This window comes from Anolis carolinensis, chromosome 1 (genome assembly GCF_035594765.1).
Source record: "Anolis carolinensis isolate JA03-04 chromosome 1, rAnoCar3.1.pri, whole genome shotgun sequence".
Lineage (NCBI taxonomy): Eukaryota > Metazoa > Chordata > Lepidosauria > Squamata > Dactyloidae > Anolis > Anolis carolinensis.
This window is the reverse complement of record NC_085841.1, coordinates 60,176,570-60,320,748: the sequence shown is the minus strand read 5'-3', so window position 1 is coordinate 60,320,748 and position 144,179 is coordinate 60,176,570. Positions and strand designations below refer to the sequence as shown.

The 144,179-nt window shown below is 39.1% G+C and overlaps 3 protein-coding genes and 1 pseudogene across 5 annotated transcripts in view; 1 reads left to right on the top strand and 3 right to left on the bottom strand.

Annotated features, from left to right (window-relative positions):
- nid1 (nidogen 1) overlaps window positions 1–48,428 on the bottom strand; it is a 59,284-nt gene extending 10,856 nt beyond the window's left edge. The window contains exons 1-15 of the mRNA XM_062975298.1: window positions 48,184–48,428; window positions 36,288–36,587; window positions 35,396–35,625; window positions 33,332–33,741; window positions 31,022–31,171; window positions 30,043–30,294; window positions 24,251–24,451; window positions 22,295–22,537; window positions 21,022–21,168; window positions 19,656–19,784; window positions 12,421–12,564; window positions 11,850–11,972; window positions 8,837–9,052; window positions 3,402–3,574; window positions 1,045–1,171 (exon numbers count right to left, since the gene is read on the bottom strand). Of these exons, the coding sequence (XP_062831368.1) occupies window positions 1,045–1,171; window positions 3,402–3,574; window positions 8,837–9,052; window positions 11,850–11,972; window positions 12,421–12,564; window positions 19,656–19,784; window positions 21,022–21,168; window positions 22,295–22,537; window positions 24,251–24,451; window positions 30,043–30,294; window positions 31,022–31,171; window positions 33,332–33,741; window positions 35,396–35,625; window positions 36,288–36,587; window positions 48,184–48,375 (3,037 nt within the window). The 5' untranslated portion in view covers window positions 48,376–48,428. The remainder of the gene's footprint in view (window positions 1–1,044; window positions 1,172–3,401; window positions 3,575–8,836; window positions 9,053–11,849; window positions 11,973–12,420; window positions 12,565–19,655; window positions 19,785–21,021; window positions 21,169–22,294; window positions 22,538–24,250; window positions 24,452–30,042; window positions 30,295–31,021; window positions 31,172–33,331; window positions 33,742–35,395; window positions 35,626–36,287; window positions 36,588–48,183) is intronic.
- A 22,547-nt stretch (window positions 48,429–70,975) lies between these two features.
- Window positions 70,976–101,607, top strand: gpr137b (G protein-coupled receptor 137B). Its single transcript, XM_062975281.1, has 7 exons — window positions 70,976–71,529; window positions 86,695–86,744; window positions 89,799–90,021; window positions 94,643–94,796; window positions 96,737–96,861; window positions 99,702–99,826; window positions 100,684–101,607. Exons 1-7 carry the CDS (start codon window positions 71,014–71,016, stop codon window positions 100,793–100,795), a joined length of 1,305 nt encoding a protein of 434 aa, XP_062831351.1. The 5' UTR covers window positions 70,976–71,013; the 3' UTR covers window positions 100,796–101,607.
- A 3,297-nt stretch (window positions 101,608–104,904) lies between these two features.
- On the bottom strand, window positions 104,905–142,903 carry ero1b (endoplasmic reticulum oxidoreductase 1 beta). Of its 3 annotated transcripts, none has more exons than XM_008124013.3 (16): window positions 142,838–142,903; window positions 135,933–136,052; window positions 128,831–128,914; window positions 127,165–127,206; window positions 122,890–122,972; window positions 117,923–117,996; window positions 116,430–116,550; window positions 116,299–116,345; window positions 115,062–115,073; window positions 114,513–114,539; window positions 110,673–110,765; window positions 110,145–110,391; window positions 109,901–109,970; window positions 108,814–108,900; window positions 107,872–108,005; window positions 104,905–106,231 (listed from the first exon to the last, which is right to left on the bottom strand). In XM_008124013.3, the coding sequence occupies exons 1-16, from the start codon at window positions 142,886–142,888 to the stop codon at window positions 106,171–106,173; spliced, it is 1,353 nt and encodes a 450-aa protein (XP_008122220.1). In that variant the 5' UTR covers window positions 142,889–142,903; the 3' UTR covers window positions 104,905–106,170. The 3 variants fall into 3 exon arrangements, with proteins under 3 accessions (XP_008122220.1, XP_008122208.1, XP_062831338.1); XM_008124001.3 differs by lacking the exon at window positions 142,838–142,903 and adding an exon at window positions 142,446–142,796; XM_062975268.1 differs by lacking the exons at window positions 115,062–115,073; window positions 142,838–142,903 and adding an exon at window positions 142,446–142,796.
- On the bottom strand, window positions 141,241–141,305 carry LOC134295779 (U6 spliceosomal RNA; annotated as a pseudogene).
- Window positions 142,904–144,179: the final 1,276 nt, after the last annotated feature.

Sequence of the window (144,179 nt, the reverse complement as noted above, 5' to 3'; positions counted from 1 at the left end):
TGCTGTAAGCATCTCTAGGGGCCCCTCCACACAGCCATATAACCCAGAATATCAAGGCAGAAATTTCCCACAATATCTGCCTTGAACTGGGTTATCTGAGTCCACACTGCCATATATCCTAGTTCTAAGTAGATAATGTGGGATTTTATTCAGCTGTGTAGAAGGGGCCTAGATAATCTCCAAACCTAATTTTGTGCAATCTGACCACATTATTAGTGCTACTGCAACGCCGTCTGGATGGAGCTGGAGGCTCAGAATCTTACAACAGGAAGGATTATGAAGCTTCATTCAACTAATCCAGTTCAGTAAACTGTAGCAAGGGGGGAACATTTCTCCCTGTGGAGTTGCCTCTGCAGCTGTGAAATTTGGGAAGCTCATAGAAGGAATTTAGGTAGCTCACAAGCAAGGCAGCAGAAGAAGCAGATAATAGCAGGATGGGGCCATATTACAGAACACAAAACAATCCAACTATGTACTGTAACAATACTATCATTACAATTTTTAATTCATGAACACAAATACTTCTGAAGTGTGATATTCAAGTTAGGAACAATATCACCTTAGTAAAGTTGTTTCATCCCTCATTGTACCTAAAATGCACTCTTGATTCCTAAAAGCCATTTTAGATTATGTATTTTTTTATTTAACTTTATAGGTGAGTTTGGAATTATCCATGGCTAAATATATACCTTTGGTCACTCCTCACCCATTCACTGCTCCAATCTTTTTCATTCTGTTCTGCAGGTAGAAGCCATTGCTGGTTGAAAGGCAGACATTTATGAAACACAACCTCCATATTCATGGATCCAGTACCCACAGTTTTATTTATCTTTTTTTTTTTGACAAACTATGTACTCCATAGTCATTTTCTAGGTCCTCCAGTGCAGCTTTGTGGTATTCATGACCCAGAAGTACTTAATTTCAATAGGACTTGCTATTATCCAAGGTTTCATATATCTGTGGGAAGTCCATGAATACATCTTTTGCAGATACAGGGGTTTTACTGAATAGTCCAATGTTGTAAAGAAACATATATGACCTTACCTGTCTTTATGATGGCTACTGGCTCTCCTCCACCCAGGCTGGCTCTACTGATGGATGGGCTGCTGATATCAGTCCAATACACCATTTTCTCTAAGCAGTCATAAGCAACTCCAATAACAACTTTATCCTGCAAGTTAGAAAGACTATTAAAAGTATCAAAACATGTCACACTTCTAATTCAAGAAGAAATGCTTAAAGGTTAAACTGGTTAAAACACTTAGGTAAAATTGTAGAGTGAATATTAAAAGGGGAAAAGTATTCACAATATAAGCTGGTCATAACAAAGAGGAAAAAAATCAGTTCATGACAAAGAGGAAAGGAGCAACTTTTAAAACTGAAGGTCTTAAAACCAACTGAAAATAATCTGAAGTAGTAGCACAAAAGACTGCAAGGCTTTGCAGTCTTGCAAGGTTTCTTTATCCTTCACAGGACAGTATGGTATGTTATACAAGAAACTGAATGACATATTGCTTATGAGCACAACTGCCATAATTGGAAGCTAGATGACTCATGTGGACTTGGTAACTATTTGCAGAATAACACTAGTAATTTTTTCTACCCACTATCAGTTATTTTGATCCAATCTCGATCCAATGTGTACAATATAGAGTTTTTTTGGGAATTCCTGACAGTAAGGGTTGCTAAATGGTGACCTAAGCTGCCTTGGAAGATGGTGGGTTTTCCTACTGGAGGTTTTGAAATATAAGTTGGATAACCTTCTGCAAGAATGCTTTAACATAAGTTTTGTGCATTGGCAGGAGTTGGACTAGATTACTGCTTCTTTGTCTGTGGGTCCTGACCCCTAATGGGTCCCCTTAGCACAATGTTGAGCTTGTAAAGAAATTGGAATAATAAAAGTTTTCTGAATGTCTCCTAGACATTTACACAAATCTGTTAGCAACAACATATTTACTCCACAGAAAATGATTTGTCTGTACTTCATAAAAGGGGAAATCGGCCTGTTTAACAAGCCTTGTAAATGCTGATTTATTATCAGTAAACATTTAATTTTATACCTGTTTTATATACTTGCATATACCTGGGGTTACATAAAAGTGTCTTGGGCACAAAGGGGTCACAAGTTAAAAAGGTTTTAGAGGCCCTCTACTAAACGACTCTTGGGGATCATTTCTAATTCCAGAATTCTACAATTCACTATCAAGCTATGTTTCAGCTATAGAGAGAGCGGTAGCAGGCTGGAATAGATCACATGTGAGCAAAAGGAAGGTATGATTCCACTGGTTGATTGTTCCATATGTTTTATCACCTATGTTACGCCTTTATTTATTTACTTACCATATGTGTAACCCGCCTTTCTCAACCCTGAGGGGGACGCAAGGCAGCCTTGTGTTTACTTGAACTTTTAATTACTTAAAAAAAATGAGTTCCATTATCTAGATGGGAGTCTTCACTCAGCTACACTTGGCACACCTAAACATCTACTCTGGGTTTTTTTTATGCTTCCCAGAATATGTTTTTGGGGAGGCTACATTTTAGCAGGAGTTGTTGTTTTTCCTATTGATTTCTGCTGACAGAATCAGTTTCATCAGCAGTTATCCCTTGCTATATTTGGCCAAATGCATTTAAAAAAATGAAAGCACTTGGGCACCAATAAAGATGTACTAATAAGATCAAAGTGCACAACCAAATGAAAAATACGAGGTGGTCATTACAGAGAAAGAAGAAATGCAAGAAAATGTGAGAGTTGGAAAATGACATACTTACTCATTCAGGCCAGGCATAGAGAAGGGGCTAGAAAAGAAACATACGGAAGAATATAGGAGGTTGAATGGAGTGAAAGAAATTATTAAGAAAGATTTTATTTTATAAAGTAGGAGACAGAATCAAGTAGAGAAAAATGGAGAGCTCCATGGAAGACATTTAAAACCACAGAAAGTTTTAAAGTTTCATTGTTGGTAAGTGTCATTAAAATTCAAGTCTCTAATTTTTTTACAAGCATTGGAATTTTTATGGGTGATTCCGACTTGCTTAGGAAACCAAAATTTGTTTATAACAGCTTTGAGAGTCTTATTCCAGAAGGAAGAAAAGGTGTAAAAAATATTGTGTAACAGGAAGACAATTTTCTTTGTGAATACTCTTCCTTCAAATTGCAAATATGGTTATAGCTCTAATTTCATGATTTCAAGATCCTTGGGTTTTTGTTTTCTAAGTATCTGTAGGCTAAGTCATAAAAAAGTATTTGAAATCATCAAAAGGTATAGGAAATCAAAGTTACACAAAAGCACACAGAGAAGTGTAATTGTTATTGAATTTGAAATTTCCTCAATAACTCTTTAGTTAAAAATCTTCTGTTTTTACTGAAACAAATTGTCATGTCATGTTCAAAGGATACTTACTGGCACATACAGCAAAGCCTTTGCATCTTGTTTCCTCATGTCATTTCCCTCTAAGGGGACATGGTCAATCCTTCCACTCTGAGCAATCAGTAAGTGTGTTCCTGGGGGCAGGTGAATTGTATCTGGTTTTACAGAGGGACCAACTACAACAGGAGGTGCAACTGTGCCAATACCTTATTGACAAACGACAGAAAACATAGACAGTAAATTCTTCAAATACAGAATGCAGAACCTGTAAGATGGCACTAAAATACACAGAACATAGCCCAAATTAAACACATCAAAATACCTGCCTACTCAGGAGACATGGAAGCACGTGGTTTTTACTATAATTCAGTATGAACTTACTTGAGAGAGTAAACCCCACTGACATCCATTGATCAACCTCTGAGTAAAATGCATTTGTTTTATCAAATGATCAATTAAAATGTATGAGAACAAAAGTACACACCTTGACTTGGATCATCCCATTGTATATGACAACAAAGAAATACATTCATAGAGAGTTATTCATTACTTTCTATCTCTCTTTTCGGATGGACAGATCAAGAACAATGCTTCCACATCTATTCTACACACAAGCATTACTAAATACTTCAGCTATTTTTAATACTACAAAATGTCCTGCTTCATTTATTTCCAAAACAGTAAACGCAGGCTTGGTGTCAGCAGCTGGCACAGCAGGGAAAATGCTGGGGCTAGTAGGCTTAGAATCAATTGGACAATATTACAGAAGAGGAATGGTTAAACATTTGGAAACAAAGAATTATGAAAAATATGTTCGTAAGAATTAAAGATAATTGTTATAAAACAATTTGGAGATGGTACATGACTCCAATAATGTTAAGTTATTATAACAGAAACAAACTATAAAATTGTTGGAAATTGGTATTTATATACATTTCGTGGGAATGTGAAAACATTTTAAAAAATCATTTGCTGAAATTAATAACATACTATCGATTAATCAACAAAAAAACAAAATATAGCACTTCTATTAAATTATGCAGATATAAGATTAAAATAGCAAAATAAAGAATCAATAGTAATTTTCATTACTGCTTTAAGACTAGTTATAGCCAAAAAAATGGGGAAAAATTATGAATACAAAATTGATGATTGATACAAAGAGGTGTAAAACATCGAAATAAACGATAAATTGACTTGTGAAATAAAATGTAAAAAGGGATTCACAAAAAGAAATGATTTTGAGGCAATATGACGTGAATACTTAAAATATATATTTGTCAAAGAAAAAGGAATAAAACCAAATCAACATACACGAGCATTTTGAAGAAGAGGTCAATATAAGAATTTTTTTGTGTCAGGAGCAACTTGAGAAACTGCAAGTCGCTTCTGGTGTGAGAGAATTGGCCATCTGCAAGGACATTGCCCAGGGGACACCCGGATGTTTTGATGTTTTTATCATCCTTATGGGAGGCTTCTCTCATGTCCCCGCATGGAGCTGGAGCTGATAGAGGGATCTCATCCGCGCTCTCCCCGGGTGGGATTTTAACCTTGCAGCTTTCACATCAGCAACCCAACCTTCAATTCATAAGGCTTTAATCCACTACGCCACCAGGGGCAATAAGAATTATTAATATTAAGGATGAATACATGTCCCATGGGTGGTGGGTGCATATAGAGATTACTTGTATAAAATATATGGCTAATTGTTTAACTGGTTTATTATATGTTTTATGGTAATGCTAGTTGTGTTTGATTTGTATAATTTATTTATTATGAATAATATATATCTATTTCAATCAATTGGAAACCACTAATGCGTTCATAAAACTGAGACTGTATTTGTTCAGTGTAGTCCGTTCTAATCAACACCTGGCGGCCATATGAAGAATTACTTCAGAGGCAGCCTTGTGGGGGGATTTGAGACTCTGCCCACATCTGGTTAGTATCAAGAGCAAATGAAAGATCTAGGCAAGGCAATAAGTCTTTTGTTGAATACCACCTCAATCACCTCATTGATTATGAAGAGTATCACAATCAGTTCACCAACTTGAGTGACTGAGACAAGTTCAAAACTAGTTCAGACATCCAATTGAAAATATCTAGAAAATAATTCTGTAGTGTATCCAAATAAATGGGTTTATGTCTATGAAAGCTCAGTTAGTTTTAAAAGTGTTTCTATATTCCTTCCACCCTTACCTTTTCTTCCACTTTCTTATCTAAAAGTCCTAACATGGTCATCATTCCACCACTGGAAATACAAAGTGACAGTGGAACAAAACTGTAGATCATAAATATTCTTCTGTCTAATTAATGATGCGGAGCGGGAGGCGGGGGGGGGGGTGGCTATGCTCTCCCGTGAAGGCTTTTCACTTAGGGCAGTTCCTGTTTTGGACATCTTTGGCATTGAAAGTGTTGGTCTGGTGTGGGATTCCCCTGAGAGCATAGCCTTCCTACTGGTGTACCGTGCGCCTAGTGCACCAGCAGACAGCCTATCCCAGCTGCTCGAGACTGTGTCGGAGTGGTCCTTGAGGTTCCCCAGACTTATCGTCCTTGGGGATTTCAATGTCCACGCTGATACAGACTCTTGCTCAGCAGCAGCTACGGACCTAGTGTCTACCATGGAGACACTAGGACTCTCGCTCTGTAGTACTGGGCCCACGCATCACGCAGGACACACGTTAGATTTGATCTTCAGCGCAGGAATTCAAGTGACCCAAGCCTCTATTATAGAGGTTCCATGGTCGGATCACTGTGCCCTGAGGGTCAGGCTGGAGCATGCCTACCCACCTGACAAGGGCACCAAGCCAATTTGGGCTCGCCGAAGAAGACTTATGGAACCTAGTAGGTTCCAGAATGCTCTGAAGGATCTGGAGCCTGTCAGCGACTCGATCGATGTGCAGGTGGACACATGGAACATCAGGCTATCCAATGCACTCGACGAGATCGCCCCTAGACGCCCTCTCCAACCCCGCCGAAATCAGTCTCCTTGGTTCACCGAGGACCTTCGATCGATGAAGCGGGAAAAGAGACGGCTAGAGGGCGTGTGGCGAGAACTTCATGACAGAGCTTCGAGATCAGCTTATAGGGCATTTATGGAGTCCTATGAGCATGCTATCATCGAAGCAAAGCGAGTATATTATGCCTCTTTGATAGCATCCGCCAGCTCACGACCGGCAAAATTGTTCAAAATAATTAGATCTCTAACGACGGTTCCTACTGTCCCAAAAAGTGATGATCAGGCCCCTTCAGCTGAGGCCTTCCAAAGCTATTTTGTTGACAAGATCTCACTACTACGCCGGGACCTCCCTGCCACAATTGATACAAGGAGAGAACTTGAGACTCCATGGACACTTGCTGGGCCTACCCTTGACCGGTTCATCCCACTGGACGCAGAGGCTGTCGATAGGTTCATAGCTGCAGCTAGACCAACCACTTGCTCCCTCGATCCATGTCCCTCCTGGTTGGTAAAATCCTGCATGGAGGGATTACGTGATCCTCTGTTGAAGATAATAAACAGCTCCCTGGAGCAAGGAGTCTTTCCAGAGGGTTTAAAAGAGGCAGTGGTCTCTCCCCTGCTGAAGAAACCAGATTTAGATCATTCGGTTCCCTCCAGCTATCGCCCAGTTTCGAACCTCTCATTCCTGGGCAAAGTGATTGAGAGGGCAGTAACGGAGCAGTTGCAACAGTTCCTAGACAACATAGCCGGATTAGATCCCTTCCAGTCCGGCTTTCGTGCGGGACACGGGACAGAGACTGTGCTGGTCTCCATCACGGATCACCTTCGATGCCAGCTTGATCAGGGCGGGTCGGTGTTGCTCGTGTTATTAGACCTCACTGCAGCATTTGACACAGTCGATCATAATCTTTTGACCCACCGCCTTGCCGTTGTTGGAGTCAGGGGGACAGCTTTAAATTGGCTGGCCTCCTTTCTTCACAACCGTGGACAGCGAGTGGAGAGGGGAGGCCTGGTCTCTGAAAGGTCCCCTCTACTTTGTGGGGTGCCTCAAGGGGCCATTCTCTCGCCTCTGTTGTTTAACATCTATATGCGACCACTTGCTCAGTTGGTCCGAGATTTCGGGCTCGAGTGTTATCAATATGCTGACGACACTCAGCTTGTGTTAAAGATGGAAGGCCGACCGGATTCTGTACCTGACAATTTTCATCAGTGCCTCAAGGCCATTATTGGATGGTTACGTTCCAGTAGGTTAAGGGTGAATCCAGCAAAGACGGAGATCCTATGGCTGGGCCGACCGGGCAGTGGGGATATCCAGTTGCCAATCCTGGATGGTGAAGCGCTACACCCGTCTTCACTAGTAAAGAGTCTGGGAGTCCTCTTGGACCCTTCACTGACGATGGAGGCCCAGGTCTCTGCCGTTAGCAAAACCGCCTTTTTTCATCTTCGGCAGGCTAGACGGCTAGCCCCCTATCTGTCTAGGGACAACCTGGCTACGGTGATCCAGGCTACGGTCATCTCGAGACTGGACTACTGTAATGCCCTTTACATCGGCCTTCCTGTGTCGGTGATCCGGAAGCTCAAATTGGTGCAAAATGCAGCTGCCCGGCTCCTTGCGGGAGTCCCGATGAGATGCCACATAACACCAATCTTACGGCAGCTGCACTGGTTACCAATTGAGCACCGGATCACTTTCAAAGTGATGGTACTTACCTTTAAGGCCTTACATGGTCTAGGGCCGATGTACCAGAGGGACCGCCTCACTCCCTACAAACCCCAGAGATCCCTCCGTTCTGAGGACCAAGACCTGTTGGAAGTCCCCAGTTTTAAGGCCTTGCGTCTAACAGCAACTAGACGCAGAGCCTTTTCAGCAGTGGCACCATCTCTCTGGAACACCTTGCCACCTGAAGTCCGTGCCTTGCAGGACTTGTCGGCTTTCCGCAGGGCATGTAAGACACACCTGTTTCGGCAGGCCTTTGAGTTCTGTTAGATGTTTTAAAAGGTGCTTTTAGGATGTTTTTAAGATATTTTTAAAGATGTTTTAATGATGTTTTAAGATGTTTTTAAATTGTTGATTTTAGCCGGTTCTTGTAAGCCGCCCCGAGCCCTAGGGGAGTGGTGGCATATAAGTTTGAAAAATAAATAAATAAATAAATAAATAATGTCACTGTCTATGGGATGAAACCGCTGCAGTTAGGTCAGGCCTACAAATATTTGCCTGGTTACTTTGTCAGGTAAAAAGGGGGCGAATAAAAAAAAGCTCTGGAAAATCTAGCTTGTCAGTGTCTTTATTTCTTGCCTCACATGACAATCTTACCATAGGCAAGCAGCCTAGTAAGAATTTTTATGGAATGGTAACTCTTCTGGATACTGTGTTTGGTTACGCCAACATTTTCAGCATGGCTTATTAACTTGGATATTATATGTCCCCAATAATTAATGGGAAAGTGCTGTATGACAGGCTTGCAATCCAAATAATCAGAATCTAAATGAACAAACTGTTGTTACTTACATGGAGGTTGGATTCCTGGACCACTCCTGGTTCCATCAATTTCATTACCATCTCTGTCTACACACCAACAATATCCAGAGCTGGAATGGCACTGGGTTGGCAAATAATTCCCATAGACATCACACTGAGGAATAAACTGGCCAACTGGCCTGGGTCCTCTTGGTCCAAAAGCCATAAATTGTTCTTGTTCTCGTTGACATTTTGTTTTTTCTAGTTCTACAAATAAAAGAAATTATAAAAAGCAAAGGAACAATTATTAATGTTTGTTTTCCATTTTATTTTGATGTTATATAATCCCACTGTAAGTAGACTGTAATCAACATGCCATCCAAAGTTCTTCCATATCAGAAATTAGTGATTATATGGGTCAGAAAACTTTTAGCTCATTAAATGATATCAAATGGTTTTTACACCAAAGTTTTGATCAAAATGAGTTTGTAATAGCGCAGAGGAGGGCAAGCACTGGCCTGGCAGGAGAACCTCTTTAAGTTAACCTGTGGGGCTTGAGAACTGCAGACACATCTCAGAGCTGTACTAGGGGTTCCTAAGACATTTATATTGACAATAGCAACTTCTTAGGTTACTGCTGATCTTACAAGTTGAAAACATCCAACCCACTCTCTTGAATATTCAACACCATCAAACCCTGCCAAAAAAGGCAACATGGACACAGGCAATTTTGTCCAAGTTATAATAACTTGTATTGTTATAATTTGCCATGAAGTGGAAATTGTTACACGTAATGGAACTGCCATAGTGTGGTGATGGCAGTTTGAAAAAAAAGTTATGAATGAACAAGGAGTTAAGGGATACATTTTTCCATTTCTGGTGCAACATATTGAATTATGTTTCTTTTACACAGCAGTGCAAACATGATATAGGCTTCTGCCACAATTGGTTTACTGTGGATTACACATATTAACCATTTTGGCAAATGATTTTTAGTGGCCACAGACCCTAGCCAGACCGTCTGGGTTTATTTCTGTTTGGTAAACACAGCCAATAGGACATGAATGGGTGACAAGATTTGGACATCTGTTTCTTTTTGAAATGAAACAATGGAGCGTGAGGGAATAATGAAGTACAGAAATTCTTAATAGCTGCTGGAATGTCACTGCTTAACTCTTTTGTTAACAAGCGGCTATGTGCTGAATATATACTAAAATTCCAGGCAATTTTCACAGCTGTTATAGAAAAAATAATAGCTGTATTCATAAAACTAATCCTCTAGTTCAAAAATTTGAAGTGGTTGAAAGTAGTATTTAGAGCATTTGCATTAATATTCAAAATAAACTGATAACAAAGACATAAAACATAGTCCTAAAGGTCTGCCATAGTTGGAATCAAAACAGTCCCATAACTTAAGAAGAGCTGGCTGTCTCTTTTGCTGGCCAAAGCACCACACTATTTCTTAACTACAAGGAAAAACATGTTGGAACAGACAGAGACATGTTTTAATTTGTTCACCGAGACAGAAAATCTGTTAGGCTGCTGTGCAATAAGGTTTCCCATTTTAACACCATCAAAGCATGGAAAGGAGCTAGCAGCTGTTCTTGCCAGCCAAGCCTAGCATGGAGCTAGTTCTTTGCTAACACAATACTCAAGCTCAGCATGGACAGTGATATGTAACACAGCTTGGTAAGGTTTTGGGGAGGGTTACAGCTCATAGCCAGAATATGCCAAGCTCAGGCATATTAGAAGTTATATAGCACCAGTAAAAGTCAACCTGCGTCTGATATGAGGCACCTGAATAACTGACTACCCACCAATAGGAATGAATATGTATGAATATGTATTTAAAAAGTCAGTGTTATCTGAATACCTTATTCTGAATGAGAGAAGTCTTTTGCTTTTATCTTGCTTATGTGGTGGTAGACCAAGAAACGAATGGGTTTACTGATTATTATGTGGAAGTCTACAAGCCACCATGCACTCAAGTGCTTCAGAAGATTTCCCTGCCATTGCAATCAAGCATTTCACGATTTTCATTGTTCACAAAGGGGTACTAGCTGAGGTTAAATTTCTCCTGCCTTCTCTCTTGTCACATAAACAAGTCATTTTATTTATTTAATTTGATCTGTTTCATATCCCACTTTTCTCCAGAAATGTGACTCACAGCCATGACACAACACATCACAGACACATGCATTCCTTGTATAGAATTAGACAATGCTCCCACCATTACAACTGCCAGACAAAATCCACTGAGCAGCAATTTGAGGAAGGTGACCATACAGTTGTGCTACAGAAGGGTTTGTTAAAAATTTTCCACTGTGGACACCTTGTGGCTTGAGAAATTTTTATGTGACCTCAGGATATATAAAACAGATATAAAACTCAAATATATAGTGACAAGAAAAAGGCATTTGCAAGGCTTGTTCAACAGGCTGAAATTTCTTCTAATGAAGTACAGCTGAAAAGCATCTTCTACAGGGCCCACTGTAAACACTGCACAACAGAGTCATGTAAATGTCCAAAACAGCAACTAGATTATATTCAGAATATTTTTTTCAAGACCCCAACACTGAGCTAAGGGGACCCTATTTGAGGTTGGGACTCTCATTTTAAGAAGAAGTGTGCTAGAGGACCTAGAGACACCTAAAAAGGTGCTCTGTCAGGTAAAAAGACTAGCATTTTTTAATTTGTGGTTTTTCACTTTTGTGGGAGTTGTGTGCCCCTAACCTCAGAAAGTGTGGAGAGTTTGCTGTATATGAAAAACAAGTTTTCTAAAATCCAAATTTATTTATTTATTTATTTGTGTTATTTATATACCACCCTTCTCAACCCCGAAGGGGACTCAGGGCGGTTCACAGTGTTGGCAACAGTTCCCTCCAACCCCACAAATCCCTCCCCAATGATACTCAAAATACTTCTGGTCCTAAGCATTTTAGATAAGGGATATCCAATCAGCATGTACCGATGCAAAAGATAAAAATAAAATCTCTTCCCTCAGTCAAGATTTCTTTCCTTAAGTGTCAGTGGGAGAAATTTATTTGAACCTGTAAAAGTTTACCTCCTCGCACACATTGGAAACCATCCCCACGATAGCCTGCCTTACACTGACAGGTGAAGGATCCTGGTGTGTTATAGCAGAAAGCATCTGGATGACAGCGGCTCTGCTCACATTCATCTATATCTATAAAAAAATCAAAATTATTTATTTATTATAAGATACATCCTTTTTAGAAAAGTGAAAACTATGCCTACAGGCCCAGCCTTTGGTCCTGGACTTGGGTATTTTCTTTATTTATATATAAGTTGCCATGTAATAAGTCATATCCTACAAATAGATAAACTGCCATGAACACAGATATTAATGGTAATTAAAATTTAGTGCATAAATAATTTTAAGGTGTTCACTGACATGCCACTTTAGCAATTGTATGTATTTAAACATGAACAAGTGAGGGTTCACAAAATGGACCCAATGCTTATTAAGGCACAGGAAGACAGACTACCAAAAAGTCAATTTTCCCAGTGAGCATGGTCAATCGCCATGCTGGCTGTGGATTCTGGGAGCTGCAAAAAAAAAAAATCCCCCCAAAAAGAACAAGATTAAAACATCAACAATTAGTATTACTGACCTATGCAAGAATGTCCATCTCCAAGGAATCCTGTCAGACACGCACAAATGTAGGAAGAGCCACCAGAGTATATACAGCGAGCACGTTGAGGGATATCACAATTATGTGTGCCTGTCACACAATGATTGACCACACGCTCAACAGCTACAAACAAGAAATACATACATACATAAAGGAGATCTAAAGCCTTTTCTTTCACATTTTTGAACAGAGGAAATAGTAAGGATACAAAACGAAAGTTAGAAATAATTGATCAGAACCTTTGGTAGGCTTTTTAAGTAACTGCATTCAACATATATATTACATTGTAATGCCTGAACGCATGCCAGAGAAATAAAAATAAAATAACTATAGCCATGTAGAAAAACCGAATGATGTTTGCTTCGTCTATTGAATATTTTTCTTGTTCCCAAAATGTATTGCTGCATCCTTTCTGTCCCTCTTCAGGGCTCACGTTTCATTATCAGAGTCATCTTGCAATCCTAGTTGTCTGCCTGCAGCTTATCCCAGCACCAATAAACACTCCCCTATTTTCTCTCCTCCTGCCCCCAGCATTCCCAGCTTCCATACTAATCTTCTTTAGTGTGTTCTTACTCACAAACCTTAAGACTCTCTACTGTTTCTGAAAGCAGCTGATAGACTTGCAAGACAAAGGGCAGACTCTGTGGCACAAATAGCTCTTGTTGTCCTGATGTTAATCAGTTCAAAATGGGTCCTACTCATTCTCCACCTAAACATACACTGTGTGTGCAGCAGAAACGGTGGACACACATGCAGGCTTTCTGAAGTATGCAAGGTGATTTGCTCATCAGTCTGCCAGCCTGCTTGGTCCAACAGCACTGCTTGAGATATGTAATACAAAGGAATTGATCAAGTAAAAGATACAGCTGGACAAGTAGGACCAGATAAATATTTTTTCCCATCCTTCATCTTCACCATCTCCATTTAGAAAGGCAAATTCTTAGTTGCTGCTATGTGCCTTCAAGTTGTTTCTGCTTATAGAAATCCTATAAGAAGGGCTTCTTCTTTTTTGGTAAGATTTATTCAGAGGGGTTTTTTCATTGCCCTCCACTGAGAAAATAGGCTTTATAATAATAAATAATAAAACTTTATTTATATACCGCCCTATCTCCCAGATGGGACTCAGGGCGGTTTACAAGCAACACAAACATTTACATAACATTTGCCCAAAGTTACCCAGTAGGTTTCCATGGGCCCAGCAGGGATTTAAATCTGATCTCCCAGAATGTTAGTTCAACAATTCCTTTACAATTGCATATCATATTTTACCTATACAGATTAAAAACACTTTGATTGCAATACCTAACTCCTTGATAGGACAAAATCTCCCTTTTCTTCATATGTTGATTGTTTAATACTTTGTCTTTAGTCTTTAGATGCTTGCATGCCGACCCTGTCAGTCAGTTTAATCTAACACTTTCAAAATTCTCTCGCTTCTAAAACTATACCTTCCAAATAAACAGTCTGCATTTTTTCTGTAATTGCTAGCTGGTATTGTTGTTGTTGTTATTTATACCTTGCTTTTTCTCCCCACAAGGAGACTCAAAGCAGCTTACATTTAAAAATGCAGTTTAAAAGCTGCATATATACAAACATTAAAACAGAATTATACATTAAGAGTATTTAAAAAGCATTACACCACCTGACTTTATCTTTAAAACCTTAAAAATCTTCTTTAAAAGCCTGCTTGAAAAAAAAAGGTTTTAGCCTGCCGATAGAAGGACAACAGGGAGAAGTAAATACAGTATCTGCAACTGCAAACAAACCATTTGCACAGAAAATGTAAACACTGAGTGCTCCCAGACACTAGCTGAACATAGGGAATGATTTATGACTTCGCTAAAAACTAAGCCACAAATGACCCAGAATTCTAATTTGGTAATAGCAGTTACATAGCAGTAACCCTGCAAGATCAACATGTTGGCAAATTCATGAGTTTTAAGCAGAGAACAATACCAAACTGATCAGTCATAGTACATTTTGGGAATTGTGGTTAAGAATGACTCCGAAACATGTCTGAGAGGGGGAAAGCCTTGTATTATTCCTAACTCATATTTGTGTAGTAAAAAAGAGAGCACTTGAAGATAGGAGAAGAACTAGACATTGACATAATAGTCAATACAATTCTTGCTTCCAGATATAACTTTTTATAATACATACAATGTAGGGAGGTGCACTCCCTCAATCACTGGCTTACACACACACAAAGGAGAGGGAAGAAGGTGGGATGGGGAAGTGAGAGGAGGGAGGCACAGATTCCCTTACTTACTCACTCACTTGCATGGGAGGGGGAAAGCAGAAGGGAGGGAGGCTCTCTCATTTATTTAGGGAAGGGCATGAGGTGGGGGACGGGGCAAGGAGGGAGGGCACACACGTAACCCCAGCTCACTCACTTACTTGAGTGGGAAAAGTGATGGAATTGGGGTGGAAAAGCATGCATTTTCCCTCACTCACTCACTAGTGCAGGAAGAGGGAAAGGGATGGGCCAAGGAAGCAGGAGAAGAGCAAGGACCATGGCTACAGAAAATATCCCCTTCACTGTCATTGTCCTTCACTACTCCTGAAGAAGGAGGATATCGAAGGAGATTTTCGCAATGGCAGAGTCCATAGAATGTATGTTTGGAGGACTGAGATAATTGCCTCCCCCCCACCTTTTTGGGGATTTTGCACCCCTAAGATCCGAAGAAGTTGTGAGCTTTTTTTCATATCAGGAGCGACTTGAGAAACTGCAAGTTGCTTCTGGTGTGAGAGAATTGGCCATCTGCAAGGACGTTGCTCAGGGGACGCCTGGATGTTTTGATTTTTTACCATCCTTGTGGGAGGCTCCTTTCATGTCTCTACATGGAGCTAGAGCTGATAGAGGGAACTCATCCGCGCTCTCCCCAGGTTGGATTCGAACCGGAAACCTTCAGGTCAGCAACTCAACCTTCAAGTCAGCAGTCCTGCCGGCACAAGGGTTTAATCCACTGCACCACCACAGGCTCCTAGTTGTGAGCTGACTAGTTTTTTCATGTTGCAGTCAGGAAACCGTATCAACTTGCTACTGCCCCAAAGAATTAAGAATTTCAAAAGCCATATAATACATTATAGTTTAGAGAAAGCTTTTTCTTCTCAAGTTTTCTCTGTCAAAATCAATGGCAAACAACTTAGGCCCCTTCCACACAGCTGAATAAAATCCCACATTATCTGCTTTGAACTGGGATATATAGCAGTGTATACTCAGATATTCCAGCTCAAATCAGATATTGTGGGTTATTTGGCCTCCAAGGTCACTGACCCAGCCCCTGCTCTAAAATTTAGATTTAGGTCCCATCTTTACTGCCATGTAAAATCCAGATTATCTACTTTGAACCGAATTACAGTAGAGTCTCGCTTATCCAATGTAAACGGGCCGGCAGAATGTTGGATAATAAGGAGTGATTTAGGAAAAGCCTATTAAACATCAAATTACATTATCATTTTACAAATTAAGCACCAAAACATGTTTTACAACAAATTGATAGAAAAAGCAATTCAGTACACGGTAACGTTATGTAGTAATTACTCTATTTACGAATTTAACACCAAAACATCACAATGTATTGAAAACATTGACTACAAGACATTGTTTTTTTTTAAAGGCAGATTGCGTTGGGTAATACAGAATGCTGGATAAGTGAATGTTGGATAAGCGAGACTCTACTGTACATGGCAGTGCAGACTCATAAAGGTAAAGGTTTTCCCCTTTGGGGGTTGGTGCTCATCTCCATTTCTAAGCTGAAGAGCCGGCATTATCCGTAGACACCTCAAAGGTCATGTGGCCGGTATGACTCCATGTAGCGTTGTTACTTTCCCGCTGGAGTAGTACCTATTGACCTACTCACATTTGCATGTTTTTGAACTGTTAGCTTGGCAGAAGCTGGGGCTAACAGCGGGAGCTCATGCCGCTCCCCAGATTTGAACCACCAACCATTCGGTCAGCAAGTTCAGCAGCTCTGTGGTTTAAACCACTGCGCCACCAGGGGCTCATATAATCCAGTTCAAAGCAGATGTGGATTATCTGCTTTGATAATCTGGATTATATAGCAGTGTAGAAGGGGCCTTAGGATTGCCCTAAGTCTGAAATGATTTGAAGGCACATAACAGCAATCCTGACTGTCTCATCAAGCAAAAGCAGTCTCACTTTTCCTATTGAAACAGTGGTCAGTTTACATTGGTGAAAACTGTTCTTCATTTTAAATATTGTATTTTTTTTTGTCTCTTTGTACTTTAAATAAGATATGCGCAGTGTGCGCAGGAATTGGTTCACATTTTTTCCAACTATAGTCCACCCCCCAAACAGCCTGAGGGATGGTTAAACGTCTCTCTGCTTAAGTTTGAGGACCCCTCCCTAATTATGTTAAACAAATCCCATCATTCCCCTGGCCAATGTGGCTGATGATTATGATGATGTAATTTGTTCTCCAATACATCTGGTGGGCATTAGACTGCATTAGTCTACTAAGTGGTACCATTATCTAAAGAGTGCATTGAACAAGTTAGTCTAAAGAAGAAAAGAGTGGGGGAATCATTCAGGAAATGCCTGGCTATAGTTTTAAGATCAAGTTTCCTCCAAACAGATGTTGAAGCAACCAAAATGCAAGGAAGGAAATGTTTAATACAGCTGTTTTGTAAATCCAACAACGCTACAAACAAAGCTTCCAACACCCGTCACATGTTCCATAACTGAACTATGGTTTAAATTGTTTTCATATATTGCAGAATGTTGTTCTGAGATCAACTACAGTTGCAAGCCTTCCCTTTTTCCTCTGTATGCCTCACTCACTTGAACTGACAGATGGAACAATTTACTGAAACACACAGCATAAATATTGCAGCCTTAAAGCACCAATCCTGCTCCACTCTTCAAGGAATGAAATATAATCTTCTCTGGTTAATAAAAGCAGGAGACCCTTAATAGTTCTACAACTTGGCTCTTTATTTTTTTTAAAAAAATGCCGTAAAGACTGATGTTAGAAATCCATTTCAAATATGGATTATAGTTGAGTTTGACCACAGTGAATGCACTTAAGTAGTTTAAGATGCTGGACTTTAATTAGGTGGAGGCACTACAATTTAGATGGTAAAATTCCTTTCTTAGTTCCTTTAAAATTCAGTCATTAAGTCTGTTGTATTTGAGGGATCTCCTGCTCCTTCTGCCTGCTGGGTCCCTTGAATTTCTGTCTCCAAAATCCTGTCTTGATGCAACACTGATTGAAAGACTTTTACAAATCTATACACAGTAGAGTCTCACTTATCCAACACTCGCTTATCCAACGTTCTGGATTATCCAACACATTTTTGTAGTCAATGTTTTCAATATATCGTGATATTTTGGTGCTAAACTCGTAAATACAGTAATTACTACGTAGCATTACTGCATATTGATCTACTTTTTCTGTCAAATTTGTTGTATAACATGATGTTTTGGTGCTTAATTTGTAAAATCATAACCTAATTTGATGTTTAATAGGCTTTTCCTTAATCCCTCCTTATTATCCAACATATTCGCTTATCCAACATTCTGCCGGCCCATTTATGTTGGATAAGTGAGACTCTACTGTGTATATATGTAATGTGCAGTTTTATTATGGAGTAAACAACAAAACCACTGAACCAAATCACACCAATCTATGTCTTTCAAACAAAAAAAAAAACCCTAGAAAAATAAAGTCCAAATTAGAAGATGTGGAAAAGCCATTTTCTCCCTGGCTGCCGGTCAGAAGGGTAGGCCCTGCCCCCTTTGGGCCCCGCTACCATCATCTCCTAGCAACCCACTCAGCCACAATGCCGGCAGGCAAAGTAAGGCCTCACTTAAACCTCTTCCACACTGCTGATAAAATACAGATTATCTGATTTGAACTGGATGATATGACAGTGTAGACTCAAGGCCCTTCCACTCAGCTGTATAACCCAGAATGCCAAGGCAGATATAATCCACAGTATCTGATTTGAACTGGGTTATCTTGCGTCCACACTGACATATAATCCAGTTCAGTGTGGATTTTATACAACTGTGTAGAAGGGGCCTCATATAATCCAGTTCAAAGCAAATAATATAAGATTATAAATATAATATATACAAATTACTGTGGTATAATAAAACAGAACAATATAATCTCTGTAATCAGAACAGTAAATAAAGAGCAACACTCTGAAAACAGAGGAATTCCAGACAGGAAACAATCAGGGTGAGTAATCAATCTTGGTAGAAGGCAGCCAGGCTCTGAAGCAGCAATACTACTCTGTACTATTGAAACTGACCAACCAAAGATTCCCCTAGGTAGCAAGCAGCCAGGCTTTGAAGCAGCAAGACTATTCATTGCAATTCTAGCAGCCCAGAAAACCATTCCCCTAGAACGCAAGTACCCAGCCTTCCAAGCAGCAAGCCTATTCCATTGTATTCCAGCTCACCAAACAAGGATTCCCATAAGATGAAAACGTCCAGGCTTTTGAGGCTACAAGGCTATTCACTGCTATTCTACTTGGCCAACAAATGATTCCCATAAGCCACAGCAACGCATGGCCAGGCACAGCTAGTATTTTTTAAAAATATTTCAGCAGAAGTTTAATTGACAACAGGGAAGAGTCTATGTACATGTTCCAAATCAGGAGAGAAACCACTCATGTTTTTTTCCTATTGTTCTACTACTGAAAAACATTCATCCAAGCACTGGTGCCTCACCAAACTACAGTTAGCATTATTTCATAGTATTGACCCATAGAAGATAAAGAAGTATCAAACTATAGTGATTCTGCAGTGTAGATGTGCCCTTGGAGCAGGAAAAAAGCAGGCAAAAATTTGGGATCAAGACCCATCTAAGGGGATGGACCAGAAATCTGGCAGGATTTAAGAAAACTCTTGGCTTACATTAGAACAGATGCATATCCTGAATTATGTCCAAACCTCGAAGCATCATGTAACACAGCAAGTCTACAGGATTCACCTAACTAAAACTGTTTACAAAGCTAAAACATTCACATGACAAAATTAAGAAAGAGCAGAATTGACATGTGAGGTAAATAGTGAGCTATTAAACTATTATTTCTGTCTTTAGTTCTCTCTTAACACACTGTGTAATAAGACCATTAAGCAACAAGGGGAAGCAGATGTTCAAAGATTGCACTTTTGTACTTTCTTCTGTGGTTCTCAGGTTCCTAAAAACAACAAACAGAGATTTTGAAAATAAACTCACCAACACATGTTCGTCCATCAGCTGAAAACTGATATCCTTCTAGACACTCACATCGGAAAGTTCCCGGCTGGTTATTACAGTTTGCATTGCTGCCACATACTGTTGGTTGCTCAGAGCATTCATCAATATCTGTATAGACAGGCAATGTTATTACACAGTTGCCACTAATACAGTTCTTGAAACACAGAACCTGGTATATTTGTAGCATAGCTTCAGCTCAATTGAAGATATGCCTGTGCTATCTGAAATCTGTTTCAACAAAGCAACTGCCAAAGAGTACATCAAGGCACAGATGATAAAGAACACAACACATGACACTGCTCTCCTTAAAGATATAGGATTATTTATATCCAGATAGATTCTTGGACACACAAAGCAATATATTTAGCAACATGATGGTACGAAGATCTAAAATATGTGGTGATGCAGTCACAGGTAATACTTCCCCTTACAATTTTTATTTTCAACCCAAAATAGTCTCCATATTTATTTATTTATTGTTTTTCTAGCCCGTTCTATCTCACCACAGAGGGACTCAGAGCAGCTTCCAGTTTTGGTAAATATTCAATGCCACATTGAAACAGAAAAGCATACAATACACAACACATAAACTTTAAAATCAAATAAAACATATACATACAATTAAAACTGTTAAAAAATAGCACTTAATCTTGCTATAAATTCCATGGAGGTATATTGCACTGTGGTTATGCTACAACCTTTTGAGTGCAGAAATAGTAGAAGGAAGGGTTAAGACTATTCTTGCAATATCATCCCCGACATAATTTTTTCTCATTCATAGCAGTTCTCAATAGATAAATGACTACAGAGGAAATATTAAGGAAACAATCTTTACTATAATTCATTAGCATAAATTCACAAAGTGACACTGGGTTAATGTGTGTGTGCATGTGTGATGGATAAAGATATATTTTGTTTGAGAAAAGAACCAAAGTAGATTAACATTAAACATGTGAGTTGTCTTTCACATAATTCTTTGCTCCTGTGTGATCCTGTTCTGGACTGGAGTCTCATGAATACAGAACAAGCAGTAGCTTCTGTAGCCACAAACACAAATACTCTGTCTAGTTTGTCTCAAATTTTGTCTAGAACTCAAGATGGAGGTTACTGCTTTAGAACAATCCCATCATATTGTTATTTCTACACAAACACAGTGCAGTTGCCCTTTTGCATTTGCAATTTTATCTTATAGGCACTGTGACTTTGTAGCCTTGGAAACAATATATTCTAGAGAATTAACAAAAAAAACAATACTAAACAGCAGGACACAGAAGCTAAATGAAAATGCAATTGGATAGAAGGATTTCAGACTGATTCTCTATGGAAGTCAAATACTTGCTCATACCGTAACAGGTACGCCCATCTCCTCGGAATCCCACAGAGCATTCACAGGTGAACTGATTGTTTGCTCCTGGACGACACACTGCATTTGTGTCACAGCCATGGGTGCCTGTGTAGCAAGGATTGTGGCTTCTTCCTTCACCTGATCCATCTGTCAAGAGACCACAGAAAAGAGAAGCAAAACAAAATACCTAATGCTCTAACTTGAACTCTTACTAGTCTAAATGATGTGACTCAATAGGTATGTAGAATGACCCCTGTATATGCAGAGAATACATTCCTGAAATTACAGTGGAAAGAGAAAACCCAAATAGGGCTTATTTCAGTCCCTGTTGAAATAAATTACTTCTGCTGGAAGTTACCATAGAATCGCCTGGAGGATATAGCAAATGCCTGGAGAGGACAGATGTGGGCAGATGAAACGGGATAATGGTTCTGCAGGTACAGGGGTCATACTATATGTAGAGAGTTTACAATAGTCGTCTGCAAACTTTTTTTTCAAAAAAGAGGAAGATTTCAAATACAATACGTACAATTGCAAATCCATTTTTTTAATTTTAAAAGCAGAAAGTGACTGGGCAGTGTGCACCAGCATGCTACTTTTAATGGATAAGCTACAGTTTCTGAAGTTTACTGGCTTATAATAGAATGCAATCACCAGCTTAGATGATTTTTGGAGAGGATTCATGACATACACATAGATATTTCAATAAAAAATCCATGTTCCAAGGTAGTTTTGCCCCACAGTTGTTGGTGAGAAACAGAGGGAACAGACAAACATCTCCAACCTCTGCTAATGGGCTTCCTAAAGGCATCTGGTTAGCTTCCTTTTGGAGAAAGACTAGATATATCTTTAGTCTAACACAACAAAATTCTTAGATATACCTCTTTCATTTGATGGTAGGAGCCTCCGATGGCCTAGGGGATAAAAGCCTCATGACTTGATGGTTGGGTTGCTGATCTGAAAGTTGCCAGGTTCGAATCCCACCCAAGGAAAGTGCGGATGAGCTCCCTCTTTCAGCTCCAGCTCCATGCGGGGACATGAGAGAAGCCTCCCACAAGGATGGTAAAACATCAAAACATCAGGGCGTCCCCTGGGCAACGTCCTTGCAGACGGCCAATTCTCTCACTCCAGAAGCAACTCCAGTTGCTCCTGACACGAAAAAAATTGAGGGTACACACACGCACACACAAAATCAAAATGTAAACAAAAGAGGCTCCTAATGGATTAAGACAGTAAGAAATCAATAAACCAAAGTAATATCCACTGAACATACCAATTGGGCCAATGGAATTGCTCATTGCATATCGCAAAATTTGTTCATCTGTGTTATACAAGACAAAGATGCTATCCACTGACAGTTGCTGGGTGGCTGAAACAGGATGATGGGAGTCATCATAAATGCATTCATCAAATGAAATAGTCTGTCTCCACTGATAGGGAACGGTATAAGTAGGAGATGTTCCACCTCTTTCTGGTTCTGTCACAGTATATTCCCTGGTGGATGATGATGTGATAACTGAAACAAAGAGAGAGAAAATAATTTGAAGTCACATATAAATCAGACTATTATAATATTGCAAACAAAGAACCATTACAATTGCAGTATTGGGTCAGATCTACACTGATCACTCCATGAACAAAAGAGGTCTTTCCAATTACAAGAAAGTACTGAAATTCAACAAAGCGTCACTAATGGAGGAAGTTTTTGACAGTTCCCCTTTCCCACGTACTTCTCATGCTGCTCTGGAGTGTCCTTTAGTTTTCTGGGACAGCCTTCCATGATGTACAGAACAAAGGAATCATGAAGGTTGTCTCATTATTCACTTCCTTCAGCATGAACCAAACCTACTAAACACAGTTCTGGATCTATCCAACTGCTTTACACAAGGCAGAGTTGGCCAAAATGGCTAAGATAATGCAGTATAAAAAATTACATTTGGCTTTGTGAAATCCTGGTGAGGGATCATGTCACAAAAAGTATTGCTTGAATTTGAATCTTCATCTTAGTCTGGAACAGCTTATTTTTAAAAATCACGTTTTCTAATATATGTATTCTAAAAAGTGTAAGGCTTCTTTGGAGCAGGATCAGAGGCCGCAGGGGCTTCAGGAGGACAAAAAAAGGAGAAAGAAACATTTGGTTGTGTGAGCAGAAGTCACTGCATGCAGTGTTGGATTTAACCCACCAAATTGGCTGATGAAAAGTTATAATTCAGTTCGGACACTAAATCAATGCTAAATCAATGCTTTTGAAAATTCTGGTGTTTTGGGGTGTTTCTAGACTGACATTATAATTCAAATTGGAACTGGATTAAACCAAACAAGTTCCACTGTGTGGTGCCAACAGACAGTACAGGAACCGGTTGGAGGATGAGATGGTGACCACAATATCCACTGATTGTAGATTGGAGCTAACCCAGGAATCACAGTATCCAAGGCTAGACAGCCATGAGAAAAGCTGGTTTTTTAAACCAATCTATTTGGGATCAGCCCTGGACCATGGCAGGACACAGGATATGAGAATAAAGTGGGAGTTCCCATAGGAAATATATGGGTTCCTATCCCGGGAGAGTAAGCAGTCACCAATATATCCTTCCCCAAGGATGTTTACCTTCTGGCCAGCAGTGTTTCCATGCTTTTTAATGGGCTACAGTACAAGCAGTGTTCTGACAAGCACTCTGCATTCCCAGTCGCAGTTTCAAAGCATGCATGGGATATGCTATGGTCCGCAACATTACATTATTTTTGTTACTTTGAACTTTCTGATGATTTTTTAAAAATATACTGTTTCTGGCTTGATGTGCAATGCAACATGCATTGGGGGGTGTATGTTGTGTCCACCAGCTTTCGAGATGGATTTAAACTGCATTATATTATCAGTGAAGAAGGGCTCTTGGTCTTCAGCTCCTAGAAGTTCCAGCTGTTTGACCAGTGATCAGAATTTGTGATCACTGGCTGAGGCAGCTGGAACTTTTGGGTGCTGAAGTCCAAATCACCACAATCTCTAGAGTTTGTGAATCAGTGCTCTAAGTAAATCATCACAATGATTCACTTGATATGATAAATGTTTAATCAAAATCAGGCACTTTTCAGATTCTGTACTGAGCCTCCTCCAGGTAAACTGAGACAATACAGATGGCACATTTTACAGTCTAGAAAGCTTGTCGCAAGTTTAGAAAACACATTGAAGTAAGATGGAAGGAGAGATGTTTTTGCAATATTTTTAACTCACCTGAACTAGAAGAGTGATAGAGCTCAGTGTAAGGCTCAATATGTACAGAAGAGCCAAATGGGATCTCTGGCACTTTGCCTTCAAGTTGTGTGTCAATGGTCAGATGTCCATGTTCATCAATTCCACTGAATTTCTGTTTAATTGTCAACTTTTCATTCGTATTGAGAAATGTAACTTCAGCTTGTCTAGTAAATTCACCACCTAGAAGATGAATGAAAACAGTCCTTATATGTTTACAGAAACTTTAGTAGTACCCATTGTTCTCCATACTTTCACTATAGTTTATTCTAAAAGTGCAATCTGCATTTTATGGAGTTTCTGAGGATGAAACTAAATAACTGATAATGAGGGAAAGCATCCTTTTCAATTAAATAATAAATACATAATAAATTTAAATTTGCACTAGTGCTAGTGTGTAAATCATAATTTCGAGGGGAAAAGATGAGAAATTGAACAAAACAGCCTTCCTCCAATATCTTGAAAAATAAAATTGATCATTCACTTATCCATTTTATCTACTTTTGCCTTCAAGAAAGCGATAACACAACAGATCTCACGGGAACCTGTTTCCTTAACAGCAGCTGATAAGAATTCTGTTAAAGGAGAAAACAGCTTTGCCCTCATCTAGAGCAGGAACTATGACAACACTGGAGCTTTTTAAATGGGTGTCCAGTTAATAGAGGCGTAACCAGCACAAACCATCATTATCAGAAGTAGCATATAGTCGACTTAAAATTAGGCAAAGGTTTTGTTCAGTAGTTATCCCTTCTGACTTGCATTTACTCCAGAAAGATTTGGAATAGAGTCAGTACAAAAAAGGTTAGTTTAGTTACAGCTGTTTGTTTTACACAACTCAGAATTAAAAGTCAACATTTTCATAACTTCTTCCCATTATTATTTCGTGTCAAAAGCATTGCATAATAAATAAGTTAAAAGGTGATAAAATAAAGGAATCACAAACAGCTAAATAGTTTTGGACCAAAAGCGGGCAACAGCAATTGCATTGTCCATAGCTTTAAACAACTCCTCCTCCGTGCATGAGGCAGGACATTGTGGGCAAGCATACATATGAGGAGTTGTTTGTTCAGCTCCACAGTCACACAAGGTGGAGGATTCCTCCAGGTAGTGCCATCTTGCCAGGTTGTCTTTTGATCTGCCCACTCCGCTTCGGAGTCTGTTTAGGGACTTCCAAGTTGCCCATTCTTGGTTTGCCCCTGGAGGAAGACCCTCATGGGGGGGCATCCAGTTAGAATTGCCAGGTTTAGCTGCCCAGAGGGACACCCTTGCTGTTGCTGGAGGAACATCAAGAGGAGTGGTGGTTCTCATGAAGCTCCTTCTTGACCTAAGTCTACTGGGAGGAGGCTGATAGTCATGCAGTGGGTGGCTTTCACAATGTTCGACCTTATTTCTCTCATAGTTAGCAGCAACTTCCCGTCGCACGTCAGGAGGGGCAGTGCCAGCTAGCAATAACATCCTGTGGAAACTTACTGGCAGTGCATGGGGTGCAGACCCACAATTAATAAGAACATGGCCTTGTCTTTCTCAACTGCAGAGTATGCCTGTCCTGTTTAGCACAAGTCTGCCCTTGCGAAGCAGGTGGACATAGCACTGAACAAAACATGCAGAATAATCACAGGGTGCCTTAAACCTACACCTGTTGATAAACTCTATAAGCTAACTTCTTCCCATGCAAAGCTGGAGTAACAGTTTTCTTTTTAATAAAAAAGAGGACATTCAGAATTAACATCTCTCTCCAGCCTTAATTCATAGAATCATAGAATCATAGAATAGTAGAGTTGGAAGAGACCGCATGGGCCATCTAGTCCAACCCCCTGCTAAGAAGCAGGAAATCGCATTCAAAGCACCCCCGACAGATGGCCATCCAGCCTCTGCTTAAAAGCCTCCAAGGAAGGAGCCTCCACCACGGCCCCGGGGAGAGAGTTCCACTGTCGAACAGCTCTCACAGTGAGGAAGTTCTTCCTGATGTTTAGGTGGAATCTCCTTTCCTGTAGTTTGAAGCCATTGTTCCGTGTCCTAGTCTGCATGGCAGCAGAAAACAAGCTTGCTCCCTCTTCCCTATGACTTCCCTTCACATATTTGTACATGGCTATCATGTCTCCTCTCAGCCTTCTCTTCTGCAGGCTAAACATGCCCAGCTCTTTAAGCCGCTCCTCATAGGGCTTGTTCTCCAGACCCTTAATCATTTTAGTCGCCCTCCTCTGGACGCTTTCCAGCTTGTCAACATCTCCCTTCAACTGTGGTGCCCAAAATTGGACACAGTATTCCAGGTGTGGTCTGACCAAGGCAGAATAGAGGGGGAGCATAACTTCCCTGGATCTAGACGCTATACCCCTATTGATACAGGCCAGAATCCCATTGGCTTTTTTAGCTGCCGCATCACATTGTTGGCTCATGTTTAACTTGTTGTCCACGAGGACTCCAAGGTCTTTTTCGCACACACTGCTGTCAAGCCAGGCGTCCCCCATTCTGTATCTTTGATTTCCATTTTTTCTGCCGAAGTGAAGTATCTTGCATTTGTCCCTGTTGAACTTCATTTTGTTAGTTTTGGCCCATCTCTCTAGTCTGTCAAGATCGTTTTGAATTCTGCTCCTGTCTTCTGGAGTGTTAGCTATCCCTCCCAGTTTTGTGTCGTCTGCAAACTTGATGATCGTGCCTTCTAACCCTTCGTCTAAGTTGTTAATAAAGATGTTGAACAGAACCGGGCCCAGGACGGAGCCCTGCGGCACTCCACTTGTCACTTCTTTCCATGATGAAGACGACGCATTGGTGAGCACCCTTTGGGTTCGTTCGCTTAGCCAATTACAGATCCACCTAACCGTAGTTTTGTCTAGCCCACATTTTACTAGTTTGTTTGCCAGAAGGTCGTGGGGGACTTTGTCGAAGGCCTTACTGAAATCCAGGTACGCTACATCCACAGCATTCCCTGTATCGACCCAACTCGTAACTCTATCAAAAAAAGAGATCAGATTAGTCTGGCATGACTTGTTTTTGGTAAATCCGTGTTGACTATTAGCAATGACCGCATTTGTTTCTAAGTGTTCGCAGACCACTTCCTTAATGATGTTTTCCAGAATTTTGCCTGGTATTGATGTGAGGCTGACCGGACGGTAATTGTTTGGGTCGTTCTTTTTTCCCTTCTTGAAGATAGGGACCACGTTCGCCCTCCTCCAATCTGCTGGGACTTCTCCTGTTCTCCAAGAACTCTCGAAGATAATTGCCAGTGGTTCTGAAATAACTTCCGCTAGTTCCTTCAGTACTCTTGGGTGTAGCTGATCTGGCCCTGGGGACTTGAATTCGTTTAGAGAGGCCAAGTGTTCCTGGACAACTTGTTTCCCTATTTGGGGTTGGATTTCCCCCAATCCTTCGTCCATTCCATGTTGCTGAGGTTGAAGATGGCTTTCTCCTAATTTTGTTGTTGTTGTTGTGTGCAAAGTTATGCCAATGTATCGGTGAAATACCTCTGAAGTAACACGGGTAGGTAGCAACTGTTAATTTAAAAATGCAAATAATCAAATGCTTTATACATGGCACTTCTTCCAGTCTTGTTTTATTGCCAGAATTCAAAAGATAAAAATGGTTTCCTTCCATTTATTTATTTATTGCATTTTTACCCCACTCTATCTCAACCCCAAAGGAGACTCAGAGCAGCTCCCAAATTGGCAACAATTCACATATCTGTGATAGTACAAGTTGAGAATCCATTATTCAGAAATCCAAAATGCCCCTAACCCAAAAACTGTCCACATGGGTGGCTAGGATAGTGACTCTTTTGCTTTCTGGTGGTTAAGTGCACACAAGCCTTGTTTTGTTCACAAAATTATTAAAATATTGTGTATAAAATTATTTTCAGGCTGTGTGTGTGTGTATGTATGTATGTATGTATGTATGTGTGTGTGTATATATATATATATATATATATATATAGAGAGAGAGAGAGAGAGAGAGAGAGAGAGAGAGAGAGGGAGGGAGAGAGGGAGAAAGAGAGCACCAAACTGCCAAGGAGACAATGTATGGTAGGCTTTCTCAGAGCTGGAGAAAGAAAAAAGGGGAGGGAAAGGGAGGGGGGAAAGGTATGAGGGGAGGAAAGGAAAGCAAGGGGGAAAAAAAGGAATGAAAGAAGGAGCAGCACCCACTCCGACATCTAGACAATACAAATATTCGCAAAAATTGCTGGTCTCAGGTATTTTGGATAAAGGATACTTGTAAAGATGTCATGATCATTGTGTTTTATTCATGATTGCTATGTTTAGGTTGACTGTTTAAGGTTATATATTTCAGATATTCTTATACAGAAGTTGGGAGCCTCTAAGGCATGGCCAGGAAAAGGGGTGTGGCTTCACCTTGCTGGTGGAAGCCTTAGAATTCAAATTTAGCAGTTGGAATTGGGCAGTTGGAGTTTGTCGGTTGACCAGAGCAGTTGGTTCTGTTCAGTGGGAAAGGAGTGAGATCGAGAGAAGAGATTGTGGGAGGAAGTTGAGCAGCTAGAGAGTTTTAGCGGAGAAGGGCTAAAATTAAAGTTGCTGAGCCTTTAGTAGGGATAACTAAAGAGCTGAGGCTACATTCCTAAGTCAAGGAGGACTAGGGTTAACCAGTTAAACTCCCCAGTCCAAATTTGATCGGGTACAGATCAACTAAGCTTAAAGAAGGACAGTATTCCTACCTGAAAGAAACAAGTCATATAAAGCTGATACCATACTAAGCTCAAAGAAACTATTGAGAAATCTTGCAACACTTACTGTACAGAAGTAACATCGTTCACCTCAAGATATAACATTCTTGCGACTATCAAGCTTTGTGCTATAAATAAACAAGTTACTGTTTCCTCAATTGTTGCTTATTATTTGAGCAAAGCATCTTTCAAAGGTGGTGGCAGCGACAACATTGAAAAGTGGGATACATAGAGTTAGAAGTTGAATCCTTCGCAATTTGGTGGCAGCGGTGGGATCCAAAAAGATTCCATCCCTGTCATCATACTTCTTTACAATTTGGTGGCAGCGGTGGGATCCAAAAAGATTCCATCCCTGTCATCATACTTCTTTACAATTTGGTGGCAGCGGTGGGATCCAAAAAGATTCTATCCCTGTCATCATACTTCTTTACAATACTCAACATTCCATGATGATCTAATGGCTGAGATCTAATGATTATGCCCTAAAAATGTTCTATACCACACTTTCCTTACGAAGCATGTCTGGTGACTCTTCATTAACTTGTTCTCTCCTATCTTAGTAAAGCTAAAGGTTTTTCCCTGACATGAAGTCTAGTTGTGTCCGATTCTTGGTGTTGGTGCTCATCTACATTTCTAAGCCGAAGAGCTAGCGTTGTCTCTAGACACCTCCAAGGTCATGTGGCCGGCATGACTGCATAGAGCACCATTATATTCCTGTCCGAGTGGTACCTGCTGAACTGCTCACATTTGCATGTTTTCAAACTGCTAGGTTGGCAGAAGCTGGGGACAACAGCGGGAGCTCACCCCACTCCCCGGATTCGAACCACCAACCTTTCGGTCAGCAAGTTCAGCAGCTCAGCAGTTTAACCCGCTCGCCATCGGGGGCTCCAATCTCCTATCTTAAAAGATATAAATAAATGGATGGCAGCAATATTGCAAAAATAATCCATAATGGAAAGATATCATTAGAGCAGATTTTCTGAAATCTCTCTTCTAGAACAAATATTAGTGTCAAGATTATTTTTCTGAACATTAAATAATTTCACTACATATTAGGTTTAAAGCTACAAAACAACCTTTTAGGATCAAGTGTAAAACTTACCAGTAATACTAAATCCATTTTTATATCCCTGCTGCTCCACAGCAAACATCCATCCAATGACTCCCCCAATAGGGGCAAGAGGAAGCAAAGAGAAACCCAACGTCTCTGGAATGGTGCTAATGGCAGTATAAGCTCGTCCGTGGTTCATCACGACATAGGAGTGGAGGTCAGTGTTCTCAAAAACAATGGGTATTGGATTGTTTCCTACAAAGATTCGTCCTTTGACTTTCCCATTGACTCGCTGAGGAGAACCTTGTACAATAAAATCAAAGACGGCAAGTTATTCCACTGTAATTTCTTTACTATTAGTACAAAATACCACAGAAGCTATTGAGGCAAAAGACTCAAGCATAACCCTTCAAAATAAACATATGTGACTATTTTTCATTGTTTAAATCCTCAATGTTGATTTTTGGAAAACAATACTTTAAATATCATAGGTTAAGGGCAACGTATTCATTTTAATCAACATATTCCAAGCTCTGCAAGCTCTGGTGTGGATTTTACAAACACAAAATTATTATATGTCTCCAATAATGCAAAAAACAAACAAACAAACAAACAACCAAATAGCCAAAAACCCAAGATGGCCAGATTGCAATGTTATGGGAGATATGCTGTTTTTACTCTAATTCCAAAATCCAAGAACCACAACCAAAACAGTGGTGAGGGAAGGAGCCAAGGCCCCATCCATACTGCCATATAATACAGTTTGAAACTACATTATATGGTCAGCGTAGACTCATACAATGCAGTTCGATGCTGTTCAACTGCATTATATGAGTCTACACTGGTCATAACCTAATGAAAACATTCATATCTAGCTTCTAATTTTAAAAGCGTGGCATCTGACAGCATTTGCTTTTAACTGCAATTGAATGTTCAGTGATGCACTAGGATTGTGTTTCTTTAGAGATATTATACTGGACTTGCAGGGTCCCTGATAAATGCGTTGTTTCCCATTTTTTTAATAAAGTACCTTCTGCTACACACTGCCGGCCATTTCCTTTGTAACCAGTAATACAACTGCAACAGAAACCATTTGGATAGTCTTTGCAAACAGCATGAACTGAACACTGATGACGGTTGTTTGCACATGTCTGCTGGACATCCGTACTGTAGCGAAACACTACAAAGGAGAGAGAGAAAAAGCAACATTAATAGCATACTGCATTTTAACAGAAGTTTTGCCTCTGTTATAATAAGAATGTGTGGTAAATGTGTGTACAACAATGAATACTGGTGGACAGGAGACACCATTCTTACTGTAGGGGAAATGTCTCCAAAAACAGTACTGCTATTTTTAGTTCTCCTTGCTAAGGATGAAATACAGCTTGCTATAGTCAGTAGTAAAAAGTGCTTCTATTTTCCACCCATTGATAGAAAATGCTTTCCCCTCTTTGAGTCAAGATTGAATTGCTTTTGTGGTCAAACTACATGAAGACTAGAAAAATAAACAAGCAAGAATTGGGGAAAAAATTGTAGCATAGAACACACAGTGTTTCAGTAAACTATGTTTAATTCCAGTAAACCATTTCTATAACTTACTCCCACATGGATTTTTAGCAGTACATTATTCATGTCGTGTAGTCTTCAGATACATCTACGCTGTTGAAGTAATGAAGTTTGACATCACTTTAGCTGCTATGGCTCAATGCTTTGGAATTATGGGAATTATAGTTTGAAAATGTCTTTTAGGGCCCTTCCAGACAGGCCTAAATTCCAAGAGAAACTGGTATTTCAAAGGCCGGTTCTGCATAGGATTTAGGCCACATAGCTAGCCCAAACCCCAAATCAGCATTGGCATGTGGGGGAGGGTATAGCCACTATCCACTGGCACCCTGCCCACCCTTTCCCCCTTTCCTATTCTTCAACAAGTTAAAAGTAGAGAGTTATCAATTCTGGAGGCTTCAAAGTAATCTGTTGTACCTGGAAATGACACAATGGAGTTTCCGAGTGCGAATCCACCGCCTCTCAAAAGCTTCATTGTGTCATTTCCATGTGCAACGGAGCACTCTGAAGCCTCCAACAATGATAACTCTCTACTTTTAACTTGTTTAAGAATAGAAAAAGGGATGAGGGAGGGGAGGGTGGCAGTACCATCCAGGTTCTTTGGGCTCTGGAATGGTGTGGAAACTGATGATCCCGAGACTCAATTCCCACAGGGTCCACACCTGCAAAGATCCGGATCTAATTGGAAGGTCTGGATCTTTGCATATGTTTTTTTTAAGCCAGAGTAACCTGGAAATCTGAGTTAACCTGGATTAGCCAGTGGCATTGTCTGACACCACAGACTAATCCGAAAGCAATCACAGGCTTAATAATAATAATAATAATAATAATAATAATAATAATAATAATAATAATAAATCTTTTCTCCCAAAATGAGACCCAAAGCAGCTCACAACATTATACAAAAGACAATACAAAACAATATACATATGTAAGACAATAATCAATAAGAAATAATAAACATATTTTAAAAACATTTGTCTAATACAGTTATTGCAGGCAACTCAACAAGACAGATAGTAACATTAGCAGCACTCAGTGAAAGATAGGTTTTAGGCCTGTATAGAAGGCCCGCAAGTCTTCTATGCCAAATAATCTTGGTGCCTCAGTAAATTACAAATCCCAGGATTCCACAGCATTCAGCAATGATGACTAAAGTGGTATCAAACTTCATTAATTCTACACTAAAAATGCATCTTTCACTGGGCTTTTTGGAAGCTGAGCTCTCATAGCATCAGTGCAAGGCAATACAAGTTACACTTTAATCCGCTGCTATCTTACTTCTTATGGTTAATAGTATTTCATGAAGTTATGTAGGAATTTTAAATTATGTGGCAGGAGAATGATGGAATATAAAATAAAATAAAAGTAGCAGATTTTTTAAAAACTGTAATAAAAAAGATGTGGCATTTACACATCACTTTTAAAATTTCAGTGAGCCAGTGAAGACAAGAACTAAAAAGTAAAACATTTAGTAATGTGTTTTTCTTAAAGTAATGAGTCATGTGTGACCTTTATGAATGTAATGTCTACCACCAACCACTTTAAGAATAATAAAACTATGGCTTTGGAGGATGCGTGTCTACTTTCACCTTTATATGACCTGTTAAGATCCGAGAGGAACCAGCTGCTCACAGCGTAATCTTTCTTGGGGGATAAGAATGGCCACATCTGTGTCTTTCAGTATATGTGGCAATACTACTGGATGTTGATGAGATCATGCTGCAACTCATTCAGTGGTTCCTGAAATGACCTTTGCAATCCCAGATGATCTTACCAATTCCAGTTTCATCAACTTCTTCCACATCGATAATCTGACCATGCTGCTGGGGAAACTGCTGGGCCGGAAACTGGAGAGGTGGGTTTTTCCCTGTGGGGAGAGGCGGCTCTGGGGGAGGTTGCTCTGTTGCAGTCTGATACGGAGACTGAAAATCATCTTCTGCTGCTGGCTGAGGTATGCTGTAGCTGGTCTGTATGTTATCTCCCCTGCTGGGAATCTCATAGGATACTTCCGGCTGGCTTATCTCTATGGAGTCCTTATGTGATATGGGGGGTTCTGTAGTGACTTCCTGGAACTGATCATAATCACCATAATCAACACTGACAGGACTCTCGGAGGTTGGCAGGATAATATCTGAGCCACCAATTTCAAATGCCCAGACTCCTTGTTTTCCCAAATTACTGCTCCTAGAAGGCAAGAAAAGCACAGCTATGCAACAAAACTAGCATATCAGTCACTCTACATTGTATTTTAACTTCTTCAACATTAATTATTCAACTTTGTAGAAACACTGGCTCAAAAACTGACATAGGCAAGGTGTTACCTATCCACAGGATACCAGTTTTCAGCAAGTTTCATTCTTCCTGAGTATTGTGAACTGTTAATGTACACAAGATTCTTCTTTTCACATTATCATAAACATTTTACGTAACAGAACTATTCCCTCCCTATCCAGTGCATCCTTTCTTTGTTATTAATGCAGGCTTTCCCATTTTATACCTTAGAATTGAACTCTTACTTTATGTCTGCAAAATACTGTGCATATTGATTGTACTTCACCAGTAACAACAGGTAAAGGAGGAGATAGAAAGTTGCTGAATAATTTCCCATACTTTCCACAATGTATAGGACAGCAATGGGGGCCAATATCCAAAAACATTATTTAGCCTCATGTCAGAACATCACTACTGATTTTGGGGATTTAGGAAACCACTCACAGCTCTGCTTATATATTGGCACAAAACAATCCTGTGGTCCTACTGACTGGCTTCCAGTTACCTTTTGACAGATTCAGAGCTTGTCTAAATTGACTTAATAGTACACGCTCACTGTGTAGTCAGTTGCTCCTATACGTGTGCTCATTGCATTGTAAAATGGGTTAACCAGGTTTGGCCTTGCATTAAGAAATGTCAGGAGATACTTGGGAATTAGGCTGGAAGTTCGGACTAACACTGCAGCTTCACTTAGTGTGGACAGCAGGATTAAGTCCAATGTGAACCAGTTTGCTATCCTCACAGATTGCCATCATAATTCCCTTTTCCTTGCACTCATCTGCAAAGGAAAAAGCGGATGATTGGATCTCTGCTGCTGCAGAGCTGTGTGAGAGCTGCTGGCCATTGCTGTCATCAGCAGAATGCTCATACAACCGGTGGGTGGGAGAATCACCTAGGCTTCTCATTCAATCAAAGGTTTCTTCTTTGTTAGCTCAACTTGTTGCTGTTCAATACTTATGAAATTGTCTTCCTGAACATTCGCAGACTACTTCTTTCCTCGTTTCTGAATTCCAACTGAAAACTTTGTTTCCTAAAATTTTTAGGTTTTTAGTTTGATTTTATTATCTTGTATTTTTTGTCAATATGCATGCGCTCTGACACCACAAGATGCCGAGCCAACCTTAAGGAATGGGGCTACAAAGTGGAGTCCATGACATGGGAGTGTGGAGAAGGGCAAACCACAGACCACTTACTACAATGCAGTCTGAGCCTTGCCACATGCACAATAGAGAACCTTCTTACAGTGACACTAGAAACACTCAAAGTGGCCAGCCTCTGGTCAAAAGAAATTTAGTATAATGCCAAGTTTTTTTACTTTGTTTGTTACATTATAACTGTATTCTCAATTCGCTTCTGATGTGATAAATAAATAAGTGTAATATATCTGGATAGTCTGCTTTATAACTGTATTATATAATTGTACATTACTATCACTTAGTCTTTTCCTGCTATGTACACATGTATTTTAAATTGTACACCTTTGGCAGGGCTGGTTCTCTTTCTTTTTGTCTGTTTTTTTTTTGGTATCTCAAAGAATTACACAAAACATCATTTAAAAAAAACATACCTGTGCAGGTTATTAAGAGTCTCTTCTTCATTAGCAATGGTTTTGTATAATCCAGGTTTTATCCACAAGTAATAATTTGTAGCAGGTTGACTAAAGCCAACAGTAGCTGGAACTAGTTCGTTATCGTTTTTAGAATGTGTACTATAGAATTGCAAGCCATCTTCTGGATAGAGAAAAATTGCATAGGAACTGGAATCGGAAGATGCTAAAACTGCCTGGAATGTGTTTCTCTGCAGGGAAGATTTTAATTAATATATTTGTAGAAGAATATGCACAATTACATATAACCAATAAACTATTCCATCTCATTAAAATCAGTTTATATAACATAATTTGTTATGGAACACAGGATCAGTTATTATTAGAAACATTCTCCTCAATAGCATCTTGCAGAAACAGGCAGCATTTTGAGAACTAAATCCTACAAAATTTCATAAAATAAAAAGCATTTGCGCAACACTGGGCTCCAAAGATTTACTTTAAGTATATACAAGGATGTCTAGGAATACAGAAAAGGAATTTTATAACACACACACGCACACCACTTTGAATAGCCAATATCCAATGCCTAATCATAAACAGCTTTGGAAAAATTATCCTGGTTTCAAAAGCAATGTATTCTGAAGCACGGGGCAGCCTGTAACATATTGTATGGTGTAACTCCTATAATTTTAACACTATCCATGCTGACTGAGGCTTGTGGACCTGGAGCATAAACCACTTGCAGAACATTAATTTGAAAGAGGCTTTAATGAGGAATAAACTGTATAGGCATCAGTGTACTTACTTTGAAATAAACAGGCACTGTTACTTAATCTGCTATAGTTTTGTCATTTAACACAGCAGGCACTACATTTATACTAGCTAATTTGTCTGTTGCTACATTACTTACCTTTGCTTGTAAAGTGGCATCTTCTCCAGGACCAGCATAAGGAGCCACAGAATCCCAGGTAACAATGACAACACTACTTGGTTCAAAGGTAGACTCTGGAAAACACCTTTTAATATAGTTGACAGCAAGCTGAAGGATGTCAGGTGATGAGTCTTCCCTATAATACACCCTCCCTTGTCCACCTGTAGTATCCAAATCAGCATAAAATGGAGCAATGCCTCCAAAATTGAGAGGAAACTGGCCAAGATAATCATCTTCCACTGAAGGTTCACTGACTGCAATGATGCCATTAGTGAGAACCTAGCAAAAAAAAAAAGCAAAGTATTAAAAAGGATCAAATTAGATAGAAACTGTTAACAATTACAAGTACAATATCTTGATCTTCTTCAAATATACTATTTCCAAACCAAGTTTCTCATTTTGTAATTTGTTTGTTTATTGATATCTCTGTGTGTGTTGTACAACATTTATACTGTATTTGTTTTATTTTGTTGGTTTGAAGTCAGTGTTCCAGTCAAACACACAGCCTGTGCTAAGCAATTCTGCTATCTCCAATCCACAGGGTCGAATACTTTCCCAGTATGTACTCATAATGGGAAAATGGACACTACACTTGACATTTGAATGAACTATGCCTAGAAAAATGAAGTGATCAAATATTCTGAGGACATAATTTAATTGTTTTAATTTCCACTAGCATCCAGAAACTGAATTAGAACCACAGTAACAGTCTATTGTGAATTCAATGCCATTTTCTTATTTGTTTTCCTTCCTTCAAAGTTAATCATTTCTGTACGGGAAAATACAGACATCTGTATGACAGTGAATATTTATTTACTATGGAGCAGATAGCAGTTTTGGATGGTGGAGAAATTTAATTTGGAAAATAGCAAGGGTTGAAGATAAGACCAGATATCCACTCATAAGTTTACTTTCTATTTTGTTTGTAGATATTTTAAGTGGTCTGGAAGTATGAAACAAATCTCTTAAAGATGTATACAGGAGAGAAAACACCCTCAGTTACCTCCAGCTCTACTACAGTGGGTCCTTGGTATCCAGTGGGGTTTGATTCTAGGACCTTCTATGAATACCAAAACCCATGGATACTCAAATTCCTTTACATATAATGCCATAATAAAATGGTCTCCCTTATATAAAATTACAAAATCAAGGCTTGCTTTTTGGATTTTGGGGGAAAATATTCTCAGGCGGTGCAGGGTGGAATCTATGGATACGAAAGCCCAATTATATATGCAATGCTCCCTTGACCTTTCCTTAAAAAAGATAAGATTACAACTTCAATCAGTGTGTCAAGCACCAAAGGTTGTCTTAAAAGCCATCTGTGATTATTTGTGACAAATGGGAAGGCACCATGACAGACAGGCTTGCTGATAAGTCTCTATTGTTGTCATATGCCTTCAAGGTTGACAGTGACCCTACCATAGGATTTTCTTAGCAGGATACATTCAAAGGAAGTTTGCCACTTCCTTCTTCTGAATATAGTCTACAACTTGGTATCCGTTCCCAAAAGACCAAAACTTAGGTGTAAAAATATTTGCAAAAACATAGGACATGTTGATATTGATGAATCCAGAAAATTGGCAAGCAATAGAAGCTATTATAGATTCTTAACCAGAGCATGTAAAAACATAGATACTTGTAATAAAAAAAACCTTTTCTGGGCTGCACTCAATAAAGGAAAATAACTGAGACAGGTTTGGAAGAAATAGCAGTGCAGATACAGAGTATAAATTACAACATTACCATACAGGATGGAGATGCAATGCGTAACAAATCATTCTAATAATATTCTTGCTTCATATTGTATTACTGTTTTATCTTTTATATTGTGATTTGTATTATGTTCTTGCTTATTTTGTCCTTATGTTGTTTGGGCCTCTGCCCCATGTAAGCCGCCCTGATTCCCCGTGGGGAAATGGTGGCAGGGTATAAATAAAGTTTTATATTTATCATGTACAGTAGAGTCTCACTTATCCAACATAAACGGGCCGGCAGAACGTTGGATAAGTGAATATGTTGGATAATGAGGAGAGATTAAGGAAAAGCCTATTAAACATCAAAATAGGTTATGATTTTACAAATTAAGCGCCAAAACATCACGTTTTACAACAAATTTGACAGAAAAAGTAGTTCAATACGCAGTAATGTTATGTAGCAATGACTGTATTTACAAATTTAGCACCAAAATATCACGATGTATTGAAAACATTGACTACAAAAAGGCATTGGATAATCCAGAATGTTGGATAAGCGAGTGTTGGATAAGTGAGACTCTACTGTATTATAATCCAGTGTTAGTCTCTTCAGATATTGGCACAAAATTCAATGCCAATTCAGCCTCTTCTGCAGCTTTAGCAGACATGTCACACACTTTAATTTTTTTTGCAATCACAAGAATGAGAAATTTTGAAAACCATTACAAAAAATTGAAGTTATCAGTAAACTAAACAATTTGTCCATTACCACATCCTGCATGCCTAGATAATCGAAGCATATATACAAGCCTATGCTTTTGTAAGAGACATTAAACAACTGTGTTTCCTGGTGGCATTGTAAATCCAATACAAAATTTTTCCATTTAGAGATGTCAGGAGATCATTGAAATGATTATAGGGTCTACAGATGAAAAGATAGTATATGGACGATATGGGAATAAACAACATGAACCTCAACCCTTAACACAGGAAGGCCAATAAGATTTGATGGGTATCACTGAAATCCAACAGAATTAGTTTAATGATTAAAATGTAGTAACATAATAGGATATAATGTTTTCAAAAGAAGCAGACTAGAAAGGAGAAAACAAGAAATAGCATTGTATGTCAAGGAGATGTACAATTATGATGATATCCATGACATAGAGCAGGGTTGAGAGAATTGGTGTAAAAATCAGTAGGAAGAGAAACAAAGTGAACACCAAAATGGGTAATGACTAAGGTCAGACTGAAGATCTGGATGATGCCTTGCTAAAACAATTAACCAAATATTCAAAAGGGAAATGTACAGTAGTAATAGGAGACTTCAATTACCCTGATGTTTGCTGGAAATTAGATTCTGCCAAAAGTGTAAGATGCAACAAATTGCTCACTAAGCTTCAGGATGCAACAAATTGCTCACTAAGCTACAACAGATGGTGTAGGCAATAAGGGAATCAGTTATTCCGCACGTGATCTTAGTCAACAGAGATAAACTGGTCAACAGGGGTGGAAGTAGTGAGATCCTTGGGTGGGCATGACCAAAGTGGTCAGTTGTGTACTCTGGATGTCAAGAAAGCTGATTTCAGTATATATGGGGAAGTGCTGGGTGAAATCCCATGACAAAGAAAAGTAGAAAGTGTATAAAGAAACCAGAGTGAATGTAGAAGAACTTTCAAATTTAAAACAGATGTATAAGAAAACGAAAGAAGAAAACACCAAGGTGGAAAACAAACAAGTATCTAAGTGCACACAATACTAGTGGGGCGGGGTGGGGCAGGGGGTTATATTTTCCATTATAACCAAAAAGCAGGGAAGTAATTTGGGTGTTACCCTCTTTGATAGTGTCACTCGATGTGATCCCACCACTCACCCATCCCAATGATGCCACTGTTTTGGCCTCTTGACATTGGATAGTTCTTGCTTCAGTGGGTTTCTGATTATTGACTTCATCAGACGGGGCTTTTTAAGCATCGTAGGATGATTCACCAGCAGTTTAGCAATTGCTCCTACCATGTCATTGGGCTTCTGGCGGAGATGCCGCCCATAAGTGGAATGGAAGTGTCAAATGACGCTTCCCTCCCAACATGGAAGCCAGCACAGATCCTTGGTGCTTGGGTGACACTCCCCACATGTGATGGGGGAAGCATTGCCCTGAGGGAGCTATGCGGGTGGGGGGGGGTGATAGATTCTCCCCAGTGCCCCTACTATTTTTGGCGAAGCCAGGTGAAGCCTTCGTGATAAGAGTCTTTGAAACACTGAACCATGCTTTGTTGAGCTTCTCAACAGGACAAGAGGTAAGATTTCTTCCCTCTCCTGGAAGTGATGTGCAACCATAATATCAGGAAGCTGATTTTAAAACACTTCACACAAGTTTCCATCTTTGCTGCCACCATACCACTTAGCTGTTTTGCATTATTTTGTTATAATCTGCTATAAGGTGCTTTAGAGACTATATGACAAGGATGAGTATTAATTGAAAAATGAATGAACACATTTTTCATTCTGTTTCAAAAGTTTATTGGCAGGATTAAAACACTTTATCACTGTTCCTTACCCTTTATGGTTTTAGTGTTTACTGAGATTGTTCCTCCGCCCCTATTTTTGATTGCCCTTATACCTCCTAGGAGCCCTATTCAGACTTCTACACAATTTTACCATCTGAATGTTTAGTTATTATTATTGCCCTGGTTTTAATTCTGTTAATGTGTTTTTATTGTTTTATGTAGTTATAATGTTTTTAATTGATTGTTCTGTGTTTTAACTTGTGTTGTTGGGCTTGTCCCCATGTGAGCCACCCCGAGTTCTTTCAGGGAGATGGAAGCAGGATACAAAAATAAAGTTGTTGTTGTTGATGTTTATTATTATTATTATTATTATTATTATTAAAGGAAATAGGCCCATGTACAATCCCTAACTCTTGGGATGATTGGGTCAGGTGGGGTGAGGGACATATGAAATACATACATAAATTCAAAATATTCTAGAGCCAGTAGAATCTCTTTGTATACTTGGAAGACAGGTGATACTATCAATCAAATTCAATTGGCTTTTGAAACTATGTGAAACTATAATATCTGGCTGAAGTTCAAGAAGAAGAACAAAAGCAAGATAAATTTTTGAAAGAGACGATTTCTTTCCTACTGAATCTACTTCTGTCCTTAGAGGGCTACAAAGGCTTATATAGTACCATGGTACATTTATTAGTCTACATTGCCACAAGACTCTTTGGTGCTTTATAGCCTATGGTGCAAAGTTTTCTGCAAAAAAAATGTATATCCTGACATTCTCCTGACCAAGTTAAAACATGACACAGTTGAAATCCAAATAATACAAATGTTGAAAAATACAAGAAAAAAATGAAATCCTAATAAATTGAAAAACAATTAAATTTGCTATCAAGTAAAAATATCAAAACTGTATAACAGACATAACAATAAAGATAAAAATGCAGCACTTTCTCCACTAAAAGCCTTTTGTGTGACCTGTTAATAATTTAAATAAAAAGTATTTTTATCTGCTGGCAAAAGGAAAAAAACTTTATTTGAAGCAGCTATCATCCTTAGAATTGAGAGGTGCTGATGGGAATTCTATCTGATCTAAGTACATTGGGAAAACAAAAACTGAAGCCAAATTATACGTTACCTACTATTATTTTCTTGTTTATGCTCCCCCCCCACCCCACCCCACCCCAAAAAGGGAACAGAAATGGGAAGATTCTGGTAAAGACTGGGACTACAGCAATAGGTATCAAGACTTCTCTGCCCTTTATACTATGGTCCTGATCTGGATCATGTCATCTGCTTTATTCCGAATAGCAACAGATTTCTAAGACAACATAGCATGTTCCCTGTGGTCTGTTCTGCCTGTTGCTCATAAACTAGATTTATGAGATAAGATGGCTGCTTAATGTAGGGAACAGCTAATAAATGTTAAACTTTCTAGCTAATGTCACTACAGTACTTGAATTACATTTGTATTATTTTGCAAAATTTGATTTCTCCCATTACAAAACACAATGACCACAATTTTTTTCATATTAATCCTCCTATGCCCCCTTCCCATGTACTTATCTCTGCCACCCATACAATCATCTTTCCTGAGTTATTTTTCTACCCAATACAGTAATGTCAATGGAAATTCTACTACACCCAATGGCCTTCTACTTTTCGTGATATTAATTCTCTACTTTATATATTTTTGATGGTACATGTTAAAATGAATATCCATGTGTTAAAGTTAACACAGTTGAGTAATTAAGGGAACTGTCCATATTTCAAATAATTGTGAGAATTTTGTCACTGATAGAATAAAGAATAATTCTGCTGACTAAATTAAAATATAGGCATGCATTTAAGATTTGATTAAATATGAGTGAGCGGGCACTCATTTAAATGCCAAAGTCAGGATATTCACAGTACATGAAGATTACATTATTAGTGAACTATATTTGTATAAAGTACAAGACAAAAAATGGAACAAGAATAGTTGCATGGAGACAGTAATTCATCATTTCCTTTTAAGGTATTCCTGCATTTAATCTGACACGACACAACATCATGTTATATTTTAGGATGTAGTTAGAGAGATTATTAAGGCCCCTTCTACACTGCCATATAAAATCAAGATTATCTGATTTGAACTGGATTATATGGCAGTGTAGACTCATATAATCCAGTTCAAAACAGTTAATGTGGATTATCTAATTTGATAATCTGGATTATATGGCAGTGCAGAAGAGGCCTACATTACATTTATGCAATAGATTAAAACATTAACATACTTTATATGTAGTTCTGTCCTTTTTTGAGATTTGAAAAGAAGGAGAAACTAAAAAAGTATGCAACATTTCAGCATGGATCAATTAAGCTCAAAATGCAAATATATATTACATAATTGTTTGGAAACAAATATATTTAATTTATTTTTTTAAAGCTAAATTCCCTGTGAAAGTATGAATTATTGATAAAAACCATAAAAATAATATTATTAAATGTAATGGAAACCTTGACATAATCTGACTATTAATCCTAACAAGTGCCTGTCTGCTTGAATTTTTATTCTGTTCTACCCAATTCCAAAAACCTAAATCAGACAACAACTTCTCTGAAAACATTTTAAGTACACACACACACATAAATAATGAATACAGGCAAATATAAAGACAAAATGGATTGTTTGTGAAATATTCACTCAAATTTAATTAGCAGGATGATGCAGAGTAATTTGTTTCAGAATAATTATCCTATTCGCAAGAATATAAGAAAACACTGGAATTAGAACAAGTATATTCACTTAGAAAAAGTCTATCGCAAAGCTGGTCAATGCATACTGGCTCCAACCTCCTGTGGCTTACAGAGTTACAAAAGAACCAGTTTTATTGCCTGATGAAATATTGTCTAAACACAAGATCCGATGTGTTTATTATACAGTATCTTTTTTTTAAAAAAACTGAAATATCAAGAAATGCACAAGGAGGAAACTTACTGAGAATAAAGAATTAGTGAAAATGAGAGCCTGAACAAGGAACAGGAGCTCAATTAAGTCAGCTTCACTAATTATTATAGCTTGTCATCTCATAACACCACTGATAAAACAATCATTACTACAAGAAATGGTAAATGCAATAATTCAACAATGCATGTGTGATCAAATGTGTTTTATTGCTTGAGAAGTTTTATTGATAGGTGAGCATAAAATTTTGTGCTTAGGAAAAATCTTACAAGTCCTCCCCTCTCTCATTTATCTTCTACTATCCATCTAATCCATGTATCTATCTATGAATGAGCTGTAGCACTAAACTATCATTAAATCATGCCTTAAACTATGTTGAAGTATGGGTTAGAACAGTGTTCCCTCGCTACTTCGCGGTTCACTTTTCATGGATTTGCTGTTTTACAGTTTTTCAATAAACTCTAAAAGACTATTATAAATCATAAAAAATTACAATTTACAGCCTATGGAAGGGAGGAAGGAGAAGCCAAAGGGAGAGAAAAGGAGCCCAAGCGGCAATGGGAGGAGAAGGAGGCAATTTATCAACACACGATTGGTTGATAGACTTAAATTAGTGTATAACTACTAAAATAATGTACAGTAGAGTCTCACTTATCCAAGCTAAACGGGCCAGCAGAAGCTTGGATAAGCGAATATCTTGGATAATAACGAGGGATTAAGGAAAAGTCTATTAAACATCAAATTAGGTTATGATTTTACAAATTAAGCACCAAAACATCATGTTATACAACAAATTTGATAGAAAAAGTAGTTCAACAAGCAGTAATGTTATGTTGTAATTACTGTATTTACAAATTTAACACCAAAATATCACGATATTTTGAAAACATTGACTACAAAAATGGCTTGGATAATCCAGAGGCTTGGATAAGCGAGGCTTGGATAAGTGAGACTCTACTGTATAAATATTAAAATAAATATACTTCACACATTTTCACTTATTGCGGGTGGTCCTGGAACCTAACCCCAGTGATAAGTGAGGGAACGCTGTATTGTGTTAGTATTTCAGCAACTCATGCTCCTATGGTCCCCCTCTCATCATAATAAAAATCAAATGTACATATATAGGATGGGTGACACTAGGCTTAAAAACAGTACATGTGAAAGGGATCTAGGAGTTTGGGTGGACCACAAGCTGAACATGAGGCAATAGTGTGCTGCGACAGCTAAAAATGTCAACAGGAGCATAGGGAAGTCATAGTCTCACTCTATTCTGCTTTGGTCAGACCTCATCTGGAATACTGTGTCCAGTTCCAAAATTCAAGAAGGATATTGACAAGATGGAAGGTGTTTAGAGAAGGGTGACCAAACTGTACAAAGGTTCTGAAGCCAAGACCTATGAGCTTGGAGAAAGGAAGGCTGAGTGGGGACATGATAGTCATGTTTAAATATTTGAAAGAATGTCAAATTGAAGAGGGGCAAGTTTGTTTCTATTAGACTGTCAGCCCGTCTGGAAGATTACTGAGAAGCTGATATTTGTGGGGGGGGGGGGGGGGGGAGAAGTACATTGATACTGGAGATGCTGGCCCAGGAAATTATCAAGGACACACATACCTATTTTAGCTTCAACCCCAACCATCCTGAGAAAAAACAAGGTAACGTTTGGAGTAAGCAAAGCACAGAAACAAACCCGTGTAAACAAGCAGAATTCAGTAGACAAGAATCTCTATGGATTAAATCTTTCTTGGACAATATAGTGTCAAAAGCGGAATGCCAATTATTTTTAAAAGAACAGAATTTGACCCTTTGTACTCAAACGTACAGGCATACATTAATTTACATGATCTACATTTCAGTGGAGTAAACTGCTGCAATGACAGCAACAATGCTTCTTCCAGTGGGAATTGAAAATCCTGGAAAGGACAAAGCCCATCTGTTTTCTATTTGTTTGGAATTAGCAAAACTATACTTTAGTTGCCAAAATGATTTGGAACTGCTCTCCCCTTCCCAGCTAGCAAACATCTTCCGGGCCTGCTCCTGCATAATGTCTTTTCCTGATAAGGATTGCATTTTTTTGTCAGGAACTTCCACTTTTATGGGATGCTTTTGACATTCGCATTCCTTTAAGGGCAGCCTATCCCATACTCCAACATGCAAGGGACACTGCTGGGTTTAAAACACTCTGTTGTAAAAAACACACACACACACACAAAACACCAAACCATGCTACAGCTGCAGAAGGGTGTTTCATTTCAAGAAGTTTTACTTATTTATCTGTTGTTTAGTTGCAACAGGCAAACATAAACCTTCACCCTGGAGTTTTATTTAACATGCCTGTCCAAGGAGTGAGGACTCTTACGTCCCTTCCACACAGGCATATAACGCAGAATATCAAGGCAGATAATTCACAGTATCTGCTTTGAACTCAGTTGTTTGAGTCTACACTGTTCAATGTGGATTTCATATAGCTGTGTGGAAGGGGCCTTAGAGGGAAAGTGTTAGGATATGAGAAAAAACCTTTTCTGAAATGGTGTCCCATTATGGAAAGCCCTCTCCTTACAAACCTGAGTGGTGCGAGCACTGGCTTTATTCTGGCACCAAGTAAAAACATGGTTTTTAAATCAAAGATATTGTAAACTAGATATTTCGCAGAAATCTATAGATATACAGCTTTAAATACTTTTCATTTTTTACAGTAATTGTTTAACATACTTTGAGACTGTTTAAACTGTTAATTAACTATGGAATTTGTTTCCAAAAGGCACCAAGGGGCCTTCTACACAGCTATATAACCCAGGATATCAAAGCAGAAAATCCCACAATATCTGCTTTGAACTGGGATATCTGAGTCCACACTGCCATATTTTCCAGTTCAATGCAGATATTGTGGGATTTCCTGCCTTGATATTCTGGGTTATATGGCTGTGTGTGTGGAAGGGCCCCAGATCCCCCCAAAAATTGAAAAATGAGTTATATATGGAAGTACATTGTTGGCTAAGAGTAGAATATTATACACAGTTCATAGCTACTGGAATGTATCAAGTCACTTTTGTACAGGGCTTGGAAAATGGCATTTTATAGGAATTGTGGGAGTTGCAGTCCAAAACACCTGGAAGGCCAAAGTTTGCCCATGCTTGCTCTATAGCCACCAAGTTGGCAGAGAATTAACAGAAAGTAAGACAACCTCAAGTCCTGGAATGGTATAGTCGGCCCTCTGTATCCGTGAATTCAACTCTCCTATAACTTGGAAGTATTTTTTGATACTGATGTTGCCATTTTGTGTAAGAGGCCCCATTTTACTATGGCATTGTATATAAAGGACTATAAGAAAAAATTAGTTCCCAAGGGTTTAACTGACAAGTACCCACTAATGGAATAATAACAATGTATTAGATATCATTAAACATTGTGTTATGTACAATAAATGAATATAAATGTCAGAGAAGTCATTACAAATCATAATTGGACTGTTGCAGTCACAGTATGATGAATGGTAGCTGCATTCACAATATAGTAAGCTTTCTTGTTTATTTTCTTAATTCTTCATAAATCACTACTGACCGAGAGGTCATGAGATCGAAGCCCAGGTCAGATTGAGCTCCCAAACACTTAACAGTCTAGCTCACTGTTGACCTAAGCAGCTCGAAAGACAGTTGCCTCCGTCGAGTAGAAAATTTAGGTACCACTTTAAGGTAAAGGTTTCCCCTGACGTTAAGGTAAAGGTTTCCCCTGGGGGTTGGCGCTTATCTCCATTTCTAAGCTGAAGAGCCGGCGTTGTCTGTAGACACCTCTAAGGTCATGTGGCCAGCATGACTGCATGGAGCGCTGCTACCTTCCCGCTGGATCTACTGATCTACTCACATTGGCATGTTTTCAAACTGCTAGGTTGGCAGGAACTGGAGCTAACAGCGGCAGCTCACGCCGCTCCCAGGGATTGAACTTGGGACCTTTCGGTCTCCAGCTCAGTGCTTTAACGCATGTCACCACCTGCGCCGTTTATGCAGGCTAATTTAACGAATTTACAACACCATAAAACTTCCAGCAGCATGCAGAAAGGAATGAGGAGGTACTTCATCACAAGTGGACGATGAAGCGGCAGCTTACCCTGTGGCCAGAATCAAGCATACCGTCATGAAGCTGGAAAATGTTAAAACTGCCTCTGTGTCTGTCTATATGTCGTATGTCTAATGGCATCAAATGTTTGCCATATATAGGTGCATTGTGATCCGCCCCGAGTCCCCTTCGGGGTGAGAAGGGCGGAATATAAATAGTGTAGATAAATAAATACATCCACAGATAATGGTCTTGGCGCCAAAGCAAGACCCTTACAGGAGAACCCAAGGCACTCTGGACACCAGAATGTGTATCCACTTTGGAGAAGCCAGGGGCAAACTTGGGCCCTCCCTCCAAGTGTTTTGGACTTCGACTCCCGCCATTCCTCACAGCCTCAGGCCCCTTCCTCCCCCCCCCCCAGCCGCTTAAGCGGCTGGGGGGGGGGGGGAAGGAAGGGGCCTGAGGCTGTGAGGAATGGCGGGAGTCGAAGTCCAAAACACTTGGAGGGAGGGCCCAAGTTCGCCCATACCTGCAAACAAGAGCCAAGAGAGCAGCTGCCTCCCCTTGAAAGGACATCTCTCAGGACTCCAGAGACTGGAGCCCTGGCAGTTCAAGCGGTGTCAGGCTATATTCCTTCCGCAGCAGCCCACACCCTCCCTCTCCCTTCCCCTTACATAGAGGGTCTCCACTCCGGAGCCGTAGAAGCGGAGCGGGGTGCGGAGCTCGAGGGGCGGGGAGCTGGCGTCGTCTCCGGGCTCCAGCTCCGCGTCGCCGCGCTCCGAGCCGAACGGGAAGAGAGACCCCCGGCCGCCAGGCACCGCCAGCGCCAGCAGCGCCCACCACACGCGCAGCAGCCCCCGATCCATGCCGCCTCCGCTCCAGTCAGCAGCAGCCGCAGCAGCAGCAGGCGGCAAAAGTCTGGAAAGAAGACCAAGTTGGAAACCCCGCCGGCGCTGGAGACAGAGGAGGGGGCCCAGCCAATGGGCGGAGCGCGCCCTGCACTCTCGGCCAATCGCAAGCCGAGGAAGGGCTTCGCTTGCCCGCCCACCCCATCCCCTTTGAAGCCCTCCAAAAACACACTCTCTCCATGGAAGAGGCATATTACAGTAGAGTCTCACTTATCCAAGCTAAACGGGCCGGCAGAAGCTTGGATAAGCGAATATCTTGGATAATAAGGAGGGATTAAGGAAAAGCCTATTAAACATCAAATTAGGTTATGATTTTACAAATTAAGCACCAAAACATCATTTTGACAGAAAAAGTAGAATCATAGAATCATAGAATAGTAGAGTTGGAAGAGACCTCATGGGCCATCCAGTCCAACCCCCTGCCAAGAAGCAGGAAATCGCATTCAAAGCACCCCCGACAGATGGCCATCCAGCCTCTGTTTAAAAGCTTCCAAAGAAGGAGCCTCCACCACAGTCTGGGGGAGAGAGTTCCACTGTCGAACAGCTCTCACAATGAAGAAGTTCTTCCTGATGTTCAGGTGGAATCTCCTTTCCTGTAGTTTGAAGCCATTGTTCCGCGTCCTAGTCTGTAGGGCAGCAGAAAACAAGCTTGCTCCCTCCTCCCTATGACTTCCCCTCACATATTTATACATGGCTATTGTCTCCTCTCAGCCTTCTCTTCTGCAGGCTAAACATGCCCAGTTCTTTAAGCCACTCCTCATAGGGCTTGTTCTCCATACCCTTGATCATTTTAGTTGCCCTCCTCTGGACACATTCCAGCTTGTCAACATCTCCCTTCAACTGCGGTGCCCAGAATTGGACACAGTATTCCAGGTGTGATCTAACCAAGGCAGAATAGATGGGTAGCATGACTTGCGTAATTCAATACGCAGTAATGTTATCTTGTAATTACTGTATTTACGAATTTAGCACCAAAATATCATGGTATATTGCGCCAAACCATCATGTTATACAACAAATTTGACAGAAAAAGTAGTTCAATACGCAGTAATGTTACGTTGTAATTACTGTATTTACGAATTTAGCACCAAAATATCATGATATATTGAAAACATTGACTACAAAAATGGCTTGGATAATCCAGAAGCTTGGATAAGCGAGGCTTGGATAAGTGAGACTCTACTGTATTTGAGAACACAGAAGAAGTGCTGGACCGCTCAAACAACCACCATGTCGGACTACACAGAGAAGCCACTGAAATCCACAAGCATGTGGACCATTTCGACACAAACCATGACAATGAACACAGTCTGGCTACCACTATTTAAAAAAACTCTAAAAGCAGGACAGTAACACACTGGTGCACAGTGTGTTAAAGCACTGAGCTGCTGAACTTGTGGACCAAAAGTGCCAGGTTCAAATTCCGGGAGTGGAATGAGCGCCCGCTGTTAGCCCCAGCTCCTGCCAACCTAGCAGTTCGAAAACATGCAAATGTGAGTAGATCAATAGGTACCACTCCAGCGGGAAGGTAACGGTGGTCCATGCAGTCATGCTGGCCACATGACCTTGGAGGTGTCTATGGACAACGCCGGCTCTTCGGCTTAGAAATGGAGATGAGCACCAACCCCCAGAGTCGGTCACGACTGGACTTATCATCAGGGGAAAACCTTTACCTTTACCTTAAATAAAGAACAATGCTCAAAAACAGGGGAATTCCAGACATGAAACAATCAGGGCCAGCTAACACCTCCCAACAAAGGAGTAAGCAGCCAGACCTTGAAGCTTAAAGGCTATTCAATGCTAATCAAGACCTCACAACCATTGAAGTCCACAAGCATTTCGACCATTTCGACACAAATCATGACAATGAACACAGTCTGGCTATCACTTTTAAAAAATACTCTAAAAGCAGGACAGTAAATAAAGAACAACACTCAAAAACAGGGGAATTCCAGACATGAAACAATCAGGGCCAGCTAACATATCCCAACAAAGGAGTAAGCAGCCAGACCTTGAAACTTAAAGGATATTCAATGCTAATCAAGACTTCACAACCACTGAAATCCACAAGCATGTGGACCACTTCGACACAAACCATGACAATGAACACAATCTGGCTACCACTATTTAAAAAAACTCTAAAAACAGGACAGTAAATAAAAAACAACTCTCAAAAACAGGGGAATTCCAGACATGAAACAATCAGGGCCAGCTAACACCTCCCAACAAAGGAGTAAGCAGCCAGATCTTGAAACTTGAAGGATATTCAATACTAATTAAGACCTCACAACCTCTGAGGATGCCTGACACAGATGTGGGCAAAACATCAGGAAAGAATGCTTCTGGAACATGGCCATACAGCCCAGAAAACTCACAGCAACCCAGTGATTCCGGCCATGAAAGCCTTCGACCACTCGCAGACACAAACACTTTTCCACAGCCTCCCAAAGGCCTAGCAAAGGCTCTACAGCAGGCCTGGGCAAACTTCAGCCCTCCAGGTGTCTTGGACTTCAACACCCACAATTCCCACAATTTGGGAGAGCTGGAATACTGTGTCCAATTCTGGGCACTGCAATTGAAGGGAGATGTTGACAAGCTGGAATGTGTCCAGAGGAGGGGGACTCAAATGATCAAGAGTCAGGGGTGCTTTGAATGTGATTTTCCTGCTTTTTGGCAGGGGGTTGGACTGGATGGCCCGTGAGGTCTCTTCCAACTCTGTGATTCTATGATTCCCCTAAGCAGTAAGCAGCCGGACCTTGAAGCTGACAGGCTATTCGATGCTAATCAAGGTGGCCTATTATTATTATTATTATTATTATTATTATTATTATTATTATTATTATTATTTTATGACACAGCAAAAATTAAATTATTGTTGTTATTATTATTGTTATTATTATTATTAATAACAACTTTATTTTTAAATCCCACCTCCGTCTCCCTGAAGGGACCCGGATCAGCTTACATGGAGACGAGCCCAACATCAACATAGGTTAAAATACAATCCATGATTTAAAACAATATGACAAAATAAATATAAAATAACATAAAACACATCAAATGCTTTAAAAACCTAGACATAAAATACATGTGCAGAGAAAGAAACTTGTTATATCATAACTTATATTATGCGGTGCTTACGTGGCTTTGGACTACGTGCCTGTCTCGGGAAACAATACAGATTCTGGGTTGCTGTGAGTTTTCCGGGCTCTATTTCACATTGTAGTTATGGTGCAGTCATTCTCAAATTCAAAGAGAAGTTTCAATAATGGACATTACTCCATTAAAGACATATGTAACTCAGTAAAAAAGAAAGGAAAAACATATGCACACATTTTCTTTTATTATAGAGTCGAAACCAGGCTTTTTCATTAACGAATGATGGTGGCAGTGATGGCAATGATATAATGATGATGAGATGATTCTAAGTGAATACATAGGATTGAAGCTTTGAACAATTAATTTTTTGATGACAAAGTATCTTTTCCAAGTTTTCCATAAAACTGATGTGCCAATTGGAATATTCAAGGAAGAGAAGAAAAGCAGAACGGCAAACAGTTTTAGGCTTCAACGTAAGGACACTTGAAAGAGAGTAAGCCTCATTAGGTGCAATACAAGGATTTCTGAATAAGTATGCTTAGGATTGTACTGTTTAAGAACAGCACTATTAAGAAGCACCTGAGAGCTATTACCACACTACAACACAGAACCAGATATGACACAGTGACAGATATGACACAGGGATTAGTGTGTGTATATTCCTGAGATGCTGTGTATGACTTTATTATAAAACCCTCAAGTAATAGCTAAACATGGAAAGATACAACTGATGTACACAGCCCTCTGTATTCACTGGAGTTGAGGGAGACAGAACTCCTGTGAAAGTGAACAAATGTGAGAGAAGACATCTCTATCTGTCTCTAGGTCCCCCTGCACAATATCGACAGAAATTATTTATTTATGTATTTACTCTATTTATATCCCGCCTTTCTCTATCCTGAAGGGGACTCAAGGAAGCTTTACATATGGCAACTATGGATGCCTTTAGACAACAGACAATTAATACATTTAAGTTAAAATTAAAAATTAGAGTTAAAATGCACATTAAAACATATAAACATTATAATCACTATTGAAATCATACCATAACTATAGAGTCACACTGGAGAACCTAGTGATAATCAAATCTTCAAAGCTGAACCCAAATGTAGAGAACTGATTATATTGATCTCCCTCAGTCTTAAATACCCATCCATACCAGGATTTTTTTCTTATGAAGGAACACCATATGAATTTGTTTGTGAGTCAAAGACCTAATAGGGAATGTTTAGTCATCCACAATTGTAGCAGATGAAATTTAATACAATAGCTCAGAGCTTTCCAAACTGTGTGGCACAACATAGTCATGTTTGCTACAGTGTGTAGGTGTGTTGTACAAATGTAACAAGAAACCTCTCAGTCCATGAAAGGTTTTCATGAGAGATGTTATATCCCCATATATTAGTTACTGCATTTTTATATGTTTTCATATCTCTTATAGACATTGGCTTAGAATCATAGAATCATAGAATAGTAGAGTTGGAAGAGACCTCATGGGCCATCCAGTCCAACCCCCTGCCAAGAAGCAGGAAATCACATTCAGAGCACCCCCGACAGATGGCCATCCAGCCTCTGTTTAAAAGCCTCCAAAGAAGGAGCCTCCACCACAGTCCGGGGGAGAGAGTTCCACTGCCGAACAGCCCTCACTGTGAGGAAGTTCTTCCTGATGTTCAAGTGGAATCTCCTTTCCTGTAGTTTGAAGCCATTGTTCCGTGTCCTAGTCTGCAGGGCAGCAGAAAACAAGCTTGCTCCCTCCTCCCTATGACTTCCCTTCACATATTTGTACATGGCTATCATGTCTCCTCTCAGACTTCTCTTCTGCAGGCTAAACATGCCCAGTTCTTTAAGCCTCTCCTCATAGGGCTTGTTCTCCAGACCTTTGATCATTTTAGTTGCCCTCCTCTGGACGCTTTCCAGCTTGTCAACATCTCACTTCAACTGTGGTGCCCAGAATTGGACACAGTATTCCAGGTGTGGTCTGACCAAGGCAGAATAGAGGGGTAGCATGACTTCCCTGGATCTAGACGCTATTCCCCTATTGATGCAGGCCAGAATCCCGTTGGCTTTCTTAGCAGCCGCATCACATTGCTGGCTCATGTTTCACTTGTTGTCCACAAGGACTCCAAGATCTTTTTCACATGTACTGCTGTCTAGCCAGGTGTCCCCCATTCTGTATCTTTGCATTCCATTTTTTCTGCCGAAGTGAAGTATCCTGCATTTGTCCCTGTTGAACTTCATTTTGTTAGTTTCGGCCCATCTCTCTAGCCTGTCAAGATCGTTTTGAATTCTGCTCCTTTCTTCTGGAGTGTTGGCTATCCCTCCCAGTTTGGTGTCGTCTGCGAACTTGATGATCGTGCCTTCTAACCCTTCGTCTAAGTCATTAATAAAGATGTTGAACAGAACCAGGCCCAGGACAGAGCCCTGCGGCACTCCACTCGTGACTTCTTTCCAAGATGAGGACGACGCATTGGTGAGCACCCTTTGGGTTCGTTCGCTTAGCCAATTACAGATCCACCTAACTGTAGTTTCGTCTAGCCCACATTTTACTAGTTTGTTTGCCAGAAGGTCGTGGGGACTTTGTCGAAGGCCTTACTGAAATCCAGGTACGCGACATCCACGGCATTCCCTGTATCGACCCAACTCGTAACTCTGTCAAAAAAAAGAGATCAGATTAGTCTGGCATGACTTGTTTTTGGTAAATCCGTGTTGACTATTAGCAATGACTGCATCTGTTTCTAAGTGTTTGCAGACCACTTCCTTAATGATCTTTTCCAGAATCTTGCCTGGTATCGATGTGAGGCTGACCGGACGGTAATTGTTTGGGTCGTTCTTTTTTCCCTTCTTGAAGATCGGGACCACATTCGCCCTCCTCCAATCTGCTGGGAGTTCTCCCGTTCTCCAAGAACTCTGAAATATGATCGCCAGTGGTTCTGAAATAACTTCCGCTAGTTCCTTCAGTACTCTTGGATGTAGTTGATCTGGCCCTGGCGACTTGAATTCATTTAGAGCGGCCAGGTGTTCCTGGACAACTTGTTTCCCTATTTGGGGTTGGATTTCCCCAAATCCTTCGTCCATTTCATGTTGCTGAGGTTGAAGATGGCTTTCTTTTTTGTGAGAAGACCGAGGCAAAGAAGGCATTAAGCAGTTCTGCCTTTTCCCTGTCCCCTGTCGCCATCACCCCCATCTTCTCCTCGCAGAGGCCCTATCGCCTCCTTTTTCTACCAACGTAAGCAAAAAAGCCTTTTTTGTTGTTTTTAATGTCCCTGGCAAGCCTGAGCTCATTTTGCGCTTTAGCCTTGCGAACCTTTTCCCTACAGGAGTTGGCTATACGTTTGAATTCTTCTTTGGTGATTTCTCTCCTTTTCCACTTCTTGTGCATGTCACTTTTGAGTTTTAGCTCAGTTAGAAGTTCTTTGGACATCCATTCTGGCTTCTTCGCACGTGCCATATTTTTTTCTTTGTTGGCACTGTTTGCATTTGCGCCTTGAGTATTTCACTTTTAAAAAACTCCCATCCATCGTTAACTCCCTTGTCTTTTAATATTGGCGTCCATGGAATGCCGCTCAGAATTTCCTTCATTTTTTGGAAGTCAGCTCTCTTAAAGTCCAGAATGCGTGTTTGACTTGTCTTAGTTTCAGCCTTCCATTGTATCACAAACTGCAGGAGCACATGGTCACTTGCCCCTAAGGATCCGACGACTTCTACTGTATTGATCAGGTCTTCCACATTTGTTAAGATTAGGTCAAGAGTTGCTGATCCCCTTGTTGCCTCCTCTACCTTCTGGACCATAAAATTGTCTGCAAGGCAAGTGAGGAATTTGTTGGACTTAGTGCTCTTGGCCGAGTTTGTTTTCCAGCAGATATCAGGATAGTTGAAGTCGCCCATGACTACTACATCTCTTCTTTGTGCCTGTTTGGTCAGCTGTTGACAAAAGACTTCATCAACTTCTATATCCTGGTTCGGAGGTCTGTAGTAGACACCCACGACGAGATCTTTTTGAGTCCCAGTTCCCTTGATTCTTATCCAGATGCTTTCAAGCTGGTTTCCCAGATTACAGTCTTGCATTTCTTCTGCAACATAACTGTTTTTGACATATAAAGCTACTCCCCCTCCTCTCCCCTTTGTTCTATTTCTGTGAAAGAGGTTATAGCCCTCAATGGCTACATTCCAGTGATAGGAGTCATCCCACCAGGTTTCAGTGATGCCTATGACATCGTACGTGTGGTGCTGTGCTAAAAGTTGGAGTTCGTCTTGCTTATTTCCCATGCTCTGTGCATTAGTGTAAAGACATGTAAGCCCCTGTGACCTCCCCTTGAGCTGTTTATTTGGGATTATTGTGCTCTCGGTAATTGGTCTTTGCTGTGTTTGTGCAGCCCCCCATTTAGCCTTTTGGCAGTTCCCTGTGGTCGTGGGTAATATAGTGTTTGCCAGGCTGTTGTTCCCCTCCCCCAGTGGATCTAGTTTAAAGTGCGCCTGATGAAGTTTGTGAGTCTGTGTGCAAAAAGATGTTTTCCTACTTGTGCTTAACCTCCGATGTGCTAGAATGATTGTGTCACAAAATGATGCATATCTTTAAAAATTGTCACCAACATGAAATGTTTGGAAAACTCTGCAGTAAATTAATAATAACCATAGCAATGTTTTTTCCCCAACAACACTCCACCCTAGTGTGTCAACTGCAGTATGTGGGTGTGACACATGAGTGTAACGAGAAACCACTGAGTCTATGTAAAATAAGCAATTCCACTAAAACGTGGAAGCTTAAAAATTTTTGATGATGAAATGCAAGTAAGTGTCTTTATTCAATAATAATCACCAAATATTCAAAAGCCATCATCAATGCCATTAAAATAGTATGTAGTTATTTAATTAGTATTAATACTTTTTAAAAATGAACACATGGTTACTCATATATGACAAACATTTTGGACATGTATGTTCCTATCTTGCAAATCATCATATATTTTTAAAACTACACATGAATGGCTTTAATGAGATGTGTTATGTTCCAATACATTTCATTTTTACAAGTTATGGATGTGCTTGTATCTTTTATAAGGGACTGGCTTAATCTCTGATTTCCTAGTAAAACCAGATTACTGTGTCACAAAATTATGCATTGTAGCTGAAGGTTTGTTGACTGAAATAAAAGCTACTGACTGACTGAAATGATGCATGTCTAAAAAAAATATGCCACCAACATGAAATGTTTGGAAAGCTCTGCACTAGATTAATAACCATAGCAAAAGATATATTTCTTGTTTTTATAGATGGATGGCCTTGGGAAGTAATTTCTCTCTCAGAGGGATGATGGCACATCCCTTCAGAACAAATCTTGCCAAGAAAACCTTGTCGTAAGGCTGCTTTATGGTCATCATAGGTCAGAGGCACACAACAATAACCAGATTAAACAATTGCATGTGCACAAATTTAATTGTTAGTTTCATGGACAAGATGCAGTAATTTGCAGTCTGAATCCTGCAGTTCAGAATTGCTGATACATTTGCGCAGGGCACATGATAAGAAGCAGAGGTGGGGTAACAAACAGAAATTAAATGCAGAAAGAATTGGCAGGAACAATTATGTTATTAACACTGCCTAGTCACAAAACAGTAGCTGATAAAACACAGAACATCTTAGCATTAGGTAAGCCAATCAACACTAATTGTTTATCACAATGCAGGCCTCTGGTGATAGACTAGGACTTCAATAGTAAATCCAGTTTATCATCGGAAGCTTGTATCAGAATGAAGGTTTCTTGTTATTCTGAACGATAAGATAACATAGAAAACTTATTTAGTTTTGTTCCTGATTATATCACCAGAAGAATTTTGATGTTGAATACACATGTCTACTTAAAAGTTAAATCTCATCTCTTTTGCATTCTTCTCTCCCCTTTGCTCTTTTGATAATCCAAAGGGGCATATGACCTATCCACCAGAATCCCCAGAGACGCAATGGCTTAAACCCTTGTGCCGGCAGGACTACTGACCGACAGGTCAGCAGTTCGAATCCGGGGACAGCAAGTGAGCTCCCTCTGTCAGCTCCAGCTCCCCATGCAGGGACATGAGAGAGGCCTCCCACAAGGTTGGTAAAAAACCAAACATCCGGGCATCCCCTGGGCAACATCCTTGCAGATGGACAATTCTCTCACACCAGAAGTGACTTGCAGTTTCTCAAGTCGCTCCCGACACACCATAAAAGAACCATCCTATCCACCCATTGCATTGGCACACACAGCTCTAACTGTACAGGAATGGAGTAAGGTTTTGAACAAACTCCTTGTTTGTGGTATTCCTGTCTTCTGCTATATGCATTGCTTTCAATATTATGCCTTTACACTTTCCCCAACATTTTTAAAAGACCTTTTTAAAAAGCCTTGATGTTTTGAGTATATTTTGCCAGGATAAAAAAGGAAACGCCCATTAAAGAACAATGACAACCTAATTAGATTGTGTAACTTAACAATGGTTGAGTACATTTGCAGTTCTTATCATGTGGTCTCTGCTGCTCAATGACAACCGCTTTATTATTTAGTTGTTTTGAGGATGGAAATGCCCTTATTTCTGAGCTGGTTGAAAAATATGCAAGAAATGTTACAAAAAATATTTTGTTACACACAAAATAAGCCGGCCTTCTCATTTAGCTTATATGAAATGTGTCAGCTTTACCAAAAGTAAAGAGCTGCTGAAAAAATGGGCACCAGCTCACTGGAAACTAAAACTGTGTTTGATGTATGGATCCCGCTGCTCTCTACATTCTGTGGCAAGAATAATAGTCACATTCCATTCACTCTTGTTAAATCAGTGGGTCGTAGGTCAGGGCCATGTTTCAGAACAGGAAGCCACCATAGAGGGTTGCTGGAAGATCAGGAACGTGAAAAACATCTGCCAACTCTTGCTTACATTTGGAAGCTACAGGTGGATGTCCTGTGTACCATATTTTCCTACTCTGTGTAATGATAGAAAAACATACATATGTACATTGCCCTATTTGTGAATGCTTGTTGAATGGCTGTCCAATATTGCAGACCATGGTAAAGTTACTTTTTGGGGTCAGAACTCATGGGATCCTTTCTTGCTATCTAGAAAATTCAGCATGTGCAATACTGTAGATCGCAAGAAAGTAACTTTTTTGAGGCAGAACTATCTTAATGCCGTCACGCTAGCTAGGGGATTCTGGGAGCTGTAATCTAAAAAAGTAATTTGTCCAAGTTCTGGTCTAATGGCTTATTGATTGCTGACAAAATGTTATCCTTTCCAGATGTGTATTTGGGAGTTGTGTACAGGGAGGAGAAACAGCATGCCTCCTGGGATCACATTCTAGCATTCCCTTCGGGTAGTGCATTCTTTCAAAACTGTTCACTCCTGCATGCTTTTGCGGAGAGTAAGTGAACAAGATGCTTATTTACATCCACAAAAACAACATGTGCAACCTGGTCTGCAGCCAGAGGACAAAGGTTCTTTCTTTAGAGCCTTGTACTTTCCATACATTGTCTTTATTAGTAATATTGAAATGCCAAGGAACAGAGACTCAAAAATCATCCAGATTCTGCCCCAAACTCTTGTTACATCAATGGCTTTGAACAGGGATGGGAAATCCCTTCCTCAAGGGACCTGGTGGAAGCCTTGACCTCCAGAGAAAGAAACGGGAGATACAACCCCATTCTGAGGGCCCTTCCCCACAGCCATATAACCCAGAATATCAAGGCAGATAATCCACAATATCTGCTTTGATCTGTGTTATCTGAGTCCACACTGCCATATAATCCAGTTTAATGTGGATTTTATACAGCTGAGTGGAAGGGGCCTCAGATTTAGAAGAATACAATGGCAAACCTCCTCTGGATAAATCTTATAGAAGACAACACTATGTTAGGGTTCCCATGATTATGAAGTCACATAATAATAATGAATCCATGCCACTTTATTCTCCCAAGCATGCCTGGCAGTTATTATTAAAATTACAATGTTGTGCATAAACAGTGGGTCTTTGATATCAAATGGGATGTGGTTCCAGGATGTCCAATGCATACGAAAATCCATGAATGCTCAAATTCTATTATATATAATGACATAGTAAAATATTATCTCTGATATGATATGGTAAAATCAATGTTTGCTTTTTGGGTTTTATTTCAAGAAGGCTGAGGGGAATACTGTATTTTCAAGCCATGGATGGTGGAATTCATTGTTACAGAATCTGTGAATATGGGGGGCTGACTGTATATGCAAATAGTAGCCAGACAATTTTAATAAGATGTATAGAGATGAGAAGGAATACAGATAGTGGTTCACTAAAAGTCATTTATTTAAATCTCCTAAAATACATCTAGCCTTCAAAACATAAAAGTTAATTCGATAACATTACTAGAATTGCCCTGATCTCCGAGGAGGAAATATAGGTCCCAACTGTGACTCCTAGCTTCTGATTTAAACATGAAAGCATTTATTTCCTTTCTTCTCCAAGGCATACTGATGCCTTCTGGGCTGGGCTCTTAATAAGCCAATATACAATGCCTTTCTCCCAAATTATTCTATGGGTAGCAGTGGTGATGAAATCTTTCCCTTTCTAGTAGGCTCAGGCAAAAGCAAACATGACAGCCCTTCCTGGCTGTGTGTTCTTCCTCATAAATCACCTTTGTCACATTGACTTATCTCTAATGTTGCTTGTCCCTAAGCCTTTTTTTCATCTGTGAAATCTTAGTCACCAGACCCTGTCTGACCTTGAAAGCTAAGCAGGGTCAATTCTTGTTAGTACTTGGATAAAAGACCACTAAAGAATTCCAAATGCCATAAGTTCTATTTCAGAGAAAGGAAATGGCAAAGCATATCTGAATATTCCTTCCTTATGAAAACCTTATGAAATGTATTAGCTCACCATATGCAAACAAGTGACATAAGTACAAAGAGATGTATTAATGCTTGAGTTAATGTATGTGCATATACATGTTGGACATATCTTCGCAGTCTTTATCCTGAAGAGAGTGTATGTGTATGTGGGAAATCAGCTTCATGGTGGCTGCATGATGCATGGAGCTGATTTCAGATTTACACAGCCTTGAACTATATTTTTAAAAGCCATAGGTTGCTCTGAATTTTTCTCAAGAATCTGGAGTAAATTACAACTTTGAGTCTATATGGGCAGTTGGGATGTTTTCAAGACAGAACTGGCTGCATCCTGTGTTTCTTTGACTCAGGCGGTGGGGCGGCACTCTCTGTTCCACTCCTTTCCTTGTAGTTGCAGCAACCACTGGGTATTAAGTGGTAAGTATTAATTGCTTGTTACTGTGACTGATATTGGCCGTGGCACAAGGGCAATTTGAGAAGGAAGGAGGGAAAAGAGAGTGATTCCTCCTTTGCCCCTTCCTCCTCCCTCATTTCTCTGTCATCCCAACCAACATCATTCCAAGTGATGACTGACAGATTCTGCAATAAGAATAGGAGCGGGACAGTAAGGGTGGCTGTCCAGAAGTGTCAAGCTGGGTTCAGAATCAGTGGACAGTCAGAACTTGTTCCTGTCTCTGCAGCAGCCCAGGAACTGGCAGTAAAAACGATCTGTGGGATGATCTGGAATTCTGCACTCTGGATCTGCCCTGGGATAATTTGTCTATGTACAGACCCACATGGTGACACAACACATTTCCATGATATACCACAATACCCATAGTTGTTAGAGTACATTTTAACATAGGGCATTGGAAAATCAAACAGGATATTCACTAGCACTCCTGCTAGGAATCTCTCCATTTTGTTTACCCAAAAAGTCCCAAACATATGTTAACAGTTCATAGCATTTAACCCATAAATGGAAAATAGATCACAGCTTCCAGAAACAAAAATTTTTGAACATTTTTAATGAGAAGCAAATCTCTTCTACAAACTTCTACAAACATGACAATAATCTAATTACATACTAAAGAGGATAGATGTTTTTGAGTGTCTTGCTTGGTGCGGAAGTGCTATATGTTGACTGTACTGGAAACGAATTACAAGAACAAGAGGATACATATGTTTCCTGTTCAGTCTTGGTCTATTACTTCAATTCCTTGAAGCATGCAGCAGAAAAGAAAACCTTTTCCCAAACAAAATTGAATGAGCCAACTAATTGCAATGGTGCTGATCCAAACCATTTTGTTGTGGCAACTTTTTTCCAACCCAAGGTCCACGGCATCCAAGATCACTCAAATTACTTTGGTACTTAACAGGACAAAGTTCTACCTCCTTTTACTTAGCAAAGCTAGTCATGTGTTTCATGTGAAACATGGTGAGAGGGAAAGGTTTCTTAAAAGTTATGTCTGATTATGAAAAGTGAACTTATAGTACAGTATAGGTTATCCACTAAGCCACTGAACACATCTTTTCAAAAATACCCCATGATAGGGTTGTTTTAGTGTTGCCACAAGACTTCAGTATATACAACCTGAATATACACAACAATTGAACACACAGCAGGCCACAATACATGCCTAGAGTAGTATGCTATGTTCGGAATGGTGTTCTGCCCCAAATTTAGTAATTTATCCTCACCACACGGGAGCATGGATCCACTTTAAATCTGGTTTCTACCTCCTGCAGGATTCTGGGGTTTGTAGATTAGTGAGGCCCAGGATCTGTCTGGCTGAGCTGTTTAAATGCCCCTCCCTAAACTACAAGCCCTAGAATTCTGCAAGAGGCAGAAACTGGATTTAAAGTGGAATCTATGCTCTAGTGTGATGAGATCTAAAAGAGGAAATATAAGAGATAATAGTAACATCTGACTGTGTCATTGTGAAACAGTATACTTTTTCCCAGCTGTTCATCACTGAGTAACTGTTGGACAGACCTGGCAAGATTTTAATGTTTAACCATAGCCATTTAACAAATGTACAATGTGTATAGTCTACTAGAAAATGTGAAGCCATATTTGGGAAGAAATGTGTGGGTGTTTATGTTGATTTGTAGTTTCTTAGCAAAATGAGCTATCTGCATTAGATCTGAGAATGAGGCTAGACTGAGGTCAAGAAGGATAAATAGTCGTCATTCATGGAATAATGGACCCGTTTCCTGATCTGGACAGCATCAGGCTAAGATAAATGTTAAGATTTTGAAGACTGGGAAGAAGAAATCTATATTTCAAGCCCATGTATTTGACCCTTCTCTATTGTTGATTGTATAGGTACTGGATGTTAGTGCTGCCCCCATGTGCATATTAGTTATTTCTTCCTCATGGTTAAGCTGTGGGATAGTCATGGTGACCCTCCATTCATGCCACAGTGTTGCATTTTATTCCTGTTTTTCCATTACGTTTTATTTGTAATAGTTATAATGCTACAGTGATACAGGTTTTTACCACATTGCCACCATGATTATACACAGAAGGCGGGTGAGGGTGAAATTCATTCTGGTAACTAGAAGTGTAATAAGAGAACACAGATCAGTAGAAAATCTTGTGAATGTCACACCCCAAGTGAATTATTATCAGTGGGAGTGCCCATGGATATAGTGTGCCAAACCAAGACAATGAATAGAGATGTGTGAGAATTATCCTGATCTGAATCAGAAACTCTCTAGTAAGAGAGGGAAGCCTTGCTGCAGTGAATATAAAAAGTTGCAGTTAGTCTTGGCGTTTCAAGACAAAAAATAGGACAGGAAGAACCCCATATGGAGATAAGCCTCACCACAGCAGCTGCTTCAAAAAGTAGTGACAAGTCCTGCCAAATCTCAGGCTTTCTGGCCAGTCAGCTGGAGCATTATATCTATCTCACATGTCCTCTTCTGCTCATCCCCACTTCCTCTCCTTTGCCTAATTGTATTATGCATTGACACCTAGTTAAAATTACTTAACTGAAATATATGGCTAAAGCTTAGTGCTTTGATTGGATCACTGTCAAAGTTTTTCCTCAACGTTACCAGCTTCTCTACTACCCAGAAGCAACCCATTACTTGCAAAAACTTTACAAAAGATCCTGACTTGATTCTTCTTGTACATATTGCACCTAATAAGAAACTGTATAGTGAAATGCTTATGAACTTGAGAGGTTCAGATTCCAGTCCCCACTAAATCATCTTGCTGGGTAAATCTGAACCAATCATTAATTCTCAGCCTGATATGAAGATTAGGTCGGGAAAAGAAACACTCATTGGAAAAAGGAGCCCTATGAATGTAACCAATGAATAAAAACCAAGAGCAGAACTAAAAAACATGATAGATCAAGGTTTGGGTGCCAAATTTAATTATACCCAGACACACAATGATTGTATTATTTAATGAATGTACTGTGCATCTTTGAAATTAAAAACAAAATTAGAGCTCCATATCTAAATGCAAATTAATGATAAAATCAAATCTTCATTGGTTCTTTCTTGCTTGCATTCATCAAGGAAATCCTAGAGCAACCCAGTTTATCTCCTGTTTTCTTTCTCAGTTTGATGCTTCCTTGCATAAACAGCAGAGTTTACAATGATGGAAATGCACATCAAAGGAAGTTTGAGACTCTGGAGGCAATATCCAAACAATTTAACTGTAAAGCTTTCCAGAAACTAAAACTTGTTGCAAGAGATAATTGCCAGCAAGACATTCTTTAACAACTTCAACCTATCCCTGAAACTTTAAATGAAAGGAGTTTGATAGAATTCAAAATTGTGAACTGGGATTTAAAATATACTGTAGCTACACTCATTTTTATTATGCTTCTGTTTCTGAATATGATACATGTTCTGTATGAGACATTTGCTTATGTCATTCCAGAGGCACCTAATTAGAAGTATGCCTGCATTTGACAATGTTGTTGATTCATATAATGTTGAATCACATAAAAAGTGTTATATTACAGTCATATCTATCAAATGTAGATTATTTTCTGAAGCATATTGCAGATTAAAATTGAAACCAGCATAATAAAAATAGTTCTGTCATGGGCAACAAAGAGAAATAATGAATTAAGAATTCCATGTGTTATCAAAGCAGCTCACTCCTGCTGAATGATCTGGCATTTGGACACAATGTTCCACGTGTTTAACATCAATATGCTGTGCAGTTCTGTTGAGGAAGGTGTAGATGGGTGTCTCTGTGTGTGTGCGTAATAAGTGTGTATCACTGATTCCTTGACTTTTAGCCTTCAAAAGCAGATCCAATCCTGACATGCTACAAATAATTTCTGTGTCCGTTTAAAACAGACATGAGCAAACTTAGACTCTCTGGTGTTTTGGACTTCAACTCCCAGAAATCCCAGCCAGTTTACCAGCTGTTAGGAATTGTGGAAGTTGAAGTCCAAAACAACCAAAGGGCCAAAATTTGCCCCTGCCTGACTTAAAACAACAGATTTTCAGAATTGAAAGGTAGTTCAGAGATAATATCATCCAATCTGGATAATGTTGGCTCTATGATTCAATATACATTTACAGTATCCCTGACAAATGGTCATCCCATTCCTCTAATAAAGGATAACTTTAGTCATCTAGTAAAGGAGAAAAGGGGGAAAATCACTAAAGAGAAATTCAAACAAATAACCAATACATGCAGAGAAAGTCCAAAAGGCTAAAGAATAACATGAGCTCAAGCTTGCCAGAGAGATGAAAAACAATAAAAAGGGGTTATTTGGTTATATAGTAGAAAAAGGAAAAACAAGCTAACAGTAAGGCCTCTACGTGGAGAGGATGGTGAAATGCTTATGGGATAGAGAAAAGACAGAATTACTCAACACCTTCTTTACCTCGGTCTTCTCTCAAAAGGAAATTAGTATTCAACTTGAGCAATATGGGGCGGATGAAGCAATAAGGGATATGCAACCCAAAATAGGTAAAGAAGTAGTCAAGGAATATCTGACTACTCTAAAGAAATTCAAGCCTCAAGGGCCAGATGAACTACAGTAGAGTCTTACTTATCCAACATAAACGGGCCAGGAGAATGTTGGATAAGTGAAAATGTTGGATAATAAGGAGGGATTAAAGAAAAGCCTATGAAACATCAAATTACATTATGATTTTACAAATTAAGCACCAAAACATGTTTTACAACAAATCGACAGAAAAAGCAATTCAATACATGGTAACTTTATGCAGTAATTACTGTATTTACAAATATAGCACCAAAACATTGCAATGTATTGAGAAAATGGACTACAAAAACATTGACTACTAAAAGGCAGACTGCGTTGGATAATACAGAACGTTGGATAAGTGGAGGTTAGATAAGCGAGACTCTATTGTACATCCAAGAGTATTGAAGACTGGAGGAGGGGCAAATGTTGCCAATATCTTTAAGAAGGGGAAAAAAGAGGACCCAAACAATTACCGCCCAGACAGCCTGACCTCAATACCAGGAAAGATTCTGGAGCAGATCATTAAGAAGGCATGATCAGAAAGGAATGCTGTGATCACTAAAGGTCAACATGGATTTCTCAAAAACAAGTCATGCCAGACTAATCTTATCTCTTTTTTCAATAGAATTACAAGCTTGGTAGATGCAGAGAGTCCTGAGGATATAGCATATCTTGATTCAGTAAGATCTTCAATGAGGTCCCCCATGACCTTCTTGCAAACAAATTAGTTTAATGTGGGCTATGCAATACTACAATTAAGTGGATCTGTAATTGGTTGACCAAATCCAAAGGGTGCTCACCAATGGTTCCTCTTCATCCTGGAAAAAGTGACAAGTGGAGTGCCGCAGGGTTCGGTCCTGGGCCCAGTAGTGTTCAACATCTTTATTAAGGTTTAGAAGGCGTGCTGATCAAGCTTGCAGATAACACCAAATTAGGAGGGATAGCTAATACTCCAGAAGACAGGATCAGAATTCAAAATGCCCTTAACAAATTAGAGAGTTGGGCCAAAACTAACAAAATGAATTTCAACAAGGAGAAATGTAAGATACTACACTTAGGCAGAAAAAAAATGAAATGCAATGATACAGGATGTGTAACGCCTGGCTCGTCAATAGTCCATGTAAAAAAGATCTTGGAGTCTTTGTGGACAACCAGTTAAACATCTATTATTCTATGATTCTATGAACAGGAAAGGAAGAGTCACATGAAATCATATTACAAACATATGTTGGGTAATGGAGAGCACCAAAGAATTTCAGAAGGAAATGAACCTGTGCTATATAGATTTTAGTAAAGCCTTTGAATCTGTAGATCATTACAAACTATGGATTCTTCTTAAATAAATGGGTGTGCCATAACATTTGATTGTCTTGATGTGATTAAGAAAATCCTGATGTACTTTTGAAGCAATTAGGATGTGTACTCAGAAAAAGAGACTACCATCAGGACAAAATACAGAGAAACAGAATGGCTTCTTAGTGGCTAGGATTGAATAAAGCTGCCATTTTATCTCCCTGTTGTTTAACTTGTGTGTTGAAGGTATCAAACAGGATGAGATGAGGAAAGAAGTGTGAAAATAAGAGGAAGGACTACAACCATTTAAGATATGCAGATGATATCATTGTACTAGCAGAAAATACTGAAGACTGAACATTTACTGAAGAAAGTCAAGGTAGAAAGTGCAAAGGCAGGCATACAGTTGAACATTAAAAAACAGAATAATTACTGCAAATGATTTTCAAAGTAGACATTTAAGATGCTGAAATTATTTTCTTTTAAATGTTTATACCTTGACTCATTAATGAGAATGGATACTACAGTCAAAACTAGGAATTAGAAAGGCACCTATGAAAGAGCTAGACAAGATCCTGAAATGAAGACAATTTGCTGAGTAGTAAAGTTATTATTTGTTCCTGCCGTCACACACCCAATTTCTATGTATTGTTGTGAAAGACTGAGCGATGAAGGAAGCTTGTAGGAAGAAAATCAACACATTTGAAATGTGCTAAAGAAAGGTTATTTGGGTTCTGATACCATGGAATGCCTCCCACCCTGCCCTGAATCAATGGTTCCTACAGCCAATCAATCCTGATTTCTCCCTAGAAGATGATTAAATTGGTACTGTTGTAGATTCAATCAAGGAAGTCACAGACCTGGATCTGCAGAATTGGAGCTGGACTTTTTGTGACAGAATATGGAGATCCGTCATTCATAGGGCCACCTTAAATTGAGGTTGACTTGACAGCCGTTAGCAACAACTGTACAGATTCTCATGGTGAAACAAGGGAACTTCAGCTGATGAACTGTTATAGACGGTCAACAGATTGGAAGAGTGCAGATGAGCATCTCACAATGCAAGGGGGGGGGGGGGTCTTTAAATTCAGGATAGATATCATGAGCCAAGGAAATCACTTAAGTCCACTTCCACAACAGTCGGATAATGACTTGTTCTAGTTCATTCAGTAAGATATGGCAATTATTAATTGTCCACAAAGCTCTCTCATTTTCACCTTTTGCTGGGAGTGTATTATATATAGCTTGTCTGATCTTGGATCCATAAGCCAGATACAAAATCAGTATTTAGATAGGATGATGTTGTGCAGAAATTGGAAGCATGGAAAAATTGTATGTCCTGTTCTTGTGAGCAGGAGTGGAGCCCTTTGGCTGTTAGGATATTAGATTCCAGCTTTAAGCACAGTATGGCTAGTAATGAGGAATCAAAACATCCGGAAGGTCAAAGGTTCCTTTAGTCTTACATAGAATGAAGCAAGACCCAAAACTGCCCCAAGGTCTCTAGATCAGTCTGTTATGCCAGTATAACACCCCCCAGGATGAGAAACTTCAAATAAAGTTCAAAAAGGAACTGGTATTCGTTTATGAATTTCTGCCAGAGATGCAGAAAATGAATAGTCCCTAACATAAGGAATTCTCCGCCCCCCCCCCCCCCGCCCCCCCCGTCTTCTGTACATAAAAGAGACAACAGAGACATCTACCGGTTCTTATTACTACTGCACCCAATTTGACTATTTTTTTTCGTCTACAATCTACATTCATCCCATCTGATGGTACATCTACATTGCAGAATGAATGTGGTTTGAGACTTCTTTACTTGCCATGGTCCAATGCTATGGAATTATGGGAGATGTAGTTTGACAAAATCTTTTTAGCTTTCTCTGCCAAAGTGTGCTGTGTCTCACTGAACTACAAATCACAGCATTCCAAGCATTGAGCCATGGCAGTTAAAGTGGTATCAAACTGCATTCATTCTACATTGTATGACAGAGAATCAGGCTGTGTAGTGGTTTGAGTGTTGGACTGTGACTCTACAGATCATGATTCAATTCCCTTCTTGGCTATGGAAATCTTGGGCAACTCACATCCTCTGAGCCCCAGAAAACCCTGTGATAGAGTTGCCTTACAGCCGGCATAAGTAAGAAATGACTTGAAGGCACACAACAACAACAACAACAACAACAACAACAACAACAACAACAGAATGGTCAGTGTTTGGCAAAGTTCTTTAAGGCTGTTGACGAATCTTGGGTCCACCTTGACTAATGAATGCTTTAGCTATGAACAGCAATAGCAATTTTCTTCCTCTTTTTTGTATTTCAAAAGGGAAGGATAGGAGAGGTCAAGTGATATGAAAACATGAGACAATTACACTTGGAAGATGTTTTCATATGGGACCCTGTAAAATTCCATGAAAGAGATAGGGCAATTGTGTAATAAAAGCTTGATCTGGAAGCACCCCTGCAATTATTTGACCTAGAAATGTCAGCCTCTTTTGCTCTTGCAAACATCACAGAAAGAGTCAAGCTCTTCTCAAATTCTGGAGGAGGTGAAAACAACTCTTCAAAGGCTTTCACACATCAAGGGTGTGCCAGATTTTTTTTCTCTGAAGGTGAAAACATCACAGAATAAAAGGTCAGGGGATCAGCTTCCTAAAGACAGCATTTCTTTAGCAGAGACGATCAAGTGAAGAAAAAATCCTTTTGATGGAACACTCTCAAGATGTCCTTCGATAACAATGCTTTGGGTTTACATGATAGTGAATCACTTACAAAATCATCATCATCATCATTGCCACCACCTAGGGGCAATAAATACAATAGTCTAAACAGAATCTGTGCTAGGATTTAAAATATTAGACTATGATCTAAGGCAGTGATGGGTAATTTAAATAGGGGTGGCCTTTGACTAGCTTTTCAGAGCCAATGGCAAGAGATAATTAGAGTCCAAATACAGTATATCTGAATGGTGGCAAGTACGGGCCAGGGCTGCATTGAGTGTCCTGCACCTTCTAAATACTGACTGACTAGGCATCTAAGAAGGACTCCTGGCATACATGAGTCCAACCACAGGTTTTATCTGCAGCCTCTTCCTCTTCATTTTGTTATAACTGAATTCAAATGAATTTCAACAGATACAACTGGCAGGTCATTAATTTCTTCAGCCAGCAGGCATTTGGGAAAGGATAAGGGGCAGGCTTTGGGAAGGTGTGGGTGGGGTTTGGTGGGGGGTTATTTTAAGTGTATTTATTGTATTTTAATCTGTTTCTACCACACTGTTACTATTTGTTTTTTAACTTTTGTATTGTGCTTTTTAAACTTGGCTAAGTGTGGAGTTCTTAGCTGCCTTGAATCAGGGAGGCATGGTGGTGCAATGGGTTGAACACTTGTGCCGGCTGACCTGCTGACCTGAAGGTTGGCGGTTTTAATCCATGAGACAGGGTGAGCTCCTGTCTGTCAGCCCTAACTTCCCATGCAGGGACATGAGAGAAGGCTCCCACAGGATGGTTACACATCCAGGCGTCCCCTGGTAACGTCTTTGTAGATGGACAATTTTCTCGCACCAGAAGCAACTTGCAGTATATTCTCAATTCACTTCTGACACGATTAAAAAAATATGCCTTTAGTCCACATGGGGAGAAATGTGGGGTATAAATAAAGTTACTACTACTACTACCACTAATAATAATAATAATAATAATAATAATACACTTAGGCAATAAATATGAAATGCACAGACATATGATGGGAGACACCAAGACTGAGAACTGTCCACGTGAAAGGGATCTAAGAGCTTGTCTTTTTTAGTGAGTCATGTCTTCTCATGCTGCGTCTCATGATACATTCAACAGTCTCAGCTTACTCAGCTTCCAGGGAGGCTTAAAGTCTTTATTTGCTCTAGGACCTCTTTCATAGAATCAGAGTTGGAAGAGACCACGTGGGCCATCTAGTCCAACCCTGCCATGCAGGAAAAGCACAAAGTGCCCCTGACAAAACTAGCTTGCTTGCTTCCTCTCTCTCTCCTTCTTTCTTTTCCTTCCTTCCTTTCTTCTGGCAGTCCAAGGTTTTTGCAGAACTCGTCTTCAGCACTACATCTCAAATTAGTTGATTTTCCTTTTATCAACTTTCCTTTTCTGAAATTCTTTGGTGCGCTCCACTGTGTAATGTATATTTTCAATATGACCCTTGATGCCTCTTTCACAGCCATACATAGACACTGGACCCTGAAACCTTCAAAGTATTAAGGCACATCTACACTGATCACTTAAGTCACTGATCACTTAAGTTAAGGGGCCTGTCCAGCCTGGGCTAGGCCTGGCGTTGCCTTGGCAACGGCTGAGGGAGGCGGCCCGTCTGAGTCCCTGACAGAGAGAGCGAGGCAGAGAGGGAGGGAGGGGGCTGGCCATGTTCTCCCCGCCCTCCGGGAGCAGCCCAAGAGGAAGTGCGGCTTGTTTTCGTTCCTCCCTCGGCTCCTCCGCTGCCGAAGATGAAAGGCGAGGGAGGCGGCGGCGGTGGCGAGAAGGGAACCTGAGCCGGGCCTGTGCCGCCGAGATGGAGGCCTCGGAGCGGGACCCGGCCAGGAACGACACCTTCCCGCCGACGCTGAGCCCCGCCGTGCCTCCCTTCGTGAAGCTGGGGCTGACGCTGGTCTACACGGTCTTCTACTCCGTCCTGTTCCTCTTCGTCTACGCGCAGCTCTGGCTGGTCCTCCACTACCGGCACAAGCGCCTCAGCTACCAGACCGTCTTCCTCTTCCTCTGCCTGCTCTGGGCTTCCCTGCGGACGGTGCTCTTCTCCTTTTACTTCAAGGACTTCGTGGCCGCCAACTCCCTCGGCCCCTTCGCCTTCTGGCTCCTCTACTGCTTCCCCGTCTGCCTCCAGTTCTTCACGCTCACCCTCCTCAACCTGTACTTCACCCAGGTAAGGAAGCGCCGCCGGGAAGGAGCCCGGGAAAGAGGCGGAGCCTGGCCGCTTGTTTCTGGCGCTGCTCAGGCCGAATCCAGTACGAAAACCTGCAGGCGAACTGGCCCCAAGTGTCCGGGAATCCCATGGATCTTCTCTGAACAGGCAGCAGAATATGCCTGGTCTCGGAATTGTGAGGGATATATGTCTGTGTAGGGTTCAATTATCCAAATGTCTTTGGACAGCCAGCGAAATGTGTCTTTTACTGGAGGTTTGAGGGATTTATATACATCCCTCAGACCTCCAGTCCAAGGTATACAGTATACCTCGTCGGCTATACTAAGATACAGTAGAGTCTCACTTATCCAAGCTAAACGGGCCGGCAGAAGCTTGGATAAGCGAATATCTTGGATAATAATGAGGGATTAAGGAGAAGCCTATTAAACATCAAATTAGGTTATGATTTTACAAATTAAGCACCAAAACATCATGCTATACAACAAATTTGACAGAAAAAGTAGTTCAATACGCAGTAATGTTATGTTGTAATTACTGTATTTACGAATTTAGCACCAAAACATTGCAGTGTATTGAAAACATTGACTACAAAAACATTGGCTATTAACAAATTGACTGGCCATGCAAAGATATGTATATACATCCCTCAGATCTCCAGTACAAGACATATTTCGCTGTCTGTACAAAGATATGTATATATCCCTCAGAAATCCAGTACAAGTTAGGCTAGCCCTCACCCTCCCAATGTTTTTGGTCCAACTTAAAAACTTGGCTCTTTAACCAAGGTTTTTAATAGGTATAAGAGCCCAAAAGGTTTAAATTGTAGACCCAGAAATTTTTTCACTGAAAGTACTTTATATGTCTGGTTGGTTGCTATTTATTTTATGTTTATAATTACCATGGCATTTTATCAATGTTTATTTTAGGGTTGATTGATTTTATTGTGGTATTGTTTTATGTATTGGTTATGTAAATTATGTTTTCCTTTGATTTTGATGTACAGTGTTCCCTTGCTTCTTCACGGTTCACTTTTCGCTCCATCACTGTTTCGTGGGTTTTCAATTAATATTAATGTACACATTTATAGCGGTATTTTTGCTGCTTGACAGTTTTTTGCGGTCTGCAAAGGGTTTTGGAAGGGGGGGGAAGGGAGAAATAAAGGGAGGGGGAGGGTAGGGAAGGGTTGGAAATAAAAAGGGTTATTTAGCTTCCATTCTTCATCTGTCGGTGTACTGTATATTGTAACTGCTAAAATAAAGTACAGACTGCATTGTAGTAAGTGGTCTGTGGTTTGCGCTCCTCCACACATAGAATAAATATAGTGTCCCTACTTTGCAGATTTTTACTTATTGAGGGTGGTCCTGGAACATAACCCCCGTGATAAGTGAGGGAACACTGTATCTTTATTTATTGCACCATATTTTTTGTGTGTCAGGAACGACTTAAGAACTGCACGTCACTTCTGGTGTGAGAGAATTGGCTGTCTGCAAGGACGTTACCCAGGAGACACCCTGATGTTTTGATGTTTTTACCATCCTTGTAGGAGGGTTCTCTCATGTCCCCGCATGGAGCTGGAGCTGATAGAGGGAGCTCATCCGCGCTCTCCCCGGGTTGGAATCGAACCTGGCAGCCATATGTGTTGTTGTTGTTATTATTATTATTATTATTATTATTATTATTATTTCACTGGTTGTACAAAGATATGTATATACTTCCCTCAGGCCTCCAGTACAAGGCATATTTCGCTGGCTGTTCAAAGATATGTATATATACCCCTCAGACCTCCAGTACAAGGCATATTTCGCTCGCTGTTCAGTGAAACATCCCTCAGACCTCCAGTACAAGGCATATTTTTCTGGTTATACTTAGATATTTAGATACTTGAACCATACATATGCATGTAATGGCATAAAGGCAGTCCCCATGTTACGATCATGTATGTAAGTCAGAACAGGTACATTTTAAAGCAGGCATGGGCAAACTTTGGCCCTCCAAGTGTTTTGGACTTCAACTCCCACAACTCCTAACAACCGGAAGGTTATTAGAAATTGCGGGAGTTGAAGTCCGTAATACCTGAAAGGTCAAAGTTTGCCCATGCCTGCTTTAAAATGTACCTGTAATATACCTGTAAGTGTAACTCCAGCCAAAAATAGATCCCTTTTAGCTTTGTATAGCATACTCCTGTCTTGTTTGTTTTGCTGTCTGTGCCCCTCTGTTCAGAAGATTTCACCTCACTTTCTGTCCTTGTGATAATTGGATTTTGAAAAATTAGGCTCCTGAGGAAACAAGGCTGGAAAGAAAGCTTCAGTAGAGACACCTTTTCTCCCATGATCACTCTTTCAGGACTGAATTTCCCTCCCAAGGGGAAGATTTCTCTCACTTCCTGTTCTCTCACCCCCATTCTTAACTATTAGTCATTTGTATGATGTTTGTAACACAGGGACTGCCTGTATATATATCATCCAAGCATCTTCTCTATACAGCTAGCAGAATTTGCCTTGTGCTGAGTGTATGAATAATATTATGGGTTGATGTGAGTTTTCCGGGCTGTATGTCCATGTTCCAGAAGCATTCTCTCCTGACATTTCTCCCACATCTATGGCAGGCATCCTCAGAGATTGTGAGGTATATTGGAAACCAGATAAGGGAGGTTTATATATCTGTGGAAGGTCTGGGGTGAAAGAAAGAACTCTTGTCTGTTGGAGGCAGGTGTGAATGTTACAATTAATCACTTTGATTAGCATTGAGAAGCCTTGCATCTTCAAGGCCTGGCTGATTCCTGCCTGGGGAAATCCTTTGCTGAGATGTGTTAGCTGGCCATGATTGTTTCAATCAGGGCCAGCTAACACCTCCCAACAATCAGGATGCCCTCCACAAATGTGGGCAAAACATCAGCAGTGAATGCTTCTGGAACATGGCCATACAACGTGGAAAACTCACAGCAACCCAGTGATTCCAGCCATGAAAGCCTTCCACAACACATCAATATAATATACACACATGACAGAACCCAACCAAAATATATATATTTCTTGGTGTCTTGGTTTTTAGGCCTGTTCAGCAGATCAAATATACTCACAAACGGGTCTAAAATTTGTATGTTGGCCAGTGATATTGATAGTCCCGATTGTCAAAAAGATACTGCATAATATATCTAAGGGTGCACCTACATAGTCAAATTAATGCTGTTTGACACCACTTTTAACAGCCATGGCTCAATACTACGGAATCATGGGAGTTTTACAAGGTTTTTAGCCTTCTCTGCCAAAAGTGTTTGTGCCTCACTAAATGTTCAAGTGGTGTCAAGCTGAATTAATTCTACAGTGTAGATACACCCCATGTATCTCAAAACAAAACTGGATCCCCAGGTATTTTCTTTGTACAGTCAGCAGAATGTGCCTTGTACTGAGGATGTGAAAGATACACACACACACACACATATATAAGTATAGAATTAATAGTCTTGGATGTCAACGAGATACTCCATAAAATATCTGAATCAGCAAATTAAGCAGATGAGATAATTTTCCCCAACAGTGCAAAATTAGGTCATGCTAAACATGGCTGTTCAGCTGGGAGTCTTATCTATCTTGAAACTCTGATCTCACCTCCAAAGGGCTGGTTTGTTTTTTTAAAAGAAATACATAATGCTGGATTAATCCAATAGGTTCAATGCCTTTTGATTGCCATTGCGATTTATTATAATGCAACTAGATTTGAATGAAATAGAATGTTTTATGGTGGACATTTTAATTTCATGCTTGCTTTCAAATGAAAATTGGTGCAAAAGTAGGTGCAGAAAATTATTCCGGAAAGCTTTTGAAGTGTTCTGAGTAAAGCATGTGAGCATTGAAGTCCTCATTTCAGTTCACCCTAACTAGGAACTTGCCTGGTGAGCTCGGGCAGCAAATTCATGTTCTCTCAGCCTCATCCTCCCCCCTGGCCTGTTTTGCAGGGTTTTGAAAATGGCAGAAAGAAAGCTTACATAAAATATTTTAAACCATTGAAAAGTGCTCTGCTGTTGCAAGTATAAGTGAGCAATGTGATACTTGGACCAGTTATTTAGTAAAAAAAATGAGACTCTGGAGGCTGCATAAAATGGGGGACCTGAATTCAAATCTACTAATTCTGAAACTAATAGTTTGGGCCTGTTGCTATGTCTTACAGTCTGTTTCTCTGTTTTAGTGGAAGAAGGTTCCATTGATTCCATTGAATTTTCCTCCCAAGTAAATGTCCTGTAAGCCTTGGCTTCAGTTTCCTATTAAAAATTATGTGACTAATGAGGATGGATCATAATGAGCAAGAACCATAATTTGCTCCTTAAATGGTGCTTTATTAGCAAGTCTGCAAATTCTTTGTTATGTCAAAGGAGATATTTATTGCCACGAAAAAAGGCACTTTCAAAAACTTAGATGTGATTGTGGGCTATTTTGCTTGTAAATAAAGGGTCAGAATTTATATAGTTGAGAAATATAGGGACAGCTCCTAAAGAACAGCTTCAATGGTTCATTCCATATCTGCAGATTTACAGTTAACAAATCACCCAGATGTTGCTATCTTATACACATTGAATACAATGAGATATGACTATATATAAGCATCCTTAAGATTGTACTAATGTGGTTTCTTTGGCTTGGAATTCAACATATTGTCAGATGTTCCCTCTTAAAAATCGTACCTATTTTATTGCTTCAGATATGAAAAGGCAGCCTGTGTATGCCCTGCTGCATAAAACCCAGACTCTTTAATATGATTGCAGGGAAAGCACTGCAGATGTGGTGAAAAATAAAGCCCACAACATTCATTACCATGGCAGAAAAAATAATCTAGGAAAGCTGCTGAAATTGTGCCAGGAGAGATTAACAAACTAGCAAATGCTCCAGAATAGTTGCCAGAACAACAGACTATGTTAGCAGCAAATGCGAGTAGAATTGATAATGTTAACCCACTGAATCCTTTAATATAATAGAAAAAGAAGGAATAGCATGTGCTTTTGAAACTTTTAAACTTGAACTTTTGTTAGGTTTGATGTGGTGGGTGAAAAATGGATTATTCAAAAGGTTCTGCTTCTATTTCCTTCGCCACAAACCTCAAAAGTCATAGAGGCAATAAATAAAAATAAGTACTATTTTCTAGTTGTGGTCTGATAAGTGTGGGCATTTAATTTACATTTAAATGGCAATTTAGTGTGAACACAGTATCTAATTTTTTTACAATTCAAGGATAACAGGATCATGGAAGAGGTGAGAGTCACCACATCTCTGTTAAATACTTGTCCTTCCCACCTTATTTAAAAAAAAACCAGAAGGGGAGACTAGCTGAGTGGATAAAGGGAGTGGTTAACGCCTCTTTGAAACAAGGCAGAATTTCAGCATGTTTAAAGGAAACTATTCTGGATCCAGTGCTATTTGACATTAATTGGCCAGTTTCCACCATTCCATTTTGGGAAACTGCACTAGAATGTGTAGTGGCCTTCCAACTCCAAAGCTTTCTGGATGATAAAGATTGTCTAGATCAGTGTTTCTCAAACTCTACGCAACCAGGTATTTTGGACTTCAGCTCCCAGAAATCCCAACCAGCTTACCAGTTGTTAGGAATTGTGAGAGTTGAAGTCCAAAACATCTGGAGGAGCACAGTTTGAGAAACTCTGGTCTAGATCTGTTTCAATCTGGTTTCAAGATGGGGCAAAGACAGCTGTATTCACCTTGGTGGATAATGTACTCTGGGTACTGGGCAAGGGATATATATCCCTGTTGGTTCTGCTGGACCTTTTGGGACTACTCTCAGCACCATCAACTCTGGCATCCTTCTGGGCCCACCTTGCTGGAATGAGAATTGGAGGCATGTTTTGCACTAGCTCCATTCCTGTCTTGAGTGGTGAACCTAGAAGATGGTGTTGGGGGACTTCGCTCGCAACCCTAACATGGTGCCTGCCATCCATAAAGAACTAAATGAAGATGACAAATTGTGACTTAATCCAGAAAAAAACAAAGATGCTCCTGCTCAGTCAAAAGACAGATAAAGGAATAGAAATTCAATTTGCTCTTGATGCATTTATACTCCCCCTGAAGGGTCAACAGCTTGGATGTGTATCTGAATTTAACTTTGACTGGAAGCTTAGATGTCAGTAGTGGCCAAGAGGACTTTTACACAGGCACAGTATCTGCCCAGTAGTGCCCATTCCTTGAAACATTCCATCTGGCCATTGGTGACACATATGATCAATTACATCCTATTTGTATTCATTTAATGTGCTTGCATGGGGCCACCTTGGAAGAGTTTCACAAACTTCAGCAGATACCAAGAGCTATAAACAGATTGTTAATTGCATCAGGGTACATGGAGCATACATTTCCCATATCTTAAGATGTTTTTTAAAGATGTTTTAAAGATGTTTTAAGATGTTTTTAAATTGTTGATTTTAGCCAGTTCTTGTAAGCCGCCCCGAGCCCCAGGGGAGTGGCGGCATATAAGTTTGAAAAATAAATAAATAAATAAATAAATAAATATCTCAACAGCTGAACTGGCCACTGATCCACTACCAGGTACAATTCAAAGAGGTGGTTATGATCTGTAAAGTTCTGTATGGCTGAGACCTAGGTTACTTGAAAGATCATACCCTTTCATACAAACATGTCCATGTCTTTATGTTTTGAGGAGGCCCGTCTCTTGGTTACATCACCCACAAAGGTAAATTTGGTGGGAACATGGGAAAGGATCTTCTTGATGGCTTCTCCAAGGCTCTGGGACTGCATTTTCAGAAAGGTTGGGTGACATCATATTCAGACAAGTAAATACTTTTGTTTGGACAACTGATTGTGAAGGGGAAACCGCCTTGAATAGTTTGTTCTACTTGCTACTTTGTTTTTAATCATTTATGTGTTTAACAAGTCTTAATTTTTTGATGGTTGAATTGTATTTTTAACTTTTGTATATTGTGAATTTTGAGTAACTTTTTTAAAAAAATACTGTAAGCCACCTGGAGTCCTTAACTGGGAAAAAGGTGGAATATAAAAAATTTAACAGCAATGGTAATAATTGAGCCTTGTACTAGCATAATGCAATCTATTTATATGTTTTGGCTTACTTAGGATCAAATAGGTATTTCATTTTCCTCTAGTGACTTCCCTATCTTTGAAAATAGGGCACTTGGATCCTTTTACATATCAGACATAAGTTGGAAAGAAACTAGTGCAATCCATTCAAAGTCCCTCTTTTGCTTGCTTTTAAGGGTAGTAGTGTAAATTGTTTCTCAGAGTTGCATTTTCTGATTTAATGGTAATAGGAGAGGGCATTTGCAGAGAAAAGGGAATTACAAGAATGGTCCTCAAAGTCACTCTTAGATACAAGAAGGGTTTAGAATGTGGTGTTTTGGAAAAATTATATCAAATACCATGAACCATTGCAATAATTAATTGTATTCTTCCTTCTCTTAGCTACCCCACAAACCTTTGTTTTGCTATGATTTTAAAAATAGCTTTATCAAAAGTGAGAGCCTGCTACAATAAAGAACTTTTGGAAATATGGACTTTAGTCTTGTGTGACTTATCTATAGCCAGTAAATCAAAGTATTTTTAAATAAATCATGGCATATCTACGCTAATTGTTTCACCTATAAAAGGAACCCCCCCCCCACACACACACACACATCTGGCTCTATTTGTAAAGATAACTCTGACAACATGAGTCATTGGGAAGGATGATAATGCTTGGTGAAGTGGAATGCAACCAGAAAAGAGGAAGTCCACATTACAGAGGGAATGATTCAGTCAAGCAAGTCACAGTTCTGGATTTGCAAATCTTGCACATAGCTCTTGGAGTATCTTACTGGTTAAATCTGAGTGTCATATGTTGAACTGAAGTGAACTTCAAATTACAATACCACCACAAGTCTGATATGAAGTGCTTCATATCAGTTGGCTCCTTATGCATTGTTTCTATCAAGATGTAATCATTTAAGTGTTCACAGTATGGTACTTTAGAATCGTAAAATTGACAGAGATCATGAGGGTCATTCAGTCCAACCCTCTACCATGCAGCAATCATAGCACTTCCAACAGATGGCCATCTAGGCACTTTTAAAAAACCTCAAGAGAAGGAGACTCCACCACACTCTAAAGGAGCATATTCCACTATTGAACAACTCTTACTGTCAGGAAGTTTTTCCTAATGTTTAGGTTGGATCTCTTTTCCTATAGTTTTAATCTGTTATTCCTGTCTTAATCTTTGGAGCAGCAGAAAACAAACTTGCTCCTTCCTCAAATATTTGAATGTGGTTATTATGTTCTCTTTCAACCCTTTCTTGAAGTAGAAGACACACACAAAATTCTTTCAGCATGGAGGTCATTTTGTTAATTCCTGACCTGTAGGCTTTTGTTTTTTTTAAAAACTGCTTCATTAAGATGTGTGTATGTGTATCTGGGATATCCGAACTCTAGTCACACTTAGAAGAATTATCCTGTGTAAAGTTATACATTGGAACCTGGCTCATTTAAACTTCAGCCATTGTGTGTGCATGTCAGGGACCTGTAGGCAAGCAGTCTGTTTACAGGCATGCTAATGGCTGGCAGCCCTACTTAAATGCTGATTTGGTGTGTGCTACACTATGTGGGTCTGTTTTTCTTGTTTATCCACAGCACATTGAAATTAGGCAAAATTTATTCAGTGAACTGTCTGATTCCCATTCTCGTTTCAATGTCTTCTGCAAGTTACTGCAAACTAAAAGTAACTATAATATTCAAATATATGTCTTTTGTTGTCCCAGATATCTTTTAATCAATTAAAAATTGATAACAGTCCAAGAGATTTTTCTTCTTTTTAATTTGGGTGTTTCATGGGATAATGAAGGATAGAAAAAATTAGGATAATAAAATAGCTTGAATACAGTACTTTAAATTTGTTTGCAGGTTTGTACTGATTATTTTTTTTAAATCACTTTCAGTATAGTTTGGATGTCATGATTGTAGTTAGCAAAGCTTCCACTCATGAACTTTTGGAATAGAAGGACAAACAAGCAGTCACAATTTCTTTTAAAATGCTCTAGCTCCAGGCTGTCCCAGAATCTAACATTTTCAAAGGTAGAATCTGATATCGGGGACAATCCCTTGTGATGGAATGAAAATATCAGCACTGAAAGCTGCCCTAGGTGTTATCTTTATAATACATTAAACGTTAACCACAATTATATAGAATACCAAATGCAAATATAAAATACCTAGTTCAAATAGTTTTTGAGGCACTGTTTTGACCTGAGATTCTTCCCCCTTGGTCTGAGGACTGGGTACCCAATGGGGTACCCTGAAAGGAGAAGATCACCTAAGACAGTGGTTCTCAACCTGTGGATCCCCAGATATTTTTGTCTTCAGCTCTTTAGAAAAGAATGTTTTTGTTTCCTGATCAAAATTTTGAGTGAATTTTCCCCTTCTAATATGAGTAGGGGCTTTGAGATTTCTCCTTTTTTCTTTGTCATAATGTATCTTGACTTTTCTCTCTCCGGACTTTCAAAGTTATCTACTCTCATCCTTTGTTCTACATTGGATAATCTAGAATGTGGTCCTGACCCAACACAGCACAAATGTGTTTTCATAGTCAAAGATAAAATTCCTCTGAAAATCCTTTGCCTGCTTATGTAAATACCTCTGTTTAGGCAGAAAAGAAAGCAAATGAGAGGTTTTTGTAATGTGAGTTAAGATTCTGATATTTTTTCTTATAAATCAAGTGGAGCAAGCATACTCCTGGACTTCATTTTTGAAAAGGCCCTAAAGGAGTCAGTGACCTGCAGTTTTTCTTCAGCTACTTTGGATCAATGTTTTCATCTTGAAGACATTGAAATTGTTAAAAGACTTCTATACTTTGTTGTAGTCATTATTCAGAATAGAGACTGTATTCAAGAAATGAGAAGAGCAAGAGTTGGAAAGGCAGCTATGAATAAACTAAAAAGAGCCCGAAGTGTAAAAATATATTACTGAATGCTAAAATTAGGAATTTCCATGCCATGATATTTCCACTTTCTAGGTATGATGCTGAATAAAGCTCACTGTATAGGAAGACAAACCATTCATTTGAACTATAGTGGTGGAGAAAAGTTCTATAGATACTGTAGACTGCTAAAAAGACAAATGAACTCTAGAACAAATGAAGTCTAAATCAAGGTGACTAAACTGAGACTGTCATACTTTGGACTTACCATGAGAAGAAAAAGATAGTCATGCTTGGCTAAGCAGAAGGCACTTAGAAAGGAGGAAGACCACATTGCAAATGGAAGCATTCAGTCAAGGAGGCCACAGTCCTGAGTTTGCAAGACTTTAATATGGCTGTTAATTATATGGTGACTTGAAGGTCTCTCAATGTAGTCTCTCATTCATAAGATCATGATAAATAGAAGTAAACTTGACAGCAATTAACAATACTAATATTTTGGATCACTGGGACAATGTTCTCATTTTGTCAGTGAGACAAAGAAAGTAGTGCTTGTATAAAAGAGAAAAGAGTGTTCTTGAGCAGCTTGGAATATTAGTATATTAGCTTGTTTTACTATGAAACCAACTATTTGTATACATGAGCAAATTAGGGCAAGGGGAATGGGCTCATCTAGATCAATTCAGATCACTCTGGTTTGGGAGATGGAGAAAAAGTTCCAGACTAGTCTAGCACTACAGCTACTCTCACTGTATTACATCAATTGTAAGAAGATATTGATTGTAAAATGCACCCAAAGTTCAGTACCACCATCACCACCACTACCAAAGAATACTTAAGATGCACTTACGATTCTAAAATGTGATTTTAGATATTTTTTATATATAGGAAAAATGTACATCTTAAGAGTTGAATAAATATAGTGTATGTGGAAAAGGCCTTCATGGCCTACTCTATTTCTTTTAAGCTAACTGTATATGGCAAAGATTTATGAGAACAGCATGTCTAGACTGGCATCTTCCATCTGATATTGTTACTGTGGAACATAGCTTCCTATCATATAAGTATTACTAAACTGTAATGTCAAATTTATCCACTCAAACAAAATTGTGTTATTGAGTTCATCCACTTTCATTCCACCCATTTTCTATTTTTTCAGAAGAATAATGGAGAAAAAACTGGACTACTTGAAAACCTGGACTATACTCAGCAACATTTTATTTCAGGGTTCCACTGCTCCAACTGTGTTTGTAAATTTCAAATGCCTTGATTACATTGCCATATGTGCATTCCATCTTTGATACCCTCAAAGAGACCTCAGATAAGATCTTTAGAAAACATGCCTAGAAAGAATCATGTATATGAATGCTAGAGTCAGGAAAATAATATTGGATTCCTTCTGCAAGAACCTCTAATGTTTTGTTTAAACCAAATCCTTATGATTTTGATGTTCAGCAGTGCGATTCTTAAAAAAATAATGTAGATGAAGAAACTGAAAATCTTTAGCATCTTTGTTAATTTTTTTGAAACTTGTACTTAAAAGGCTGCACTTTCTTTTCATTTTGGTTTTAAAATTCTTCTAGAGTTGAAAAGCCTAACATTAAAAGTCAAATCTGGAACAAAAATATGTGCTGTGTTTGTAGGGAGCTTTTCCAAGGTTCTTCGTTGCCTGGAACTGCACAAAGAAATGTTTGGTTAATATATGTATATAGACTGAGAATGGGTGTGGAAAGGGTTTCTAGATCTCAGGGTCTGGTCCTAACTCCAGTGTTCATGTGTCACATCTAGACAGTAGATGAGGATACAAACACTTCAGTTTTGGCAGGTTCAGTTGCAGCCAAAAGGAAAGGCTGTGTGCAGACCTCCAGCTCAGCTAATAAACTTTTTTCAAGGATTAAATTATTTATTGCTGCAGTTTACAAAACCTCTGTGGGAATGTATGCATTTATTTGCTTAGCTTTTCTCTCTCCCATTAATTGTGGTACCAAGGCTCACCTTCCTCTTTGTGATGCATCCATCTTGTGGCTAAAAGCAGAAAGGCTGGATTAAATGTTCTTTATCCTGTCCCCCTAAGTAAATGAGAAGGAATACGGTAATCCCTTGATTTCACCACTATGTGGAAACAACCCTTTAGCTAAATCTTAATTTTCAAACTGTGTGTGTGTGTGTTTGAAAGACAACATGAAGGCAGCTGCAGTTGGTACTTTATGCCATCACCGAGGGAACTCTCTATGTCTCAGGTTTTGTCCTGGAAACCTTGGACCTTGGGATGATCCTGAACTGGCAAGCCTAAGCCTGGGTTATTGATGGAGTGTCAAACTTTGATTAGTGAGGCCTGGGAAATGAAATTGAATTTCATTGGGTCACAAATTCATTGGGTCATTCTGGCTTTGTCCTAAAAAACAAAAGCAGTGGGAAATCTACACATGTGTGATCTACTTCAAGGAAGACTAGAATATAAATAATTTTTAAAAACACACAGTGTGTACCCAACACTGAAAACAGGATATCATAAGCATCAAAGTAGGTTATGTGATATTCACATTATGAGTATGCAAACATTTGTCACCCTTCAAGTGTGCATTTTTTCCATTTCCTGCATTCCTGCTTTAAAACTGAAACAGCAAAGTAGCTCAAAGAGAGTTTTTATGTGAACTTTTATGTCTGCACTGAAGGGAACAGCACTGCAAACACTTTAGTTTATGTGGCTGCATTAGCTTTTAATGGACTACTCTGCCTGAATCCCATTACATTTTAAAGAGTGGAAACAAAATGGAGAAAATTTAGTGGACAGTAACAACTATGATTAATGGATTTGGAACATATTATGCATGAGGAAAAGGCAATGGGGAAGTGGAACAGGATATATTTAGATTACAGAATATATCAAGCCTTTAAAATGCTTTCATAAAATGCTTACAGCAGAGGTTTTTACTAGGGTTGTTCATAGATGTGTTAAAATAGATATGGCTATATTTATTTATTTATTAGCGACATTTATATCCCGCCCTTCTCACCCCGAAGGGGACACAGGGCGGTTTACAAATATATATACATACAGTATATTATATTATACGATTATATTGCAATATTATTAGTAATATTGCATGTAATATAAATGTACAATTATAATAGTGAATTAGAATTACTATTACATTGTATTGCATCATAATATTATTATTAATATTACATTTATATACAATATATTATAATATTAGTATAGTATAATATTGTTATATATTATTATATCGTTAAATTGATACAGGAGACATGGTGGAAAGATGTCTTCCTGGCCCCGCCTTCTTCATTCTGGTCCAGAATGGCAGTTAGACCTTGCCGGGGGGGGGGGGGGGGTGCTCCCATCTGATGGTAAAGGAGACATGTTGGAAAGATGTCTTCCTGGCCCTGCCTTCTTCATTCTGGTCCAGAATGGCAGTTTGACTTTGGGGGGCGGGGGAGTGCTCCCATCTGATGGTAAAGGAGACATGGTGGAAAGATGTCTTCCTGGCCCCACCTTCTTCATTATGTATATCATGGTGAAGGGTTTGAGTGCTGAGATGGGAGTCTTTGAGGCTAGTGTTTGAATGCCAGCCTAGTCATGCAAACCCACTGGACCATACTCTCAGCCTCAGAGAAAGTCGGTAGCAAACTCCCTCTGAATAAATCTTGCCCAGAAAACTCCATGATAGGTTTGCCTTAGTTACCTACCTTAGTTGTTTCCAAGTTACCTCAACATAACTTGGAAACAACTACAAGGCCCACAGCAAAAATAATGTATTTAATACCTAGATTCTATCTGCTATGTACTACATATTAAACGTTTAGTAGGCATCTGGTTAGATCCCACCTTCAACACCTAAGTTTTTATATTTTTTATCCCATCAACATTTTTCCACCATGAGTATCTGGAGAGATGCAAGGGAACCACATTGATCTAAGTATCTCAGAGCACCTTTTTATAGTTATTAAGTAGCAAAACAAATAAAACCTTTAATGCAGGAGAAATATATGCATTGGACTATAATTCCTTTAGCCCAGGCATGGGCAAACTTTGGCCCTCCAGATGTTTTGGATGTCAACTGTCACAGTTCCTAACAACTGGCAAGCTGACTGGGATTTCTGGGAGTTGAAGGCCGAAACACCTGGAGGGTCAAAGCTTGTCCATGCCTTCTTTGGCCCCAGATACAATAAGCAGTGATAAAACTGGATTGAAAGGGCATTGTAATCCAACAGTATCTGGACCAGATGTTCTCCAGTTGCTTCTATATCTCTAAATTTGCTTTCTCTAGTTTAATATGATATGAGGCTGCTTTTACTACTATGGTTTTTAAAAACTGAATTGTTTAGGGGCCATCTGCGGTGACCTGTATATTTTTTCATAAATTCATGTTTCTTGTCATGTAGCATGTGAGAGAATCTCAAAAATATGGCTACGTGTCTTCTGATTAAAAAGCTCCATTTGCAAAGTATTTTATGCTCCTTTTGTATGTCCTGTGTCTGTGCAGAATGACCTTTTTGTAGCAGCGTTAGCATGGGGATGATGATCAAGAAAGGCTGAAGGGACAGAGCTTTGGTTTCAGATTGCAGTATTGTATCTGCAGTAAACAGTGCAATAAAGTTTGATCTGTAAAAGAGTGGGTTATTTAACCTATCCTACTATAGCTGTATGTGCCTGTCCACAACATGCAAAATAAAAGCAGTTATATCCAGAATCTCTTACTGAACATGCATGAACAGCACAACAGTTGGAAGAAGGAAAGCCTTCCTCAGCAACTACCCCAGCATGTTTTTAAAAGGATATCTCTGTAAACTAGGTGCCCCCCCCCAAAAAAAATATACAAAAAGAGAATGTTGGTAAAAGATTGATAGATGAGCACCTAGAAACACATAACTGCTGTTCCGTTCCTCCCTCTTTTTGGGGGGGAGTAGTGGTATGGGAATCTATGCCCATTCTTTCCATGTTATTTCTGCCTTTGGTACTGAATGATATGACAAGGAAATATAATACTGAGGAACACATATGCTTTGTTAATTCAGGTGTATCTGTTTTTGCAAATTAGCAACTACAAAGGGACCTTCTGACTAGAAGTAGACCTTTAGTTTTACTGTAAACGAGAATTGTCCAACAGCATGTATGTGGCCTACAACTTATCTTAAATACAGTGAGTTAATCTGTCATGAAGTAGAATGAGAGCTGTATTTGTTCTGCCTGCTGAAAATATAATATGCACTCTCATTTTATTACAGGTGATTTTCAAAGCTAAATCAAAGTATTCCCCAGAACTACTTAAGTACAGGTAAGAAACCATGTTTTTTTGTTGTGACATACAAAACAAAACAATATTGCTGGCCAATATTTTAATATACTTACAGTAAGAATTGTGTTCATCCAATCTAGAACCTGTAGTCTTGATAACCTTTTGGTTAGATTGCTATCTGGCTGAAAATATAGTTTCAACTTTGTTACAGGTTTAAACTAAGAGTTCCTCCAGATTTGTATGCTGTAAACTTTGGGACTACAGGCATTGCTAGTAAAATAAATTGTTCTACAAACATATTTTTCAGATTTGGGTATTTGTGTCTGTAAAATAGAGATCTTCATAGTTGAAGTCCCTAAAGTGTAACCTATTTACTCTGTATATAGATCGTGCATTCTTTTTAGTGCTATCAGTCAAAAGGTATTGTATTTCTATCCCATCCATCTCTCCAAAACAGGGGGAGGAGGTTGGTGGTTTGGAAGGAAGGAAGGAGTGAAGGAAGGAGTGGTGGGAAAATATGGGAGGATTTCAAATGGAAGATGTTAAAATCTGGAGCCCCTTTGAAATTCCACAAATGAATCAGAGTGGTTTCACAATATAAAAAACCCTTTCTGGAATAATCCTAGGAAGTCTTGTGATGCGTAGTCAGCATTTTATAAAAATGGGACAAAGGATGATAAGATGTGGTGACTGTGCAAGCATTTAACTACATCCCATAGTAGTAATATTGGTGTTTGTAAAATTATCCTCCTTTTCTTGCTATGTTTAAAACGCATCTCCATGGATTAGATAATTCAGATGTTGGGACTCTTCCCCCTCCCCATTTGTGTAAGTAATTTGAGTTGGTAGTAAAAAAAATTCAGTTATCGCCATAGAGATAAAAAAATATCAAACTATCAAAACTTCCACATTAGTTTTGGACTTGCATATTCACAAGTCTGTCCCTTGTGTCTTTCGTCTTCCCCGCTCCTACCAATCGTGCGTCACATCTAGACTCCTGAAGCATTTCAGAAACCGATTTTCACTCATTTTTACTGAGACTTGTTTTAAACATCAGGAATTATTGTAAAAGTGCTAAAGTGCTTCAGCAGTCATATACTAGATAAGCATTAAGATTTCATTTTATTGTTTTATTCTGTTTTCCTCATTTGATCTTTGTTGAATCTACACCTTTATTGCTTCTGAAAGTACAAACACACCGATAGATACTTTCCATTTTGGAAAGTAGTTGGTTAATTTAAGCCAACCTGGGGAATGTAAATTGTCATATGGATTGTTAATATAAAATAAATTAATAGGAACTGTACTTATGGCCGCCTTGATGGTTTATTCTTGCAAATGTGTTTTATTTGTCTATTAATACAGAGAAGGGATTCCCCGAAATGCAAAGACAAGAGGCCACTATAACCAAAAATTTAATCTAATAATATAAACTATAAGACAGTATTTCCTATATATGTTACTGTCATAGAACATTCAATGTACAAACAAGGATGATAGAGATTCAAACCATACTAAATGCTTCCAAAAACAGTCTCTAAACCAAAATATAATCAATGTGTTGTCTATTAACCTGCACTAAAGAACAGATCTGTTGCACTTATGTATAAGCATTTGTCATTCCATTTCATTTTCTATATATAGACACTGAAAGATGTGAAACAGATCACGAAAAGCAGTGTAATTTCACAATTTAAAACAGAAATGAGCAACTGCAGAAGCTGGAGGATTACATGAGCCTCTTAGGAGGCCTTGGGTGACTGTAAATGCTCAGTTAAAAGGAAAATAAGAAATACCTCCAAACATATCTTGTGGGTATGGGGCTGGCCTTTCCTGGGCATAAATTGACCCAGGTACTTAAAATATGGTAGAAATGTATACTGTGCCCTCTAGTGAACATTTTGGGGCATACTATTTATTTATTTTTTCAAAATTGCAAGAATTGTTTTTGATGAGGTGGGAGAGATTGAGGCCTCCAAGAATGGTGGAAATTCCCTCCATATCCCAAAGTGTACATTTGAGAACAGTCTGGACCTATCCCCATTTCTCTTTATCTATTTATCTAGTTGCCTATCTATAGTTATCTGTCCGTATAGTTGACTCCTGAGAGGAAGTTAGTTTCTTTATTAAAAGAATCAATTGGTGGACTAGGGTGTACATGGATGAGGATAGTGGTCTGGAGTGAGGCATTTCTATGAACAGTAGATCCCAACTCTGTGGTTTGACAACTAGAAACCTCCCATGATAAGATTTTTTGAGAAGCCTCCTTGCCAGCCTGCTATAATTATTTTTAATTTATTTCCAAAACGTGGATAGGTCACAAATGGTACTGTATTAACCATGTTTGTTAAGGGTTTCTGGGAGATGTTTTCAAAGTTGGTACTTTTCTAGTGTCTAGGAGAAATGTAAGATCTACAGGGTTACAAAAAGTAACTGTAAGATTTTGTGTCTGTGTTAAATCTAATTACTATTTTCAACTGGAGTATACCCTTAAATGAAAGAGATTTCCATTGGGTCGCAACTGTATTTAGACATGGAGTCATAATCTGGAAAGCCTGGATGTGGGACCAAGCTTTTGGCCCATCCTAGGATATGGGTTGATAGGACCTGATGGATTCTGTGGATTAATATGAAGTTGAACATGGCCTGGCTCTGACTTTTGGCTCAATTCTACTGCCCCTGTTGTAATGGTCATTTAGTTTTTATTGTTTTAATTGGATTTGGATACCGGCTTTCAATTGTGTTTTATGTTTGGTTTTATTACATTTGTATTCTATTTATTATTTATTATGTGGCATCTAATTCTGCCATTGTGTAAGACCGCTCTGGGTCCCCCTGGGGGAGAAGAGCGGTATATAAATTAAATAAATAATAAATAAATAATAGTTACTTGCTGAGGATGCTTTCGCTGGAGATCCTGTATTGAATAGGTGGCTGGACTTGATAAGCTCTATGATTATATGATCCTCAGCATGATGTCATTTGTGTAATTGTTTTATCATAAAGAGTCTCTTTTCTGGAGAATGAAATGCATTTTGTGAACACTTACTGCAGGATAATAATTTTTGCAATATTTCCCCCCCTGCTATCCAGGTTGCCTCTCTACCTAGTTTCTTTCTTTGTCAGCCTGCTTTTCCTCTTGGTGAATCTTACTTGCGCAGTGCTTGTGAGAATAGAGAATTCAGAAAGGAAAGTCATCGTACTCGTGAGGGTTGCAATAAACGACACGTTGTTTGTGCTGTGTGCCATCTCACTCTCCATTTGTCTCTACAAGATTTCCAAGATGTCCTTAGCAAATATTTACTTGGAATCCAAGGTAAAGTATATCTTAAAGAGTTCTTCTGTAATTATTTTTTATTTTTAACCCAGCAGCATCCTCCTGGCATTATTTCTGGAGAGGCAGAAATTGCTTCTTTTATTGCTAACATGAGGATGTGTGGAAAAGGGGGAGAGAACTAGAAGAAATTTTTGCTGAAAATGATTTTCATCAGTTCACTGAAGTGAAAAGAAGGAAGTGTGGCGGTAAATTTATATGCAGTACCTTAGGTTCTCCTCCATTTCTTGGTATTGGATTGCTCTTCCTATACAAATTTCCATTGAATGGCCTGGTGTGAAATTACTCATTTATAGAATGACGAATTTCATGATGGAGAACTAATATAACTAGGTTACTCAGCAAAGTTTTTTTATACATCGGCTGGTAGGGAATACGTTACCTTTACATGCAGTCCTGTGAGGGTTGTCATCTTTTGAAACAGGAAAAAAGTTAAGATTTCCTTAGGTGCAATTTGTGTCTCTGTTGTGTTATTATACAAGGTACAAACATAGAAAAATCAAAGGCTGAACTTAAGAGTCCTGCTTAGGTAAAGGACTTTAAAGACACTGTTTTAATTGTATTGTTTTGAAATTGCTTTTAAACATTTTAATTATGCATTTTGAAATAGTTTTTGGGTGTTGTTGAAATTTTAATTCTATTTGATCCTCTGTATTTTTAAGCTATAGTATGTTTGTTTTCATTTGTAATCTGCCTTTAAATCACAGTTTTTTATAAGGCAGGGCATAAAGATGATGGCAGTAATAGCAGGAGTAATTTTCCCACAGGAAATCTTAAGTCCTTCAGTAATGTAATTGACCCCTGTCAGCAGGCAACATGGCCCCCAGCACAAGATAACATTTGTCAATCACTTTATATCCCACCCTTCCTCCAGAAAGTTCATGTTTTGGGACATTGATAGATTTCGCTTGTTCATAATAATTCTCTGGTAGGCACAGCTATGCCTGGTGAGCATCATTCAAATTCCACAACCAACACAAACTCACACTGATTATTTTCACACACCCAAGTTGTATTGTAGGTTTTGTGACATAGATTAGAAATCCTCAAATGTAATGGAAGACATGATGGGTTACACAAACAAACAAATCTTTATTACGGTTATAGACCAGCATAAGGAGAGTAGGGTAAAGCTACTTACATTTTTAATGTGGTATAGGACTTGAGGCTTAAAAATAGCTGCTTAATATATTAAACAGACCACTATGTATGCAATATGTTGCATAACACCACACACTTCCAGTGGATTAATTTGATGACATTATCATACTGCAAACTGTCAGTTCTATTCTTAGATATACTAGAGACATAGGTATGGTATATATGATGGGAGAATTCTGTCAGCTCATCGCACTGTCAAACTTACCCAGCTACCGTGTTTCAAATCCAGTTCCCAAGCAGACATTTCCTGTTTTAAATATTTCCTGCTTCATACAGCTGTCTTACCACAAGTTTCACAGCCCTTTTTCACTAAGTTTCAGTTCTTCTCAAAATATGAAAGTTCAGCAAAATTATTGAGGATACAGATTTTGTAAAAAAAAAAAAAAAAAAAAAAAGGTAAAGGTTTCCCCTGACGTTAAGTCCAGTCATGTCTGACTCTGGGGGTTGGTGCTCATCTCCATTTCTAAGCCGAAGAGCCGGCATTGTCCATAGACACCTCCAAGGTCATGTGGCCGGCATGACTGCATGGAGCGGCGTTACAGATTTTGTAAAGCAGTATATTTAGATATAGAAAATAAGACTACACTGTAGTATGCAGGAATGCAGCAATTAATACCAAATTCATCAAAAGTACAACCCCATTTTAGATTACATCTGAAATAAATGGGAGCACCCTATATAAAAGCTGATCAGTAATGTCCCATGTATGCTGTCCTGGAACATGGTGGGGTTTGTGTCCTTATAAATATGAATAGCTTTATGCTGAAAGGATACAATATGAATGCTGGCTATTCAAGAAATAAAGATAATGTATTACCGGTATGTGTTTTAAAGGCCAATGTGGTATAGTGGTTTGAATCTCTGCTCAGCTATGGAAGCTCACTGCGTGACCTTGGGTGAGTCACACTCTGTCCACCTCAGAAGAAGGCAAAGGCAAACCATCTCTAAACCAATCTTACCAAGAAAATCCCATGGTAGAGTTGCCATAAGTCAGGAATAATTTCAAAGCACACAACAATTAGGTATTTACTTATAGTACAACTTAACTAATTAATCAAACTGTGGCTATTGTCTATTGCTGATTTATTTTTAAAACCAAATTTGTCTAGAGTAAATATCAGCATTACATAATTAAAACCCCAAAAATGGCATTTCCTCAAGAATAACAATTTTGAATCAGATCGCAGATCAAAGACTCGGCTAGCCCAACTCCCAAGCAGATGTTAATTGAAAACTCATAACCCATAATGAGAGGTCAGTCTCCTGATTGTGACATCTAGCAACTGATATTCAGAGGTGTGTTGCCTTTGATGCTGGTGACAGTATGTAGGCATCATGATTAGAAGCCAGTTATAGCCTTATCATTTCCATAGCTTCATTCTTACTAGGAAGTAGATTAGATGAGCCTGCAAATTGATCCTACAGGGCTTCTTTCTTATATTCTTACTAGATATAAAAGGGGGGCCTCTCTTATACTTTAGCACTGACAGCAATTGTCGTAAAATCCTTTGTCAGATTTGTAGATTTGAAACATGTCAGCTTCTAAGCATCCCTTGGTCTTTTCAGCCCATTGTCTTGTCATTTGGTAATGGTACAGGACATAGAACTACCATGTTATTTTCTTTGCACTTCCTAGCTAGTACTTCCTTTTTCTTTGAGGAACATAGATTTGCATCTGTCATGTAAAACTACTGTAATTACAAATAAAGAACACCCTTTCCCATTACTGTACTTTTTATTACAATTTTTAAAAGCTCTTACTCCACTTTGATGGAATATAACAGTCTGGAAGATGTAATTCCACTCCTTCCTCCATTCCTGGTCTGTACTTACGATTTCTGCAGCTAGTCCCCACACTCCCATGACTGTTTAGGGGCTGGGAAGGATGAGGATGCAGCCATGTAGCATATAAATGTTTTGCTGGAGCTGGAGGCCTAAAGATGACACAATGCTCCTGCTGCTCCTTTGCCCTCAAGGACCCCCCAGAAGTTCAAGCTGTCACATTTCTGTATATCCAACTACACTAATAAGCAAGAATATCTTTGAAATTCTGGGTCCTTTTTTAAAAAGCGGAGGCCAGCTAATATAGAAAGTGTTACTCCAGATCATTTTAAACCCTGAGCTCATGTAGTCATTAGAGCCCCCAGTGGTGCAATGGGTTAAACCCTTGTGCTGGCAGGACTGCTGACTGAAAAGTCTGTGGTTCAAATCCGGGGAGCGGGGTGAGCTCCCGTCTGTCAGCTCTAGCTCCCCATGCAGGGCCATGAGAGAAGCCTCCTGATACAAAAAAAAATGTAGCCATGTACTACACAATTTCCTCAATTCTGTTCTTTGCAATGACTTCTACTTTTCTGATACATTATAAAAAACAAAAAAAAACTATTTTAAAAATGTTTACCAATGCATTTGGGAATATTCTGAGTGTATGCAATATAAAGTATAGAGAGCTATTATAATGATATGAATACACCAAGATGCTGTATTTCTACAGTAATGCTCAGTGCTGTAGATTTATTAGGAAATTTAGAAAAAATATTTGCTTTTTCAAGAACATCTGCCATTTGACTATAACATTTTTTTAAAAAAATAATAAGAAAAGTTCCAGCTATAACTATTGGACCCATTTACTGTTTTCTTCATCACCTCATGGTCACTGGCAATCATTTGTTGGTGAGGCTATGTATCACAACTTCCAACCTCAGTCACACCAAGAAATCTAGCCCATTCCTCTTATGTTTTCCTTAAAACATTTTTGAAGATCATTCATGTGATGCAACCAATGTCTGCTGTTGAGATGAAGGAACACTAAAGAGTTTACTACTCCCTCACTTCCATTGAAAAGATTACATTTGTTGTAGATTTCAGTATCTCCAGAGCCCAGCCAGGACCAGGTTAAGACCTTTAGAGGTGCTAAGCACTTAAATACTTTTGGTGCCCGCATATATATCTAATTCAGAGTACAAGTGGTAATAAACTGTAAAATAAAATGTAATTTTTGAAAATGGAATAAAACTCACAGTAAGATGAAAATGTTTATTTTTATATATGCCCCCTTTATATTTGAAAGGTTTCCCCCCACTTCCTTCCATTGCAAAGACTTGTGGGAGCCCCCTTTTGTGGAACCTGGTTCAGCTGCACCATTTGCAGTTTAGCACCTATGTTCCATTGTAAATTGAGCAATGGAAAATTTATGTGGTGCCTCTCTTCCCTTGATGCCTTAAGCCTGTGCTTATTTTGCTTCATGGTTCATTCAGTTTTGAGAATAGTGCAGGGTTGTTGTTGGGGTTTTTTTTGGGGGGGGGGGCATAGTATAAGAATGTGTTACATTTCCCCCCCCCCCCCCCAAACTATAATTGTGACATTTCAGTATCCATTTTTATCCATTTTCAGAAACCAAATGCAAATACTGGTATGTTAAAATGTGTTTTAATATCTCTTTCAGGGTTCATCTGTATGTCAACTGACAACTATAGGAGTGACTGTTATACTACTTTATACCTCAAGAGCGTGTTACAACCTGGTCATTTTGTCACTTTCTCAAAGGAAGACAGTGAACTCTTTTGATTATGATTGGTACAATGTATCTGATCAGGCAAGTGCAGTATTTCCTCCTAACAGTAAAACATTAAGCCTTCCACAACTTGCTGATATAAACTAAAAACCCTTCTCCACCCATCCAAATCCTTCGGTTAAAAATAATTAGCTGCAGATGGGTTCTATTCAGCTAGATCATCTCTTCATTGTGCAGTTGAAGTACTTCAACTGTAACTGTGTCTTATAAAAAACTTTAACCAAAGTGTAACTATTTTTGAAATTAAGAAGGGGTTGTAGGCCTTAGTCATTGACCTGTTCATCTGTTTATAATTTTATTGTGGTGTATGTTACTTTAATGAACATTGGAATCAGGAGAGAGGAGTGAATATAACTACTTTACTCCAATTAAAAGGGCTCATCTACACTGACAATGTAGGTCAGTGTAAAATCTATTTGAGTGTAGCTGTGCAAGTGATTAGATTGCCATGTCTGGAATAGGTTTGTGACCAGGATGGGATCACATTAACAATGGATAATGATCTAGAAGCCTTTCCAGAATCTATTGCTTGACAGCGTTCTAGAGGCATATGAGGTGGGGGAAAAAGAGAAAGTGACAGCAGTGGAAGTAGTCAATTACTGGGCCATGTCAATCGAAACAACTTTTTATCCGCAGCTATGACTGCATTTTATGAATTTTAATGTTTTACATTGTAATTATGTATGTGTGTGATTGTAATTCTGTGGTTTTATCGTTTTAGATTCCTATCCGGTACTTTGCTGTACTTGGTTAGCCACCCCAAGTCCCCTCGGGGAGATGGTGGTGGGGTAGAAATAAAGTTTATTATTATTCATTATTTATTATTACCTGTTCTAGGGGATTCATTGGCTACTTACTGCCAAGCCATGCCCTTGGGCATCTTCCAGCAGCAGCCTTCCTACCACAGTGCAGTGGGTGTCTTCAATGAGCTTCACATTCTGCAGAGCCAATTTTGCCATGCAGTTTACATTACAGCTGTGCTGAAACACATTCAGGGTCTTATTTCAAGTTTTCCCCTGACTCTGCTTGATGCACTTTAACCTCCCGTAACAAACACTGCAGCATGCCTTGGCAGCATGTGTTACATAGTCACCACAGTTTGAAACTGGCCTCAAACTACATTATATGGTCAGTATAGATGAGGCCCTAACCGTGTTAATCTGAAATATCAACATGCAAAGACATCCAAGAAGTACTTAGTCCGTGAAAGCTTATGCCAACTTCATTTTCTCATTTTGTCTCTAAGGTGCTACAAGATCCATTTGTATATTTTACTACAAGTAAAGACAAAAACTACTTTAGAATACCTCATTTCCACCCATGCCTGCAAAGCTTCATGGAAGTCTATGGACATAACTTGGATTTACTGCAGAGTTAAGGGGCTTATATAGGAGTATACCAGTGAGGTTTTGATTTTACATATTTCCTCTACCACTCCTGAGATGGAGATGAATTGTTATCTTTGTGTCATATCCATGCTCGCTTCCCCTCAACCTAACCAGGCCAATTGCATTGTGGCCATCTCAAATTAAGGATCTGGCTTATTTCCAATTGAGGTGGTTACATCTGAGAAAGCCAAAACCACACCAAATTGTCTATGAATAACATGGGGTACAATTTGTCCAATGTTATGTCTGAATTAGGAGCACAACCATTTAATAAATTCCAACCACATTTCATCAAATTGCCTGGTTTGAAAATTCCTTTGAAACTGGTATGTTCATTTAAATAGATGCATATTGATCGAGTTAGGCCAAGAAGTTTCTAGATGCATCCAAACGATCTCTGATACCCACGAAGATGTTTTCTGTATAAGTGATTCGCAGAGGGCAAAAATTGCATCTCAGCATTATTACATTTTCTACTACTGTCTGCAATAAATGGTTGGGATGACATGGTGGCTGGCAAATACTGAGTGAAATTGTTTATTTTAACCCCTTTTCACTTTGATTTTGCAACAGGCAGATCTGAAATGCCAGCTGGGTGATGCTGGATATATAGTATTTGGAATAATACTTTTTGTTTGGGAGCTCCTGCCTACTTCTTTAGTGGTGTTTTTCTTTCGTGTTCGAAACCCTACAAAAGATCTAGTAAGTTACATTTATTGTTTTTGATTGACATATAACACATTCATTTTTTTCTTTTAAAAAGGAAAGCCTTGCTTAATTCTAACTTATCAAATAGAGCCTCTCCCCATTGAAATCACTATTTATCTATGTCTAGTGAAAAAATAATTTCAACAGGTAATATTGCTAGTTTCGTGCCCCTGCTGCTGTGCTCCTATGACTTCCAACACCTAAATCATAGGTAAACAACCAGTACTGTTGGCTTTTTTGTTTCCTGCATCTTTCTACTCATTCAAATAAAGCCTGTTATATGGCCACTTAGCATGTAATTTCAGCAACTTCAGCACCTCCATCCCCAGTCACAACAAACATTTTCTTAATGATGTCATTCTTACTTAACCCAAATTATTTTCTCTTGATAGTCTTTTTATCAGATAAATATTAAATTTAAATTATTATATATGCTACTGCAAAAAACCTATGCATTAATAGGAAAATCCAAGATGCTGAATCTTGGAGAAAGATTTGCAAATAGATTTCTGTGTCTGGGTTGTTTAATTAACATAATAGCTCCAGAATGTCTCCAGGGATGGATGGATAGATAGATAGATAGATAGATAGATAGATAGATGAAAAACTATGGATTCTCTAGAACACAAAAACTCTCAAGCACTCCCACTAGCTACAGAATAAACAGAGTGAACAGGTCAAGCAATCATTAATGCTTACATAGAACATAGTTGAGAGAAGTACAATATTAAAAATACAGAAGAGCTTCAGGACACTTCTTGATGAGAAAAATCCCTTTGGGAGTCTCATGTTTTGAATCAATCTGCTGTTACCCATGACCATAAGTAAATGGCACTAGATTTGTTCCTAAGGGCAGGATAATAGGCAAGTAAAAAGCATTAGGAATATCTCAACCTCAAAGGCAACAGATCTTGTATCTTTAATAAATAAATCGGTATCATATTATTGTAGACAATTAGCCACCAGAGGGAGTAGTATCTTCCCAAAATAGTAATACAGTACAGTATGTGTATATATATACAGTAGAGTCTCACTTATCCAACATAAACGGGCCAGCAGAACGTTGGATAAGTGAATATGTTGGATAATAAGGAGGGATTAAGAAAAAGCCTATTACACATCAAATTAGGTTATGATTTTACAAATTAAACACCAAAACATCATGTTATACAACTAATTTGGCAGAAAAAGTAGTTCAATGCGCAGTAATGCTATGTAGTAATTACTGTATTTACGAATTTAGCACCAAAATATCACTATGTATTGAAAACATTGACTACAAAAGTGCGTTGGATAATCCAGAACGTTGGATAAGCGAGTGTTGGATAAGTGAGACTCTACTGTATCAGGAAGCTTATACTGTATATACAAGTGCAAAAAATCTCCTGTGTATTGACAGAAAAATACAAGACACTGCTTGAGATGGACCTGCAAATATATTTGCATGTCTAGGTTTTTTTTTAAATAACATAATCTTATCTAAATGCACAGTTTATCTAATTTATATAATTTTTATCTAATGACAATATTTACCTTTCCCCAATAAATCATGGTGAGATGGGAAAGCAATAAATTTGTGGCACCAAAAATAGCAGGTTTTGTAGCATCTGAAAGACCAGCATAAATAACACCATACACTTTCATGATCATCCTATCAGGCATTTGGCTGTAGTCTGCAAAAGTTTATGAAGTAATAGTTCTTAAACCTTTTCCACTTGCAATGCTTTTCCACTTGGTAATTTTTTGTAACCCCAGGTTATCTATATATATAAAAGAGTGATGGCATCAGGGCAGCGGACAAAACAACAAAACTACAGGCCCCCCAACCTCAAAATTTGACAATACAACCCATCATTCACGGCTCTAGGTTGATACAACAAAAAGAAAAGAAAAATAAAGTCTGAATTACAGGGAGAGAAATAATAGTTTTTATCCCATTGCTGCCAGTTTGAAGGCTAAGCTCCGCCCACTTGGTCTTCTAGCAACCTACTCAGCCAAGGGGACAGGCCCAGTTAGGCCTCACTTAGGCCTCTTCCACAGATTTTAACTGGATTATATGGCTGTGTAGACTCAAGGCCCTTCCACACAGCTATATAACCCATTTAGAATCTTATATTATCTACTTTGAACTTGATTATCTTGACTCCACACTGCCATATAATCCACTTCAGTGTGCATACTAAACATAAAGACAACCATACAACAGACATTCAATGCCACCACTACCTCAACAATTTCTCACCAATGCGTGGCCAGGCACAGCTAGTATAAGTATATAAAATACATGTACTTATAAACAAATCGGCATTTTTAAGGCTTGCTAAACAAGTAGATTCTCCTTTTTTATGATATATGGCCAGGACTGGCCTGAGGAAATTTTTGGGGGTACGCAAAAAAAAATTTTTGCGCCCCCCCACCGCGCCACGGGAAGCGTGGTCAAATCTGGCACCGCCTCCCACGCTGCGCGCGGGCACCCTGATCCCACCCCCCATGGCGGGGGCGGCGCGGGAGGCGTGGCCAGACCTGGCCACGCCTCCCACGCTGCACACGGGTGCCCTGACCGCGCCCTCCACGGCGCGGGAGGCAGGGCCAGAGCTAGCTGGTTCCCATTCACTGCATCTCCACTCTCTAGTTTGAGGGATAAGACAGAAGGATGTAGAAGACAGGGATGACAAGCGAACACTGGATGTGAGGACACAACGCTGAAAGTAGGGAGAAAATGAATTAGCTTCTCACAGAAGTATCTTGATGAGACAAACATCTGTATTTCTCATTTAAAAAGTGCCAAGAAAACAATGAGTCCGTACAAAGTAACCTTTCGTTCTCTTTCCCAGACAATCCCAGGAATAGTACCATCTCATGCATTCAATCCAAGATCTTACTTCTTTGACAATCCTCGCAGATATGACAGTGATGATGATTTGGCATGGAGCATATCGCCACATAGCATCCATGGCAGGTGAGACAGATAGATGCAGTGATCCTGCAGAAATGAAATATTTCAGAGTTCTCCATGACTCCCAGAATTACAATCTTTAGCAAAGTGTTCAAGGATGGCAAGTTAAGGAAATAGGATGTAGTTAAAGCTTAATAACAATGTCAAATGCTACTTATTGAGATTGGAACACAATAATTAAACCTTTAGAAAGCTCCCATGTACAGTTATGAATGGAAGAACTGTGTTCAGTGACTTTGAGCTACAGAATCAAAGTCTTCAGTCTCAATTATTTCAAACAGGATGAAAGTGCACTAGTTGACTGGCCTTTGCACAAAAGCCAACTTCAGTTTTGTTCATTAATTGTTGTTAAATTGTACAAGGTTGCGGGATGTCAGAAGAAAAAAGAATATTCCTTTTAATGTATTATTCTAAAGAGATTGCTAGGAAGATTACCAGCTGAATGTAGATCCTGTAAGGCATAAATCAATCAGTTAGAAAAATCTGCAATCTTCCTTCCTTTGTTTCATCAAAAATACCTTGTGTGTAAATAAACATTATTCTCAGATTTCTCTCTCAGTAGAATTGGAAATTGTTACTGTAGAACTCTTAATGACCTGGATTAACAGCTAAGTATGAAATTTAGGCCAAGCCACAGCATTGCATTCTGTTACAATTCCAGGCCCTCTAGCGAATTCCTGTCCAAATGCTATTGCCATTCATTCCAAGAACCACAGGATTGCAGCAAACATGTCTACACAGTTCCTTGAAACAAACTGTCTAGTCAAGTCCTTGCTAGGAACTTCACAAGAACATGTGACCTCAAATGCTGTTTTATGTTTCATGTTTTATGCTCTTAATTTCTCCTTAATTTTTTTTAGCTTCTCGCCTGAATACTACGACTGGGGGCATCAAAGCAATAGTTTCATGGCTCACGCTGGATCTCTGCAGCATGATTATATATCAGAGACTGAACGACCAAGCCCAGTGTAACACCAAACCATTTCTAATTTTGCTTTTATTCAGCATAAGGAATGGAGCACACGTTACACAGACTTTGCACAGTGCATGGAAAAATGTAGGAGAAAAAACAAATCTACTTTATAATGCCACACAATAGTTATTTTTCTGTGGCAAGATATGGTTTTTCTGCTGTGATCCTGCAAAGTTTTCCATGTTCGCTTAAATTATACATAGGAAAACTCTTACTGAAGTCAGTGAATCCACATTTATAGTGAAGACTAAACAGGAGAACTGCTGCTGAAATCAATGTCTCCTTTTGCAACAAAGTTTAAATACAAGAGTTTTTACAAGGTTGTAGCTTCAGGGAAAATTTTGTATTTTTATGTGAAAGATACTGTATTTCATATATAGAATCTTTTTCTTACATTGTCACTTTTTATATGTACAGAATTAGTTACATTTTTAACACTGATTTCACTTTATAAACTATAAACTCGAGCATTCCTTATCCAGAATTCTGAAATCAAAATACTCCAAAGTTGTCCACATGTGTGGCTGCAATAGTGGCACCTTTGCTAAGGCTTCAGTGTACACAAACTTTGCATTATACACAAAATTAACATTTTATATAAGGTGTCTCATCTCCAAGACAGTTCATCATGTATGTGTATGCAAATACAGGTATTACAAATCACATTAAAACCCAAGTATTTCGGATAAGAGATACTCATCTTGTATAGTGTACAGTATAATTGTTGTGCTGGTTCAAACTGTGTGCATCTCATCAAGTCTTTTAGACCAATGTCAGTATACAAATATAAACCATTAAAATTCTTGTTCCAGCAAGGTGTTCATTTGTTTTTTTTAAGGGACCATGGATTTTAATCTTATTCACATTTTCTACTTAAGAGTACCCAAAAAGGTTACTGATACATAATACTAGCCAATATTTTCTCATTTTTTTCAGTCACATCTAGAGATGGTGTGAAGTCCACAAAGTTTAGTTTGCATAACCAATGTGTTTGGATGGATGGCATATGCAAGCACAGAAACAAAAAGCTTTACTCTCAATTAAGACAGAGACAGGCACCTATTCAGCTTCAAGGCATAAAGATGTAAATGTGACTGGGACCTTCTCAGCAATCTTTTTTTTTGGGGGGGGGGGGGGGGAGTGACAGCAGAGCCTGCATTTCACTGCACCTGGATAGAAAATGGCTTGTGCAAGAGCTTATTGGCTATTGTCTTATATTGCTATTGCCTTAACTAGGAGTCACACCAACAGTAACATCTTAGCAAGGTTCTGTCCAGATTCTCCACTGGACCAAAGAGTTTTTGGTACTAGAGGGATACAGCTGAATATGATTTTGCTTAATGTATCACAAATCAGATGAACAAACCTCATTACTAATCTGACCAACAAGACATGACATACCATAGTACATTTTTTCCAGTTCTCACAAGTTTTCAGAGTTCCTCTACAAGAAGAAAAAAATCAACCTCATTTTTTAATAGTTAAGATTTTTAGAGCAGAAGTGTTAACATAATAGAATCAGAACATAGTTTATTCTGCACTGGTTATATATGTGTACATATATGTACATATTTGTACATATCAAAGTATCTATGTTGGTTGGTTTTATCACAAAGGCTCTTGCATGGCTTGATGGAGCTGAACCAAACTTGGCACGCATACCCGTCATTATCCAACTTGAAATAATTGTGGAGTTTCTTTCAGCAACAAAATCCACCCCATTTGGGGGTGAAGGCCTCAGAAAGAGAAAGAAAATCTACATAGCAATAGATACTGGTCTATAGGTATGTGTGTATGCAGCATTCAGATGCAAACACAAGAGGGCATTATACTAAGGATTAGCTACTAGGGCACAAAATTACTGCACCATGAGGCCACCACTGAAAACCACAGCAGGGACATTCATGCCAGAAAAGCAAGTAAGCAATTTCATGAAGAATTATAGTTTGGAAAGCGTGTGTACATGAGCGCATGCATGCCTGCACCTTGCTTTAAGGCTGAAAGAGCGTTACTTCAAAAAAAAAAAAAAAAAGACCAGATGAAGAAAGAAAAAATGGAAAGATATGCGTGAAGGGATGAAAAGAATAAAAAAGAAGGAAAGACAAAGGGGGAGAACAAAAATGAGATGGGAAGATAAAGGGGGGGGGGGGGGAAAGGACAAGGGAAAGGGAGGAAAGAAAGAGCCAAATAGACAATGCAAATGGTGTGTCTTCACTTTGAGGCTGAGAGACTTCCATTTCCAAGAAAACGTTTCATCTGGTGCCATTTAGGTGGTTAGGCTATGAAAAGGGCAGGATGAAGGCTACATTGAGGCATAAAATCCAGAGCCTGGAAATCCATAGCAAGCACATCTTTAACAGTCAAAGAAGCAATCGATGTATTAAAACATTTTAAAATGAGAGAGGTGATGACTGGACTTCTACTGAGGCAGAGAGTATGTGACTCAAGGACAAAAGAACGTGACTTGCTCAAGGCAACCATTCAAGTCTTTATTTAAAAGTGGATTGTTTCCACTTTTCTCTGAGGCCGAATTTGGCCCAAGGCTGAGAGACAACCATTTATTAATAACTAGCTTTTGTATCTGTCATAGTCCAGGTATGCATTTTATAATACTATTTATTAGAAATATTAATTTAATTAGCTTTACAATTTTATGATTTTTCCCATTAGAAAACATATGCCTGGGCAATACTGGGTACTTAAATTAGTGTGTGTATGTATGTGTTTGTCTACATACATACATACATACATACATACATAGATCTATATTTATCCATTCTGTAATTCTGGGTATTGGTATTTTGAACCCATCTGATGGAGTAAATTGAAACTGGATTTTAAATTTTTGTGGTTTTAGTAGGACTGTGTTTTTTGTTTTATGATGTTTAATTTTGTTGTCTAGTTTTTCTTTTTGGCAGTTGAATGTTTTGCCTTATGTTGGAAACTGCCCTGAGTCCTCTTGGGGAGATAGGGTGGTATATAAATTAACTTCTTCTTATTATTATTATTACTACTACTACTACTACTACTACTACTACTATTATTATATCTATATAGGGAGCCCCCAGTGGTGCAGCGGATTAAACAGCTGAGCTGCTGAACTTGGTGAATCAAAGATCAGTGGTTCAAATCCGGGGAGCAGAGTAGGCTTCCACTGTTAGCCCCAGTTTCTGCCAACCTAGCAGTTCGAAAATATGCATATGTGAATAAATAGGTACCGCTCTGGCAGGAAGGTAACGGCACTCCATGCAGTCATGTCAACCACATGACCTTGGCGGTGTCTACGGACAATGCCGGTTTTTTGGCTTAGAAATGGAGATGAGCACCAACCCCCAGAGTTGGGAGATGACTAGACTTAATGTCTTTACTTTTACCTTATATCTATATCATACACATACTGGTTGGAATCCTATATGGGAGTTTCATCTTCTTAAGTGGACTTATGAATGCAGATTAGAAATGGATCAGTAGAGAGGTGCTGTTAAATGATTGCACAGCAGAGCCAGCCACATGACCAATGCACATCACTCTCACTGAATCATAGAATCATAGAATTGGAAGAGACCTTGTGGGCCATCCTGTCCAACCCCCAGCCAAGAAGAAGGAAAATCGCATTCAAGCACCCTTGACAGACAGCCATCCAGCCTCTATTTAAAAGCCTCCAAAGAAGGAGCCTCCACCACTCTCTGGGGCAGAGAGTTCCAGTGCTGAACAGCTCTCACAGAAAGTTCTTCCTAATGTTCAAGCAGAATCTCCTTTCCTGTAGTTTGAAGCTGTTGGGGACCCATACACATCTTCACAATATACTGATGGGATTTCTTAGTGACTCTGCTACTTAGCTGAGCATGCTATACTGTATAAGATTATGTTAAGCAAAAGGTAGTAAGATAATCCTTAAGTATAAAGATTCTGCTCAAATTGCCCAGATGCTCCAGCATACATTTCTTCCTCTTAATTTTTTTAGGCAAGATTTCAATTATGCATAACAGTATAGATGACAAGAATACCGCTTTCCCTTTCCAATGTTTTTCCCATGCTTTAAACTTCTATATTCTGAAACAGTGTTGTTTAAAGTAATGTGATCCGTACATATGCACAATAGTAAAGATTTCTTAAAAGGGTTTAAGAGCACTTTTAATTAATTCTGCAAAGACTGTTTTACTTTTCAAAGCAAAACATATATACAAAGTCTGTATGTTGTACCAACATTGACATTCATGCTGTATTCAAATATCCCTCACTAAATACAAATATTACATCACAGAGAACTTTTAAGTAAGCTGCTCCATTACAATTTTTATAGAAGTCTTCCTACTGCAAAATTAAAAAAATCATTTGCTTGCTATTGTTCTATGAACAAATTAGATTTACCTTTATAAGTAGGATCAAATTTATGCAGAGAATACCCGTTTTATTACAGCTGTTACCTTTCTCCTTTTTTAAAAAAAGGTATGATTGGAAATTGCATAGGCAGGATATGAAGCATTGAATTTGAAGGGTCCCTTTTAAAATAAGTTTTATTTTGAAAATGTATATTTTGCTTTTACTCTCCACTTATTATTTGAATTATAGAACCACCACAATAAGACAAATAGGTATTATTTCTGGAAGTGGGGTTATTTTAAATGTCAGTAGACAGAAAAACTAGCTGTACAGAGAGGAGCCAAGAGCTGGCTTCAGCAAAACAGTCATGTTCACAGCAGTGACCTCCCAATGTCCCCTTCAGCACACAAGTACAAGAACTGATAGATGCTGGGATAAGCTTAAGACAGTCTCTCCTCATAAGACAGGCAACTGTGACAGAAACAAAATTTAAGGAACAAGGTAGCAAAAAAGGGGCAAAGTGGAAAAAGAAAAAAACATCACCCCTGGATACAAAGGGGCTCAATTTAGTAAAATTCTTACTGGCCATTTCTGCTACTGTTATAAACAAGTCAAATATGTAGTAACACATCAACTAAATTTTGTTTAACAGCATCTGGTCCTTCAAATAAATACAACAGTTTAAAATATCACCGTTTTTAGGCAACATTGCAATCTTTTCCCATTAAGACAATGGAAATAATATGTATCTAGATGAAACTACTTGAATCTCAGTAAAAAAAAACCCAATAAAAAGTTTGTTGCAAGTGACAGTACAAGAAGTGTACAAAAATTAAGAAAAAGAAACAGTGGAAGATAAGCATAATTTACATGTTTAAAATTAGGCATTTCACTCATAAATATCTTTGTCCAATGGCTAACCGTTTCTACTTTAAATATTCAAGTGGGTGTTACACTTTTTTTCTCTTGTAGAATAGTTGCTATAAATATTGTTTTGTTTTGCTTGGTATCAAATCATCAACCACTTCTAGCAGTAGGTACAAAACCTTCGTTAACTTGTCTGTTGTAATAAAATTTTGAAATTCTGCAGTTCTCGTATACTTGTAGAAAGCCTGTAAGAAGACAGACACAAAAGGTTGATATTAATATTGCATTCCATCTCAAAAGTAGAAATATTTCTTATGTGGCACACTAATGTCTTCAGTTTTCAGCTCGCGGTGCCAATCAGAACTTGGCCCAGGATGACATTACCCAGCTCTTGCTCATTCATTCCTTGTAACTAAACCTACAGATGCTTTACTAGTTTAGATGTTTTTCTGAACTAATGTCCAATTTCAATAATATACTGGGTGATAGTAAACAAACTGAAGCTTAATCCAGACATGTCAGAACTGATTGGAATAAGGAAGGTTTTATAGTCCCCTTCAAATCCAAATACACAATTCAAACCCTGTACTCATCCCCGAATCCTGATGCTCGAGTGTCTAGAGACTGAATACAACCACAATTAAAGCTAACAACTATACTGTAAGGAAAGAAGAAGACCAGGTTACATGGATTCACTCGCATTCACTGATCTGTCACAAGTCAAACTGATTTTTATGGCAAATGATAAAAACAAAATCAGCTATGCCAATTTCTATAAAGCTGTACCTTACCATGATGATGGGTACTTTAGTTATATCTGGTTTGGACTTCTGTATTAAACTATACATGGAACTTCCTTTGCAAAGTGCCTGCAAACTTCACAGTCCAAAATGCTCTATGCATACTATTGACTTACCAGGGGGAAGAGGGGAGAAGGGGATGAAATTTACCCTTATTGCATCAGCATTACTAGCTACAAGTCTATTTATAGGTACAAACTGAAGTGACGTATGATCTACAAAAGCCCTGTGTAACTTTGGATCAGGCCAACTGAAAGACATATTATTCCATATAAGCCTGCCTTAGTATTAAAAACTTGGGGAGAGGTATTTGTTTGGGTCCCCATGACAGTAGAGGATATGTTTCCTGCAGATGTAAGAGAAAGCTTTCTCAGTCTCTGGAACTCCTTGCTATGGAAGCTAGGCCTTCACTGTTGTCCCAATATTGAACAGAAAACAACTGTACACAGACAAACTTTTGTCATTTGCTGCTCAGGTAATTTGTGCAGCTAAAGCAAAGATTGCCAATGAAGATACACACTGCTCATTGTAGGGAGTGTGGGGATGACATGTATTTCACGTGTCTAAATATATTTTCTAGGATCAACTCATTGGATCCAATCTTAATGATTTAATAGGTCCCAGGTTCAATCCCTGGGAGCGGCGGGAGCGGCCGCTGTTAGCTCCAGCTTCTGCCAAACTAGCAGTTCGAAAACATGCCAATGTGAGTAGATCAATAGGTACCGCTCTGGCGGGAAGGTAACGACGCTCTGTGCAGTCATGCTGGCCACATGACCTTGGAGGTGTCTACGGACAACACCGGCTCTTCGGCTTAGAAATGGAGATGAGCACCAACCCCCCTGAGTCAGACATGACTGGACTTAACGTCAGGGGAATACCTTTACCCTAGGTCTACTCTAGCTGGGACTAGCAAATGAACACTTGTATGTTAAGATGGTTTTATTTTTACTGTGTAACTTTTAAAATGTTTTAAGAGGGCTATAAAGTTTTGGTTCTATAGTTCAGATAACAATGAACAATTCAAGGCCACACTAGAATAGAAAGATTATCTTATAATACTGCTACATTAACGAAGTGCCACTTGCCTTCCAAATGCATTTAGAAGAGCAACTATCTCTTGCCGTGTGAGTTGAAAACCTTTTGATGGGCTATTTTCAGGAAGGTTTCTTATTTCTCTTTCAGAAAATAAGATCTTCAAGGCAGTTCCTAATCCTTGAGTCTAAAAGAAAGATAGCTCATTAAACAGCAAGGAAACAGCAGCCAAGAGTTAACAGAAAAGTTACAACAGAAACATAGATTGAACACTTTGAACTAAATCCTTTGATAAAATCATGGCCCAAATCTAGGAGAGGGCACCACTGATGGAACTGCCTCCATCAGCAGGATCGAGAAAGGCAATCTTGCCTCCCCACTGAAGCCCCTTTTTATAAAAACATGTCCCAGAAAGCTGAGAAACATGTTTGAGATAGTTTCTAGGTGGCACCAAAAGCTGCAAGCAAGGAGGACAATAATTTTTTATCTCATATTGTTCTACAACAATACAGTAGTGATCCATTTACTTTTTGATAGATCTACCATTTCAAGTTTTTAATTCATCCCAGTAAATGAAACAACTAAAATCCTATTCTGATGGACATTCCTTACCAACTGAAAGTATCAAACATTTTCCAATAGATTTTTTTTGGTAATGCAAATATAAACTCTTAAGGCTTAAAATTATCAATAAATTCAAAGAAACATATTGTACTCAGCACAATAAAGAAACAATGTTTTCTATAGCTTGGCCAACTAGAAATCATCAGTAACAAATATGTTAATATAGATAAAATGGGACTGAGACTAGTAAAGATTAATGTGAACCAGTGATAAAATGTAGTGGCTCTTCTCTACTGGCTCAGAGCTTATTTCAACCTTATTTTGCAAAACATTTCCAAATGGTTGTTAACAAAGTTATTTGGAGCTGGCCTACTTGAAGTCACTTTGAAGCTAAGAGTATATTTATCCACAAATGATAGGGGATCACCTACCTGCAATTTACCCCATAACCTGCACTTATCACAGCCAACACAATCCATGATACGGGATATGTTCTTGAAATGTAGCCTCAATTCTTCCTATGAATAAATAGAGACACCCATTTAAAGGATAAAGCTTTCTATTTTATAAGACAATGAAACACTGCATTTCCTGACAAAATTATTGGGCCTGATGGAGTTGTGTCACTTTCCTCTCTAAGTCAGGGTTAGAAGTGAATACAACTGCTCCTCTCTGTATCAGTGGTTCCCAAACGGTGGTCCGCAAGAAACAGGAAAATGGTTTATGAAAGTCTTTGACAGAAAGCGTGGCTGTTGAGAAAGGGGCTCCACAGGCATAACCCCTCCCCCCTACACACACACACACACACATCTTTCTCCTGCTGTCCTTTCCCCTCCTCCTTTCTCCCAGAGCCCTGGCTCCTGTTAGCATTTGGGCGTAGAGTGCTTTTCTCCCATTGGCCCAGCCAAAGGGATACAAAAGCACCCATGTGCTTCCTTCCCTTCTCTTGCTTCCTCACAAGGAGCCAGTGATGATGGAGCCATCACTGCCCTGTGGGCTTTAGCTGCCTCTTCTTCCTTGTAATCCAGCCTGCCAAGGGGGCTTTCTTCCTTGTCTCAACAGCAGGTAAGGAATAAAGGATACAACCCCCTCCCTTGGCCCAATGTTGGAGCCCTCCTTCCTTACTCTTAAGGAGGCTGATGCTGCCAGAGTCCCATTTGCAATCTCCTCCTTGCAACCCAGCTCCCCGCCATCTGGGCCTGCAAATGGGGCTTTGGCAGCAGCACCATCAAACCCAGGCAAGGAAGGAAGGATCCAATGCCTCCCTTCTCACCCCTCCCTTTTCCCAGTATCGGACCTTTCCATGGAGGATAAGTTCCAAGACCTCATGTGAATACCTGAAACCCTTTTTTAAAGTATAACTGGGCAAGAAACATACCATAGATTTACACTGGAGGATTTAGAGAGGCCCATAAACACTTCTGAGGGAGGTAACATTTTTTTAGAGTGTAAATGAATGTATTCAGGAAGTAAAGCCACAGATATCAAATCCATGAATAAAAGGATCATTGTACCTACCTTTAAAGATTTGGCTTCCTTTTTGTTTCCAGAAAACATAGACTTTTCGTTAAAGTGCATAGGAAAGGACCTGTATGAAGGAAGTACATATAAAAATACATCATAATTTTGAAAATGTTTTGTATCTCACATCTTTTTTACTAATAGTCTCAGTTTAATTAATACTTTCATCTTCAGGTAACTTCCTACACATTTTTCAATGCATCTGACTATCTAGCTGGCAATGAATTTTGGACATACTTACTTTGTGTCTCTGAAAATTTCTAACAGAAGAGACTTCGTCTCCGTATCTTCTTGAGTATTTCCAGTGTAAAGGTCTACGATTGAACGCTCAAAATATGATGCAACCTTTGACAATGCACGCAGCTCCACCAAATACAAAAAATACAGATTTTTTAGCCGCCTTGGACCTTCACTTTTTGTTTCACTAGGGTCAAACCGAAGGGTAAATTCCTTAACATTGTGGCCCCAACGAGGTCTCCCCCAGGTTTCTGGAAAAACAGTATGTTTTAGTGATTTTGCTACACTGTTCAACTTAACAACTTCTTGCTATATTTTTCTGTATCTTGCCTTTCTTCTCAAATCAGCATTGAAGGCAGTTTACAATTTAAAAATCATCTTGAATATTAAAAAGGAATTGAATTATTCTCTGTGTTAAAATCATTCAAACTATTATTTAAAAGATAAAACGCAATTAAAAGATCTAAAAAGATAGGTCTTTGGAATACCATGAGCAATTGACTTCCCAGAATAACAAATACAGACAGAGTACCTTCAAGTAGGTATTTTGCACAAAGATGCAAGTTGATGCTAGCATGAAGTCCTGAAATGAGCTTGTAAAATACACGTTTCTCAAGACAAAGGCCTAAACAAGAAAAAATGTGTTAAAACCTGTACAACTTAGTATGACTCTCTGGTCTAGTCCAAATGTCCATGACTCCCATCACAAATGCTTGACTAGTGTCGGTTATGACCAATAAAATTTTACATAGCTTGCATACAGGTTATCTGAAAGAGTACATTTCCCTCCAAAAGCCTAGTTTTGGGATTGTTGCAAAATGCCTTCTCTTGCTTTCATCATCATCACAGTAATTGTTATGATTGAGCCTCATGGCTCTGCTTCTGGCAGACGTGGACGTAAGACTCCTCGAGAGTCAGATACTCTCGAGGAGCGAGAAAGAAAGAGGCTGCGAGATATCTTTGCAGAACCATCTGACGAAGAGTCTTTTAAGGGGTTCACGGAGAGAATGGAGGAAGAGCTGGTTAGCTCGGAAGAGGATGAGATGGATTGGACTCGGGTAAGGGAGGAGTTGGGTGCCACTGGCAATAATGGGATGGAAGATGAATGGGGACCTTCAGGATTAGACCCATGGACAAGCTGGAGGGATGGGACGGGATCCACAGCTGGGGATGCTGTGGGGCGTAGTCAGAGGTGTTCCAGCTCTGATGAGGAAAGTGATGAGGAAACGCCCGGGTTAAGGAGGGCAGCTGATAGTGATGAGGATTTGTAACTGGCATAAAATGAGGCTTGGGAGCAATTGCAAATTGCGTTGGGCAAGGTAATCTGGACGAACGCTTGGGATCTGTGTGGGACGCTTTCCTGAAAACTGGTGTGTTTTCGTGTGCTGATACGTAAGTTGTTTTGGAATTTGGGTTCAGATGGCGGGAGGAATTGTGTGGGCTTTTGTTTGTGCAAAACCTCTGCTTAATCTCAATAGCTTTGACCTTCCGTCGTCTTCTTGACGGACGCCATCTGCTACTCTGGATTTACGGACTGAAAACTGACTACGGGCTCGCTTTCTCCCATTGGACTTGGAAAACTGCAAACGTCTGATTCTGCCTCTCGACCTTCGGAACGAATTGGGACTACGCTACTGCTTCAATCCTTGGCTGTTGAGTTTGTATTGGAAATTTGCCTTGCTGTGTGAAGGAGTGACTCCTAGTTACTCAAAACATAGTGCTGGCAGCAGAGTGTTATCTGCTGCCAATTAGTTGCATTCTTTTGAACTCCTTGTTTCCCAGCTTCTGTTTGTTTTTCCCCAGGCTGAAGCAAGCTGTTTTGATTTTACCCGGATTAAACTCCGGTTTAATCCGGTTTATCTTTTGAACGTTTTTTCTTGCCCCTTTTTGTTTTTAAAGGCTAAGTTGCCTTGCCCTTGTCTTTTACGGGCATTTTGAGTTCTGTAAATCCAATAAACTCTGTTATCTTTGATCTTGTGGCGTTCTGTCCTTGACAGTAATAGCTGATGAGGACACAGAACAAAGTCTTCTCGGTGGCTGATTACAAACTGTAGAACCCCCTTCCACAAAATACTAGCTTGGTCCCCTCTGTACTCTTTTTCTGTGGAAATTCAAAGACAGGCTTTTGACATTCACCTGGTTGTTGTATAAGTGTTTTAAACGGAAGCTATTGACCTTTACCTGTTCTTCTTCTGTTATATTTTAAATTGTGAACTGTGCTATAACCCATGAATAAGATGAGAGCAAAAGTTAGGAGCATTTAACAAATATTTCACTCTCCTTTTAAGAATACATGGGGGCATATTTAGAAATGGCTAAAGAGGAGAACATATGTTTATTTCAGGGGTTGCAATTGCTCATCTTAAAATGTCTACATCTATATAAATATGGGTAGGGAAAGGAATATTAATGAGGAAAAAGAATGTGAACGCAGCCAGGGAAACACAAGGGAGAAAGCAAGAAAAGCAACCTGCATCTATTAAGGACCCAGCATAAAGGCAGAGATGACACAGACTCTCATCCCATTATCCCGCAAACCAGAGATAAAAAGGCTGCATTCTCTTCCTCATCAGTTTCTTTTTAATCCTAAACAGAATTTGACAGAGGCAATGGGAAGCTATTTTAGCACTTCAGGTGGAACCAAGCAATTGCCATTTTCAACTTCCTGCAAAAGCTTCCCGTGGCCATTTTAATGAGGGCACACAGGCTTTTACTTTATTAAAATAGCTACCAAAATTTCTCTGCAGAAAAAAACTTATGCAAAAAAGCCCTTCCTAAAAACGGGTGTTGCTGCTCCATTCCACTTCAAGCTCCAAATGGCTTCTCCACTTGGCTGAGATCAAGAAAGAAGTTGAGAAGAAGGGCAAGAAGAATATATGCCTTTCTTTCTCTGGTTTGGGAAAGGGAGGAATACTGGGATGGGTTCTTGGCTCTACCTTCATTGTGGGTCCCTATTCAAGCACTGACATGTGTGAACATCAACCCAATCTTTTTGAAGATTTTGTTTATCAATTTTTTTTGAATATACATGATGCTCTATGTTAATCTGTGTTGTAAACTGCCTTGGGTCTCATACTGTCAGAAAGGTCAAATGTAAATAAAATAAATCTGTAATAACACTATGGTTTCCTAGTATACCAATGAACGGCTTTAAGTATTGTTTGCACACATTCCCCCACTCCCTGCACGCTTTTTAAAATCATGTACAGTCTGGAAGCTTTGCTTCCATTTTTAAACAAATTGGATTTAGGATTGACTTTGCTGTACTCGCAGAAGGGAGGAGACACACATTTTGTCAATTTTCTTTTCTATCTGCAATCTCTTATACACTCTCAATTCTGTTTCAGAATTGAGAAAATCCCTGTGATAACACAGGACTATAGAAATGGATAAAACAAGCTTCTCCTCTCCTTCAACCAACAGGATCCTTTATAGAATCAAAAGCATTCTGTGGAGCAGAAGCCACAAGGCAATTTTAAGTTAGAACAGAAGCAATAGATAACAAATCAAGATTAAATCAGAGTTTCAGAGCCTGGCTTCTTTTCACTAATTCATTCATTCATTGTTTGGTACGTGCAATATGTTAAAACTTGCAAGTTGATCTCTTCCTCTAGTTTGCAGAAAATGGTAGGAAGTGCACAGAAAACAGTGAGCAGTGCACGCTGCAGTTCATTCATGTCATGGAAACCCATGGTTTTATTAAATTTGTATCCTACCTTTCCACCAAAAATGGCACTCAAGGCAGCTCATAATAAAAAAATTAAAAAACACAAAACCTCAATTAAAACCTAATATAAAGTCAAACACAGTAGCAAGCAAGCAATACAGTAGATAGTCATCCGATGAAAACTTCCTTCAGCCACAAATCCACTTACATACTAAAGGCCTCCCTCAGTATAAGAATCTTTAGCATGAATGGAAAGGACAACAAATAGGTAATCCTGCAACGGATAGCAGCAAGGTCTATATAGGAAGGTGACACAGGGGACTGAACACATGGGGCAACTTAAGTAGATACATTGGTAACAGGTATCTTGCTCATGTAGATAGTAGGAGAGATTTTACTTTCATAAGCTTATGTTCTAACCATGCTATTAAGCTTCCAGAAGCTTTTGAGCATTTGGCTTGAATTAAATGTATTAAGTTCATCCTGCTGCACTTGGATAAAGTGACCTTGAGCTACAATGTCAGTTTTAGTTCCACAGGTTAAATCCTATAGAACTAGAAAAGGCTGAAAGTTAACTGGTACGAGTTTTCTTGACTGAGATAAATTAGACAGTATTTTAGGTGCCACAGGATTCCCTGATTCTAGAGCTGCATAAATGTAGTAATTTTCTATTTTACCAGCATTTTTCCAAGGTAATTTATTTACCTTCTAGCCATGTATAGAATGATTCTCCTAGGAACACAAAATGAAATTCAGATTAGAATTTTGAAACTGCTAAATAAGTTTTCAAATACCCTAAGAAACAATTCCTTAATCAAAAACACATAAGTCTATATTTGCTTTAATTTTTTTTTGTATAAACAGGCATAGGAACTAACTAGAGACATGAAAAGCTCAAAGTCTGCTACACTGACATTTACTAATGCATAGATCTCTCAAGATTCACTAATCTGCTTTCTTCATAATGATCATTATAGAAATTAATATCCGGATAAATTAGCAATGATTACCAAGAAACTATTTCCACTAGCCACAAGGAAAGGACAAACAATTTGCATCCACACTGCAAAGATTGAGTGGTGTATGTCCTGTTCTGCCTGATCTGGCTTCTCTTTTGCCTCCTTCCCTCCCTTCCTTAACAGCAGCATTCAGCGCAGTGTTATTTTCAGTTGTAGACTTCACATATTTTAACTATTTATTTGCTCTAAAACTTAAAGAGACACACTGAAAGAACACTCCATTATGAAAACTCACCGTCATCCTCACCTGAAAAAAAGGAAAGTTTTAAAAGATGAGCAACAAATCAATCTATTCATAGACTGTTTTAAACAAAAATATATATTTCTTAATTTTTAAAAATGTATACATTTTTGGATTTGTTGTTTAGTTCATCTGTTTTTGTACTGAGAATATAAAGATGCAACTAGTCATCTCAAAATAGTCATACGGCACAAAAAGATGAGCTTAAACATGGGTTAAAGAAACAATAGAAATGGTGCCTGATCAGATCTTTAAAGAAAGTGTAATTCTATTCAAATCAACAGGTTTTTTTTTTCACAGGGTGCAGGTGTGCTTTTGGAACAAGTGTTGATGATCCAATCAGCATATATACTTCATAACTTTGTATTAACTATGATAAATATGTTGATTGCATCCTTTCTTGGAAGTCAACCAGAGCATACATCCACAAAGTTGGATATATGCTCCGGAAACATCTAAACTAGCCAACTAAAATGAGTTTATTTGTGGGGCATTCGAAAAGTTTCCAGATACAAAACAGAGTGGCCAAATTTTTAAGTGAGGCCTCATGCTGGGATCACAAGAACCATGTGCAAAAGCCTTGAGATTTCCATACCACTGATTTGACAAGGCTGAATAACTAATATCCTCCTTCTCTAAGGCAAATCTATTTGTCAAATGGATCATCTTCAGAGGTGGTTCTTTGAATACCTACAGATGCTAGGAATGTAGGTAACAAATGGAATGCTTTATCTGTGGTAGGATCCAGGTCACAAACTTTTTCTGAAACTCACTATTTCAATTCCCTTAATTCCATAGCATTCAGTCATGGTGCTTAAAGTGGGTCAAACTGCATTAATTCTACAGCGCACATACATCCTGAGTCACCAGGTGAGATTTATTCTATTCACATATGCTTTAAATGGTATTCAAAAGCATTCACTGTTGTTTCTCTTTTCTGCTTGTTTGCTATTTTATACTTTATAATGTTAGTTGACACTTTTATAAAATGTGGATTCGTTTGGAAAGTGCTATAACAGCACTTGTCAAAGGAGAAATGCTTATCAAAGAAACATGAACACAAAAAGGACAACAAAAAGGATCACTGGAGAGTTTATATAAGAGGAACTTCATATTTCTTAAGTTCTTTTTGTATGTTTAAATGATTTAGGCATTTGTTGCTTCAAACTTTCAAATGGCACAGCTTCCAACTCTATGATTCTACTAATTTACAAAGAATTTAATGCCTCACCCTTGCTTGGGGCCAGAGGATTCAGTGGACGATACACAGAGCGTGGTCTAAAAGAAAGAAAAGATCTGAGATACAGTTTCTGTAATTATAAAAACTGAAATGTTTTAATGTTGCCCTCTCTCCCCAGTTACTTGAAGCAATTTTCTTCATAGATACTGTTCCACACTCTCCATGCAGAGGGCCCCTTATATCCAGTATATCGCTCTGGATTCAGCAGCAAATCCACATACTGAGCATCAGGAGATCTCTCATCTAAAAGAAAGAAGTAATTCAGGTGATTTCTTGGTTGTTTTCCTTTGCCACACAAATAGGAGACAAATAGGTTGCTTGGTACATATGTTCATTATTACTACTATTAACAACTAAAGTATCTATGAATGAGATATTAAAAATCATTTGTGAAATTTATTCTAAACCCACATATTTTTCAACTCTCAAACAGAACTTTTGAGTTAAAAGTTTTTTTAAAAAATGCTACAGCAAATAGCCCACTACAACTTCCTTTTTTTCTTCACAATTCATTGGGAAAGGAAATATAACAGAAAAGTGGTATGAGGACATTTTGTTAATTGTGCCACAGAGATCTGAAGCTACACAAAACCAACATTTTATTTAATAGAAGGGACCGAGCTTCCAGTTAAGTAGAATCCAAATTGGCTTTCACAAGCTCTTTTGCTATGTTTGCTTCAAAATGAATATAACTGCAACAAAAAGAGAAAATAACTGAATACATGAAATGATTTGTTCCAGAACTAATCTTTATTAAGAAAAAATTCTAATACTTCCAAGATGTTAAAACCATGCTATAAACCCATTTGGGAAAATTTGGGATTCATGGGCAATAGCGGAAGGAGATGCCTTACAAAAATGATAGATATAATAATCCATCAAATCAAGGTCTAGAGGATGATGAACAAGACTAACCTGATGTTGTTGTTACACCTGAATTTGCAAATTATGGCAAATGCTTACACTTCAAACCAGTTTCCAAAACCAGTGTTTGATTAAACAAATCTGAATCTGTTCAAACAATAAGCAGAGATCATACGGAACCTGCAATAAAATGTGTCTCATTTCAGAGGTTACAGCCAACTACATGGCCATGTCACCTTTCAGGGCAGTCCATCCCATTGCCTTCCTTGCTCTACTTGTCTGCATTTTGTGACCACTATACTAACTCAATTCTAATTGGCTGTTTTAGGATTCTATCCACAACTTGCATTTTTTGATTTGTAAAAAACAGGGTGTTCACCTGTAACCGTGGCTTCCTCCAAGCCTGATAACATTCCTCCGTCCCTCTCTCTATATATATGCATGCGGATAAAATTTGAAAAAAAATATATGATGGAAAATGACAGTCAGCATTATTGGTTCTTACACTGTTGCAAACTATGCATAGCAATCAAATGCAAATGCATAGGAAAACTGTGAGAGACAGAGTGCGTGGTGCCCTGGTTTATTTGTTTTGGAGGATCTTTAGAACCAAGTTGATTTTCTAAGAGCATCTGGGCAAGTGTTCTCTTTGTGAAGTACATGGATCAATTTTCCAAGTGTAAGGAAATGAAATGTGATGGTTAAAAAACAGGTTGCAAAACACACAATTCAAAAGAACAAACAGTTTTACCATCAAGTTCACAAAAATGATCCTGTGAATCATCATATCTGGCCCAGTCAATGAAAGCCTCTTTAGTTTGGTTGCTGTGGAAAAGGAAGACAAAAAATAGTGTTAGTAAATGGATAATATTGTTGGGTACTTCCAAGTCATTTCTGACTTATGACAACCCTAAGACAAACTTATCATGGAGTTTTCTTGGCAAGTTTTTTTTTCATTGTGTTTGCCTTTGCCTTCCTCTGAGGCTGAGAAAGTGTGACTTGCCCCAAGATTACGCATAGAGTTTCCAGGGCTAAGCAGGGAATCAGCCTCTGGTCTCCTGAGTTATATTTCAACACTCAAACCACTATGTTACACTTGAAAATGCATTCATTTATATTTCTAGAACCTTGTACTACAGAAAAAAACTTTCTATTATTATTGAAATGAGGTTAAAGCAGTTATAGCCCCCAAAGTGACCGACAAAAGTAGCAAGTAAGTAAAACAGGTCATAAAGTAATCACAAAATATAAGATACTAGCTGTGCCCGGCCACGCATTGCTGTGGCGAAGTATGGTGGTATGGGAAATAAAGTATTGAGGAATTTGTGGTAGTTAAGGTAAAGGGTACAGGTTTTCCCCTGACATTAAGTCCAGTCGTGTCTGACTCTAGGGGTTGGTGCTTATCTCCATTTCTAAGACGAAGAGCCGGCATTGGCCATAGACACCTCCAAGGTCATGTGGCCGCTGGCATGACTTCATGGAGTGCCGTTACCTTCCTGCCAGAGCGGTACCTATTGATCTACTCACATTTGCATGTTTTTGAACTTCTGGGTTGGCAGAAGCTGGGGCTAACAGTGGGGGCTCACTCCGCTCCCCAAATTCAAACCTGCGACCTTTCGGTCTGCAAGTTCAACAGTTCAGCTCTTTAACATGCTGCAACACCAGGGGATATTATTTCCTAAAGCTTGTTAATATACAATATTTCTGATTGTTGCTTTTTTTTTTTGTCTGTTGGAGGCAAGTATGAATGCTGCAATTAGCCAAAATGATTAGCATGTAACGGCCTTTCAGCTTTAAAGCCTGGCTGCTTCCTCCCTGGGGGAATTCTTTGTTGGGAGGTGTTAGCTAGCCTTGATTGTTTGGAATTCCCTTGTTTTCAGAGTGTTGTTCTTTGCGATATTTTATGTGCTTCTACTGTTTGTGTAGATGAAGAAGTCCCATATGCAGTGCTTGAGCGCACACACTAAAAGAAAAAGAAAAAGAAAAGCCTGTGGCCCTCAGAAAACAGAGGATTTGCCAAACTTTGGTGATGGGAATACTTTGTTGGGAGGTGTTAGCTGGCTCTGACTGTTTCCTGTCTGGAATTCCCCTATTTTCAGAGTGTTGTTCTTTATTTAGTGTTCTGATTTTAAAGATTGTATTGTTTTGTTTTTATATAATTTTTATATATTCCGATTTTAGTGTTTTTGAATACTTGGAGCCAGATTGTGTTCATTTTCACGGTTCACAGCAACACAATAATTATAATAATGATAGTAATAATAATGACGTTGGTAATACACACTGCTTCTCTCCCTTCTCAGCTTCCTTTCTGGAAGAATCATTTCTTGGGAGGTGTTAGCTGGCCCTGATTGTTTCCTTTCTGGAATTCCCAATTTCCCTGCTTCCAGTGTTGCTCTTTATTTACTGTCCTGGTTTTAGAGATTATATTGTTATGTATTATTATATCACAGTAATTATTACACATTATATTTATAATCTTATATTATCTGCTTATAACTGGATTATCTTGAGTCCACACTGCCATATAATCCAGTTCAGTGTGGATTTTAAACAGCTGTGTAGAAGGAGCCTCATACAATCCAGTTCTAAGCAGATACTGTGGATTATATTCTGGGTAATATAGCTGTATTGGACGGCCTTGAGTGTACACTGCCATATAATCCAGTTCAAATCAGATCTGTATTTCATAGGCAGTGTGGATCAGGCCTAAGTGCCTGTCCCCTGGGTGCCATCTTGGCTGAGGGAGTTGCTAGGATACGAAGGGGGTGGGACCTAAAGGCAGTGTGTGTGTGTGTGGGGGGGGGGGCTAAAGGCAGCAAAACCTACCTTTCTAACTGGCAGTTAAGGGGAGAAAGGCTCGTTCTCATTCTCTGTAATTTGGACTATTTTTCTAGGGGTTTTTTTATGTAAAAACACAGACCGGATGACTATGTGTTTTGTTGCCAAATTTGGTGTTATTTGCTCCAGTAGTTTTGTTGTTCAAGTTAAGGGAAAAATGGTCAGAACATATATATATATATATATACACACACACACACACACACACACACACACACATATACATACATACCGTTTCCCCGAAAATAAGACATCCCCATAAAATAAGACCTAGTACAGGTTTGGGGGAATTGCCAAATATAAGACCTCCCCTGAAAATAAGACCTAGGAGGGAGCCGCAGCCGCTGCCGCCGGGGCTCCTTTCTCCTTCCTCGGCTGGTGCTGTGTGAAAGCGTCGCTCATGCTTTCCCCTCTCCCTTCCCTTGCTTCCCTCTTTGGTCAGCACTCACTCAAGAGGGGGAAGGAAAAAGCGAGAGAAGCAGTTTTTCCTTAAGCTTCCTGTCCGGTGTTGTGTGAATGTGAAAGAGACGAGGCTGCTTGAGATTGTCCCTTCCCCCTTTGGCCGGCACTCGCTCAAGAGAGGGAAGAAAAAAAGCGAGAGAAGCAGCTTCTCCTTAAGCTGTGTGCATGAGATCCTTTTCTCCTGCCTTTCTCTTTCCCTTTCGCCAGGCATGCACTCTTCCTGCCTTCTCATTTTCCCACCTCCTCACCTTCCACATGGCTGCCTTTCCTGCCTCCTTCCTCACTGGATGTGTGCCAGATAGTGTTTGAGAACCAGGTACATTTTTCAAGAAAGGTCTATTATTATTATTTCTACTTTTTGGAAGTGGGTTTTGCACTACAGGTCCCATCAGGCCTTAGCTATGGAATGGTGGGAGTTGCAGGCCAGCAATGTCTACAGCAGAATGAATGCAAAGAATGGCTTCCTCTGGGTCAAAATGAGCCACATATGGAGTGAATGCTTTTTCTTTCTTCCTAAGCCATGACGCCTCCAAAGCATTTACTCCATATGTGGCTCATCTTGACCCAGAGGAAGCCATTCTTTGCATGCATTCTGCTGTAGACATTGCTGGCCTGCAACGCCCACCATTCCATAGCTAAGGCCTGATGGGACTTGTAGTGCAAAACCCACTTTCCATTGACCTTAAAAGAGTGCTCTGACCATCCACCTGAATGCTAAGTGTATGTGTGAGATGGGCAATCTGCAAACCCCACAAGCTGTTTCCTGTGGCCCTCCATGTACCATAGATTGTTGTATATGGAATAGTGGCAGTAACAAGAAATTCTTGATAGGTTTCACAGTTTGTCTGGTTATGTTAGCTTGTAATGTTCATTTTTTTTGTTCAACAATAAATGTGAATTCTTCTTCATGAAAAAATAAGACATCCCCTGAAAATAAGACCTAGCACTTCTTTGGGAGCAAAAATTAATATAAGACACTGTCTTATTTTTGGGGAAACAGGGTATATATATATATATATATATATATATATATATATATAGAGAGAGAGAGAGAGAGAGAGAGAGAGAGAGATATTTTAATGTTATGATAGCTGAATTAAATAACGTTCAAACAACAGCCTCCTTACAAGAGCTATAATTCCGTATTTGCACTTCAAACACAGTAATATTTTCAGGTAGCTATATTCTAAAGAACATCTATCTTTTCCTCGTTATGTTGTTCTGTAAATTTCTTAAACCAAGGGTCAAGAATATCCTTTAATGTCTACCTAACTGGCAAATAGTTATTGATTGAAAGTAATAGGAAAAGATCAGAACAGTCTGGAAATACATTTATGACTATATGTTGCTAGCAGAGGAACAGTTTTGAAAACATTTCTTATTACTCTGTGTTAATCTTATTTGTATATGTAATAAAGTGTGATTTTTTTAGTTTACAGATGCCATGTTTAATTGTGTTTTAAAAGGGTCAATATTTCAGTTACTCTGCACTCATGAGTTGGTTGCCATGGAGAAGGGGGCGAAGCCAACTGTCATTTTGGTGGAGAAGTGCAGGTTTGAAAAAGCAGCCGTTAGTCTATGCCCTGCTGAGGTACAGAGAAGGCTGATCCTCTGTTGAAGGGATCAGGGAGACTCAAGTGCTTATTTGAGTCAGTTTAAAATAAGTTTGGTGACTTATTTTAAGGTAGTCTGTTTCCAGATAAGGAACAGATAGTCTGTGATTGTAATTCACAGGGTGACTGCAGTTTAAAGCAGAGAGAAAGAAGTGACATTTTAAGAAGTTTGAAACACCTCAATATAGCTTTGCAACTGTTAATCAAAGTGCCTCTAAAGAGAAAGTTACTGTAACCATTAAGCTTTGTGCCTGAATAAACATATTACTGTTCTTTCTAACATATAAGCTTCTGTTATCTACATTACCATCAAAAGCAAACAAGAAAAAGCAAGGAAAACCAAATTTTAAAAGTCTCCTCTCTAAGTAGCTAGTGGCTACATCTTCCAATAGTGGTGGCAAGAGTTGATAATCCCCTTAACATCTGGTGGCCGCATTACAAACATCCTTACATCTGGTGGCAGTGTTTAAATAAGAACATCTTTATACTGGTGGCAGCGATAATATTATATATATATATATATATATATATATATATATATATATATATATATATATGAGATTAATAAAAACAACCTCCACCTCCACATCTCCTCAACTGGTGGCAGAGGTGGGATTAAAAAGATTCCCCCCTGCCTGAGTTCTCCTCAGTATACAATATGACAAATCAGTTTTTGATAAGATGTGATTAACATTAATAAGTTTTCCACAATACCTATGAGAACAACACCACGGAGGTGTGTACTATAAAACTAACAATACAGGATCTACTTCTCTTACTCAAACTCTTTTTAAAGGCTTACCTCAACGTACTATTAATTGCTCCCAGTTTATTTGCTTGTTCACAATCTTCAAGTTCTTTGGTATGGTTTGCTATCTTTGAATACTGTTAAGGGAAGACATACAATATTTTATATATACAGTACAGATACTTTTACTCATCACAGTAGCAACAACAGGGGCAGTACTCTGAAAATACTAAATGTACTTATTCTTTCAGTGAAATGCCCCCTTCTGAAACAAGGAAATTTTCATTCCTATGAAAAACTCCCAGAATCTCCTGTTGTATCTAGGAAAGAGATAGCACAAGACTCTGTATCAAAACATATTGTTTCAGTGACATACAAGTATACAGAAAACGAAAGGTCAAACATGAAAACTGACGTACTCAGTAATAACTCTTCTTCCATGTTTGCCTGACATTTAACATTTGAGATGTGATCTTTTAGGAGGAAGCCAAATTATGAATGGCAGCCAATCAAGTTCTCTATTTTATGAAACTAAACCCACTTTGCCTCTGCTCCTCTTGATAAACAGAAAGAAAGAGAATGATCATCTGTGTTTCCATGGCAAGGAAGAACAGTAAGACTCTGGTTCTACTGCCTGTTTCAATCTTATTCAACAGAAAAGAAAATGCACACATGGACAAAACAGCAGTGAGAAAGCCCCGCCAGTTACCCACTGAATAAATATAGCACAATGCTGTGGCAACTATTGGGTCTGATGTGAATGGGCAGTAAGCTCTGGTAACTGAGGCAACTGCACTTTGCTTTTTGTTTGTAATGAGAGCTGTCCTATTTTATTATTATAGAGACTTGGTTGGACAATGTGGGGAGTAGGATAATCTGTTTTGCTCATCTGGATTTTCTATGCAACATCAGGCAAGATCTGTGGTGAGAGAGTGGGGGAACTGAAGTGGTCTATTGTGATAATATATCCTAATCAGCCACCATATCCTTTATTCTACAGGGTTTGAGTGTGTTTATTCAAAGGTGGGTGACCATAACAAATTAAGGATTCTGTTGGTGTACCGCCATCTTGTTGCTCAACATCTCCCTTCCAGAGCTATCTGGGATAGTCTCTCAGGAGAAAGCTGAATCTCCATGGCTTGCGATGCTGAGTGATTTCAACATCTGTGCTCAGGCTACTATGACAGCCATGGGTCTGTCCCAAATGGTATCTGTCCCCACTCATGCTACTGAGCACATCTAGACCTTGTTTTATGTCCAGAGTAGGATGGTGGCAATCTGGGAATGGAGACACTGTCTACTGTTCCTCTACCCTGCACAGATAATTTCTTAATTATATCTACACTTTGTGGGAATCCATGCAGGGCATATTAAGATGATCCATCCCTAGAGGGGCTAATGTATTCAGATGGATTCTTGATGGCTTTTGGAGCATTTCCTACTTTTTCAGACAGCAATTCTGTTGAAGCTCTAGTTGATTTCTGAAATGGGGAAATAAATGTCCAGGGCAACAGACATGATCACTAAGTGCCCTGTTTCATGGAGTATGAAAGCTAGATAAAATGTATCTTAAGACCTATGGTGGGATGAAAAAGGCAGCAAAAAAGGCCAGAGAGCTGTTACAAGATGCCCCAAAAGAGAATGTATGCCATTCAACAGCTACCCTGTTTCCCCAAAAATAAGACATCCCTGAAAAATAAGACCTAGTAGAAGTTTTGCTGAATTGCTAAATATAAGGCCTCCCCCAAAAGTAAGACCTAGTAAAGTTTTTGTTTGGAAGCATGTCCGCCAAACAGAACACCAGAGCATGCAGGATTGGTAAATGTACATACCAGTTGTACATGGAAATAATGGTAGTAACAAGAAATTCTTGATAGGATTCACAGTTTGTCTGGTTATGTTGGTTTGTGATGACAACTATTTTACAGTATATAATAAATGTTCATTTTTTTATTCAACAATAAATGTGAATTCTTCTTTATGGAAAAATAAGACATCCCCTGAAAATAAGACCTAGCACATCTTTGAGAGCAAAAATTAATATAAGACACTGTCTTATTTTCGGGGAAACACGGTAGTTGTGAAGGATTAGCCCACCACTTCACAGATAAAACCCCTTGAATTCGTTCTGACTTGGAGATCAGAGTTGATATAGGTCCAGTGGCTGTAACCTTGGGCACTTGTTATCCAGAGTTGATGAATACTTTTCCATTTGAGTAGCCCAAAAAAAGTAAGTCAAAATCATTGCAGAGTGAGACCCTTGTCCTTTTTAGTTTATCACATGCAAGAGATACTGTGTTTCCCCTAAAATAAGACCTCCCCAAAAAATAAGACCTAGTAGGGGTTTGGGGGGATTGCCAAATATAAGGCCTCCCCTGAAAGTAAGACCTAGCAACTAAGGCTGCAGCAGAGTTCCATTGGGAAGCATGGCTGCAGGGCTAAAGCAGCACTCCTCATACACACCGGAGGGAGGGAGGGAAAGTGCTTGCTTTCTGTGCCTCCCTCCCTGGCTGGCCTTGCCTTGCCTGCCCCCAGCCGCGGCTTGAAGAACCTTCCGTGACTGCTGCTGCGCTGCCGTTTCTTCCTTCGGAGACAAGGCTCCGTCCTGGCCATGCTCCCTTCGCCCCCAAGGCTTCTGATTGGGTCCTGGAGCCAGGGCAAGGGAGGGTGGGAGGGAAGGAAGAGGGCTTTCCATTTGTCCTGCTCCTTCTGCTTCTTAAAGGTACAGGACCTATTGGGATTCTCCTCTCATCCTTATTCCTATCCTATGCCATGAAACTTATTATTTTATACTATTATTCTATTACCATATTATTATCATCATATTCTGTTACTATTATTATATCCCATTATTATATTATCCTATTAATATATTTTTATCATTATATTTTTATATTATTATGATATCATTATATTATTATTCTATTATTCTATTATATTTTCATATTATTATATTATTATTCTGTTATTATATTCCATTTTATATTATCCTATTAATATATTTTATATCATTATATTCTATACTATTATTCTATTATATTATCATATTATTATTATTTTATTATAGCATATTCTGTTATTATTATTATATTCCATTTTATATTATCCTATTAATATATTTTATATCATTCTATTCCATTCTATTATTCTATTATTATTACATTATGCTATTCTGTTATTATTTCCCATTATTATATTATCCTATTAATACCATATTATCATATTCTGTTATTATTATATCCTATTACTATATTATATCATTAATATATTGTATATTATTATTATATTATTATTATATTATCATATTATTATTATAGTATATTATATTATTCATCATTCATGACTACATTGAAACTAGAATAGAGAGAAATCAGCGTGGAAACCTTGTGAAACCTAAACTGCAAGAGGTACCATAGATTGTTGTACATGTAAATAATGGTAGTAACAAGAAATTCTTGATAGGATTCATAGTTTGTCTGGTTATGCTGGTTTGTGATGACAACTACTTTATAGTATATAATAAATGTTCATTTTGTTGTTCAACAATAAATATGAATTCTTCTTCATGGAAAAATAAGTCATCCCCTGAAAATAAGACCTAGTGCATCTTTGGGAGCAAAAATTAATATAAGACCCTGTCTTATTTTCGGGGAAACAGGGTAGATTGTTTGAGTGCATCTTTACAACAAGGCATGATCCTAAAACACCCTGGGGGACCCCTTTCCTGGATATATGTACTATATTGGATAATTATGGATCAAACATAGGTCAAACATTCCATTTTTTAGAAATATACTAGAGTTTGTGGTGGCTTCTCAACTCCAGGGGTTCCTTGATGCAGCTGATTTTCTAGATCATTTCAGTCTGGTTTAAGGTCTGATTGTGGGATAAAAAAGCTTTGGTTACTTAATGCAATGATCTATATAGGAACTGGACAGGCAGAGTGCCTCCCCGTTGACACTGAGGAGATATATCTCTATTAGTCCTTTCCAGCTAATACCAAAAAAAGTGGTTCCTGCACTAAATAGGTGTCTATAGCAAAACATTTTTAAAAATTTATAAGCTCTATGGCAGGCTGAGGATGCCTGCCATAGATGTGGGTGAAACGTCAGGAGAAAATGCTTATGGAACATGGCCATACAGCCCGGAAAACTCACAGCAACCCAGTGATTCCGGCCATGAAAACCTTCGACAACACATCCTATACTTTTATTGAGGACTTTTTGTACTGTTTCATAATATGTTGTTAGCTGTCTTGAATTCTATTATTGGGAGAAAGATTGGATGTAAATTAATAAAAAAACACATTTTTAGAACAAAATTACTCACTTTGTTAGCATTTCCAGCTTTAATTCCAACTGGTACTTTACTCTGGAAGAAACATAGAAATGATGTAACTATTCACTCTTACATTTCATGTGTTATTCTTGGCCTCAAAACTAAGTAACCTGAAGAACGCTTTTCCTCCTTTCGTTCCTACTTTCATTCCTAAGACACCTCTGTGAAGCAGATCAAGTTGACAAAGAGTTATCAACTCCATGACAACCGGCTTAATGTGGACTCAAATCTTGATCGCAGAAACCCTAATTCAGTACCCCAAGCACTGTACCACATTGGCTCTGTTAAATGGGTGAGCCAAGCCTCCAGGGAACCAGCTGAAAGGTGACATCCTATCCTGGGATGGGCTGTATAAAATCCTGAAATCTTTCACAATAGATCTGGTAATTTTTAAATTCTATTAAATCAATGGATTATCTCTGAAAAATGCTTATGATAGATCTGTCAGTTTGGTTAGCTTTCAAAATAAAATCACTCATCATATTATAGACAAAATCTAAATGCTATTTAATTTACTGCAGTTCCAGTAATTGTAATAGAATGAAAAAACTATTAAATTGGGTTTTGGATGTTTAACTCATTCAATCTGGCACTTCAACTAAAGACCAACAAAGTGTAATGGTTTGAGTATTGGACACCGGGGACCAGGGTTTAAATCCCTGCACAGTCATGGAACCCTAGTAGTTAACCTGAGGCAACCATGGAAACGCACTAATTAACCCTCACTAATTAATCACTACTGACCGAAAGGTCACTGGTTCCAAGCCCAAGTTGGATTAAGCTCTCGACCATTAATAGCCTAGCTTCCTGCCCACCTAAGCAGCTCGAAAACAGTTGCGGCTGTGAGTAGAGAATCCAAGTACTGCTTAATGCAGGGAGGCTAATTTAACTTAATTTATGACACCATAAAACTGCTGGTGTGCAAAGAACAATGAGAAAGTACTACCATCAAAAAGGACTTGGTGTCACAGTGGATGATGAAGCGGCAGCTCTCCCTTTGGCCAGAATTGAGAATACCCTCATGAAGCCAGAAGCTGGAAAATGTTAAATTGCCTCTTTTGTCTGTCTGCATGTTGTATGTCTAATAATGGCATTGAATGTTTGCCATCTATATGTGCATTGTAATCCACCCTGAGTCCCCTTCGGGACGAGAAGGGTGGAATATAAATGCTGTAAACAAATAAATAACCCTCTCAGTCTCAGAGGAAGACAAAGGCAACCTCACCCTGAATGAATCTGGCCAAGAAAACCCAGTGATAGGTTTGCCTTTGGGTTTACCATAACTCAGAAATTACTTGGAGGGACACAATAACTTTAGTTGAATTTTGAATGCTTCTTTACTGAGAACAAAAATCTCTTTTCATAAATAGAAATGTAATATCAAGTTGGCTTAAATCTGCAACATCTGATGCTTTCAGATGCTTGCTAGGAAACATGAGCACATATACAAATAGGCTAAATCTAATGTTAGCTCTACCCATTGAAATTATACGGATTTCAGTAACTTGAGAATCACGACTTCCATCCATTCCATAGGCTCACCTGGAAATTATACTAACATTACATTGAATCTAATGCCATACACATGACAACAAAATTAGGTTTCCTGGAGAGAGGGAAAGCATATTATTTGGTTTTCTTTTTTTCTGAAACATACCTCAGGACAAGGCTCTACATGGCAATCTCTGATAGAACAATGGCCATCATCTGCCCAAAAGGGACACGGTCTCTTCAGATTAACCTTAAAGTCAATGAGATATACAGATATTTTCAACTATTTAATTCTCTTGCAAAAACTTAACAATGGATAATATTTTTTCAATAAAAACAAAAAATTAGGGGAAACTGAACAGTATTTAGTTTTTTGCTTATTTGGTTGATTTTAATACATTATTTCAAAAATAGCCAGGTGTAATCTTGGAGATATGTCTCCATGCTTATAGAAGTAAACTGAATCACACATTGGAAATATATTCCATTTAAATATAAAGAATATTACTACTTAGAAATGTATATTGCTTTCAAAAATGAAATTATTTCATGTCTATAACTTGACAGTGCTTAGAATGTGCATCATATTTTTCATTGCCTTACATGCTGAGGCCATCAGACACTGCTAGCACAAGATGTAGTAAATGCTACCAATTCAGATTATTTTAAGGTGGATGAGACAAATGGCTATTACTTTAATCACAATATCAATATAGGGTCTACATTCCTCTTACAGCCACATCTCAAGGAAATGTCAGAAATACTGTCCAAATAATATATGCTATATATATTTATTCCCTTTACTTTAACTGAACAATCAGCATATTTGTGAACTAGGATCCCACATTTCAGCTGAAGCAAGTTCCTTGTTATAAGGTCCAATAATCCTTCACCGGTCTTGCAAACAATTTTATTGTCCAGAAGGTGGAAAACTCAACACAGGGATCAGCTATTTCAGATATGATCTTAATCATTTGTGATGATCTACTGCAAGTCGCTTCTGGTGTGAGAGAATCAGGTGTCTTCAAAGACGTTGTCCAGGGGACGCCCAGATGTATTACCATCCTGTGGGAGGCTTCTCTCATATCCTCGCATGAGAAGCTGGGGCTGACAGACAGGAGCCAATCTTCAGATCAGTAGTTCAGCTGGCACAAGCGTTTAACTCATTGCGCCACCACGGTTTCTAGCTAATAAAATGTGGGTTAGATAATGCTACTGTTAGGTGTACTGGGAATTAGTTGAGCGACCAAATCCAAAGGATGCTCTTCGTCCTGGAGAGAAGTGACTAATGGGATGCCACAGGGTTCTGTCTTGGGCCTGGTGCTACTAAACATTTTGATAAGTGGCTTGGATGATGGAATAGAGGGCATGCTTATCAGATCTGCAGATGACATAGAATTCTGAGAAGTAGCTACTATCTCAGAGCACAGGGTCAGAATTCAACAGATTAGAGAGCTAGGCCAAAACTAACAAAAATAACAGATTAGAGAGCTAGGCCAAGACCAATGAAACTAATTTCAACAGCAATGAACAGTTCTAGAATGGCAGGCACTTGACCGGACAACAGTACTTATGATGAGGATATAAGAATCTCAGGAGACCACAATTTGAACAAGAATCAGTGTGATATGGCAGCTAAAAAAGCCAATGCAGTTTTAGCCTGCAACAACCGTAAGATTATGGGAGGTGTTCTGCTTTGGTCACCTGAAATGTTGAGTCCAGTTCTGAGCATCACAATTTAAGATGAATATTAATAAGCTAAAGCATGTACAGAGGAGGGCAACTAAAATGATAAAGGGTTTGGAAAGAATGTACTATGAGGGGTGGTTTATGGAGCTGGGTATGTTTAGTCTGAAGAAGAGAAGGTCAAAGGCACATGTAAATATTTACAAGGAAATCATATTGAAGATGGAACAAGCTTGTTTTCTTCTGCTTCAGAGATGATGAGATGCATCAATAAATTCAGACAACAGGAAAAGAGATTTTACCTAAACATTAGGAAGCCCATTCTGATAGTAAGAGCTGTTTGACAGTGGAATACACCGCCTAACACTGTGGTGGAGTCTCCTTCAAAACAGAGACTGGATTTCCACTTGTCAGGAACACTCAATTGTGCATTTCTGCATGGAACGGGGTTGAACTAGATGGTTCTTGTGGTCTCTTCCAACTTTGTAATTCTATGATACCTTAAGTATGTTTTGAAAAAGATTATGGAAGCTGCCAACCCAAATTCTGTTTGTTATACAATTTGTCCAAAAGTGGAAAAATATGTTTATCAACAGTCTTAGAATTAAAGAGAAATTCACTCTGTTCAGCTTATTGGTTAGAAGGTGATGATGATTATGATGATAATAATAATACTCAAAATAAAAGTAAAGAAAAGCAATAGACACCATTATATTTTTCAGCTAGAATGATGGGTTTAATGTACTGTATTTACTGAATTTTGGAAAAATGTTGTACCCCTTGATAAGGAAAAAGCGTGTTTGTGTAATTCTTGCAAATTATGGGAAAATAAATGGAATCAATCAAGAAATTGAATCCATTGTCATGAATCAAACAATTAATTTCAGTAATGAACATGCTATCATCATTCAAATTCAATATTAGAAAAAGTAATCTCCAGAAATATAGTGTTAAACTAAAGATTGTTTGTATTTTTAATTGGCATGTAATTCTTCAAACAATATTATTGTAATATCTTTGACAGAAAATAAATGAGCAGAGGAACTCCTCAAAATTTCACAAATTATATTTATAAATGGATGAGATCCAGCATGTCCAGTTGAAATGGCAAGTGTGGTCCTTCGTGGAGCCTGAACTCTGAAACACATTTCAAATTGGTATGGCTTTACTTGTACTATTAGTGCACTAAAAAGATAATTTTCAAAGCTAGATATTCTTAAATCTCTTCCTGTTCCATCACAAAGATTTATCTTGCATGCAACTGTTTTCTCAAATGACATGCACCACATAAGAAATTCTTAAAAGATTATTGCAATACTTAAATCTAGTCTGTTTGCATTTTACACTTAAAGTGAAAATTGTCATGGAATCATAGAATCCTAGAGTTGGAAGAGACCACAAGAGCCACCCAATCAAACCCTTGCCAATGCAGATACAAAGAATTAGAGCACTGCAGACAGAGTGCTTTGATTGTATGTTTTATTCCATTCTTGACAAGCAAAGCTTTAGGATCACCTCTTTCATATACAAGCCACAATCCTGTGAAAAAAAGAGCTGTTGGGACTAGAGTGCCTGTGGTGGAAGACTCAGAGCAACACCGACTGAACACGGGCTGGAGCCTCTATTAAGGCCTAATCTGTGGCGTTGCGGGCAGCCAAAAGAGCTTTCTCGACTGCCCATATTGTGTCTGCAATAAATAGACCAGCTGAGTTGTTCCAGGTTGTCTGGGAGCTCCTTCATCCTCATTGGGGGGGGGGGGGGGGGAGCCTCCTGACAACTTGGTCACTCGATGCAGCGAATTTGCGCATCATTTTGCAGACAAAGTCGCTCAATTACGCTCCGACTTGGACACCAATTTTGATACAGTTCCAGATGAGGTACCTGGAGCATCTGTGGATTCAACTTTGATGGATTCATTTCAGTTTGTTTGGCCTGTTGACATGGACAAGATCCTTGTCCTACCTGGCTTATAAAGCTTGCCGGGGGGCGGGGTGTTGGTCGATTGGTTTCTGAGGATTATCAACATCTCATTGGAACAAGGGCAATTTCCATCAAGCCTGAAACAAGCACTTATTAGACCAATTCTAAAAAAGGTATCCCTTGATTTCTCTATTCTATCAAACTATCGACCAATCTCAAACCTCCCATTTTTAGGCAAGGTTCTGGAGCAAGTGGTTGCCTCTCAACTCCAGGGTTTGTTGGACGACACCGATTATCTTGACCCATTCCAGTCTGGCTTCAGGCCTGGTCACGGCACTGTGACGGCTTTGGTTGCCTTGGTGGATGACCTCCGCAGAGAACTTGACAGGGGGAGTGTGTCCCTGTTGGTTCTCGTGGACACCTCAACGGCTTTCGATACTATCGACCATGGTATCCTTCAGGGGCCACTCTCGTGAATGGGGATTGGGGGCACTGCGCTACAGTGGCTCCACTCATTCCTTGAGGGCTGCACCCAGATGGTGAAGCTAGGGGATACCTTCTCGGACCCCTGGCCTTTGACCTGTGGGGTCCCGCAAGGTTCTATTCTCTCCCCCATGCTTTTTAACATCTACATGAAACCGCTGGGAAAGGTCATCCGGAGTTTTGGAGTTCAGTGCCATCTCTATGCACTCAACTCTACTACTACTTTCTACCTACCTCCAAGGAAGCCCCTCGGATCCTAGACCGGTGTTTGGCCGCTGTAATGGGTTGGATGAGGGCCAACAAGCTGAAGCTTAATCCTGATAAGACAGAGGGTCCAGGTCAGTCATTCAACTGATTGGGGTATAGGGTGGCTACCTGTGCTTGACGGGGTCCTTCTGGATTCATTGCTGTCACTTGATGCTCAGGTGTCAGCGGTGGCCAGGAGGGCCTTTGCACAACTAAAGCTAGTGCACCAACTGCAACCATATCTCGAGAAGTCTGATTTGACAATGGTGGTCCACACTCTAGTTACCTCAAGGATGGATAACTGTAACACACTTTATGTGGGGCTGTCCGGAAATTGCAGTTGGTACAACGGTTGGCAGCTAAGTTATTAACCGGAGCTGGTTACAGGGAGTGGTCAACCCCCCTGTTTAAGCAGCTCCACTGGCTGCCGATAACATTCCAGGCCCAATTCAAGGTGCAGGTTATTACCTATAAAGCTCTAAACGGTTTGGGACCTGCCTATCTTCATGACCACGTTGTCCACTATGAATCTACACGATCTCTAAGATCCTCTGGGGAGGCCCTCCTCTCGTTTCCATCTTCCTCACAATTACGTCTGGTGGGGAGAGAGAGGGCCTTCTCGGCCGTGGCCCACCAATCTGGAACTCCCTCCCCAGGGAGATTAAGTTATCCCCCTCTCTATCCTCCTTCAGGAAACAACTAAAGACTTGGATGTTTCGGTTGGCCGTTGGCGAGACAGTTATTAGATAATCAGTCCCAGATGGTATTATAATTCTATCCTGTATTTTATTAGGTCTTTTTTATCTATGCACTTTAATTCATCATTTTATTCTTGCATTGCTGCTTCAGTTTCTTCACCTATGTAGATGATAGAACAGTGCCTAGTGGTTGACTGATATTATTAACTGTTATAATATTCTCGTTTTACATTGTATTACTGTCTTTATCTTTTCATACTGTGAATTGTGTTTATGTTATTGTTTATTTTGTTCAATTATGTTGTTTGGGTTTTTGCCCCATGTAAGCCGCCCCGAGTCCCCGCGGGGAGATGGTGGTGGGGTATAAATAAAGTTTTATTATTTATTATTATACTTGCACACATATACTATGAAGATGTTAAAAGAATATCTCCTAAGACAAATTATGATAGAAGCAGCAAGTACCCTATATACTCATGTGTAAGTTTAAAATTTTAGGTAAAAAACTGAACCCAAAAAAGCCCTTAGGTCAACTTATCCATGGGTCAATGTGAGAACTGTATGTTAACTCTTATTAAAAATAGAACCATTCCCTTCTCCAAGTGACAAAGGGCGAGAACTTAGTTTATCCTGGGAGATCCCAAAGAAACACCTCTACTCTCTATATGCCATAGCACCTTTACTGGCCTTTCAAAATGCCTGGGTTCCAATGTCCATGGGTGGTTTGCTCCATGAGGCAGCATTGTTTTCCTCCTGTGTGAAATGATGCTCGGCTCATCCATAAATCATATCAAAATCCATAATTTTGATCCCATAACCTATCCATGACTTATCAAAATGCATACAACTCAGATGTTTAATCAACCTGTGACTTGCATCACATTTGTCCAATACTACTGGAAATGAAATAATCACAACTCCTCAAAGCTTTTCTAGAAAAATAGTCACACCAAGCACACATGTATATGTGTCAGACAGAAAGCTACTTTTGCCACATAGCAAGGTAGCGGCAATGTCCGATAAAGCTGGCTGTTGTTGATAGCAACAGCCTCTAGAAAAAATATATTTTGAATACCAAGAAGCAAATAAGAAGCATACTGAGTTTCTTTTGGCTCTTCTACTGAATACTAATTATGATGAAGCAAGAATTCAAAAAAATGCCTTTGATTCATGCAAGTACCTTCCTTTGGGTGAAAGACAACTTTAGATTCAAGCAACAATATTGTATTGTATTTTATATTGTTTATTGTATTTTACAAATAAAAAAACATGTATAATCATTCTGAGTCATTCTATGAATCTTGGAGATAAGCAACTAGGAAGCCTACATATAAGGATGCAGCAAGTAAGCTCCAATAAAAGAACATTAAGATTGCTAATGATGCTGAAAGCTTGAGTACACAGTGCTTTACACAGTATATAGTATTTCTGAGGACTAAATCGAATAATTGGCCTCAATTAGCCACTCTCTAAATAAATGTTTTTTTTGTTTTTTTTAAAGAATTTTATTAAATTTTTTATACTACATAAAATAAATAAATGTTTTTTATATCTGTCAACTTACTAATTTCCCATTGATTCAGTGGATCTACTTTAATTAGGCATTTAAAACTACATTTATCTGTGAATCACCAACACATCATTTATCAAGCATTCCCAAACAAAAAATATCCAGTTTAAAATACTATAACCTTCATGCTAGCAGTTTTATCAACAGCAAGCAACAGGTGCAGTATACACTTTCTCCTTCTCATTAGTAGAAACCACAGAGCTTATCTAGATTCAGTTTATTTTCACTGCAGTACACTTGGAATGAGAACAATGCTGAAGGTCATCAGTAGCACCTAGTCACTATTATTTCCAAACTAATTTAAGATTGCTTCAGCAAATGAAAATCATTTGATTCTTATTTACTTGAGCTATCAGTCATCAACAAAATTCCCATGGTGAGGGGGAAGGGACAAAAAAGGCAAATAATTTTTTAAAAATCCTAAATTCTGTCTGAGCTAATGACAAGTAAACGTAAGTGATTTTCCAAAAAAGTATGTGATATCTATATTAGTTCACAGCATTTTAAAATATTGCCATTCTTTTCACCAGTAAATTCTTCTTTTCACAATTACTTGTAACTTCTTTAAAAATTACTTTAGTCTTAAGAATACATTTCCCTATATAGCTTAGGATAATGGTAACTTCTACTCAGTTACTGAGCAATGTAATTTCAGATTACGTTACCTTGTAATATCTGAAATAATCCCGTTCTTGAAGTTTCTGTATTTTGGGGAAGATCTTAAAGTTGTTGAACTCATCAATGCTCTCTATGTCACATAAGCAGTCATCAAGTACTCCTGTAAGCTATAAACAAAAGAAAAACCATACAGATGAAAATAGCACTTACCCAAGGGATTTTAAGTAACATATTTAAATGAATTTCAAATACAACAATCCAGTTATTCACACTACATAACATAACATTCCTCAGTGATATCTGGATGAAGGAATTTACATGAAACCATACATATACGTACAATCATAACAGTTCAAATACTGTATATGATTTTCTTACTAGCAGCCCAAACATGCTAGTAACATATATGACCTATGCAACAATCTATACTTATTTTAAGTGCAGTTATCACTGCTCTTTCCAGACATTAGATTGACTTTAATTGGACAATTGCATATTAATATAGAATATGCATCATCATATTTTTGTACACATATTATATTTCCAAAATGTGATCGGATTTTTTTTATCAAACCTTTAACTCAATAAGTTTGTACATGACATTCCAAATCATATTTGTTATAACTGCATACTCAGAGAATAGGAACACCCCATAACACTTTTTATTCTACTGGTAAAAAGCTGATCGTTACTATAGCGATGACTGACAGAATTTTAAGAATCAGCATTATGCACTGAATTCTAAGAAAAACTTTACTGTTAAATGTCTCAGTACTCAGAAAAGAATTTCCTTCCATCATATAATTCCATTTCACCATACAAAAAACTTTGGACAATTGAAATAGGTATCCGATCCTATTATACAATGGCAGAGTTATGTACAGGATGAAACGTTAGGTTCATTTAAAGACACGGATGTATTTTATAATTGAAAATTTAGTCTAAATTGCAAAGTTATTCATTTTATTTCCACAGTATCTAATATTGAGAAGCTGCAATGGGTTCTTCAAGAAGCTAGAACACCACATGTTGTGCATTTAAGGCTACACATACTTATTTTGAAATAGGTCTGATCAAACCCTATGCTGTGACGTTTAGATCTACAAAGAATCTACAAATAGATAGCTTTCCAGACACTTTAGTGTCTCTAACTCAAGATTGTGTATCAAACATTGGGTCTTTTCTTGTTGTTAGGGTTATTATTATTATTATCATTGTTGTTATTCTGTGCCTTCAAGTTATTTCAATTTTCTGGAGACTCTAAGGTGAATCCATTGCAAGGGGTTCTTAAAAAGATCTGTTCAGGTGAGAGTTGCTTTTGTGTTTCTTAAGGCCAATAATGTGACTTGCTCAAGGTCACCTAATGGGTTTCTATGACTAAGTAGGGGTTTGATTTCTGGTCTCCAAATTCAAAGTACAATGCTCAAACCATTATACCATACTGTCTCATCATGTTATTTTACCAATTTGCTCTGAGGGAATTATTTGCAAAACACAGAATAAAGTCTCTTTGAGCTCCTGTAAACCAATGGCTACAGTTACAGGATTTATAACAAACAAAAAGGATCCGAAACATTATTATTATACATTAAGCATTATTATAATGCAATATAATGAAGAAGAAGAAGAAGAAGAACAACAACAACAACAACAACAACATCAGAATTAAACAGTGAGGTGAAGTAAATGAGGCGAAGGACCCTCACAAATGGGTGGGGGGAGAGAATTAATTTTTTATTTTTTTAACATGAGAAAACCCCTCTCTAAAAATTTCTAGATCCTCCAGTGAGACTCCATAGCCAACCTCTGGCAAAAGCTGACCACAGAATCACTCTGAAAGATCTACACGACTAAAGAAGTGTTCTCTCTAGGAATTCTAAGTTCTCCAATGCAACTCTATGATCAAATTTTCGTTAAAGTTGTTCATAGTCTTGTCTCATACTGGAGGTCCTAGAAAGATATATTAATAACATCGGCAAAGGTCAATGTTGGGGGGAAGATCACGATCCATAAGAAACTTGTCCAAAGTAAACAGTTTAAGAATATCAGAAGGCTAGCTGACTGCCTGGATAACCAGTGGTCATAAATTACAGATCTTGCAAAATGTTTCCAAGTACAGGAAGTATTTATTCAATGTTGTTCCTGAAAGTCATTTATGAATTACCTGAATTTTCTAGAAGTGAGCCAATGAGGAAGAGACACATATCTCTTAAAAATAAGAAGTGATCCATCATGATTACAAGGAAAAAACCAGACAGCACATGCCTTCAACTATAGACTTTGGGCGATGCAAGCTCTCAAGCACTGTTAATTAAAATATTTCTATCTCACCATATCCAAAAATATCAGTAGTGTCATCACCATAGTAATGGGACCCAAAGTCCAAATTATATCACCTAGTGGCTTCATACAGACATGAAAGAGGGTAAGATGAAATGATGGGCACTCAGTCTCTAAAAGGTTCTCCATCACTGGCCTATAGAGTAAGCCTTGCTAAGAAAACTTAGTTCTTCAGGGTCTCCATGAGTCGGAAACAATTCGAAGGCATATCACAATAACAGCCACACTTAGGAGCCACTAAAACCAGCAGGACTGGGCTTTGATAAACAGGGGAGATACGTGTGTATTTATTTATTTATTTACAGTATTTATATTCCGCCCTTCTCATCCCGAAGGGGGCTCAGAGCAGATCACAATGTACACATATAAGGCATTCAATGCCATATGAACATAGAGACAGATACAGACACAGAGGCAATTTAACCTTCTCCAGCTTCCAGCTTCCTGGGGGTATGCTCGATTCCGGCCATGTAAAGACAAATGCGGGTGGAACCAGTATATGGTTTGTATGTCTGGTTGGAACTAAGAGACTAGAGTTCAAATTCCTGCTGGGCCATGGAAACTACTGGGTGACATGGGCAAATAACCTCCCTCAGCCTCTGAGGAAAGCAATGGTAGATCTCTGAGAGTAGCATCACCACAGCCCTCCACATGTTTTGGACTTCAATTCCCACATTCAAAGTTTGCCCATGCCTGGTCTAGCCCTTACCTCAAGATAACCAGGACACGAACTCATAACGGACCATTTGTTTATCTATGGTCCTTTGTTTTATCTATGTATTTTAACAATGTTGTATCCAGCTTTGAGCCGAAAGGAAAGACAGATAACAAATAAAATTTATTGTGTTGTTGTTATGATGATGATGAGTGCAAAAAAACCCCAATGGCCTTAGGGTTGCCATAAGTCAGAAAACTTGAGACATACAGCAATACTTTAGAGCAGAGCTTGCCAAACTGTAACACATGAATGTGTTGGCTGCAGTGTGTAGGTGTGTTGCACAAACATAATGAGAAATCTCTGAGTCTATGGGAAATAAGCAATAACATGTATGCATTTTTACACAGCAGAGTTGCCAAGTGTTATAATACAATTGATATTAGTAATATATTGTTACAGTAGAGTCTCACTTATCCAAGCTAAACAGGCCGGCAGAAGCTTGGATATGCGAATATGTTGGATAATAAGGAGGGATTAAGGAAAAGCCTATTAAACATCAGATTAGGTTATGATTTTACAAATTAAGCACCAAAACATCATGTTATACAACAAATTTGACAGAAAAAGTAGTTCAATACACAGTAATGTTATGTTGTAATTACTGTATTTACGAATTTAGCACCAAAATATCACGATATATTGAAAACATTTACTACAAAAATGGCTTGGATAATCCAGAGGCTTGGATAAGCGAGGCTTGGATAAGTGAGACTCTACTGTAATAATAATAATAATGTCTAAAAAACGTGTCACCAACATGAAAGGTTTGGAAAGCTCTGCTGTAGAGCCACTAAAATCAGCAGGACCATTTTTTATCTATATCCTTTTATTGATATATTTTAACAATGTTGTGCCCAACCTTGAGCCACGAGGAAGACAAGGAACAAATAAGGTTTATCATTATATTATTGTTGTATGATAGGGATGTCTGGACGGTTCAGGTCCAGGCAATTTGGCCAACAACATCCCCTTGTAAGAACCTGCCCAGGCCCTGAGATCTTCAGGAGAGGCCCTTCTCTCAGTCCCACCTCCATCCTCGGTGGCTGCCCCTTGACTCTGGAACTCCCTACCCAGGGAAGCCAAAACAGCCCCCTCCGTGCTGTCCTTCTGGTGGCAAGATAAACCTTTCTATTAAGGCAGACATTTAAAGATTAAGATTTTTCAGATCAATTCAGGGGGTGCTGTGGTTTTAGCTTTGAATATAGAATCACAGAGTTGGAAGAGACTTCGTGGGCCATGCAGTCCAACCCCATCAGTAAATTTATTTATTTTATTTATTTACATCACTTTTACCCCACTCTTCTCACCCATAGGGACTCAGGGCAGCTTACAACAGTCAGCAATTTACATTGCCCAGAACAAATTCAATAAAACAATAACAAAATCAATAAACATTACAACAATACCACATCAATTAAAAAGTCTATTAAACTCTATTAAAACATGAATTATAAAATCTTAAAATGCATATGTAGTTAGAATCGTCCACTGACACCTTTCACCTTGATTCAACAGGAAAATCACATTAAAAGCACCCCCGACAGATGGCCATTCAGCCTCTGCTTAAAAGCCTCCAAAGAGGAAGCCTCCACCACACTCCAGAGCAGAGAATTCCACTGCTGAACAGCTCTCACAGTGAGGAAGTTCTTCCTAATGTTCAGGTGGAATCTCCTTTCCTGTAGTTTGAAGTCGTTGTTCCACATTCTGGTTTCCAGGATAGCAGAAAGCTTGCTCCCTCCTCCCTATGATTTCCCCTCACATATTCATGGCTATCATGTCTCCTCTCAGCCTTCTCTTCTGCAGGCTAAACATGCCCAGCTAAGTCGGTCCTCATAGGGCTTGTTCTCCAGACCCTTGATCACCTTCCAGCTTGTCAACATGTGTCCAGAGGAGGGAGACTAAAACGATCAAGGGTCTGGAGAACAAGTCATATATGCATCAAATATGTTTGAATGGTATTAACTGAATCTTTCAATAATGTTTATATTTAATTCTGTTTTAATATTTGTATATATGTGTATTTTAAATGCTTTGCTAACATTTTTATGTTAAGCCACTTTGAGTCTCAACTCAAACATATCTCCCCCTATGAACCATTGCGGAGGTTAAGATCTTCTGGAGAGGCCCTGCTCTCGGTCCTACAACCTTGGCAGGTGAGACTGCTGGGAACAAGAGTCAAGGCCTTCTCAGCGGTGGCCCCTTGGCTGTGGGATTAGATCAGCACTTATTTATTTACTTATTTCCATCATTTATATCCCGCCCTTCTCACCCGGAGGGACTCAGGGCGGCTTACACAATTGGGCAGGGCCATGCTAATCTTCTCTGTATCATTCCAATTTTAGTATATGTGCTGTTGAAGCACTTCCCTTTTGTCATTTCACAAACACGTGAAAACTTGGCTTTGGGAGCAAATATTTAGCCCAGCATAATTACCTGAGCAATATAGTTGGAATTGGCTTTGGATTGATGAATATGTTTATCTGGTTTTGGATTAATGTACAATAATCGTCTAATGTTTTCATATGTTCTTTTAATGTTGTTTTAAATTGTTACTTAATTGCTTTTAATTGTTATTGTTGTTTGGGCATGAAATAATGCCACCCATGTAAGCCGCCCCGAGCCCCCCTCAGGGTGAGAAGGACAGGATATAAATGTCGTAAATAAATAAATACATTTGAGTCCCTTTCAGGGGAAATAAAGCACGGCATAAATATATTTATATTAGGAGCCCCCGATGGTGCAGCAGGTTAAACCACTAAACGACTGAACTTGCTGACCGAAAGGTTGGTAGTTCAAATCCGGGGAGCTGAGTGAGCTCCCGCTATTAGCCCCAGCTTCTGCCAACCTAGCAGTTCGAAAACATGCAAATGTCAGATCAATAGGTACCACTTCTGCGGTAAGGTAGCAGCACTCAATGTAGTCATGTTGGCCACATGACCTAGGACAACACCAGCTCTTCATCTTAGAAATGAAGAAGAGCACCAACCCCCAGAGTCGGACAACGACTGGACTTAATGTCAAGGAAAACCTTTACCTTTACTAAATAACTATAATAATAATTATGTCCTGCCAAGAAAGCTCAGTGAGCCTTAGGGGGCTGAATTGAGATTATCTGCTTTGAACTAGATTATGTGAATCTGTACTGCCATATAATCCAGTTCAAAGAAGATAATCTGGATTGTGGAACTGAGGCCCTTTACACACAGCTGCATGAATTCCCACTTTGCTTTGAACTGTGTTGTATAGCATTGTGGACTCAGATAACCTAGTTCAAAGCAGATATTGTGGGATTTTCTGCCTTGATATTCTGGAATATATGGCTGTGTGGAAAGGGCCCTGGATTATAGGGCAGAGTAGATGGGGCCAGGGTCGCATACAGCAATTCTTTGAGCCACTAAGACCAGCAGGACTAGGTGGGACGGAGCCTGGCTATCTTCCTTGCCTCGAGACAAACAGGGACACACCACTGGATGATGCTCATGCTCCCCCTCCTTCCTCTCACCTGGGCCTCCGCCAAGCCACAGAGGCAGCCGATAGTCGCCGCCGCCGCCAGTAGAAGCCTCGCCGCTGCAGTTCTCCGGCCGGCCTTGCCGCCGCTGCTCATGCTGCAGAGCCCCCTCCGCCGCCGCCACTCGCCCTGAAGGGCCCCTGGCCCTCCTCCTCCTCCTCCTTCCCGTCGCCTTCCACCGAAAAGAACACCAAGCGGCTGGCTCCCCTCAGCCGCGAAAAGAACCTGTCAAGCGAACACCCAGCTCCCCTCGCACCGGCTCACGCGCACGCGCTCTCTCTCGCGCCCACACCGGTCTTGTTATGAGGCGCGCGCGTGCGTGCGTAAGTGAGCGACTGCGCGCGCCAATCGCAAGCGCCGGCCTTTTAATCTTGGTGATTACATACCCGAGCAGCAGCTTCCAACAGACCCGCCTTCTCAGTTGCCTCGCAAAGCATCTTGGGGGGTGTAGTCTATTCCACAGCGTCATCGCTCTCAGACTCTTCTCAGCCTCGTACGGAATACAGTACTCTACAGTAGGCGTTCACATTCCCCGCCCCTCGAAAAGGAACAGATAGCCACCGCAGCCAATAGGAAAGGACCACGCGCATCTTCAAAACAAGGAGGCTGTTTTGTAACCGTCGTGAAGGGGAGGAGGCCTAGATCTTTCAGCGGGGGAGTTTTGCCTCGAAATGGGTGTGCTGACCTTTTCTGGAAAAAAGGATGGAGGATGTTAAAAAAACAAAACAAATACCAAAGTTGCCTTTAAAGCAGGCATGGGCAAACCTGTGCCCTCCAGGTGTTTTGGACTTCAACTCCCCAAATTCCTCACAGCCTGAGGGGGAAAAGGAAAGGGCCTAAGGCTGTGAGGAATTGGGGGAGTTGAAGTCCAAAACACTTGGAGGGCCCAAGTTTGCCCATACCTACTTTAAACATTGCTTTGGTTGTCAAGTTCTCGCAGTTTGACTCTCCATGGAGATTGCCCAACTTTGTTTATTTTTATTTTTTCCTATGCGAACACGCACACGAGCAATGGGGGTAAAACATTGGGTAACCTATTCGATAGGCATGACCTTGTTAAGAGACCGTTACCTATTGCCTATTGGTTAATCACTAGTCACATAACCAAATGAAGGATTATGCCCCATTAGGAAGCCACATGAAGCCACTGGGAGAGATCATCCGGAGTTTCGGGGAACGGTGTCATCTGTATGCAGATGATGTCCAGCTCTGTCACTCCTTCCCACCTGTTACTAAGGAGGCTGTTCAGGTCCTGAACTGGTGTCTGGCCGCTGTGTTGGACTTGATGAGGGTGAACAAATTGAAATTAAATCCAGACAAGGCAGAGGTCCTCCTGGTCAGTCGTAGGGCTGAACAGGGTATAGGGTTACAGCCTGTGTTGGATGGGGTCACACTCTCCTTGAAGACACAGGTTCACAGTCTGGGTGTTCTCCTGGACTCACCACTGAGCCCGGAACCCCAGGTTTCAGCAGTGGCCAGGGGAGCATTTGCACAACTAAGACTTGTGCGCCAGCTGTGCCCGTACCTTGGGAAGTCTGACTTGGCCATGGTGGTCCACGCGCTGGTTACATCCCTGGATTACTGCAACGCGCTCTATGTGGGGCTGCCTTTGAAGACGGCAGCCAGGCTTATACTCCTCTGTTGCGCCAGCTCCACTGGCTGCCAATATGGTACCAAGCCCAATTCAAAAGTGCTGGTCTTGGCCTACAAAGCTCTACAGTTCTGGTC

Coding starts and splice junctions, on each gene's coding strand:
- ero1b (XM_008124001.3), bottom strand. CDS start 142,547: ATGAGCAGCGGCGGCAAGGCCGGCCGGAGAACTGCAGCGGCGAGGCTT. Junction 122,973..127,164: donor AAGCTGGAAATGCTAACAAA/GTGAGTAATTTT, acceptor TTCCCTTAACAG/TATTCAAAGATAGCAAACCA. Junction 110,766..114,512: donor ATTCTATACATGGCTAGAAG/GTAAATAAATTA, acceptor TTTCTTGTTTAG/GCCTTTGTCTTGAGAAACGT.
- gpr137b (XM_062975281.1), top strand. CDS start 71,014: ATGTTCTCCCCGCCCTCCGGGAGCAGCCCAAGAGGAAGTGCGGCTTGT. Junction 90,022..94,642: donor ATATTTACTTGGAATCCAAG/GTAAAGTATATC, acceptor TATCTCTTTCAG/GGTTCATCTGTATGTCAACT. Junction 94,797..96,736: donor CAATGTATCTGATCAGGCAA/GTGCAGTATTTC, acceptor TGCAACAGGCAG/ATCTGAAATGCCAGCTGGGT.